The sequence below is a fragment of the Balaenoptera ricei genome, chromosome 5, assembly GCF_028023285.1.
Source record: "Balaenoptera ricei isolate mBalRic1 chromosome 5, mBalRic1.hap2, whole genome shotgun sequence".
Classification (NCBI taxonomy): Eukaryota; Metazoa; Chordata; class Mammalia; order Artiodactyla; family Balaenopteridae; genus Balaenoptera; species Balaenoptera ricei.
Window position 1 is genome coordinate 91,453,166 of NC_082643.1, and position 144,179 is coordinate 91,597,344.

The window sequence follows — 144,179 nt, forward strand, 5'->3', positions numbered from 1 at the left end:
GGTCTGCCAGGATCTGCTGTAGAATCTTCTTTAGATGAGGACCCAGCAGGTCACGGTGCCAGGGCTGCCAGGGAGAGTCCAGGCCATCCAGGCTCCTCATCAGTGGTGTCGCCACTTATATCAGTTATCTGTTGTTATATAGTAAACCACCCCAAAACTTAGGGGCTTAAAACAACAGCTGCTTATTTAGCACGTGCTCTGTAGGTCAGCAAATTGGGCAAGGCTCAGCTGGGTCGTTCTTCTGCTGACCTCAGCTGGACTAATGCAGGCATCTGTGGCCGCTGGGGGTCAGTGGCCTCACTCACATGTGGCAGTTGGCTGGTTGTTGGTCATGAGTCCTTCATCATCCAGCAAGCTCTTCTGGGCTTGTTTCTATGGTGGTGATCACAGGTTCCTAAGAGCGTAAGCAAGAATAAACCCTACTGCACAGATATTTTACAAGCCTCTTTGTGTAGCACACTTGCAAACACCACGTTAGCCAGAGCAAGTCACATGGCTGAGCCTAGAGTCAAAGACAGTGGCTGCGACATGGGAATTATTGACACCATTTTGCAAACAGCCAATAAAACAAGGCCAACAATAGAATGCAATATTTCCAACTCCCAGGGGTAATACTTCATTTTCAGGTTTCCAAAAGGCTGGGAAGTGTCTCTAGGAGCTAGGAATCCTTAGTTGAGTCTCTGTTTCTCACCTTTTCTGATAAATGGAGGTAACATCCATCCTGCAGGATTGATTCAGGATCAACAGGGACTAAAACAAATAAATGTTGGCTGCGATGCGTCCACAACTAAAATGGGTTCACAACTTCTCAACCTACGTGCTTATCTCTACAGGGAGCGCTTCTGCAAGTATGGAAAGCTCACTACTGGTAGTGGTTCAGGACAGGATTTTAGGTGACTGGGGAAAACCACCTTGAATAATATTGACTCATGTGTGAAGATTCCCCTGTCCTCTGTAATGTAATTCCCTTTTAGTCCTTCCTGTTAGGAGAAAGTCTCAGTTTGATGCTACTATGTCTTCAACACCTCTCTTGATCCATGTTAAGCATCACACTCAGAGCTTTCGGTCCTATTTAGAATTCATTACCGTTTTATTTTCAATGTTTTTATTTATGACAGCTGATAATTTAAGAAATAGAAATAAACATGAGTAGCTTAAGAAACCATGTTAAATATGTAATAACATGTGGTTCATTCATCCATAGGTTCAACAAATATTTGTAGGGCACCTACTGTGTGCCAGGCCCTGTACCCAACATTCATCCCAGAGGGAAGCAACCCCCTGCCCATGTGGGGCTTACATTCTAGTGGTGAGAGCCGCGATAGTGGTCAGGTAATGGCTGGATTTGGGGATTTACTTCCGGTGGGGGACGCCGAGCCGCCTCCCGCCTGGAGAGCAGTAATCCTGCGGTCAGGACCTCGGCCGCCACGAGCGCGGGGTCCGGGGGCTGCGCGGGTCCCGGGGTGCTATGCGGGGTCCGGGGCTGCGCGGGTCCCGGGGGCTTCGTGGCGCGGTCCTAGGCCGGCTCGGCGGCGGCTGCGGCCCGGCACCGACCGCGGCTCCTCCTCCTCTTCCTCCCGCGGAGGCTGACGTTGAGTCAACAGCGCGGGCGGCCGCAGGAGGCGGCGGCGCGGCGGCTCGGAGGCGCCGGGGCCTCTCGGGGCCGCGCGGGGCCCGGGTGGAGGAGGCGACGGCGGCGGCGCGGCGGGAGGAGGAGGCCGCAGAGGAGGAGGGCGGCGTCCATGAGGCCGGCCCGTGCCTGGAGGAGGAGGCCATGAACGGCGACCGGACCGAGAGCGACTGGCAGGGGCTGGTGAGCGAGGTGAGGCCGAGGCGCCGGCCGGGCGGGATGGGCCGGGCCGAGCGGTCGCCAGCCCCGAGCCCGCGCCCCCCGGGTGGCCGAGCCGGGCGGGGACTCGCGGGGGACGCGCACCCCGCGGCCTCGGCTGGCTGCCCCCACGCGCCCCGCCAGGTGCGCCGTTCCTCCCGCCCTTTGCGGTCTGCCCGGGCGCCACTTTCTTCCACGCCAGCTGGTGCCAGCCTCTGGGGAGGGGCCTTCCCTCCGGGCAGGGCTGGGCACTGGATTGGCGAGAGGAGCGCGGGGATCCGGGAGTGGGAGCCAAGCCCCACCTGCCTTCTCGGTTGCCGCTGTTTTGGAGCCAAGCGATTGGACGCCCAGTGCTGAAGCGGAAAGGTGGTGCCAGGGGGAAATCCGGGTCCTGGGGCCACGCCCGGGCCAGGTGGAGTCACCTGCAGCGGAGGTTTGGGGGGGAGGGGAGTTCCATAGGGTCCTCTGTAGCCTTCGTTCATTCAGTTATTCAATTCAGTCAACACGTTTACCGTGGGCCTTCTGTGTGTAAGGTGGCGCGCCGTTTATCAAAGGAGTGAAACACTGGTGCAGCAGTCATTCGATTTGTGGAAGCAGAGAATACCGTGCCCTCCCCCGCCCCGGCCCAACGATTTTGTCAGAAACACCCCTGGGGTCGGCTTTTGGACTCCTATGCTATTCCCTCTTCAGCCCACCCTAAGAATGGTTTGGCCTGGGAGGGGCTGCCTGACTTCTCCAGGTGAGAGAGAGTGCTGGTGTCTCCCTGTCACAGGTAAGTTGTTCGTCCTGACTTACCACCATTTGTGATGGCGGTTAGCCACTTACCCAGCTGTGCTGACCACGCCCCGGAAATTCTCCATTCTCTCCCTCCTGAGAACCATCCCCTTCCCCTTCCCCATCCCCATCCCCATCCCCAAGGCCAGCTTCGGCCTCCGTTTTCTTACTTCTATACGCACAATACAGGGTGTAATGGTTTGCTGGCTTCCTTCCCATGTTGGGTGCTGGAAGGGAAACCTTGTACCGTCTTTCTCCTTTAACCATTTCCTGGGCCTCCAGGTCAGTCTGATAACAGTACTTAATGTCCAGTGTATGCAAAGCATTGTATTTCTGAAGAGGAATGGACTGTCATGGCGTCTCCCCAAGTTTAGTTTGTTCCCTCTTGATCTGTATGTAATAACTGGACAGTATTATGATATGTTGTCATGCAGCCTGTCCCCATCTCCTCTGTCAGGCTTTATGTTAAGGGATAGATCCTCTGGGGATCTTTTCTCTTGGCTCGTCAAGAATCATACCCAGTGGTCAAGGAAGCTGGAGGTGGTTCTTCATGGAAGTCCAGTGCTGGGCTCTGAAATGGCAGAATGTTCACTAGTCCAGCAAATACTTGTCGAATGCCTGTTAGGAGTCAGGTACATTGCTCGGTATTTGGGATACAATGGCCAAGAAGACAGATGACCCCTTCTGCCCTCAAAGAACTCCTGAAGCATATGGTATAGTGTGGAAGGAGAGTCACACCATAAACACTAAGAGAATCCTAAAGGGGGGACTGGGAAGGATGGGAAACCAAAGAAGGAAGTTCTTATTGGCATGGCTGTCCCTGGACCGAGGGTGCCTCTGTCTTGCCCTGACCACACAGTATTGCAGTCTAATGGTCTCCCCACTAGGCTGTGTGTTTTATTTGGCTTTGTTCCAGGCGCCTACATGCTGAGCTCCATACACAGCAGGTGCTCAAAAAATGCTTGTAGAACAAGTCAAGATCTGGATATGGGTCTTTCCAGAGTTGTCCTGCCTATCCCAGCCCTGTATCTCCAGAGTAATGCTGTCTTGCCTTCAGACATTCATTAAAGCTTAGGATGCAGAGGGCGCACAGCTCGGGGCTGTGGGATGTGAAAATGAATGCAAGGTGCTTCCCACCTTCATAATAGCTAACGGCCATTCCTCAAGTCCATCCTTCATATTTAACATTTACACAGCCTCATACTCACAATGGTATAAGGTAGGAATTATTTCTTATTTTACAGATAAGGAAACTGTGGCCCAAACATGCTAAGGAACTGGCTCAGAGCCTCACATCCGGAGGGGGCAGAACTTGAACCCTGGTGCCTGACTCCAGAGCTTGGGATCATTAGGCCACACTTTGTATCTTAATCACCCGTTCATCTGTGTGTATCTTCCCCTAGACAGCAGATTCTCAAAGGGAGGGGTCTATGTCTTATTCATCTTTGAATCCTCAGCAACTGGATCATTGTTACTCAGAGTATGATTTACAGACCATCACAGTCATTTTGGGAGCAAAGAGTACAAAGAGTCACTTGGCATTTGGGGGAAAAAATGCAAGTTCCTGGGTCTCTCCCCAAATCTACAGTAGCGCACTGAATTGTGTTCTTCCCCCCATGGATACATCTAAGTCCTGATGTCCCAGTAGCTATAATAAGACCTTATTTGGAAACAGGGTCTTTGCAGATATAATCAAGCTAAGGATCTCAAAATGAGATCATCCTGGATTTAGGATGGGCCCTAAATCTAATGATTAGTGTTCTTATGAGAAAGTAAAGATAGATTTGAGACACAGAGATACAAGGGAGAAGGCTATGGGGAAGCAGAGACACACAGAGAGGAAGTCCACATGAAGAGGCAGAAACTGGAGATGGGCAGCGACAGCCAAGGGATGCCAAGGGCTGCCAGCAGTCACCAGAAGCTGGGAGAGGCTTGGAATAGATTCTCCCTCAGAGCCTCCAGAAGGAACCAATCCTGCTGACACCTTGATTTTGGACTTCTGGCCTCCACAACTGTGAGAGAATAAATTTCTGTGTTATAAGCCACCCAGTTTGTAGTGATTTGCTGTGGCAACCACAAGAAACGAATTACCTTACTTCATGAAAGTGCCTAGGGGTGTAGCCCCAAATCTGCTTTTGTCGCAAAGGGAGCTCACAGGGGATTCCCCTGCACAGTCAAGTTCAGCTGCCTGGGCTTCCGTGGGCATGGAGAAATCGTGTGGGCCCTAGGCAAGTAGGATTCAAGGAAGAGAATGGTCCGTGGCTAGTGGCGTTTGAAAGTGACTTTGGAAGCCAGTGGAAGGAACTGGGGAAGGCATCACCACACATGTGACCTGGGTCAAATAGGCTCCAGTCTGCTTCTACAGAAGTCCCCGGTTCTACCTCCCACCCTGGGTCCGCACTCCATTGCCCTTCCTGCCCGGAGCCCTGAGCTCTCTTTCAGTCGGTTTGCTTCCTCGGCTTGCCTCTAGGAAGCAGTTTTCATTTAAATGATCCTATAGAGATCAGTTTTATTTTCATATTTTTAGCATAACAAGCTGAAATTACAGCCTTCTCTCAGGCCTTGAAGTAAACACGGCCATGCATGTGAAAAGAGTGTGGCTTCTGTTCTGTTCTGGAAATTAAATGTCTGGGGAGGGGGAAGCATTCTTCTCATCACCACCTGAGGTGATCTTTCAAATCAGGGGGAAATCTTGAAATGCAGTCGTGCAGACAGTCCATAACTTTATTTCGAAGATAAAAATCCTGGTCATCTCTCAGCCTACTGCCCTGTGATAAACCATGACTAATTCAGTTTCACTATTTGAATTTTGGTTGATTAATTAGATAGCAATCAGTCCTGTATTCCTTGAGCATGCTGTATGCAGTGACTAGGAGGCAGATATAGAAGATGGTTAAACCTGGGCCTCTGCCCAAAGTAGAGCCGCTGACATTTGGGGAGGGAAGCTGAACAGGCTCGCAGTCTGAGCCTGTGGATAAGGGCGCAGCTTTGGGTCTTGTTTGTTGACTGAGAACTGAGAGTAAGTCTCGGCTCTACTTCTTTCTCGGTGCAAAACCCAACCCAAGCAGGTTCAGCTCAAAGGGAATTTATCAGCTGATATTGTGGGTTGAATTGTGTCTCCGAAAAGATATGTTCAAGTCCTAACCTCCTCCCCCCAATACCTGTGAATATGACCCTATTTGGAAACAGGATCTTGCAGATGTACTCAAGATGAGGTCATTTGAGTGGGTTCCTAATCCAATGACCAGTGTCCTTATAAGAAGAGGGAAATTTGGATGCAGAGGTGCACAAAGGGAAGACGATGTGAAGACACAGAGGAAAGAAGGCCGGGTGATGACAGAGGCAGAGATTGGAGTTATGCTACCACAAGCCAAGGAAAGCCAAAGATTGCTGGCAGCTACCAGAAGCTAGGAGGAGGCAAGGAAGGGTCTTCCCCTAGAGTCCTATTAGGGATCCTGGCCCTATCGACACTTTGATTTTGAACCTCTGACCTCCAGGACTATCAGAAATTAATTTCTATTGTTTCAAGCCACCCAGTTTTTGCAGTTTGTTACAGCAGCCTCTAGCAAACTAACACAGCTGCCGTGACTAATCATTCCAAGATAGGGGTGGTGTGGGGCACAGCTGGATTCAGCGCTCAGACAGATGCTTTCTCTCCATCTTTGGCTCTGCTTGGGGCCTGACTTCAGTCTCAGCCTCCCACCCTCTCAAGCTCAAGTCCAGAGGGGAAGACAGAAACTCTTTTGCAGGAGACCCCATAGAACCCCAGGAATCACTCCCTTTGCACCCACTTAGATCCCTCACCTGCCCTGGAAGAAGTTACATGAGCATAGTGACCTGACTGTCTCAGGCCCGCAGTTGTGCACGGGGCCCTGCCCAGGCCACATGGACTGAGAGTGGGTTAGGGGGGTGGGAACGATTGCCAGAAGAAGGGGAATGGGTGTTGAGAGAATCGCCGTGCCGTGCCACTCCTCCAAGCCTCATTTTTCTCATCTTTAAACAGGATCATAAAGCACCTACTCATAGGTGCTCTAATTGTGAGGGTCCAGTGAAATCATGCTCATTAGTGTTTTGCTGTCTGCCTGGCAAACAGTAAATGTTCAGCAAACATTAGTACAGTGAAGGTGGAGCTCAGGGCACAAACTCAGGTGTTCACAAACTGAAAACTTTATTTTGCTATAACACCTTAATTATGGTTACAAACTCCCATTGTAAGGCGGGGGGGGAACGTAATCTGGATTGGACTCACACCTCTGCCTGAACTTGTATTTGAGTTCTAGGGGTGGTAAGTAGTACTCAGCCATTGGCAGGGGTGATGGGGTAGGGGGCACACAACTGGTCTGGGCTATTTTTGTCTAACCACACTCTCCTCATTTCAGTCTAACATCTGGTCATTGGTCACTGTCAGTCACTGTTGTGTCTGCCCTTGTTCCCCTCTTCTGACCCTTTGGTGTCTGTACCAGACCCATGCTACTTTGGGTGAATGAAGAACAAGGTGATATACTGCTACTTCACTACTCTGGGCATGGGGGGGCTTTGCTCCCTTGCCCAAGGTGGGGGAATTCAGTCATGTTCTGCTGTCTCTGAATCACTCCTGAGCTGAGGGAAACTTTGAGAAACGATGGTGCAATTTTCTGCATAGACACACCACACCACGCCAGGCTGGGTCCAGGGAATTGGGGATTATTTTTTACTTCCTAAGAAAGAAGGGTATATTTGTTAGGGTAAAGTCTAAGCCACTTAACAAAGATACCTACTCCCAAAATATATTGGTTTCAGTGAGGTCGATATTTAGGTCTCTTTCGTGTCATAGTGTGTGGTGGTCCAGGCTGGGAGATCAGCCCTGCTCCAGGAGTCGTTTAAGAACCCAGGTTCCTCCCATCATGTTTCTCTACTGTTTCTTAGCGGATGGTCCTCAACTGTATAGTTAAAGCTAGGTTAGTGCCATGTTTTGTCCCAGCGCATGGAAAGGGGAAAGAGAGAAAGGGGAAGTCCAGGGCAAAGGGCTTTTCTTTAATTAGGGATGACTAGAGAGCTATACGTATCACTTCCCGCATCCCATTTGTCTGAGTGTAGTCACATGGGCACATGTAGCTGCAAGGGGGGCTAGGAAATGTCATCCTAAGCTGGGTATGCCCAACTTAAATTTGGGAGGGTTCTATTAAAAAGTTGGAAAGGTATACAGGACAGGAAAAACACAAACTTATAAAAGGAGAAAAAGGATAAATTGGACTTTATCAAAATAAAAAAATGTTTGCTCTTTGAAAGACTCTGTTAAAAAAAATGAAAAGACAAGCCACAGATGAGAAATTTTGTGCAGAACACATATCTTACATCCAGAATATACAAAGAACTCTCATAACACAATAGTAAGAAAACAATCTAATTTTAAAAATGGGCAAAAGAGTTAAATAGACACTGCACTAAAGAAGAGATTCAGATGGTAAATAAGCACATGAACAGATACTCAGCATCATCAGCCATCAGGAAAATGTAAGTTAAAGCCACAATAAGATGCCACGACACATCTGTTAGAATGGAAAAACAGACACAGAAATAAAAAATGGGAAAACCAAGTGCTGATAAGGATGCAGAGTGACTGCAAGTCTCCTACATCGCTAGAGGAATATAAAATGGTGCAACCACTTCTGAAAACAGTTTTACAAGTTCTCATAAAGTCAAACCTACACTAAACCCAACAACACAGCAATCCTGCTCATAGGTGTTGACCCAAGAGAAATGAAGACACGTGTCCACACAAAATCCTGTATGTGAATGTTTACAGCAGTTTTATTTATAATTGCTGAAAACTGGAAACGCAACAGTGTCCACTAACTGGCAAGTGGATAAATTGCTACATCCACATCGTAGAATCCTGCTTAGCGTTAAGATGGAACAGACTACTGATGCATGCAAAAACATGTCAAGTGAGAGAAGGCAGAGACTCAAATGCACCGAATGTAAGATTCCACTTATATGAAATTCTTGAAAAGGCACAACGTAAAGGACAGAAAAACCAATCAGTGGTTGCCAGAGCCTGGAGTGAGTGAACAGATTGACTGCAGGGGAATACGAGGGAGCTTTTTAGAGTGAGGGACATAGTCTATGCCTCGATTGAGTTGATGGCTACATGATTGTATAGGTTTGTTAAAATCCATAGATCTGTACACCTCAAAAGGGTGATTTTTTTCTCTATGTAAATTATACCTCAATAAACTTGTCTTTAAAAAGGGGGGGAATGGATGTTGAAGACAGTCATCACTATAGAGAGCTTTACTCTTTACCTCTCTGATTCCCCAACTCATCAGGTTTCCGTCACAACTAGCCACGCCCCCTACATCTCAGTCCCACAGTCCTTACTCCACTCTCCTGACACCAGGCTGATTAGTGTTCATTCTTAGACACTCACTGGTAACCAGGCTCTCTTTCCTTGCACTCTGTCTGCCTTTTCCTCAAATTTGGAGATCTTTTCTAGTCTTTTGGAGGGTCGTGGGGGAGGGAGTTATGGGGAGACTCTTCTTTGCTCTGGTATCTTCTGGTGAAGGACAAGGCCTTCAAAACTGAAAAGCCAATCACTTTGCTACCAGTGTTCTACTGAGCACTCTCTTCCTTGGAGAAGGCAAAATGTCTGGCTTTTAAAAGGGAGAGGGGGACTTCCCTGGTGGCGCAGTGGTTAAGAATCCACCCGCCAATGCAGGGGACACGGGTTCGAGCCCTGCTCCGGGAAGATCCCACATGCCATGGAGCAACTAAGCCCGTGTGCCACAACTACTGAAGCCTGTGTGCCTAGAGCCTGTGCTCTGCAACAAGAGAAGCCACTGCAATGAGAAGCCTGCACACTGCAATGAAGGGTAGCCCCCGCTCACCACAACTAGAGAAAGCCCACGCACAGCAACGAAGACCCAATGCAGCCAAAAGTAAAATAAATAAATTTATTTAAATAAATAAATAAATAAAAAATAAAAGGGAGAGGGATATGTGGAGAGAAACAGGGTAGGAGTTATAAGAATTTGAGGCAAGGTAAATAGAGTACCATTTAATATTTCAAAGCATTATTCACATTCATAATACTAAATGAAAAAACAGTGCACAATAATGAACAATATATCTTAGATACATATGTAGGCAGTTGGCGAAGCTGAAGAAGTGGAGAAAAGCTTCTTAGAAGAGGTAGAACTTGAGCTGGGTCCCTCCGCTTTGGCTGAAGAGGGCATGGTGGTGGTGACAGGAAGCAGGCCTGAGCAGTGAACTGGTGGTTCGCCTTTGAGGAAATGCTCCAGATAAAGCCTGAAACTAGTGAGATGAGGTATAGCAGAGATGGAGGTTGGATAGCCAGGGTAGACCAGATGGTGAACAACTTCAAAAGCAAGACAGAAGGGTGTACTCTAATGTAGCTGGTAATAGCCTCTGAAAGCTTTTTTAGCTAGAGTGTAAGTTGATGAAAATACTTGGGAAAGATTCATTTCCACGGAACTCAGTAATCACTGAGCCTTTGTCATTCACAAGGCACTGTGCCAGGCAGCGGGAATATAAAGACAAATTTGGTAGCTCTCCCAGGAATCAGGGAAAGACAAGTGAAGATGAGCTACCAGTAATCTAGTCTTTTCTGTCACCATCAATATTCCCAATTACCCCTATTGCACCTAGGTCATACCACTTTATCATATGGTTCTTTGACTAACCCTTGACTTGTCTCTCTCTCCACTGGGCCCAAAAGATCTTGAACTCCTTGAGGGTAGGGACCATATGTTATTAATTTGTGACCTTAACACTTCACACTGTACCTTGCCCTTTGTAGGTACTCAATGAGTGTAGAATATGTGAATGGTTGAATATTTGAATAAATGAAGTGATAAGGAGTTATGGCATCAGTGGAGAGAGAGAAAAAGGGATGGCTATGAGACAGATTTTAAAGGAAGACCCATACAGGATTTCACAGCCAATTGGATCGGGAAGATGCAATAGCATGAGTCCAAGATGACCCTCGAAGTGTGGCTAGAGAGTGGTGGTGATGGGTCTGACAGAGGGTTGGGGGTGACTGAGGCTGGTGAGAAGAGGACAAGTTCTGCTTAGAGCTCTGCATTGTTCAGAGTTTCCTAGGAGTGCTTGAACTCTTGCGAGGCAAGCTTAGTGCTTCCTGGGAACATTTTTGATGAGCAGCTATCCTCATAGTGGCAAGCTAATTTTAGAGTAAGTTTATTAAAATTAGCACGTGGGGGAAAGTGAGCACAACTGCTATTTTTAACTAATGGGATTCATGTTATCTCCTGTGCAGGGAAATTCGCATATGTGCTTCTAAAATTGACAATTGCTACTCTTATCATGTTAAAAAAATTAATTTAGTGACTTTCACATTGAATAAAATACATTGGCTGAAGATAGGAAGAGGACTTTGGCTAGTCCCTGAATGAAAATGACCAGAGTGAGCAACGTTTCTTACCCATTGCCTGGTTTTCCACCAATAAAACCATAGCGGGGCTTTGGGTACCTCTTGGCAGAGGACTTCACTTAGTTGAGAGTCTGCATCTCTTTCTGGTCCTTCAGGTAAAATGGCACCAGTGGTAGGGGACACCTGGTCCCCAAGAAACACAAACCTTTGGCAGATTTTTTATTTTGAAGTCTTCTCATTTTCATTTCACTTCTTCTAGGCTACTCTGTTTCCATTATCTTATGGTACTTTTATTGTAATGAACATCTTAAGTTTGTTCAAAATATCAGATCTTCTTCAAGCCAGTATACCTTCTATATGACTAGCCTATTAAACGACCTTAAAAAAGACACTTCACCAGGACCTCGTACTCAGAAGCCTTCAGTGGCTCCCCATTACTGGATATTCAAGGCCTGCCCCAAGCTGGCCTATCTTTCTAGCCTTATGCCTCATTTTCCCTCATAAATTGGTTGTTCCAGCCAAACTGATCTGTTCCGCATTCTGGCTTCTACTTTATTATCCTGACCTCATCTGGGTGGGCCTTCCACTTCTTCCCTGACCACAGCCTTTGCCAGTCCTTCAAGATGGAATAGACACCAACATCCTTCATAAAATCATCCATGACCACCTAAGCTTGAAGTGAGCTCTTCATCCTGTTGCCTTATGTAGTGTAGGTTACAAACCACTTATGTAGAACTTACATGCTCCCTGAGAAAGGAAAGGACCTTCTCTGTGTGTGGATCTTAACTCCTACACAAATTAGTGAGCTCCTAAGAGGAGGGACCGTGACCACCTGTGTTGGGGTAGGAGACAGGAGTTCTAGAATGATGAGGCTTCATGCTATGACTCAAGAGGTGCAGGACCTGAGTGAGGATACTGAGAGAACATTCCCCCAAATGACCTAGTTCTGGCCCATTTGCAGAGCCTCGACTTTGATTTCACATTCTCATTTATGGGAAGAGAATCTTGGACGTGCCTGCCCACCTATAGTTTATTAGTGACAGACACACAGGTGGGGGGGTCAGTGACGTCAGGATGGATCCATCACTGTGATAGGTTGGTCGGTTGGCATGAAAGAAGAATGAAACACAGCCCGGAGGTATTTCAGTGGGACAGGTGGATAACAAAGAAGAAGGTCAACTATGTTGTGTTGTGTTGTGTTGCACACAACTATGTTGTGTGCATAGCCTTGTGCTTTGCAGGGAAGTTCATTTGGATTGGGGGATTGAGGAAGGTTCTTGATGAGGGTAGCACTTGGGCCAGGAAGGTTAGGCAGGATTTCTGCAAGTGAAAATGTAAAGGAAAGGTGTCTAGGCAGAGGGAATGGAGATAGCAAAAGTGCAGAGATGGCAAAATACAGGGCTTGTTTGGGAAATCCCAGATGTGTTTCTCTGATTGGAGACACACAGTGGGGTATCAGGTGATGATTGTTAGGCTGACCTTGAATGCCCGGTTAGCTGTCTAGAGAATGCTGGGGTCCTGAGTGGCCTTTATTCTAGAGGCAACTCAAAGGGCATGACTGTACGCTTTGAACAGGGAGAAGTTGCCTGGGGATGAGGGCTGAGCAGGACCCAGGAGGCCCCCTGTACCTGCACTGTCCCTCTGTGCCCTTGTCCTCATCCACTCTCAACCCACCTGAGCTTGCCTTCCACCCCATTTTTACTCCTGAAAATGCTCTTGCCAAGGCCACCCAAGACCAGCCTCCTACTTGCCACATACGGCGGTCTTTCTTCAGTCCTCTACCTACTTGACACCTGGCTGTGCAGCCTCTGACACTCCACTGTTCTCCCCCTACACACTGGGCTTTGCATCCCTCCGCAGGGCCACTGGATGTGTCCCCCAGGCACCTGGCACTCAGTGTGCCCTGAACTGAATTTACCCTCCCTATGCCTTCAGCCCTTCCCACCTCTCTTACCTTCTTCTATCCCATATCAATGAATGATATCACTATGGAATCTTCCTTGGTTCTTCTTCCCAACTTACCCCACACCCATCTAATTATCTACAAAGACCCATATTTTCTGCTTTGGTACAAGTCCTTAATAAGGGCTCTGTGTCACCTTTCCTACTATCCCACCGTGGCCCCAGTTCTCATCCATTCTTCCCAGAATATCTGCATAAAGACCCTCTAAGATCTTCTTTATTCCCTGCAGGTACTTGAGTTGTCATTCCAAGCGCTGAAATGATTTACCACTCCTTTGCCTAAAGCCCGCGCTGGCTTTCCAGGGCCCGCAGAGTGAAAGCCATTCCTCAGGTGGCCTCCAAGGGCCTGCTCTCTCCTCATCTTCAGTAACTCCTCTGTACCCCTTATGCTACCACCTCCCTCACGCTCTATAGAATTCCTGTTACCAGATCATTCCGTACCCTGAGACATCTCTAAGCCTTTGCTTATGTCCAAAGATGATCTCCTACTCACACTTTACAGCCCAGCTCAAATGTCATAGCCTCCACGTGGGTTTCCTACCTCTTGTGGGTCTCAAGAGATTGGGAAGTGGATGGTATATTTCAGTTGGGAAGACAGTGTGGGGCTTTGCGAGCAGGTATGGCAGCTGGGGTTCCTGAGGATGAGGGACCTTCAGAGGGGTGGGTGGTCTCCAATGTCTAGCACAGTGCCTGGCACATGATCCTTGGCAGGCACTTGTGGAAGAAAGGAAGGGAAGGAGGGAAGGAATGAAGAGAAGGAAACAAGGAAGGAGAAACAGTTCACCTCGCCATTTTCAACATTCTCTCTGAAGCCAGCCCTACTCACCTGCCAGTGTGCCCCACTTCCAGCGGCTCCCTGGGCTGACCATGGCTGTGAAGGAGCTGGGAGTGAGTGTCCACATGGCCTGGCAGATGCCTGGTGTCCTGGGCAGCTTCCTTTCTCAGGCAGCAGTGGGTTATGTAAGGCATCAAGCTCCACCACTACGTAGCTACACGGTCTTGGGCAAATCACCTTACTTGTCCAGACCTCAGTTTCTCTGGACTTTGTACAATGAAGATAACAATAGCTGCCTTGTGTCTCTCATCTAAGATGAGGATAAAGTGAGATGATGTACGTGAAAGTGTGTTTTAAAGTCCCCGACCCTCTACAGCTGAGGGGGTGGTCCTGTCCTTGCCTGGGCTTTAGGAAGAGGCTTCTCAGGGCTTCAGGGATGGTTCCGCCGAGGGAGGTGATGTGTCAGCTGCCGCTGTCAACGTGATGCCATTGAAAATTCATATTGATGAGGTGCAGATTGACGTACCTGCTTGCTCGGCCATCTGTAGACCCCACGACCAAGGAGATATTGGAGGTGGCAGCGATGGGACTCCCTTTTATTTAAGCCAGTTCCAATTTGCTTTTTAATTTGCTCCAGACTAGTGAATGCTGTCAGGGTCAATCTGTAACCTTTTCTGCTCTCCCAACGGTCTCCAGCTTTGCCAGACCTTCTAATGTGTTTGCACACTGCTCGATCAATTCCTGGGCAACTTCCATCCCATGGCCTCTTCTGCGCTCACCTTATTCAGCTTCTGACTTTGCACCCTTCTCACTCTCCCTCAGTCCAGTCTCCTGCTGACCACTCTACCTTCCTCATTTGTTGGGGTTTTGAGTAAGCCTCGTATTCAGCTGATTTCAGTGCCCAAGACCCAGCACTTGCTCACAAAGAACCAGCAGTCAGCTCCCCGCCCTGGCTTCTTGCACGTGCCTTCTCATCAGCCTCCCTGTCTCCTGCATCTCTTTCTGCCTTTCCTTCCAGGCTATCCCTGCCTGGTCAAGCGTCTGGAAGGTCTGACCTTCCTCGCTCAAAGCCCTCCACGGCCCTATTGGCTCTGCCTTTGGCTCGGACTCCACTGTCATTTAAGGCCTTTCTTACTTTCATCCAAACCAAACATTCCAGCCTTATTTTGCATTTCTCCTTTTCACATGTCCTGTATTCCTGGCAAACAGAACCACTTTGGGGTCTTTGCTGGAAGCCTGTGTTTCCATGCACCTGGCCTTTGCTCAAGCTGTGCCCTCTGCCAGGAACTCTTGTTCTCTCACTTCTCCTCACTCTTCTTTCAAGGCTTTGTCATGACCACCTTGACCCCCACCTGAAAGGTCTCTTGCCTTCTGCAATCCCAAGCGTCTAGACACACCTCTGTGACCAGCATCTCCCGGGTTGCCTCACTTTGGAATTATTTATGTACGTCTTGCCTCCAGCCTGGAGTTACTCAACGCAGGATGGGTAAATTCATTTTTTAATTTCCCACTGTGCCCAGAACAATGTGCTGCATGTAATGAACAAACGTAAAAGAGATGACAACCCCACTGGATTCTCAGCTAATACTTGAATTGAAAAACTGCTGAATTAAAACAAGGATATCTTTTTTTTTTTTTGTCAGAACAATATTCTTATCTCTTTCCCCCCCCCCCCAAGTCCTCTTATCTCCATTTGATCTTACAGGGCTTCTGACTCTCAAAATACAGATTGTGATCTTTTAAAGGTAGTAAGTCAAATTTCCTTTTAATAAGCTCTAAGGGATTTATGAATTTACTAGAAGTCAAGTCCCTCCCACTCTCCCTCCCACCTTCCCTTCTTTTCCTTCCTTTCTTCCAAACTGGAATTTTACTCTATCAGATATGTTTCTTGAAAAGAGTCAGGCAGAAGCTGCAGGTGGGAAATCATTTGGTTATAAAAAGCTACTTTCTGTAATGGACTCTGACCTGTACTATAGTGTGTCTGAACAGATGCCAGCCTTTAACTCTGCTCTGGACTAGAATCTAAGTTTGTTCCAAGGTTATTTGCCACCCATGGTTGACTCTCATGCAAAGAAATTGTGCGATTATTTTTTTTTTTTTTTGGTCCCTATGGCCATTTTCTCATCATGAGCAGTAACAAATAAAAGTAATTCCTTAATTTGTCTTCCCTCCACTGATATTTAAGATGATGAACTACGTCCCAGGCACTTTGCTAAAAGTTGGGGTACAAAATGCTACACGATGTTGTCACCTTCCTCTGTATTCCTTAATCAATTTCTTATAACTGCTTTACCAGTTAGAATGAACAGGGGTTAGTGTCTTTATTTTATAGATGAAGAGATGGAAATTCAGACTGTTTATGAAATATTCAGAAATTCAGAGTCCTTTTTTATGGTCACTCAAAAAGAAGCAAGTGTGTGGAGCTATGCTTTTAAACTTGAAGGTTAGAAGGTTTTCCCTCTGGGAGCCTTGGGTTCAGACCCTCTGTACACTCACGTCAGCTGACCTTGCTCTAAGCCTAAAACCCTGAGCTGAAAAAGAGCCTTTTTGGGTCTGGTTCCAGACTCCTGCCATGACTTCAACTTCAGTTGGAAGTTGAGCAAAAGTGGTGTCAGGAGACCTGCAGTCGTAACCACATCCTGAAGGACGGGCAGGACACCACCTCTGTGCTGTGGGTGGAAGGCAGGTGTGCCAGGTGACCGAGCCCTGTCCAAGCACCGGCTCCCTGGAAGTGAGGGACTCCAGCCTTCCACCCCTGCCTGTTCACCCCCATCACAGAGTGTCCTCATCGCAGCAGCGAGTCCCTGCCCTTGATGACCTGAATCTGTGAACGAGGAAAGGTTGGGGAAGAAAACTGAGTGGCTGAAGGTATTATTGATGCCTAGAGATGATAAAACCTTGAGTCGTGGTGGATGTAACTTTAAATATCCAAGTAATCTGAGTTCACTGCACCCCTCCACGCCAGATTTGGAAAATATAGATATGTGATATGAGGGCTCACCATTTGTCAGGGATCCAGGCACCTTCTGTCTCTCTACTCTATCACTCCATTCCAAGAGTGAGTACTGCCTATGTTTTCTTCTCGAAATGTTGTGGTTTCAGGTCTTATACTTAAGTCTTTAGTCCATTTTGAATTTATTTTGCATATGGTGAGAGGAAGTAGTCCAGTTTGATTCTTTTGCATGTAGTTGTCCAGTTTCCCCAACACCATTTATTGAGCAGGCTGTCTTTTCTCCATTGTAAATTCTTGCCTCCTTTACTATAGATTAACTGCCCATATAAGTGTGGGTTCATTTCTGGGCTGTCTATTCTGTTCCATTGACCTATGTGTCTGTTTTTGTGCCAGTACCATATAGTTTTGATGATGTAGCTTTGTAGTATAGTTTGAAATCACCTTTGTTCTTTCTCAAAATTGTTTTGGCTATTCAGGGTCTTTTGTGTTTCCATACAAATTTTAGAATTGTCCTAGTTCTGTGAAAAATGCCATTAGTATTTTGGTAGGGCTTGCATTGAATCTGTAGATTGCTTTGGGTAGTATAGTCATTTTAAGTGTTAATTCTTCCAATCCATGAACACGGTCTATCTTTCCATCCATTTGTGTTGTCTCCAATTTCTTTCATCAGTGTCTTACAGGTTTCCAAGTACAGGTTTTTTACCTCCTTATTTAGATTAGCTATTTTATTAGTTTTGATGAGATTGTAAATGGGATTGTTTTAGTAGTTTCCTTCTGAAATTTCCTCAATATCAGTTGTTTGGCATATCAGTATATTATTTAGGATTAATTTTAATGTAATAGAAATAACGGTGGCTTAAATAAGATAGAATTATCTGTATTTCTCACTCACATTGTTGAAGGTCAGAGGGAACAAAAAGTGCCCACCGAATTGAGAAGGCATCTGGGGACCAAAAAAAAAAAAACAAAAAAAATGAGTCAAACAGCTCCATACAGTCAATGGGTCAGTTTATTACAGGGTAATTTACTCACAGGGTGGGATGGGATAGGGGACAATGATCTGGAAGCATTCACAGCTGCACCTGCACTGCCTAGGGGCCATGGGGACAATTTTATAGTTAAAGGGGTATTGGGGTAGGTGCTGGGAAACAGGACGTGCATTTCTAAGTCAAGATTCATGAATGAGTAACTAGTCTCATGGGCACAAGGAATACGTCAGTGAAGGTTTTCATCATTGTTTGGGGACTAACAGAGCATAGAGGCCACCTGGTCCTAATGATTATTAAACAATATCTATTAACTATCAATACAAAGCCCTTGATGACAGAGAAGTGACTTACTGCACAGTACAGTCCTGGGTAGGGTCAGCAAAAGGACAGGAGAAACTTTAAGTGCCCAAGATTGCCTCAGTTATGCTAACAGCCATACACACACGTGTACAATAAATTTGGATGTAGACAGTTTGGGCTGATATGGCAGCTCACTGTTTTTCAGGGATCCAGGCACCTTCCATTTCTCTGCTCTACTGCTCCATTCCAAGAGTAGGGTTTTCTATTTTGTGGACCATATATTTCAGGATGAGGAAGACATGCAAGAGTTTACCTCTCCCCTTAAGGCAGCAGTCCCCAACCTTTTTGGCACCAGGGACTGGTTTTGTGGAAGACAGTTTTTCCACGGACAGGGTTGGGGGAGGTTGGGTAGCAGCAGATGAAGCTTCACTTGCTCGCCCCCCACTCACCTCCTGCTTTGCAGTCCCGGTTCCTAACAGGTGTGGACTGGTACAGGGGTTGGGGACCCCCCCCCTTAAGGAAACTTCCCAGAAGTCCCAAAGGACACTTCTGCTTCCATCTTACTGACCAGCACTTTATATGTATATAGGGGATCATAATAGTACCTACCTTGTAGGGTCTCATGGTGAGGACAAATGAGCTAATGTGTGTAAAGTGCCTGGTACACCATCACTGGTAGAGGAGGGTCTGCCCTCTGTGTTTGACTGACGCTTCCATGGTCATATCTGGGTCTCAAGCCCAGGGTCTTACTCAGCATATCCACTGCCCTCCATATACTTCTAGGTCTCTCTGCCTCTGAAATGTCATCGCCTTTTGGAGCGGTCAGCCCGATCATATATTTAGCAATTAGCAATTTGTTGCTGTCTGTGGTGATCCTGATTATCACTGAATTTTCTTTAATGAAAGAGAAATGCCCAAACTTTGACATTACCTGCATCAGTGATGTCTGTGTGTCCTTCTCCAAGGAATATTTTGAGTGTCAGGTCTTAATTCTGTACTAGGAGAAGAGTAATCACTTTATTGTCATTTAAATGCTATCTTGAGGAACGGTGATGACAGAGGTAGTGGTGTTGGTGGACCAACTGACTGTCAAGGAGAGCAAGTACAATTATACCCAACACTGCCTTGTGGTCCATTGGTGATTTGTAGCTAGTGAGGATTTTGCCATCTTCCCTGAAAGCCATAATTAACTCAGGTCGCCCAGGGAGCCTTTCACTAACATGATCAACTCATTTGCACAGTCATGAGCCAGAGAAACAGACCTGGACAGAGTCCCCGCCCTAAGAAGCATCTACAATTTAGTCTGGTCTCTGAAATCTCTGGTGATTCGAATCACCAGGATTACACACCCACCCGTGTTCCAGAATGAATCTCCACCTCACTTTTTGCTGTGGGGCTGAATTCTGAGCTGACAGTTCTTGTGGAGGAAAATTTCTCACTAATCAGTACTGCCTGGAGTTGGTGGAAAGGAAGTAAGAACAACAAAGATGAAGTTACTTTGAAGGAGCAAATTAACGGCTTTCAGAAAAATATGAGCAAGGTGTAGAGAGGGGAAAAAACAGCTCCGAGACACACGCTTCAGCTGGGGACACCTTCATCCTGTAGGCGGAAATTTGGGCCCAAGTGGCCCTTTAGCAATGACTCCATGGTTCTCATCCAGAAAGAACTGCTGGGGGAGCTTAATGATCACGACTGGTTGAAATCTTGGCAGATGGTGGTAAGAGCTCTATTTACTTGGATAATTAAAATGGTGATGGATTTGCATGGCTGATTTCAAGATCTCTAGTTTGCAGATGACTGCCTTCTGGGGCAGACGGGGATGGAACACCTCCTTGCTTTAGAGCATCTGCACCTGACTCAAGTATCAGAGAGAAGGGAGCCAGGGAATAGTCCCACAAAACGCGCCATCTTGAGTTGACTCTTCATCTTGAGTACTCTGGCCCTCTTATGGAACTATTCATCCCAGCAGGGAGATAATATTTTTCAGAAAGGCAAGGTCTGCTGACAAACTTAGGAATGGAGATTGTTTTCTTTCTTTGAATAGGGCAGACACAGTTCTCTTGATTCTTTTGATACTGTGATAATAAGATTGATGCCTTTAGACTTTATTGAGTGCTTTTTTTTTTTTTTTTTAACATGCATTGCCTTATAAAACCCTTAGACTCTTCTGTGAGAGAGGCAGTGCACTGCAACAGAAAGGACGTGGGGCAGACCTGTGTTCACATCCCACCTTTGTCACTTACAGGCTGCACGCCTTTTTTTTTAACCTCTTAGAGCCTCAGATTCTGTATGTGTAAAAGGGGGTAATGACATCTACCTTTTGGAGTTGTGATAAGGATTAATGATTTATATATGTGAAATGATGAATCATCTTTGGGCACTGAGTAGCTTCCACAAATGATGGTGGTTATTCATATCATCATTTATAAAAGAGGAAACTGAAGCTCAGAGTGGGTGTGGGGCTTCCCATGGCCCAGTGGTAGGTGATGGCAGTGAAACCCACATTTCAGTCTAAATCCCACGTGCCACGTTGCTTCTATTCATGGCTCCTTTGTCTCTGTATCTCCCGAATTCCCTCTTGTTAAAGGATGGTCCAGGAATCAATTCTAGTTCTGCAAATGCCACCACTTAGTCCTCTCAGCACCTCATCTGTAAAGTGAAGACATGGCCACAGGTCCCTCTGCTCCTGGTGTCTGGGGGCAGAGCTGAGAGGTTAAGAGCTGACAGATATACAAGGGGGCGCCGTATTGGGAAATGTTAGGGTTTTTTATGATTTCTTTTTTGAGACAAGGGGAAGTAGAGCCACAGCATTTTTACAGCTTTGAAAGGCAGTTTGACCAAAATGTTGTCCATGCTTTGCTGGCTTTTTGCTGCCACCCAGCCCACAGGGGGAGCCTCTGCAACTGAATCGAATTATTATCATATAATGACGTAACCAGCGAATCTATCATTACATTCCATATGTGACTGTTATATGTTATAATGGGTCATTGCATATGTGAGGGTTGGTGACATGCGCTGTCACCTTCATCCAGCATATCCCAGGCTCTTGGCAACCTGGATGGAAAAGGGAGAGCCTCAGATGCACAGGTAATTTTTGTGCTCCATCCTGAACACCCAGTCTCTGAAACAACCAGAGTTGCATGCTCCACCCTCAGCATCTCGGCCCGAGGCAAGGTCGGATCCGCCTAGCACAGGGGAGAGAGCAAATTCACTCCAGGCAAGCGATGATTTTTAAAAACATATGCTCTCTTCAGCAAATGGGAAGGGGTTTCCTAGACCACGTATGGCCAACTGTAAGGAAACCCAATCTTCTTCCCTTGCTTTTTTCTCATCTTTATCGGCCTGAAAAGAATAAGAATACACTCTTTGGAGAGTGAGAAGATGGGCAGAGGGAGGGAAAGGAGAAATAACAGGAGTGAAAGGATTGAAATAGATATTCAGGCAAACCTTTGTTATTCAAAACTGCAGTTAACCAAGACTGTCAGTGAATTTCACATACCCCCCAGCTACAATGGTTCACATTATAAACTCTTCCAATTACCTGAAATCTCACTTAACTTAAATTTCAGCACATCCCTTGGGGCATTCAAATAATCAAAGCTTGCCTGTCGAGAAAGTAATACCAGAGAGGGGAAACTGCCATGGTGACTCCGAGAAAGGTAGATCATAAAAAAAAAAAAGTCATCTTAGAGAAGGGCATTAGAATCATTAGGTTACAAACTTGAAATTGCTGAAATGTTATCTAAAAATCACAGAAGCGAATGCAGATTTAGAAGAAGGCTGTAGAATGCTCAGGGAGCTGTACAATTGGAGACAAGAGATAGGCACGGACGGGAAAGACTCACACGAAGGCACCAGCGGGTTAGCGGTGCGTGGCTGGGGTCGCCGCAGCTGGAGGACTTCAGCCAAGTGGACACCAGCGTATGGTGGGCCCCAAATGGCATGTACCCTGTAGATGCCCAAACTTGGTCTGGTGGAGTAATAAGTGTACACACGTATATCTGCAGGTCACAGTCTTGTATTCTATCTAGAGCAGTGATTCTGCAAGACTTCAAAGAATAAAGGTGGTGAATGGAGTATATGCCCAGATGATGTAGGGAAGTGCTCATTTGAAGTGATAAGAATGAGGTTACATACAAACACCATTCTGATAATTCTATAGGAGCTATCCTGTGCCCTCTCCATACACATCGAGTTTATATAAAACTGGACTTTTTTCCCCCAAACGTGGTGCTAAAATGGGATTTAGAGATTTAAGCTTAATAAAAATTGATGGCTATCTTGCTAAAAATATATATTATAAATATCTATAAATAAATTTATAGATAATATGTATATAAATATTTTTCAGCTTCATGGGAACTGAAATTCATTTATTTCTCAAATATTTTGTGGGTATTTACTCTGGGTCAGGAGCTGTGCTTGGCTCTGGAGCTGCAAAGGTGAATGAGTTGGACTCTGGCTGCAAAGAGACCTCGGTCTGTGGGGAGGCAGGTGGGTGGGCAGGTGACAGTGATGCAGCGTGTGATACTCTAATCAAGGTGTACCCAGAATGCCGTGTGGCCACCAGGAGCCAGCTCTTACTCTGCCTGGGGATGGCAGAGGGCTTCCCAGTCAGGGACTTGTGAGCTGGGTCAAGGAGCTGACAAGAAAAGAGAGAGGTTAGGGAGAGCGAGTTTGGGGTAGCAGTAAGTGGGCCTTGATAGAAACATAGTGGGCGGGAAAAGTCAGGGAACTGGATTTCAGCCAGACGGTGAAGGGCTCTTGGTTGCCACTCTCCTTAATGGAGATATCTTTAAAGAAGAGTGGCAGGTCCCAGTTATGGTTTTCAAAGGGACTGGTACCTAGACTAGACAGGTAGGCAGACAAATGATGGTCCCAGCTAGCGATCACTGAGCAGCACAGAATAGGGGTGCCAGGAATGGAGGGAGTAGCTTTTTGAGGTTGGAGAAGGTCTGTTGATTGTTGAATACTGTTTACCTGGCGCTACTTAGTGGATGGGGGTGGAGGTGTCCCTGAATCGGGGAGAGAGGAAAGTAACAGTAGAAAGCGGAGGAGGACCAGGGCAGGAAATACCTCTCAGACTAAGAGTGAGTGTGCTGTTGAGAAGTTTCTAAATTATTCCTGAACATGAACCCTTCAGCCACACGTGTTTATCATCACGCTGAGAAGCCTTTCTGGATTAGCAAGCCATGTTCTTGCAGCAGTTAATGAGAGCTAGCCTGATCCCATCAGTAAAAGCCGCCAAGGACCATGAGTCATTGTTTGACAGAGAGGGTCACTTGGCGGAGAGGTCCCCTCCCTGACGCCCAGGCTACCTTCATCTCTCTCAGCCATTATCTGGTTGTAAAGCCATCCAAATAGTAATGTAGTATGTCAGATAGTCATTTAATTATTATGATCTTCGTTGTAGCAATTATGACTTGCTTTATTGCAGATAACAGTAAATGGGTAGATAAAAGCCACTCAGTGGTGAAAACGGTGGGTTTGGGTTCTTGAGAAGCACAAGGCTACCTTCAAGTGTTTGCGTGTGGGCATGAATTAACATTGACAAATGAGCTATAAGCTCTGCTTCAAAAATATAATTGAAATGCAATTCAAAAGAAATCTGTTTTTGAGAGGATAATAAAAACATTTCATGATATCTAGTATACATGCCAAAAACTGGGCATATTTTACCAAGTTTACTCCATTCATGTTTCGCTGATTACCCATTGTACTTGGTGGTGTGTTGTTTTTTTTTTTCCTTTCTCCCATTGGTAGGTTTATATACCCCACTGGAGCCATATAAACTTCACCACTGTATATGTGTTTCTGTATATGACGAGTAGAGGCTCAGAGGTTAGTTGAAATAAAAGTTGCTATTAAATGCTCACCATTATTTTTTTTTTTGGTCGCTACGAGGCTTGTAGGATCTTAGTTCCCTGACCAGGAATTGAACCCGGGCCCTCAGCAGTCAGAGTGCCAAGTCCTAACCACTGGGCCACCAGGGACTTCCCTAAATGCCCACCATTTCTTTTCCAACCTTTCTTCATGAAGCACTGGAAGGGGAACCTTAGCAAGGTTGAGAAATAAGCTCAGTAGGATGGATCTACCTAGGTGTATGGTCAGGCCACTCAAGATGGCTGTTCTCTTGCTCTCTGTGCATCCCCTGCCCAACCAGTGCCTGCTTCACCTACACCCTCCTCACAGGACTGACCTTCCTACATACTTGCCCCAGGTCCCAGCCAGTGATTGTTCTTATCAAAGGAGTGGTGAGGGATGTGCCCCTCTCCTGGTTTCCCTGGTAACCGATGAGCCAACCTGACATCACTTCCCCCTGTAACTGGCAATCTCCCCCTTCCCCCTCGGAACGAAGCCTGCCGCCAAGTCCTGCCTGCCAGCTGCTGCACACGGGGTGTCGCTCCAGGACCTTGCTTCAGATGTGTATGCGCCTGCATGCATTAAACCACTGAGGTCTCTGTTGCTGACTCCGGGTTCTTTCTTTGGTCTTATGGGCCTGCGGGGAGCAGCCCAACACTAGGTTACTGTGGTGAACATTGGCTGTTTTCTCACTTCCCAGCATTCATTTGTCTTTCTCAACAGCACCCCAGTTTGGATGGTTTTAGCACTGGATATAATCTGGAGGGACAGGTTGGAGGGATACAGTCTGGGTGTCCTGTCCCCCAGGCAAAGGATGGCACGTGATCAGCATTAGGCCAGTTGGAGAAACGCTTGAGGAGAGAGACAAGGAATCTGAAACATAGCGGAGTTCATCTCTACCCCATTCAGTAGCCTCTAACCCAAACTTTCTTGCACTGAGACCTGGTGGTTCCTGGTCCTGCCTCCAGAGTCACCTCAGTGCCTACCTGTTTCTAGGTCTACTTCTCTGTCTTCCTGCCAGTTCTGTGAGTTCCAGTATCCTTCATGTTCCTATGAGAGAGTGTGAGTTACTGTTGCCTACAACCGAAGGATCCTAACAGATATTTGCAGAGGACAGTCTGCTCTGCTACTTATTACCTTCATGATGAAGGATAAATTGACCTCTTTGAGAGCTTCAGTGTCCTCAGCTCAAAATGGGGCTAATCAAACAACCTATTTCACAGGGTTAAATAGGATGTTTCAAATAGAGCATTTGGCACAATTTGGAAAATAGTAATGTTCACTAAGTAGTGGCTGCTCCACTTTTATAATCAAATAAATGTCTTCTTCTCATTATTATTACTCCTAACAGTGTCTAGCACGTAGAAGACATTCAAAAAAATACTAATTTGTTTTCTCCCTCCCCTCTCCTGAAAACAAACCCTCCTTTTCCAGGGTAGAGAAGAGAGCAAGTATCCCTGGTCTGTACACTACACATGAACTTGACAAGCTGAATTATACCTTAACTGTAGAGCAAAAATGGAGGCCTAAGGAGAACCCAGTGTGTATCCCTTGGTCCCACCCGAGTGACCAAAAAGTGCTGCATTTGCCTGTTCAGCTCAGCCCTTTGGCGTGTGGTTGGGCACCCACTCGCCCACTGATGTGATTCTGATACCAGCTGCTGAGGCTGAGGCTGAGGCCAAACCCATGAGTGCATCTGGTTGCCTGGGTAGCAGCCTGCCTATCAGTATTGCATTAGACAAGGCGATAGCAGACCCCACATTAAGAAACAGCAAAGCCAGTGTGTTCTTTGTAGGCCTGAGAGTTTGGAGCAAAGCGCAGGATCCAGAGTTGTGTCTACACAGGGGACCCTGAACCTCAAATCCTTTCCCTTCCCCTGTGAGCTTGGCAACCAATTCTACCCAAGCTGTATAGTCCAAGATAATTTACACCACATGGTGTCAGGACGAAACTGTCTTCCTAAAAGGATTCTTAATGTCACTCCCCTATTCAGAAACCCTCAGGGCTCCTGCTTGCTGACAGAATAAAATCTGTACTCCTCAGCAACACTTCCAGGCCCTTTCTGACCCGGCCAACATCTATCTCTCCTTCTAGCTTTATCTCACACAGCTTTTATTCCCACCCCTCCACCGAAGCCAGCCCAGCAAGTTGCTTGTTGCTTGCTGTTCTGACAATATGTCTTCCTACTTCTCACCTTTGTGTTTTGCTGTGGCTCTTTCCCTGCCAGGAGTATTGTTTTCTCATCACCACTACCTGTCACAACTCCGTCTATCCCCAAACAAAACACATCCTTCTACCTATTCTTCGGAATCCATTTCAAATGTTCACATCTTGCTCCAACTCTTTGAGTACCTTCTTTGCCAAGCTATGATCAGTTGCCTCGTGATAAAAATAGTAGTAATAACAATGAATGCGGATACAGCACTTACTATTTTTAATGTTTTACATATGCAAATTCTTTTAATTCTCACATCTGCCCTGTGAAGATACTATAATTATACCCATTTAATAAATGGGGAAACTGAGGCATGGAGAGGCTAAGTAATTGATAGCTAGTGAGTGGCAAAGCCAAGATTTGAACTCAGGAGTTCCAGCTCTTTCTGCCATGCTCCCAACCATTACTCTAAACTGCTTTTCTCCATGTTCTGGGAGCTTTGTTTTCACCTCTTTATAGAATTTAACATACTATAGTTAGTAAGTATTCATGAATGATGATTTGGCTACTTACTATCATCTATTATTATCTATTTTATTGTAATAATTATTATGACTATAAAAAAGCACCAGGTACCATTGTAAGTTTATAGACATTTATGTCTCCCCAGCCAGGAATGTGTACCTCAACTTGGTAATGTGAAAATTGTGCTGAATTTGGAATGAGAAGAATCCTCAGTTTAGGTTTTAACTCTGGGGCCTACTGGCCAGCCTTGGATAAGTCAGTTCACTATTCTGAGTCCCAGTTTCCTCATCTGTAGAATGAGGGGCCTGACTTAGATCATTCCTGAGGTCTTCACTAGCTGTGTGTTTGAAAATCTGTAGAATGGGTACCATACCACGTGTGTCACAGGTATGTTGAAGGTGTAGTAAGATTGAATCTTCTCATTCACCAGCTATGCACTATGCGCTGTTCTCAGCACTGGGGATCTGGGATGAAACAGCACAATTCTTGCTGCCATGGAGCGGGAGATGTTGAAAGTAAATCAATAATTAGTTATGTAACTCAAGGTCAAGTAATAATTGCTATGAAGGAAGGTAACACAGTATAAGGGGATTGAGAGTCTGCGTGGTGGCAGAGCTTCCTGAGAAGGAGACATTACAACAGAGATTTGAATGAATCCAGGGAGGAAGCCACACAGTCTAAGCAGAGGGCAGTGCAAAGGTCCTGAGGTTGGAATTGGCTTGATGTGGTCAAAGCTAGCAAGGAGGCTAGTGAGGATGGAGAGCAGTGAGTAAGGGAGAGTGGAAGGACTTTGGATTTTGCTTTAAAGGTGATGGGAGGCCATGGGGGATTTTGAGCTACCACATGTTGCCATCATTTGAAAAGCATCTTTCTCGTCACTACTTGGAAAATAGACTGTAGGTGGGTAGAAGCAGGAGGTAGAAATAGGAGGCTAAGGCCACAGTCCAATCAAGAGATAATGGTGGCTTGAAGGAGGGTGACAGTGGTAGAAGTGGGTGAGAAGTATTTGAATTCAATATGTCTTATGAAGGTAGTGCCCATAGGATTTGCTGATGAATTAAATGAGGGCTGGCAAAGAAAGAGAAGTGGCAAGGATGATTCCAAGGTTTTCAAGGAAAACCAAATATGGTTTGTACCATTTATTTACCAAGAGGGAAGTTTCGGGGCGGGGCAGGTCCGAGGGAATATCAAGGGTTCAGTCTAAGATGCCTCTGAGATGTTCAGATAGAGTTACACATTGGATAGCAGAGCAAGAATTACAGATGAGAGGTCTGAGCTGTGATATCAGTTTGGGTGAAATCAGCACAGAGATGAGAGTGAAAGTCATTGGACCGTATGAGATCACCTTGTTGCAGGGCTGGGCAGGGGTAGAATTAAAGTTAGCCAAGCGGGCTAGGGCCTGAGTCACAACTTAGACAATTATGAGTTCAAGTGCTCTTTGTAAAATAAAGTGTCTCATGCCCGTGATTCAGCTGATGAAGACCCCAGCGTGGTGAACTGCCCATCAGCCTACACTCGGCTAGCCAGAGCACTTGGGACATGGAGTTGGCTGACCGCTGAGCAAGGCTGTAGGTAGCCTGTATCTCCTCAGCCACTCCCCATGGAATATGATTGAAAAGGCCCCAGGAGGGCTGCCTGTCTTCCAAACAGGGTCTCAAAATACTATGAATTAAAATGCATTGCTTTCAGTTACACAATTATCTCCTAGAGTGTCTTGTTAAAAATATAGTTTGACCCAAGAGAGGTAATTTGTGGAATTGCTAATAATTTAATTGGTACCAGCATAGAATACTAAAAACAGCCTGGAATTTGTAGTTAAGAGCCCTAGTTTGAGCTGACAGTTGTTAGCTTTGTGACTCTGGGAAAGACAATCTCAGCTATCTTGTCTGTAAAATGGGAAAAGCAGTTTTTGTCACACTTGTCATATAGTGTTGGCTATCGAGCGAGAGTCTTCGGGAAAATGTTTTGTAAGTTTTAACTGCTGTAAAAATAATGCCTTTAATTTTGAGAACATTTCCAAAGACAAATTTTAGCATAGTACGTTGAATTTCAAGCTCACGGTAATCTCAGTGAGGTAGGCAGAGCAGGTATTAATTAATCAGAATTGTGCTTCAATCCCAAAGAACTGGTTAATTATTTCTATTACATAATGGCTTTTATTCGGGTGCCTTTTATACCTGCTCATCTCTCAAAACTCATTTCAAGGACCATCTCCTCTGTGTAGCTTTTCTTTCCTGCCCAATACCTAACCCCCAGCCCCACTCTTGCCTCTCTTGGTGCCTTTTACTAACTATTTGTTGAATGAATGAATAAATGTGCAAAGTGGCTTATTATAGAAGAGTCATTTCCAAACTTTTAAAATGGCAGTCCACCATAAATGTGTGAAAACATGCATACATGTATATTTATTCGTATACACATATGCAAAAAGAAAAGTTTCATGAAGCAATGCTTACCTATACTGCATGGGATTCACGCTATTTTGTGTTCTTTTTTTTTTTTAAAGAAAATGAGGGTTGCAATTGAATTGATTTCACTACCCAGACTAATGTATCGTGACCCACAATTTGGAAGACACTATTATGGAAGATGCTGGCAGCTGGGAACCTTATTCTTTGCAATTGGGCAAGTCACTTGGGTTATCTGGGAGCTTTTTTTTCCACTCGAGCATTCATGCTAATTCTCAAGAATAAAGACATTGTGAGGTGATGGGAATAGGCACGTAAGCACTGTGGCAGCTTGAACATTTACTGCATGTAACACACTTTTAGTTTTTCCTGGCCTACATGAGGAAGTCAAAATCTAATAAATTCTTAGGTTTTGGACAATTGCTGTTTGAGAAAGATTTGATTTTAGTCACCAATATGTCTTTGATACTATACAGAGATTTGCAAGGGTGACTTTCAAATAATAGGCAGGTTCCATATCTGAAATCCTTGGGCCCCAGATATGTTTTAGAGACAGGAGTTTTGGTGTCTGAAAGGAAATGTAATAAGTGTACTGTATATTGTGTATCAACCCCAGTAGAGTTCTGGGCAGCAGCTGGAAATCAAACACATTGATTTGTCTTCAGCAAATATATGAATATTCACAATCAGTGGCATAAAGACAATAAAAGCCCTCACATAGGCTGAGGTCACTAACGGGATGAGAACACATTTTCAGTTTTCAAAACTTTGGTGGTTTCAGAAAAACCCATAAGGAATTGTGGAAATTATATTTTGTTATCCAAGTATCATGTTTTTCCTTTTCAAAATCCCCAGGACCATTTATCCCTTTAGGAGACCAAATGCTTGGCTCAGTGCCTAACACATAGAAGGCACCCAGAAAATATTTGTTGAATGAATGATTGAGAGCAGCTACAGCTTATAGAAAATTGTTAGGACCAAGCCGCTTTTGAGAAAACAGCCTCTAGTTTTATCCCATGTCATTTAAGTGGATGGAAACCTTGTTGCCTCTACTTGGCTCCCTCAGGAGGAGCAGAGGGGAGAGATGCTCGTGGATTCTTTGTTTATTTTTTCCTTCTTCCTTCAGGCCTTGCATCTAGTTTTAGAAGGGGGTGGGTCAAGAGATTCTAGGTATAAAAAGTAGCCAAATTTAAAATTCCCTTTTCTTAGCTTCCCTATGCTGAAAATACCAACTAGATGTAGTAACCAATTCCATGAATATTCTGATTGTTTTTTCACTGAGTGCTTGGTTTGTCAGGAATTGGGGTTCCACAGGCTGGGCTGTACAAAAACCTGGGTTCAAATTCTAGCTCTGCCAAACCCTTGGCAGATTACATAAACTCTTTCAGTCTCACTTTCTCATTTAGAAAAGGTACATGCTAATAACACAGTAACCCCATTATGGTTTTGTGAGGATTAAAGGAGATTATACATGGAAAGCATTTGCCATACAACTTTCATTTTTGTTATTAATGGTAATAATAATAGTGATAATGTTAATCCTCTTCATCATTGTGGTAACTCAGTAGAAGCACAGAGCAGGAGCAGATATGATCTCTATCAGCCTCCCTACCCTTACACTTTGCTATGGACTGTATTAGTCAGCTTGGGCTAAGTTATGCTCTGATAACAAACACCCCCGAAATCTTTGTACCTTAACAGTACAAAAGTTTATTTCTGGATCACACAAATTTCTCTGTGGACCCAGATGACTCTTCAGGGCAGTTGTCTGCTGTGCTGGTTCCATGATCCAGGTTCGGCTGGTGGTTCATCCCTTGGCTCTTGGGAGCTTCTACCCTGGAAGTGACTCACGTTCCTTGCAGTCCCTCTCTATTGGATACAGCAAGATACATGGCTCTGCCTTACTCCAAAGCAATGGGGAAGAATAGTCCTTCCGAGCGCCTGCAAGGAAAGGAGAACTAGAAATACTGGAGAGAGGCACTGACGTTGACCACTCAGACGTTTAGCCTTTTCTCGCTCTGTTGTAAATTGTTACTGCAAACACAGCTTCGGCCCCAGCACCCTTTCCAGCCAGGTGGCTGTCCTGAAGCTGCAGCTTGTCTGGAGATTCCGGAACTGCCACGGCTGCAGGTGATCTTTGGAAATCATTGAGCTGGCTCTGCCCTAGACCAGGCAGAGGAAGCCACTTCCAGGTGCTTGAAGTGAGTCATACCTCCTGGCCTGGAGCCCCTCCCCCGAGTGTTCTCCCCAGCACCCCGGTGATATTGGATGGGATGTTAAAATCATGGGTTCCTCAAGTTGGAGGGCACTCTGGGAACCCCACTCATCGTCCAAGTGTGGAAACTGAGGCCCAGGCAGCGTGACTTTGTTTTGTTCCTTGTGTTCTGTGGCTTTCCCAGGGTCCCAACGGTTCATGATTAGCCCATTGCTAGACTTACATCTGGACGGAGGCCTCCCGACTCTGCCTGGTGATTTTCTGCTGTCCACCCCCTCCATCGTCTACACTTATTCATCCTCCTTTAGAAGCGGAAACGTCCCAAGCACAGTGACTTGGCTTGTCTTGCTTTCTGTTCTATTTCTGGTCCCTTCTAAGGCTGAGGCTGGGTCCATGCATTTGCTGGTTGTCCAGAGCTGCCAACGGAGAAGGATCTTCAACACCTTTTTCTCTCTTTCCAGTTTTTTGCTTGTTTGTTTCCAGTTGGAGGGATAGAAAATGGGACAATTTAGCAGTTGCCACCACAGGGACTAAACTGTCACCATTTTAGAATAATAACAAGAAATTCCATCCTATTCTCTGGTACCACTCCCACTGCCCCCCCCCCCCACATACACATCCCAGAGTTTCTATTCATATTTTAATGAGACTCTGCATGTTTAGGCTCTTTGGCCAGATGGTAAAATGTAGTCTGTGCTTGTACTTGTTCAGAACCCCTCTGTGCTATAAAAGGTGGCTCCGACAACCCTGGAATGGCTCAGAGACGGAGCCTTGCCCTGAGCTTCTGAGCTGCCTCTGGCCTATCAGTCCCTCCAGACTATTTTAATTGTTTCTAACTTTTGAGACACCATGAAGCTGGAGGCCTCCAGTGCTTGGGTTTTCAAAGTATAGATGGAGTAAGAATCACCTGTGCCATGTGCTAACTGCAGATTTCTGAGCCAGCCACCAGAGATTCATGATTCAGGCAGTATGGGGGTGAGCTGAGGGTGAGTAGTCTGAGCTGGGACCTGCATGCAGGACATGCAGGAATCTGCATTTTCACAAGCATCCCAGGGTGATGTAGAGCAGGGCTCCCTGTTGATGCTGCCACGCGAGGGCGGCAGGACTACAGGAGAGGTGTCCCATCTTCAGCCAGAGCCCCGCCACTTTGAGCTGTTTATAAATGAGGCTTCAGTCTAAGGTTTGTTGTGCTGATAAAAATAAATGACGTCGAATAACATTTTTGAAATTCACTGTTCTAGACCATACTAAGCAAAAGAGAGAGCAGTCCAGCAGTGGCTTTCTAAAGACCACCCTTTTCTTGGTGTGGCTTCATCTTCTATACGGAATCAGTTTCTTACCCTTTGATGGAGCTGATAATTGTCCTGTTTTCCGTGCCCTAAGGAGACCCGAAGAGCAGTGAAGCTGCTCCTCAAATCCCAGGTCACTGGGTCTTAGCACAGGACTCTATGCCTGTTCATCTACCAGGTGTCTTAGACCCAGAGGGAATGGAGGCCTATTGCTGCCCTTTAAACAGCTTCCAAGGCCCTGTTTGGACCATGCCTTGGGAGAGAAACGGCTTCTCTCTTGGACCGTAAGAGATTGCAGTTCAAGGTCAGGGAACTTGAGTTCTACTTTGCCAATAAGTGGTGACCCTTACCTGGTCCCCTTCAGTAGACTGGATGTGACTCTAATCTTGCCTGCTGTACTGTACAACGTCTCCACACTATTGCGATTTTCTTCCCCAAAGTTGGAAGACACGGAATATTTTTGAGGCCTTAGATTTGGATCTGATACATTGAAGGGACAAAGGTGACTGTTTTTGTGCCACCAATGCTAATAGCACTGCCAGCCGAGGCTGCTGATCACAGGCAAAGAACTGAAGGCACAAGGGCAGCTCTGTTAAACTGTGTGTAAATGGTATTTTTTCCTGTGAAATCTCAATACCTCCCTTAGGACATTGCAGTTCAGGTTTTTGGGCTACTCTCCTCTGATATTTACTCGTTGGGGATTTTACTCTTGAGAAATCACTGTGGCAACGGAACCGTTTGCCTCCACGAAGACGAAGTCAAAGTCTTAAAATCCAGGATGTTTTAAGGCAGGATTCCAACCTCATTACTGCCAGGAATAAGATTCATCCAAGGTGGAAGTGTCCTCTCTTGGAACTCAACTCCGTCTCAGAATGGCTTTTCTTTCCCCTTTGTTTTTGAAGCTAAGCAATTACTTTTTTTTTTTTTTTTTTAAGGAAAAAAAATGTGCTAATGCACAAAACTCTCTTTTTCCCCTTTCATTTATTTGAAAGTGAACTTAACAAAGTCAGTTCCAAGCAAGCACTATATATGAGTAATGCTTTTTGTCCATAAAAGAGCATTGACTCAAACGGTATGGGAGTGCTGGTCCTCTCTGCTCTGTGTGAGCATCCGTAATGACAAAGTGCTCATGTCAGAGTGTATAATGAAACTATAAATTGTTTTCGTGAATGCTCTGAATTTGGTCTTTTACGGGGCAAATTCAAAAGGTATTTAGTTCCACATTTCACATATGTGAATAACACCAGACGGTGCTATAGATCCAATAAAAGGACAGAAGCCCAGTCGGGCTCACACTGGTCCAGGTGGTGGGTGATTGTCAGGTGAGGGTCGGTCACAGTGTGGGGAGCGGGGAGATGGAGGGACGAAGATATCCCGCAACTCTGAGGACGAGTTCCAGCAAGACACACCCGACTTTGGGGGGATAATTCAGAGTTTGACTAAAATACTTAGCTCGTAAAATTGGTCTCTGGGTGGTGGGTGTCTGCATTGGAATCATAGGAGAAGGTGCACACCTCTGACCGAGTTTATTGAACAAAAATTCTCGAGTGAGAAAATGTCTGCTGGGTTGCATGGGTGGGTACAATCTATTGCAGTAATTTATGGTTCAATTAAATTATCTTTCATTACATTTTTTGTACTTTTCTTTATTATAGAAGCCATATAGGTGTAGTCTATAACATTTAGAAAACACAGAAAAGTATAAAGAATAAAAAAAATGCAAATAATTTTGCTCCCAAGAGATAATTGTTAGTAATATATACAATTTTTATTAAATCTTTCCGTGTTATAGCATTTGGTAAGATTTTAATAGAACTTTACATCATCTTACCTGGATAGCTAAATCCTTTTTTAAATAAAATTTGGGGTCCAACTATCTATTTATTTAGCTATCTGTGTAATTGTTAAAAAGGATTCTGCTTTTTAACTTATTTATCAATTATTTTTCCTGTCTCAGTTGGCCAAAGTTCATGAATGTCCAAGGTTTTGGTTCTGTCACGAGGGGACTATGTCAGGTACAGTAGCAGCCTTTAGGCTCACATGTCATTGACTGACAAATGATTCTGGGTATACAATCTCTGAAAACAAAAAAGGCAACAAAACCAACTCTGCGGGGTGTGCGAACCCCAGCGCGGGTGAGAGGAGGGAGGCCTGTTGACGGTTCTGAGCCGTCGCCTGCATGTGTTTGTTCCGCAGTACCTGGTGTGTAAAAGAAAGCTGGAGAGTAAGAAGGAAGCCCTGCTGATCCTTTCCAAGGAGCTGGACACATGCCAGCAGGAAAGGGACCAGTACAAACTCATGGCCAATCAGCTTCGAGAGCGCCACCAGTCCCTAAAGAAGAAGTACCGTGAGCTGATTGTACGTATTACGTCACAAAGAGTTCCACAGTGGAAAAATTAAGACGTGAAAGTCATCACCCTACTTCCTCCACGATCCAGTCCCACTTGCTAGTTGATAAGTCCACGCTTCCGGATGCTTGCTCTGGCGCCCGTGAACTTAACACACATATCTGAATGTGTCTGGGTGTGCCTATTTACTTAAAACTGTATGGAGGTGTTTTTTTTTTTTAAAGAGGATTTGTGTTATACATCTGCACTAATACAGAAGCCACTAGCTGCGTGTGGTTATTTAAATTTCATTTTGAATTAATTAGAATTAAATAAAATTGAAAACTGTCTCACTTATCACATCTCATGCCCTCAATCGCCACGGGGTGCTGGCGGCTACCGTATGGGACTGTGTTGATATAGAACATCTCCATGGTGGCTGTTATATTGGACAGTTAGCTGGAGGACATGTCCCTCATTGCGGAGAGTTCTATTGGACAGCTTTATATAAATGTTGTTCTAAAACTCGCTCTTTCCGCTCAGCACTTTATTTTGGACATCTCTCTAGGCCATATATACAGATTTAACTCATTTTTTTAAAACAGTGCATAGTAATATTTCCATAATTTTTAAACCTTTCCCTTTCCTGGGCAATTAGATTTTCTCTAGTTTTCATATGGCAAGATTTTTAAGGATGCAAATTTTACTGAAATGGAGGATACCAACTGCATAGTGCTATTTTGCATTCTCACTTATTTTTTTCTCACTGATGCCATCTCTTTTTTAAGTGCTGACACTATTGCTTGCATTTAACCGTCTGTGCTGGGGTCATTGAACTGTCCTGGAACAGAAGTACAGTAGAAAGATTCCTGAGGTTAAAATCATGTTGACTTATATGGGGACAGCATCAGATAGAGAAGTACTATTTCCTGAGCATTTATCATTCACCTGACATATTTATGTATTCCCAGATGGCACACGAGGGAGAGGAATTGAATCCTTTTAAGATAAAAAGTCTGATAGGACTAGAAGTTCTCAGTTAGTTTTCTTTTATTTTGAGCATATCCTATCCCCACCCCCCAAATTGTTCTGCCCATAGAGAAAACTCAAGTATGTGTGTGCATTGTATGTGTCCATTACTATTCCTTTGGATCTATTTAAAAGGAGCTCAACTCAAACCAAGTGAAATATTATTTCTGTTTAGGCTCTGCTCAAAAGTAATTTTGATAAATCCAGTTTATTTATTTGGCTCACATAGGTTTAGAAAATATATAGATTGGTCCTAATTGGAAGTGATTCCTTAGAGGTTTTCCCAAAATAACTCTGGTTCAGTTTATAGTTTAAAATTTTTTAAGTATATTTGAGTTTGGTTCAGCACATTGTTGGTTGCAGGGGGCGGGAGAGGGGAGGGTCTGAACTTAGTTCATAGTTCGGTTCAATTTCTTGAATCTACACACATCTAAGTTTTAAAAAATAAAATGTAACATTGGTTTCTTTGTAGGATGGAGATCCCTCACTTCCCCCTGAAAAGAGGAAACAGGTAAGACTTATTCCTGATCTTTGACAACTCTCAGAATGTTCGTATTGATGCCTTACAACAACTGGGGGATTAGGGAATCCCAAAAAATGTATAGAGAAATCTTCTAACTTCCCAGAATCACTTTGTATTACTGGGGAGAGTGGGTGGTACAGAAATGCTGCCTACAGAGAGGGCCTAAGGATTGGGTGAAGGAAACGCAGTGAAGTCTAACAGGATGGAAGAAGGCACTCCAGTTGACTGTGCTCCCTTTCTTGTTGGGAATCCTTTTAGAAAACCACGAGCTGAGAGCACACTGCTAGAGGACTTTAGCTTACTGTTCTGTGGATGGATGCCGTTCTGCTATTTAGCTTCTGCCGCTTCAGACTTTTAAAAGCCATCTCACTAACAAAACTCATAAGCCATTTATGTTCTTTTCTCCTAAATGGTAACCAACATCGTTTATTGAGTATCCATTTTCCCCACGGATTTTAGATGCCCACTTTTAGCAATGGACAAATCCGTGTGTGTGTGTGTGTGTGTGTCTTTCTGGACTTTCTGTTCTGTTCCACTGAGCTTCCTGTATTGTCCTGTTTGTACCACATTATTCTGTTTTTGTTTATAATACTTTCAATACCTGTTTGGGCTATTCTCCTTCCCTTTGCTCTTTCTTTTCAGATGTTTCTTGTTTCTTTTTTTAGATATAACTGACAAATATTTTATCAAGTCCTCCTCTGATTCCCACCCCCCGCCCCAAACCCATACCTATTGGTATTTTGATTGGGGTTTTGTTAAATGTATAGATCAATATAGGGACAGTTAATACTTTTATAGCATTATGTCCAGGAATATCGTACATCAAATTTTTTAATCCAGTTGCATGCATATATATAGATATATTGCTTTTCAACACTTTCCTCAACTTTACAATTGTTCTGTACTGACATACCCTGACTTACAGCCTTTTACGGGCTTGAGGGGAGCCTGGATGATGGTGATATTAATGCTGTGTGTACCATGTTATGGGAAATGCTCTGCACCAGAACTGGACTTCAAAACTGGTGGATGAAAATAAGGACACAGGAATTGTTTGCTGTCTTCATAGCTGTAAAGGCTAAGACAACATCCTGTTTTTGTTCATTGATCATATACCTGGCACAGCATATAAACTCCTTAGATTCATTACCTTGTGATTTTCGATGCTGAGTAAACAGTAGACGCGCACGTGCACATATGCACACACACACACACACACACACACACACACACACATATACGACGTTCACCCTTAAATAACAACTCAGTCCTATGGCTATGCTTTCAGTCATTCAGTTCTGCTCACTCCCACACTCCTTTCCTACTTTATTTGATTATTTTGTAATGCTCCATGTTTGATTTAAAGTCAAAATTTTCTATGGAGCTAATTGATGTTTTTTTTTTTTTTCCTAAACAAAATGACACAGAAATTTAGCGTAAATGTTTAAAAATTGGGATCCTTAATGTGGAATTGCTAATGTTTTTGTTTCTGTGTTTTTGGTGGCTATGAGCCATCATCTTTGCTGCGATTTTAGAGTTTGTTAGTATTCATGAAGGAGTTTTACAGTGTAAGTGGATTCACGTTCTGTGACTTTATAATAAAAAATTTACATTGACTGAAGAGAATCTGATGAATTCCAGTAAGTCTGTCAAGCTGCATTCTTACAGCTCTAAAAAACAAACAAACAAACAAAACAAGTTCAATGTCCTAAGCGCTGGCTTTGTAGCTTTTAATATGGCATTTAGTTTCTGTCCCTTTAGGATTTAGTGTGGTGGTGTGAACTTGCTCTGCATTCTTCCTGCCTGGGATGGATGACATAGGACGGACTGGGGTGCAAGTGACAGAAATTCTAAACTGCTTAATCAATAAAGGAATCGATGCCCTTGCATAGCCACAAGTTGAGAGGTAGTGCAGGTCTCAGATGCTGTACTGTCGTCATGTGCTCATTCTCTCCTCTCTACCACACTTAGCAAAGAAAAATACAGGATACCCAGGTGAATCTGAATTTCAGATAGACAGTGAATACTTTTTTAGTATAAGAGTATGTACCATGAAATATTCGCGACATACTTATGCTAAAACATTATTGAATATTTATCTGGAATTCACATTGAGCTGGGCATCCTATATTTTACCTGACCACTCTACCGTTGTGCCGATTTTAACATCAGCTTCCTCTTGAACTTAGCATCAGCTTTCCTCGAAGCAGGAAAGGCAGAAAACCCAGCCATGGAATATGAGTCCTTCCCTCCAGTTTCACTGGGCCAGTGTAGGACGTACTCCCATTCCTGGTCTACTAACATTCACTGGGAGGGTACAATTGGCTTAGATTAATCACCTGGGATAGAAGGGCTTAGGGAGCCAAAAATGACACCCGCCAAACTAATTGTGTGGCCTTGGAAAGATTCCTTTGGGTGTCTGAGACTCAGCTTTCACATCTACAAAGTGGGAATAAATATGGTACCCACCACATAGTGTGGCTGTGAGCAACAAAGGAGATGACGTACGCAAGTAGAGTCCTTAGCGCGGTGCCTGGCACCGGGTGAGCGTCAATAATTATTTATCATCTTCTCCTCTTCCTTATCATCCCTTTCTTTTTAAATCAATTATATATTAGTGTGCTGTTGTCAGGACCCTTTTGGTTACCCTTGGCAGCTTGAAATAGCTTGGGCCAAAGAAGAAGTTCCTGGCTCCTAGGACCGCAGAAGGGTTGGGTAAGCAGCAACCTTGGGAGTCGGAAATGCAGCCAGGCCTCAGGACCAGCTACCACCTGGACTCAGGTGCCCCCAGCTCTCTCCTCTGCCCTCAGCATTCTCTGTGTCAGCTGCCATTTCTTTTTCTGGACCTGCTTTCTCTGTAGAACAGGAAACGCGGCTGCTGACCTCATGAGGGCTACAGACCCCACGTCTTTGACCTGTAGGAAAAAGCTGCTCCCTGAATCCCAGGGGAGAGCGCCCCGAGGCCAGGCTCAGGCCAGGGCAGCTGGGCATGGCCAGGCATCCTGTAGATACAAGGCAGCTTCTACTGTTGTCACGTTGACGGGGTGCTGGGTAGACCGTGTGTTAACCATCTGCTGTACATGCCTTCTTGAGAGAGTCTTGGAATGACAAATAATGACGATGGCAGCCAGTGTTTCTGTGTGCTCACTCTTGCAGTCTGTCAGACCCTGTGCCCAGCACTGCACTGTGGACGATCCCGTTTAATTCCCACACAACCATGGGAGTTGGGAGTTATTATTATTGTTGCCATCAGACAAATGAGGAAATTTAGGCCTATGATGGTCAAGTAAATTACCCAAGGGAAATAACGTAAGTAATCGGTGGAGCCAGAGTTCAAAGTCGTGCAGTCCATTCAGAGCTCATGCTCAGAACTCGCCTTGTGGTTAGGGTGACCAGGCCTTCTGTTTACTCAGGATCATTGCCATTTTCACCTCTCGTCCTGGCATAATTTGTATTAGTGCTCCTTGTCCTCTCCAAAGTGTCTTGGTTTGAATGATAAATAATAGTCACCTTAATTCTAGTAGGGATGCTATGAGCAGACAATAAACAAAATGATTAAAATATATAGGATGTTAAATGGTAACCAGTGCAGTGGAGAGAAAAATATAGCCCAAAGCCAGGGAGGGAATTCTGGCTTAGTAATGGAAGAAATGTCTTGATTAACAGTGGAGGAAAATAGTTCCAGTATTTGGAAAAATAATCTTACCTGTTTAAAATATATGTTTTCAAATTTTATTTACATATAGTTAGTTTATTTATGAAAGCATGGGGTTCGTTTTTGGATGAGTGAGGGGGAGTGTTAAGATGTCCTCTTCATTAGCGCAGTGTGGGGAAGAAAATGCACCATTAAATTTGCAGGCACTGGTTACAATGAAACTTTCCATTTAGCCTGAAGCAGGCAGCTTTGGCATCCGTGTATCCGGTACTGGAAAGGAGAGGCACAACTACCTTCTTAACTCTTTCATCAGCAGGAACAGGGGTAGAAGCGTGCACCCTGACCTGGTGTCTCCTGTCTTATATCACATGTTTATCCCGAAGGCAAAACAGTAGGTGAAGTATTTACCCTTCCAGCTGCAAAGCAAATGTACCTTGTGTAAGCGGAAGGCACTGGAACGAGAACCAGCTGCTGGGGTAACAGATGGGACCTGGGGGTCAAAAGATCCACATATTGGAAAAGGAAAAAGATGCCGCATTGAGCATCTTGTTGCCCATCAGCCTTGAAACCGTGGCTTCCTATTCTTGACTTGAAGGAGGAATTTCTGTGGACTCCTCCCCTGTTCATTTCTCAGCTCAGGAGAGATGACTATCATCACTCTGTTATGGACTGAATGTTTACATCCCCCCAAATTCATATGTTGAAACTCTGGTCCTCAATGTGATGGTATTAGGAGGTGGGGCCTCTGGGAGGGAGTTAGGATTAGATGAGGTCATGAGGGTGGAGTCCTCACGAGGGGATTCAGTGCCCTTATAAGAGTCACGAGAGAACTTGCTTTCTCTGCTCTGCTCTCCGCTGTGTGAGGACAAAACAAGAAATCTGCAACCTGAAAGAGGGCCCTTCCCAGAACCTAACTGTGCCGACACCCTGATCTCAGATTTGCAGCCTCCAGAACTATGAGAAATAAACTTCTGTTGTTTATAAGCCACCCAGTCTATGGTGTTTTGTTGTAGCAGCTCAAGCTGACTATAAGTGTATTGAGGGTTCTTCTCAAATATAAGTAGAAACAATACCCCATCCTCAGTCTTGGCAGCGCTTTGTGCTTTTCAGAGACCATGTATGCATGTGTGTATGCACGTATATATCTATGTATGTGTGTCATCTCCCAGCTGTCTTCTGCGGCCACACTGCAAGTTAGGTCTTTCGTAAAGTCTCAAGGCAGCGTCATGGATGGCAGTAGATAAAAGCTTGGGTTCTGGCATCCAATTTTGTGGATTCAAATATAAGACTTCCACTTGCTGGCTGGGTGATCCGGGGCAAGCTGTGTTACCTTTCTGAGTCTCAATTTCCTCCTCTCCAAAATGAACAAAAGCATGAGATATATTCATAAAGTTTTTGTAAAGAATCGGTGTGATAATGCTTATAATGCCCATTGCCTTCTACTTAGTGAGTGCTCAATGGGTGCTGGCTATTTTTTATTTTTCCTGTGACTTGTCCAAGGTCACACAGCAGGTTAATAGAGCAGGCCTAAAAATCCAAATCTGCTCACTTGTAGTTCAGTGTTTTAGTTCAGGGTTTTGTTCCATATTTAACTCTTAGTCTGTTTGAATGGGGAAGAAGCATAGTCAACATTTAATCCACCCATTTTGGAAGTTCAAAGATGAAGTGCTTTATCCGAAGCCCTCTGCTTAGGAGGGGTTGAGAAGCAGACGCTGAGCTAGGAGTCTTTACCCATTAGGCCAGTGTTCTTTCCTGTGGCAGCCAGTATCTGGCCGTAATGTCTTCCTGCTTTTTTGTCTCCTCCTTACAGGACAGCCAGAACTTTCATGGTTGTAGTTCTGGAAATATGGTTGTCGATCGAGGCTCTCTTTTAGAATTTAGAATCCTTTTTAAAACAACTCAATTTCCAATGGCAAATCATCCGTTAAAGAAGCTGTGAAGAAATCGTGACAACAGTGATTTCACTAATAGCTTCTCGTGGGATATTGAAATGAAAATTTCTTCCTGATACTCCAGGCAGAACCGTACACAGAACACCCCTCTGCACTGCAGTGAGAGATCACCAAAAGATCTCAAACAACCCTTTAAATATTTTTTTTTTGCGAAACAAGCAGTTCCTCCAAAGGAGATAAAGGGGAATTTAAATTATCCTGGGTTAATCTTCTTATAAGTTGGGATTCTTTGGGGTCACAGCAACACATTTTTCCCCATGCAAGCTCCTCCTTGAATAAACAATCAAACACATCTCCGTCTTTCCCTGTTTTGATTTCAAGCTGAGTACCACGGGAGGTATTCCTCCTGGTCCAGGAGGGAGTCTTTGCTTTCTTCCCTTAAAAAGTGATGGCTTATTTAGACGGTGACATGCACCAGGATGACAACCCTGGAGAAATCAGAGCACAGAGTGGCCCTTTGTGGGATGGGAGGGAGCCTTTTACTTCAATAGAAAAGTCTTCTTGGTCAATCTTAGTTTAGTCCCCCGTGACCACAAATCAGAGCAACTTTGTATATGCATCTCGGTTTGATGCTCAGAACCTAAAACTTCCTTCAAAGATCTCAAGGGCTTTGGGATGTTTCTTTTTATAACACTTCGAACAGTACAACTTCACTGTTACACCAGGGAAGCTGGGAAGAGATCCAGGGTTCAGCCTGCGGGAGTCCTCCCAAATCATAATAACAGTAATTTCATTCTGAGCATTCACACCTCCTGCTCAGAAGCCCTTCGAATCCTTGCAGTGATTTTTTGTCAGCAAGGTGAGAGCATCCCCCAACTTAAACATGGGGGAATTTAGGCTCAGTGAGTCTAAAGAACTTGGGAACTATTAAGGGAGCCACTAAGTGGCAGATGCGGAGCCATAATGGCCAAGATTAAGCAAACATTTATTTAGATAGCAACCTCCTAAACCTACTGAAGAGCATTTGCCTGTGGGCCTGGAAATGCCTGCATTGGCAAGTGTGTGCTTGGAGATAGCGGGTGAGAGTAGGCTGCCCAGGGCTGCTTGCACAGCCAAAAACTGTGTGTGGGATGAGCTCTCGGGTGGCTGTTTCCTGTAAATAAGAAAGCTGTCGCTGTAGCAGAGGTCATCGCTTGGGCAGTTGCTATGAATAGGGGGCGCTTGCTCAGCAAAGCAAGTTTCACTCTATTACTATTAACACAGAAGTCGCCGTAGACCAAAGCAGCGGAGTAGAAATTGCAATTAAATTTGCTATCAATCACACCGCTCAAGTACACTCCACGTTTTGTCAAACATTTTTTTTTTCACATATTCTTGCTTAATCGAGTACTTTACCCTACTGAAGGTGTGAGTTTAAAGGATTCAGGGGTCAACACCATGTAGTTGAGGAGCATTTTCTAAATCTGGTCTCTTTTTCTCTCTCACACTCTTTTTTTTTTAAATAAAACAAACGAACAAAAAACTCTCCTTGAGGAAGTGCCTAGGCCAAGGTTTTACCTGTCTCTCTCTTATTTTTTTCTCCTCCCATTTTTGAATTGAGTTTTAATATGTCAGCAAGTTGAGAAGGAAGTTACAGGATTTTCTGGTATACATCATTTTTACATTAAGATGGAGAATGACTTTTCCATGGCTAGGTTACTGAAGTGGTGTATATCTAATAAATTACAAAGGTTTCAGGGTGACTTGAGGCATAGTAACCGGAATGTTGCCCCTTTCCCCTCCTGGTGTCTGGGCTGAATTATTTAAGGACTTAGGAGAAAACACATGGCCTGCCCGTTTTACTGCCCTTCCCAGTGTCTGGTTAGTGCAAGGTTGGAAGGTTAATCTTAAACTTTTCATCACTTTCTTTCATTTTATTTTTGTCTGTTGGAGAGGAAAAGCTTTCCCTCTGCCCTCTTAGGTTCAGTGCATGGAGGCCTGCAAATTTAACTGACAAAAGACAGATTAACAGGAGAAAAAAAGCAAACAATTTCATGAATATTTTACATGCACAGGAGTTCACAGAGAAGAAGTGAAACTCAAAGAAGTGTTTAGACTCGGGGGCTTATATAGCATTTTTTTTTAAAAATTTATTTATTTATTTACTTTTGGCTGCATTGGGTCTTCGTTGGGTTGTGTGAGCTTCTTATTGCAGTGGCTTCTCTTGTTGTGGAGCACGGGCTCTAGGCTCGAGGACTTTAGTAGTTGTGGCTCTCGGCCTCTAGAGCACAGGCTCAGTAGTCGTAGCACACGGGCTTAGTTGCTCCCCGGCACGTAGGATCTTCCCGGATCAGGGCTTGAACCCGTGTCCCCCGCTTTGGCAGGCGGATTCTTAACCACTGCACCACCTGGGAAGCCCTTATATAGCATTTTAATAAAAGAGAGGGGGTTTGGGCCTCAAGGGGTGATAAATTGTGGGAAAGTGACTAGGAGGTATATGGGAAACTAATGGAAGATAGGGTTTTATTTTAGTTAGGTTTGTTTATGCAGACTCATCATGGTACCAACGCTCTGTGTCCGGTGATTAAAGTTGCTATTCTCTTCCTGGTACGGAGGGGATGGGACAACTCACAAAGGGAAATGTATGCCCTTATTTTTAGGCTGAAAAGGGGAGGGAAGAATATTCTCTGTATCTTCTGATTCTCAATTGCCTTCCGGTCAAAATAACCCTCATGGCAAAGGAGCATCTTTTGGGGTGGCATATTCTGATCTTATCATATCCAGCTTTGCATTTCTTACATCAGGGAGGAAAATGGTATATAGTGGATCCTTTTCTCCCCATCTAAAAGATTTAGGGCTGTTTCTTACAACTGGTATCCTGAACTCCCCCTTCCTTGTAAACCAGTCTTGGTTACTTGATCGTTGAAAACAGAGTTCCTTCACAGAGACTGTCATTGCCAAATGTGATGTACCATTAAAAAAAATCGCCTACCACTTCTTACAAGTTTCAAAAACGTATTGCATCTATAGTATAAACTTGGATGTATTTTGTGACATTCATTCATAAAGGAATTCAAATACAGTGGTAGAGGCAAGATCTAGAGTTTAGGATGCAGCAGGACCTGAAGAAAGGGAGAAGAACAGATCCCCTTGTCCCCGTTACTAATCTGCCTCAGTGAGAATTTCCACAAAAAGGCAGAGAGGTTGGGGCGAGATGCACACAGTTCTCTCAACTCCCAGACCTCTGCCTTTGCAACAGCTGTCAGGACGTGTAGTCTTCATCTCTGTGCAGAGAGAATTTCCCCGAGCCTCATGGTCCCCACACCAGGGGCTGGCCTTGGCGGCATACTTCTGCAGACATCCGTTGTAATTGGGGGTTGACTTGATCCTTGACAAAGGAACGTGTGTTGGAATGGACAGCTGTAATGTCCTTTTGGCCTTGGGCCTCCCAGCTATGTTTTCATCAAATCTGTCTTCTCTCCCTTCCCCATCACAATTTTAATAGATAAACTCCGAGCTAGAAAGAGTGACTTAAGTATATAGATTCTACAATATACTCCAGGATATTCAACATCCCACTATTATCTGAGAGAAAATGTCAACCTTTTAACGTCAGCCCTGGCTATATCTGAATATTTAAAAGAGGCTTCTTTGGAAAGCTTTTCATGTTTTGCTATTTATGCTACCCACCCTGCCCCAGAGATTTAGAGGAAATAATCTCTAGGTTTTGTTTTCCTTCCCTGTGAAATCCTTTCGAGTGTTAGACGGTCTGCCACTTTTTCCCTGACATTTCCTTTACATAGTGCTGCTATTCTAAACTGATGGTCACAGAGTCCTTCTCAATAACACAGAGACAAAACGGGCTGCATAGCTGATAAATTAGAAGCAGGCGCCGTGTGTTAGCTTGATGGATGGTTATAGTGAACGTGTGTGAGTCATGGGTGTTATTTTTGGTCAAAAGAATTATGTGAACTTTTCTCCTCTATTTTGAGTGCTTTGAAATGTACTACTTTTCTTTCTTTTCTTTTCTTTCTTTCTTTTTTTTTTTTTTGTTCTTTAAGGTATATGTCAAGGAACTAGGCACCGTGTCAGAATAGTCATTTTCTAGTTTTCAAAGTTATTGTTTGGGAGTTGAGGAGGTGGAAGGACTGAATAGAAAAGAATTGTGTGTTGACAAGTAAGCCAGCCTGTGAAATGTGAAAGAAAATTACAGTCACCTGCTTTAAAAGGGGGGTCTCCCTCACCCTACCCTACCCCAGGGGGTCAGTTTGAAATCTGGGGTAGATTTACAGTGAACCCCCTTGGAGGCGATGTGATTCTAATTAACCATTGCTTTGCAGCTACTGTAGAAATGCTTGACTTTATTTGGGTAGATTTCTTTTCGGCCAGGCTGCAGAGTAAATAACGTTTGACAGTCACATCACTGGGTCTCTGACTCGCTGTCTCCTAAAGCAGCGCTGTCCTTTGCTTCACGTGGCACTGGGACCTTTGATATATAACAGGTGGGTGCCTGCTTTGCTGTAACATCCAAGTACCGGGGAGTATTGCTGGGCTCAGTGCTATTCAAAGTGGGGCCTGAGGACCAGTGCCAGGCTGCAAGCTGCCCTTTCCGGTCCCTGCGACAAGATGAGTGCAGAAATTGAGAGGAAGGGCTCGGAAACTTTTATAGCAATCTGACAGTATGTATGATTTTACGTCAGGTGAATCTAACAAACACTTGGGGCCTTGATGTCTTCTTAAATTTGTTTTCCTAGGGATTGATTTTTATTGTATTTTGCACAAGTACTGATCTGTGACAGATCGGAGGTCGAGGTCTTTCACCACTGATAGTTTGAGTTGTACGGGTTTAGCTATTGTGGTTACATTGGTGAGCAAATGTCAGGGTCTTCCCACCCACCTGAGGGGCTCAAGCCATTGTTGATTCAAAAAGGGAAGGTAGGGACGCTTCAGATTTTTTTTTTTTTTTTTTGGTCTTTCGTTAAATTTTTCACTGTTGCTCTTACAAACATTTCTTTCTGAACATCTCTTCCACTGTTTAAGAAAAGCAGGCTCCTGTGAAGGTGAATTTTGCTGTGTCTCCTGCAGATGGGGTGCTGAGATGCCGTGTTCAGGTGGCAGCAGGCTCGCTGAGGCCACTTTTAGCCGCATGCCAGCACCTGCCCCGGGTGTCTCCTCCCGCCCACCTCTGGGCCAGTCCCTCCAGCCTGGGGGTTCTGTCCCTCCACCTGGGGGAGGGATTATGCTTGCTGAGCTAATGTCTGGGAAGTGTTCTGGAGTTCCCAGAAGGAAAAGGAGAGGCTGCGCACTTGTGATACCTTGTGCTAAGGCAGGAGAGCTGCAGGACAGAGGGGAGGAACGAGGAAAAGAAAATTGAGAATTGAATCATCTCTCCACTTCACTGCAGTCCCTGGGGTCCGCCTGCTCTAGTGGCCTTGAACTGCTTTCCACCGTGGACATCTTGTGATGTGAGGGGGAGAAGGAGAGAGGGAAGCCGGTTGCCTTTGCACCTACCTGGAACTTTCTCCGGGATATCCACAAGGCTCACGCTCACTCTCTCTCCTTTTTCAAGTCTTGGTTTAAGACTTGAAGTGTGGCCTTCGCTGTGACACCTTCTGTGGCCTTTCCCCAGCACACACTGTTTCCTTTACCTGCTGTATTTGTTTCCATAGTACTTACCATCCAGCTCCTCGGTCATTATTCATTTTGTTGTAATATAATGTAATTAATATAATATCATCTATTAAAATGTAAGTTTACGAGGGCAAGAGGCTTTGTCTGTATGTCTCACTGCTGTATCTCCAGAATTGAAAACAGTGCCTGACACATAGTAGGCACTCCGTAAATATTTGTTGTATAAATGAATGGATGAATAAGTGAAGGGGCAGGATGACAAGGGAGCCAGCTGTGTCCAAGGAGCCATTCGGCCAGATCCATCCAACTGTCCACTGAGTGATCGAATTGGAGCCACTGGAAGGGCAGAGTCAAGGGGAGGTGACCAGCATTTAACCAGTGCCTACTGTATACCAAGCACTGTGGTAGGCGTCCTAGGTTCATTATTCAATGTAAGGATCAAATTACTGCATGAAGTATGTATGGTTAGCTCCATTTTACAGGTGGGGAAACTCAAGAGGTTAATAAACTTACCCAAGGTCACCCAGCCCAGTAAGTGGCAGACCTGGGATCCAACTTAGTCTATCTGATTCCAAAAAGAAATTGGGAAATTTACAAAAAAAGTCGGTGGATCACAGCTCCTCTTGTCTTTTTGCTTTCCTGCCTGTAAAATGGGGATGAATTTTCCTCATCCTTCACCGAATTTTTATCTGATGAGAATGGAAATCTGGGACAATTGAAACACAACTATTACAAGAGATGAGCTTTGCAAATATGGGGCTGAGAATTAGATCACATTACTGAGTAATGTTCACAAATAAGTGAGTGGAAATCAGAGCTAGATTAAATCCAGCCAGTGGGGCTGAGTGGGGTTTCTATGCAATGCTGCGTGCCAGGCACTGGTTTCAGTATTTTATTATTCCAGATATTTCCCTAGGCTGAGACCACAACCTCCAGACTCAGCATATTATCTTTCACTTAAGATATATTTATGGGGCATCCACTAGGTGCTTGGGGTAGACCAGTAGAGAGAACAAAGTTCCTTGCCCTTCATGGAACTTCTGTCTTAGTAGGGAGAGAGAGATAGGAAATAAACAGTAAGTAATAAACCTATGTAAACATATGGCAATAAACTATAAAGTAAATTACGTGGTATATTAAGAGATGGTAAGTGCTATGGAAATAAAAAGTAGCGTAGGGGAAAGGGCTTGGGCGTTCAGTGGGGAGGTGGCCAGATTGCAGTTTAGATCAAGTGGTCCAGGTGGGCCCCGCTGAAACGGTGCAGTTTGAACTAAGACCTGAAAAAGGCAAGGGAGTGAGCCAAGCGGTATCCTGGAGGGGGAGCAGTGCAGTCCGGAGAAAAGGCAGAGAGAGCAGCGCTGAGATGGGCTCCTGCCTGGTACATGTGGGGAACAGCCAGGAGGTGAGCTTTGGGGGAGCTGAATGGGGGGCTACCTTGACGGTGGAGACACTGGATATCCCGATGGATGGGATATGGGAGATGAGACAAAGTGAGGAGTCAAGGTTAAGCCAAGGTTTAATCTTGACATTCTTTCACTTCATTCCCTTTTGATTACCTAACATAACTCAGTATTCCCGGAAGTATTAACATCAAAGTCTTTGGAGATTTAGCCACTATAGTTGCACTCGTCTGCAGTGTCTCTGGATTTGGGTTTCTTCAGCTATCACATGGAGGGAATCTAAAAGATAACTTTCAAATCCCTTGTGTGACTGTTTCTGAAAGATTCCTTTTTAGGAGTCATATTCCGATTGCTGGCTTGCTTCCCTCCCTCCTTCCTTCCTCCATTTATTCATCGTGGGTCTTTAAAACATTCGCTGGAACAAGAGCACTTCCTGGAGCAATGTACGTGGAGGCTGAGGAGGGAGAAAAAAAGAATCTCTGCCTTTCGATAGCTCATTTCTTCTTGCTGAGGTTAGATAAGAGTGCAATAAGCAAGGTGAGAATTAGAGCAAAATTCAAGTAGTATAGAAGAAGCAGCCATGGGAGGTAAAGTGGAATAGTAAGTTAGAGGCTTGAGTGGATAAAAGCATGTAGATAGTTTGGGAGCATATGCAAGTTCAGGTTCAGGGAACCTGAGAAGGGTGGGAGCATGGTAAAGGGTGCTTGCGTGCTCCCGGGAAAGGGGCCCGAGATGTGTCGATGAAGCTGGACTGAGAGGGGGAGGGGGCCTGGTGGAGAACTGCGCACGGGGCCAGAGGGATCTGCTCTGAGCAGGAGGAAATCTGAAGGAAGGGATGACATCATGAAGATGGACTGGAAAGCGCTCACCCTGGCTGTTTGGTACTCTAGGAACTAGAACAGGGGGATAAGGAGGTGAGAAAAGCAGCCCAGGAGACTGTTGAATTACCTCTGGATCCTGATGTCTGAAATCATGACACCTCACTGGTCTCTTCTGTGGCTGACACTTTTGATCAAAATTCTGGGCATTAAGGTGGCAAAGAAAAGTTCATTAAACACGATCTATTTGAAGAAAAAAAAAAACTATCCAAACAAGGAAATGAAATTATCCAAACAAGGAAATGAAATTTTTCCTATATTGTTGACCCAAAGTTAGAATTGAACTAAGACCACTTGCAAGAGTTTTTGTGAGGCGCTCTTAAATTAAAAAAAAAAAAAAAGAAAAAAAAAAGACCAGTTCCTCCATCACTTGTCTGTGAGCCATTCTGGAAACAAAGAACATCCCTGAATTGAGGTTCATGGCCAACTTTATTTCTCTCCATGCAGTTGTAGTGGTGTGATTTGCACACTTGCTGCATTCGTACATGTGTTTATTCTAATGGTTCAGCTGGGCTTGGATGCTGGCTGCAATAAGTCTAAGAAAGCCCCGCATTTCTCCACTCCTCCGTTTCTGATTATATTTCATAATGTGTTAATATTTGCAGGCTAATCTTTTTTTTTGAAATCTACCTTTTATTTTTATTTATTTTTTTAACATCTTTATTGGAGTATACTTGCTTTACAATGTTGTGTTAGTTTCTGCTGTATAACAAAGTGAATCAGCATACGTATACATATATCCCCGTATCTCCTCCCTCTCGCGTCTCCCTCCCACCCTCCCTATCCCACCCCTCTAGGTGGTCACAGAGCACCGAGCTGATCTCCCTGTGCTATGCGGCTGCTTCCCACTAGGTCTCTATTTTGCATTTGGTAGTGCATATATGTCAATGCCACTCTCCCACTTTGTCCCAGCTTACCTTTCCCCCTCCCCGTGTCCTCAAGTCCATTCTCTAGTAGGTCTGCATCTTTATTCCCGTCTTGCCCCTAGGTTCTCCATGACCATTTTTTTTTTTTTTTTTTTTAGATTCCATATATATGTGTTAGCATATGGTATTTGTTTTTCTCTTTCTGACTTACTTCACTCTGTATGACAGACTCTAGGTCCATCCACCTCACTACAAATAACTCAGTTTCATTTCTTTTTATGGCTGAGTAATATTCCATTGTATATATGTGCCACATCTTCTTTATACATTCATCTGTTGATGGACACTTAGGTTGCTTCCATGTCCTGGCTATTGTAAATAGAGCTGCAATGAACATTGTGGTACATGACTCTTTATGAATTATGGTTTTCTCAGGGTATATGCCCAGTAGTGGGATTGCTGGGTCGTATGGTAGTTCTATTTTTAGTTTTTTAAGGAACATCCATACTGTTCTCCATAGTAGCTGTATCAATTTACATTCCCACCAACAGTGCAAGAGGGTTCCCTTTTCTCCACACCCTCTCCGGCATTTATTGTTTGTAGATTTTTTGATGATGGCCATTCTGACTGATGTAGTTTTGATTTGCATTTCTCTAATGATTAGTGATGTTGAGCATTCTTTCATGTGTTTGTTGGCAATCTGTATATCTTCTTTGGAGAAATGTCAATTTAGGTCTTCTGCCCATTTTTAGATTGGGTATTTTGTTTTTTGATATTGAGCTGCATGAGCTGCTTGTAAATTTTGGAGATTAATCCTTTGTCAGTTTGCAGGCTAATCTTGCACAACTATTGAGAGATTCTCAGGACCGAAATAAACATCTGGGAGAAGAAATTAAAGAACTTCAGCAAAGGCTTGGAGAAGTCCAGGGCGACAATAAGGTACCGTGAATATTTAAAGGCAAAAACCTCTCCTGAGTAATTTTGTGCCAGAGGTTTATGTATGGTGCATCAGAAGAATGTAATGCCGCATTTGCAGAAAAATTTGTTATAGATTTTTACATTTGCAATGAAAATTCACAGTTTAGCATTTCTTATCCTTATTACCTTCCCTTCGTGTGTGTGCATGCACACGCATCTGTGTATGTTTCTGGGTTGCTCTAAAATATTGTCACAACCCATTGTAGAAGTTTCATTATGTTCAGCTTGGTGCTGAATAACATTGTGGTTGAGGGCAAAATAAAACCCAAATGCTATACTTTCTCCCTTCTATACAAATAATGGATTTGTGGCTCAGATGATTTGGAATTATTCACATTCAGTTTTGAATTTTAAGTAGTCATCCTACTAATTATGTTCACATCACCAATTTATTTTATTGCTAAATTTGGCAATTTGTATGGAACATTGCTCAAAATCCACTGCTTGGTATTAATCAAACTCCCCTGTTGGCAACGTTAATTATAAAATATGAACTCATAAACTCCAAACTAAATGTGAACACTGTCTCTCCCAGCTGAAGCTGTGAACAAAAGTACAATTGAGAAAAGGAAGAAAAACTACAGAAGTTTAATTCCGTCGCCCCCAAATAATTTCCCATTTTGCCAATAGATTCAATTTCATCTTCTTGCCAGAGCCAGCTTTCCCAACAGGGATGGCCTTTGGAGTTTCACTCAAGCAAACTACATGGCGGGGAGGAGGTGCTTTCTTGGGCAATGTCTTTTGAATGGTACCAAATTCCCTGACAAATGATGGGGATGTTTGTTGTTCCTGGGAGTCACTGGTTATTGGAAGGCGCCATTTTGAAAGATGCTTATTCTTTAAAAAAAAAAAAAAAAATGCATGGAAGTGTCTGGATTATCTCGAGAACTCTTCCACGACAAAGAGCAGAGAGGATTGTGTGCTTACTGCTGGCTTAAGGGGCTCAATCTAAGGGCGTACTGGTGGGACTTCCCTGGTGGTCCAGCAGTTGAAACCATGCTTCCACTGCAGGGGGCACAGGTTCGATCCCTGGTCAGGAAACTAGGATCCCGCATGTCACGAGGTGTGGTCAAAAAGTAAAAAAAAAATAAAAATAAAAATAAGGACATACTGGGAAGTCTTCTTTACCTAGCCTCTTGTCCACTTAGTCTGCCTTTAAAAAAATTTTTTTAAACCTCTTGGATTTAACATACTATATTTGAAAAATATTTCATGACTATTCTCCATCATGAAATAGGGAGTGGGCAAGAATGCTAAGGGTGCTAATTAACCCTGGACAAGCTAATCGGGCCTCTCAAAAGGACTTAAGCTCTGTAACCTAGGTGTTTGGTCAATAATTAAAGGCCAGGCCTTCTTAGGTGTTATCAAATGATAGCATCAGGGCAAGTTTTTCTAGAGAGTAAAATCAAGTATGTGCAATCATTTCCTTTTAAACCCATAAGAATACTGCAGGAATTTTGGAGAAGTTATAAATCCAGAAAATACTGAAACATATTGAAATGTGATTTTTGGAGTCATGATTCTTCTTGACTGATTTTTTTTTTTCTTCTTCTTTTCTTTTCTTTTTATTTTCTGAGGTACCCCCCCACCCCACCTCCAACTGTCCTAAACACACCTCTGCCTCATCTTTTGGTCACTTTTAATTGTATCGCCTTGTAGGCCTGAGATATTTTAGGAATTGACATTTGCAACTGATATTTCGAGGAAAGAAAGGGAGGGTATGTGTGCATGAGTGTGTGTGTGAGTGTAACAGTAAGCGCAGGTCTGGGGCTGCTTTTGCATTGGCACCATCTGAGCTTCATGATTTGCTTGCATTCTGGGTCTTTATTCCAGTAGCTGGACACATTTATCAAACTTGGTTTTCTCACTCAAGGTTTAGAATTTAGTGACTCATATTCATGGCCTGTGAAGTAATTTGCCTGCCAACAGATGCAGGCAAGATGTTAAAATGTTCAGTAGACCCTGTATCTCAGTATCCAGTCCTCTCCTCCTCAAAAAAGACCAACTGCAGTGAGCCCCAGAGATTCTGTTTATTCTCATTTGCATCAAAAGTTATAAGGCTGGTTTATTTTCATCCCCCTGTGAGTCACGGTCATCCTCCCCCCCCCACCCCACCCCCAGTCATCAACATTAAGGCCGGATGACTCATTCAGTAATGACACCAGCCATCTTGAGAAACTCAGAGGCCTCTCTTGAAGGGTGGCTGTGACTGTGTGGTGGAGAACGGGTTAACCCTTCCTTTGCTCTTTTATTCATCGTGTCACTCACAGCTCCAACCTTTCCATCGCCTTCGGAATCTAGTCCCACCTCCTTACCATGGTGTGCTTGGCCCTCCATTATCTGGCCCCTCCTGATTTTTCCAGCCACATCTGTTGCCATTAGTCGCCTCACACTTCAGCCCCGCAGGGCTAATTTCAGCCCCTTAGCTGAGCCATACTGCATTGTGCCTCAGGGCCTTTGCACCTGCTGTCTGCTCTCTGGAACACTCTTCCCCTTTACTTCCATAAACTCCTGCTCATCTTTCAGGTCATAGGTCAAATGTAGCCTTCTCCAACTCCCAGGGGCAGGCCCTGCACACACCCACAGTGCCCTGCTGTTTTCCCGCCGCTTGTACTTGTTTGGCACCCCTCCCCCAAAGGTAAACTCTTTGCAGGCAGAATTCCTGTATCCGTAGGAATTAGCATCTTTGTTCGTGATACACAGACATTATTTAATAGATCTTTATTGAAGGAATGGAATAGGATAAATGAATGAATGAGTGAATGAATAAAGGGAATGCAAAAAGGAGCAAAAACGTTCAATAAAAAGGAAGAGGAAAAGAAAAAGGAAGAACACAAGAAAATAGCAGACTGACTGCCCCTCCGGTTGTCATCACTAACTCTCCTTGTGGGGTAAGGAGTAGTTTAGAAACCTGGAGAAAGGAGTTAGAAAAGCAAACCATTCCATCCAAGAAAAAGCAGAAGAAAGCCAAACCTAAGGTGTGAGACCTTAGGAAGCCCCTGGAAAGGTCAGGGGGTCTGATGCTGAGCCTTAGTGGATGTGGGGTAAGGGTCCTGCTCCTAGGCTGGCTCAAGCCTGTTAAGTTCAATAATACTTAATAATGGATGTTGTGGGATTCCTAACTCCCCCCATTCCAAACAGAAGGGCTTGTGGCATCACTTTATGAGCAACTATTAAAGTGGAAGCTTTTTATCTCCAAGTTGCCATTTTAACTGATGACCCTTAGCCATATTTTGGGAAGCCCAGATTCTAGATGTTAAGTACATTTAAGAAACAAGGTGTTAGGAAATTACTTGCCTTGGCTATTTTAAGGTAGACTAATTTTTCCATTTGTTCAGCTAGAGCCTTGTAACCCTACGACGTGCCATAAAGCATTTTCAAACAGCCTCTTGAAAGATTTGTTGCCACCCCATCTTACAAGCAGCTTAGCACTCACACAGGGTTGGAGGTGGAGGGTGGGATTCCATGATCAACAAACCTATTATCTCTCTGAGCAGCGCCCAAGAATTTCTCGAGGCTCCTGGACAGACACAAAGCCCCAGTTCAAACCAGACGAGAGGTGGGAAAAGGGAAGCCTAGTAGACACCCTTCCCTTCCTTGCTAATTATAGCTCTGAAAGGTTCACGAGGGAAGGGAGGACTCACACCTCTACAAATCACCCTGGGGAAAGCTTTTCATGAGGGTGGACTGCCCAGGGTTCTTTGTGTGGCCGTCTGTGAAGAATAAGGACCAATTACGTGGAAAACCCAGGCAATGCTAGGGCCTCAAGTGTGGAGAGCAGCCCACCGAGAGAATTACAGCTCCCCTTCTTGCCCCAGAGGTATGCCTGCTTCCTCTTCTGGGCATTAAGAAAAGAGTGGATTCAGGGAAAGGGGACCAGGTGGGGGAAAAGGAGGCCTCTGAGAAGTTAAGGATCAGTAAGAGGCATTCCACAAAACTCGCAGAGCACACTTGATTCACAGATATCCAGAGGTGAGCTGGTGAACCAGCTCTTCTGAAGAGGAAGCCTGGCTGGTAGCACTTTACCAATTTCCGTGGTGTAAATACTGATGCCATGGCATTTAAATATCAGGCTAGCAAAGTGAAGTCACTGAACTGGGAGCTAGAAAGCTTGGCACTCCATAAAGAGCTAGCTGCAGCCTCCCACTGCCAAGTGGTATAATCTAGAATAGTCCAAGAGGTCCATCTTTGGAAACTGCTAGACCCAGGTTTATATTCTAACTCTGCCAGTTATTATCTGTGTGGCCTTGAGCAAGTCAGTTGTCTGTCTAGACCCCAGTTTCCTCATCTGTGAAATGGGAGTAATGATACCTCACATAGAATTGCTGTCAGGTTTCATCATTATTCATCAATGCATAATTGGGGACTCACTGTGCGCTGATTAATGCTCTAGGAGCTGTGACTACGTCAAGGTATAAGAAAGACAAGGTGCCTGTTCTCACAGAGCCTATAGTCTAGTTGGGGAGACAGAGAATAAGAAAATAAAATACTTATGTAAGATCATCAGACAGTGGTTAGTGCCGGGAAGAAAAGAAAGCAGGAGATTTAATGGTTGGGAGTGTGTGTGTGCATGCAATATTATGTTTATAAAGGGTGTAGCATGGTACCTGGCATCCAGTAAGCACGCCGTAAAGGGTAAACATTGCTGGTATCTTTAGCACAACCTGGGCCCAGATCGGCTTAGTGTCCTCTTGTATAAGAGTTCCACCAGGAATCTCAAGGTCTTCCTTTCTGTTGATCGACTGTTTCCAGTGAACCCCAGGGGTACGTGCCTCCCCACAGAGACGGAGATTGGGGATAAGAAGCCTGGCATCTGGCAAATGGATCCCCAAAACTCAGCCCTCCTTATCACCACCCGACTTTATTATTTATCACCCCCCCAAACATTATTGCTTTGGTGTCGCGCTCCCAGAAGCTTCCTTGCATTTTGTGTACCCTTGTGGAATAAGCACCTAATAGAACAGGCCAGGAGCAGCATCTCATGTTCCTGCTGGGTTTCCTTGTCTGCCTGCTTTTATTTTTCCTTCATTTTACAGATTATGGCACTTTAAGTGCAGAAGAACAATAATGCAATGTGAAGTACTCAAAAGCAAGGAACTTCAGGTGGACAGTGTCAGGCTGGGCCCCCACATTTCCTGGGCCCCTGCTGCCCAATTTAAATGTAACTGTTTGCAGTCGTGCATAAACACGTGCTTTTGCCCTTAATAATGAGCTTTATGTTACACCAGCTGAAGGTCTTTAAGTACCTCTGTTCTATCTGGTGTTGGCCCCATAAAATGATAGACCCCTTCTGTGAACATACCTCTATTGATGTGGGACTTTTGGAAGGATTCAGCAAGCAAACCAATTAAGTCAAAGCCACCAGCCATTACAGGCAGACCAATGAGCATGCAGGTGACTAATTAAAGTATATTCTGTTAAAAAAAAAGAAGTGTTCAGCTTGGACGTTTGTAACAGTCCAGGATGAGGGATCAGAGAGCTCTTTGTAAACATTTCCTCTTTATGCTTCAAAGGAGCGCCGAGATGTCCTAGCTTGTGGGAAACCCACATGAAGAGGGCACTCTAATGAAAAGCTCTCACCTTGGGGCATTATAGAAATTAATTACAAAGAATTAAAATGAGTGATAAGGGCTCTTCACCTGCTCCAGCCCCATCATATCGTATTCTAACTGGGATCTTGATGGTGAAACACAGGCAACGCTCAGTTCAGCAAGCAGCCAGACTAGTTCAGCATTTCCTAATGTTTTATTGTCAGATGAATTAGACAAATGAATTTGGTCTCGGACACCATATTTGAGCTTATTCTAGCATGTTGTTTGGCCCAAGTTGGGTGCTCGTTAACTGGGAAACACTGACACACATTAATGAGTGTGTGCATGATCATCTCCAGAGCCTGGGAGGAAGAATATGAAAACTGCTGGGTTTCTTTTTTAAGTGACAAATTCTTTTGTTTAAAGCTAGAACTGGATTTGTCATGTAGGTTTAGGAATTTGAACTTTGGTATACACAATAGAGTTGCCTACTTGGAGCCTTTTAAAGCTCTCCTGTCTAATTTTATCAAGGGTATTTCAAAAGGTCAGGGGGCAGTTGGAGAGGATGTGGAGAAAACCAACAGGAAAAGTACAGAAAAGATAGGCGGGACCTTGTTTATTAAGTCGCCCAGCACAACACTGGCAAATGAATGTTTGATAAATGGCTTTTGGTGTTGACCTCTCCCTAGGCGTGCTATTTGCAGCAGTACACAAGGACCGGGGCGGGGGGGATGGGGGGTGAGGAAGGGCTAACATCCACTCCTATTAATTCTTGCATCTGATCTTCCTAGTAACTCTGACAAATAGAGAGTCACTGTATAAGAATTATAACATACCAGCTATAACTGGGGATTGTACTTTTAAAGCTCTTCAGAGAGTGATTATTGCACTGTATCTTCACATTCCAAGGATGGAAACCCCCAGAGCTGGAGTTGTGCAGTGCACAGGCCGGGCAGCCATACATAGCTGTTCTGTCTACAAGATAGCTTTTATTCTTACTGTAGACTGAATGTGCCCCCACCCCAAATTCATATGTTGAAACCTGATCTGAAATGTGATGGTATTAGGAGGTGGGGGCTTTGGGAAGTGATTAGGTCATGACAGCAGAGCTCTCATGAATGGGATTAGTGCCCTCATAAAAGAGACCCCAGTGAGCAATTTTGCCGCCTCTACCAAGTGAGGACACAGTGAGACGACAGCTGACTATGAACCGGGAAGTGGGCCCTCACTAGACCACGAACCTACCAGTGTCTTGATCTTGGACATCCTAGACTCCAACTGTGAGAAGTAAATGTTTGTTGTTTATAAGCTACTCAGTCTATGGTATTCTGTTATAGCAACCTAAACAGACTAAGACAGGAGTTGGTACTAAGACGTGGGGTGCTGCTATAACAAATACCTAAAATGTGGAAGCAGCTTTGGAACTGGGTAGTGGGTAGAGGCTGGAAGAGTTTTGAGGTTCCTGCTTGAAAAAGCCTATTGTCCTTCACAGCACTTCTGTGAATGGACCATTAAGGGCAATTCTGGTGAGGACTCAGAAAAAAAAAAAAAAGAGAGCTGTGGAGAAAGCGTCCATCTTCTTGGAGAATACTTAAGTCATCCTGAACAGAATGTTGGTAGAAATATGGACAGTAAAGGCCATTCTGATGAGGCCTCAGATGGAAATGAGGAACACGTTATTGGATGCTGGGGAAAAGGCCATCCTTGTTATAAAGTGGCAACAATCTGGCTGAACTGTGATTGAGTCCTATTGTTTTGTGGAAGGTAGAACTTGTGAGCAATGAAACTGGATATTTAGCTGAGGAAATTTCTAAAAAATGTATTGAAGGAGCAGGCTGGTTTCTCCTGACTGCTTATAAAATGTGAGAAGAGAGAGATGATTTGAAGATGGAATTGTTCAGCAAAAAGGAACCAGAATTGAAAGATTTGGAAAATTCTCAGCCTGTCCATATTGCAAAAAATGAGAACGCTAAGGGTGTTGGCCAAACAACCATTTGGTAAGGAGATTAGTATGGATTAGAGGCCGGGCGCTATCTTTCAGGGCAAGAGAAGAATGACACGGAAGGTAATTCAGAGCCCAGCAAGGCTGCCACTCCCGCCTCAGGCCTAGAGCGCATGGCTCTGGGGGACAGATTGCCTTCGCCTGGGTTAGAATGGAGGGGGCCTCCCAGAGCCCCAGGGCTGAGACCCCAGCCCGGTAGAGCTGCAGGGCACCAGAGCAGAGCCACTGCAGGGCTGTCCTGCCAAGCCTTGGCGGTGATGTTGCCAGTGGACCTGGAAGGCAGAGCATCGAGCCAAAGGATTAGTCCTGAGCCTTAACATTTAACGTTGTTTGATGTGTTAGGTTTTGGACTTACTTGAGACCTGTCACCCCTTCCTTCTTTCCTATTTCTGCCTTTTGGAATGGGAATGTCGCTCCTGCGTGTGTCCCACCTTTGTATTTTGGAAGCACATAACTTGCTAGGTTTCACAATTTCACAGGTGGAGAGGAGTCTGCCTCAGGATGCAGCTCACCTCGAGTCTCACCCATACCTGATTTAGATGATATTTAGATGAGGTTTTGGACTTTAGACTTAAGAGTTGATGCTGGAACCAGTTAATTCTTTGGGGGTTATTGGGATAGAGTAAATGTATTTCACGTGTAAGAAGAACATGAATTTGGGGATAATCAAGGGTGGAATGCTATAGACTGTGTCCCCTCCCAAAAATTCATATGTTGAAACCTCATCCCCAGTGTGATGGTATTTGGAGGTGGGAGCCTTTGGGAGGTGATTAGATCATGAAGGTGGAGCTCTCATGAATGGGATCAGTGCCCTTATAAAAGGGACCCTAGAGAGCTCTCTCACCCCTTCCTCCATGTGAGGACACAGAAAAAAGACAGCCGTCTATGAACTAGGAAGCAGGCTCTCACCAGACACCCAATCTGCTAGCACCTTGATCTTAGACTTCCCAGCATCTAGAACTATGAGAAATAAATGTTGGTTGTTTATAAGCCATGCAGTCGATGGTAGTCTGTTATAGCAGCCTGAATGGACTAAGGCAATCTCCACTTTCAAAAACACTAAAGTCACCTGGGGCTCAGTGAGGCTAGACGACAGCCAAAGACATGTGACTAGGACCAGCAGATACAGGATCTGAACACAGATAACACCTGGAGAATAATAGCTGCTCCTGCTGCCAGCTGCCTTCCTCCCACTGTCTGTTGGGGAAAATGGATTCAGGCAAATGAAAACAAGATGAGGGAGAGACTGTTGAGGGCTATGAGGGACGAAGCCCAAGAAGAGATCAAGGAAGAAGCGAGGCATTCCGACTGGGGGGCCTTGGCGGGACCAGAGTTTGAGTAGGGCTTTGGCAGAGGAGTTGGACTCCATCGGCAGGGTGGGGGAAGAGCGCCCAGGAGCCTTTTGTCGCATCGTTTTGCAGCCCTGTCCCTCAGCCACATCCCAGCTGCAGCTGCACCTCATCCATAAGTGGACGACTCACACCCATAATTCATTCATAAACGTTTATTTCCATCTAAATCAGCAAATGGATGCATCTCCTGGTGGCCGTGCGCGTGCCTCTCAGGGCACTGATCCACTTCAAGCGTTGGCACAGGGAGGCTAGCCGTGCAGTTTTGATGGCCCCATTGGAGGAAATCAAGCGCTCTGAGCAGTTGCTTCATAGAGCTTCCAAGGTGGGAAATCAGCCTCATTGCCCGCAGTCTACAGATAAGGTTGGCTCAGCAGCTCGGCCGCCTCCAGCTTAGAAGAAAGATCGGACTTCCCCAGTGGGCGTATGTGTGGGGAAACTCACGTGGAGGAGGACACCAGTGGTCACAGCAGTAATCGTAATAGCAGCTGACATTGATCAAGCACTTTTTATGTTCCAGGGGCTGTGCTAAGTATGGTAGAGAAATCTCATCTTCTCTTGCTTGGGACTAGGTTCTAAAGTCAGCGGGTAAGAGGCAAAAACTTGTGTCTAGCAGAAATTCACCTTGATGGTCTCTTAAATTGTCCATAAAGTTCTGGGCAAGTGGCCATGTGTCTCCTGAACAGGAGTCTTATGTATAAATATGAACAGTATGATTTTGTCTAAATGTATTATCAGTCCCTCTCCCACCTTGCTCTCAGTCTGAGACATTGAAAGCAGGGGTGGGTAGAGCCACCAATTTTTAAAATTTTTATTTCTCTCCCATCCCCTCTTCTCCATCTCTCTCTTCCTCCTCTTGGTTCTCCCCCTCATCTTTTTGCCAAACACATACATTTGAATTCCCCTAAGTTAAATGCTCATTTAATACAACTTCACTCTCTTACTTCGTGTTTAATGTTGGGTAGGGGAAATTGCCCCCTCTACTCCTCTTGATTTCTCTCTGTGTTTTTTTTTTTTTTTTTTTTGGCGGTCCCACACGACATGCAGGATCTTAGTTCCCCAACCAGGGATTGAACCCTGAAGTGGAAGAGTGGAGTCCTAACCACTGGACCAATAGGGAATTCCCCACTTCTTGATTTCTTGTGGTTGGACATGAGACAGATGAACAGGAGAAAAAGATACACTTTTTAATTCATGCTGGTCCCATAGACATGGGACCTAAGAAATGCCCAAAGCAGATAACTTTTATACTTTTTAGACAAAGAAATAATAAATTTGGGAGGAGTTGACAGGACAAAGAAACTTAGGTTCGGGGTGCCCAATTACTGAAGAATCTAAACCGAGTTTGGGCTTGGGGTAGTAAATTAAAGCAGTAACAGGGTTTGTTTATACTAGTTTCTCGCCCGAATCCCCACCTCTGGCGATAAGGGCATCCTTCTACCTCCAGATGCAGGAGGGCACCCTTCACACGAGAGATTTTTTTTTCCTGCTTTCAGGGTGACAGAAAGGAGGGTCAGAGTGTCCCTTGTGTGTTGGCCATTTCTTAAGTAACTTTAATTCAAAATAATAAATATGCCATTGAGGCACATTTGGGGGCAGCCTACTCTGGGCCCCAACAGTTACAGCAACCTTGGACAGTAAAAAGCTGTACTGTTACTGTCGTATTCTTACAGTGAAGGACACTAAGACTCAGAGAAGTTTAGGCATATACCTGAGATTGCACAGCTCTCGAACTTGGCCCCAGGACACCCCCCCACCCCCCTGGCAGGTGGACTCCAGAGCGCGTCAGCTGTCAGCTGGGAAGGCAAGAGAACTCTCCCTGGGGCTGCCATCCCTGTTACGATGGCCTCCTTGGGCCCCTTCAGCTGATTGAACTTGAGTGTCAGACTCAACCAGTGATGCAGCTTTTACCAACTTGGGCCTCATTTTTAAAAATAAGTGTTTCATCCAGTCCAGCCCTGAGATTTAATAGCCGATATTGTATGCACATTAAACACCAAATGATTGTTAACATGTTTATTGAAGCTTAACAGGCATCCAGTATATAAAAGATGACTCTCTTATATGGCTGTCAGACCTCAATAAACATGTTTAATAATTAATTGGCATTAAGCAAACATAATTGTGTGATTCTAAATTAAGTGTTCGGCGAAGCGTACTGTGAATGGAAAACCTCAGTGGTGTTTTATTACTTAAAGTTCAGGCTGTCAGTCTGGCTTTTCACATACGAAGAAAAGCGCCCTGCTTTCAAAGCCCTGTCGCAGACCTCCTGTTGCCTCATGACAAAAACGGCACAGGCCTTCTTGTTCCTAGACCCTTTCATCTGAGAAATGTTTCTTACTTGGTTAGCTGTTTGTCTTTCTGTGTATTCACCTGGCGTTCTGAAAGTCCTGAGCCAAGACTGTGATGTGAAAGATGTTTTCACATATCGGCTTTCAGGTAAATTAACCAGTTCTGACATAAACTCCGTTCCCCCCCAGTACAGCCGATTCTTGACATTTGCTATAGTTACATTCTCTAACATCACTGCAAACACTGAATTAGGGAATATTGAACCATTGTTCCTAGGGGAAATAGGAGATTAGGTTCCTCTGAGCCTCTGGTCACAGTATTTTTGTCACCTGATCAATATATAACTGTTTTCTGTGTGTTTCTGTTTAAAGTCACCTTATTTAATTTATACTGTTGATTCTTTAACATTGAACTCACAGCCAATAGCACTGTAACTCGTGCCTGAAGGAAGCTCATCTAACACACGTCTATTCTCCGTAAGGCACATCATGGCCTCTCGTGCTCGGGAACATGAGACAACACTCCAGCACTGCACAGGAGGGCCATTCTAAATGGCAAAACACCAACAGAAAGCACAAAAATGTGAAAAAAAGTGGCACGAAAGAAACCATGAAAAGGACACTTGTTTACAGTATGAGCTAAATCAAGAAAGCAGAACATTGCCTTGTTCGACTTTAGCTGGGAACGTTCCTGTGGGGTGCTTCCCATTTTTTGCAACTCTGTGTTTATCTGCACATGTCCCCTCATGATGCAAAAGCACTATGAATGCTGATTTCGAGGTTACAAATAAATTTGCATTATGCAAGTATACAAATACAGAATCCTTGAGCTTTGGAATGGGGATTCCATTAAGCACAGCCATCTGTGTACCTAAGTGCCGTGTGTCCTCCGCTAGGCCTTTGTACAAGCTGTTCCACCTGCCTGGAACACTGTGTGCTGATCCTAATGATGCATTTGCTCATAGTAGGTGCACAGTAAATATATGTCCAGTTCATCTGACTAGTTTTCAAATAAGGACCCCAAATATATGTCATTTGAAAATGCTCTTTACTTTTCAGTAGTCATCATTTCCTGCACAGTTCATTGCTGTTATTTATTATTCCTATATAGTTAATATTCTACCTTGGCTTTTAACTTTCTCACCTGCCCCTAAATCCTTAGGGACTTGAAAAATAAAGCTATTCTCTCTATTGGCAACAAATCCCTTAGGATCCACACAGGAACGAGGAAGAGCATACCCCAGCAGGTATTCCTGGATGGGTTGGATCTGTGTGGCAGCAAAAAACTGTCCCCAGGATTTCATCCATATATGAAGCCCATCTGCACACACCCTACAGGGAGGTGGAGGAATCAGTCTTACAACCTCTTTTGAAGAAGCATCAGGAAGCAGTGCTGTAAAACTAAAAAAGCACTCTAATGGCCACCTGCTTGGCACTGATGGGCATCTAGGGGATGCTCTGGGACCACTGGACCTTCCTGGGGTCTCTAACATAGTTTCCATCATGGCCCTACTGGAAGGTTTGGAGCTGCACATGGAGCTCGGCCCCAGAGACTGGGAAAGCCAAGGGTTCTGCAGGGATCCTTTGGAAAATTACCTTTTTAGGACTAGAATTTAGTTCCTAGGGACTTAAAAATATTTTAAAAGTACGTTATGAAAGTCATGTATACTTATTTTAAAAGTTAGAAAACAAAGAACAGAGAGCATACAGTCTTGCATCACCTAAACTTAAACATTTAAGGGTTTTAGTGTATTTGGTAATTTTTTTCTTTTGTGTGTGGGTTCTTAGTATAATTTCAATCATACTGCATATTTTTTTTTCGGCTGTGCCGCACATCATGTGGGATCTTAGTTCCCCGACCAGTGATCAAACCCGTGCCCCCTGCACCCCCTGTATTGGAAACTCGGAGTCTTAACCACTGGACTGCCAGGAAAGTGCCTTTATTTAAACATTTTTTTAAATTATTTATTTATTTATTTTCTGGTCACACTGTGTGGCTTGTGGGATCTTAGTTCCCTGACCAGGGATTGAACCCAGGCCCCCAGCTGTGGAAGCATGGAGTCCTAACCACTGGACTGGCAGAGAAGTCCCCAAACTGCGTATTCAAGTTAGTTTTCTGCTTTTTTTCCCACTTAGTGTGGCAGCATCCGCATGTCCATGGTACTACGTAGTTCACATCAACCTCATTTTAAACAGCTGGAAACTTGCTGTTTGATTGATTGATCAAACAATCAATCAGTTGATTGACTGCATTATCATTTGCTAGCCATTCCACTGTTGTTGGACATTGTTTCTATTTTTTTTCTTACTGTTTCTAAAATAACAGCACAATCTACTTTTTTCTTTTTTCCTAAAGCTAGTCCATGTCTGGGATTATTTTTAGCCCAGACTGTCAGAAGTAGAGTTACTGGATCCTTGGATGGGGACATTTTTTTTTTTTGCTTTTTAAAACTTTATTTCAGCATAACTATGGGTGCAGAAATACGTTCATATGGGTTAATAGAATGCAATTTAACTTATCCTACACAATTTGGACCAAAAACCTGGTACATTGTTTGCTCCAAAAAAAAAAAAGGGATTTGAAATCTGGTTTATTTTTCATCTATTACAAATGTGTGTGTATATATATATATATATATATATATATATATATATATATATATATATATATATATAAAGATCCTCCATCAAATGCTGCTAAAGCAAACAGCAAGAACCTAGAGAAATTAACCTCTGGTTTGTCTCTGAAAATTAACAGGTGTTGCACTGTAAAACTTTACAAAACCGGAGCAACAAAACATTGTAATGTTTCAGTGCCAGCTCACAGAGTTCAGTAACTAATGGATGTTGATGAGGGTGAGGACAGCCTATGTATACATGTGAAAATATAAAAGGTATCTGATCTAGTTAATATTGCATGTAGATCCCGAATCTACTCAAACCAAGATTCAGATAATTTCTTAAATCTGAATTAACACTATCAGTCCAGTTCATCTGCTGAGGTCAGAAAGGAAACTCTGCACAGTAGCTGTTTTCCTGAGTTGTGCAAAAAAGAAAATTAACTTTCTTCCCCAGCGTTTTAGTCCAGAACTACAGCAAAATATTTCATCCATTGTCAACATTCATGGGGTGAGAGGCGATGAGGTTACTTAGGCTTAAATCTGAATTAGCAATCGGATGCAAGAGTCAGATAGGGACATTTTTAAGGCTCTTGATAACATAGCCTAATTGTTAAGAATGTGGGAGCATGCCCATCTTAACAGATACTTTACAACACTGTGTTATCATTTTTTAATCTTTGCTAAGTTTAAAAGAGACACAGAGATTTTTCCCTCACTATGGCAGGGCTAAACAGGCTATCCCCCTTCAGATGCCCAGGCCTGTGTTCCCGTTAGCCTTATAGGTGTATGTGTGCACACGTGTGTCTGTACATGCAATATGGATTTTTAATTTTTTTTTAATTAATGATATTGGCAAGAAATTTCTTTATCTTGTGCCTTTCTCCAGTATTTCTTGGAAAATCTTAACTTCCAACACTTTCTGCCTAGTATGCTTGGGGTTTTGTTTGGATCTATTCATTTTAACTCTCTCTCCCTCTCTCTCTTCTTTTTCTACCAATGGAAAATGCAGCTCTTGAGAATGACAATTGCCAAACAGAGGCTGGGAGACGAAGAAATCGGCGTGCGGCACTTTGCAGCCCATGAGCGTGAAGATTTGGTTCAGCAGCTGGAGAGAGCAAAGGAACAGGTTACCGCCAACATCTGTTATGAGTGGGGGATATGTTTGCACAGCTGAGCATGACACAGAGAAGAGTAGACTGTGCCCCAATTTCTCAGAGACTGTGGGGTGCTTGGAACGCGGTCAGAGGAGGAAGGAAGATGCAGTTTGAATGCATTTACTCCCTCTGTTCTCTGCTAAGTTCCCAAGCAGCCTTTTGCATTTCTGTCTTCCAGCAGGTCTGCTCTCTTACTTTGGGTGCCATTGTTCTGAACACAACGAGAAACCTCCCCCATAACCAGGATAGACAGGGAGAGAACAAACATGACACACTGGCCTTAATTTGCAAGTTTCCGCTGAAATGCTGAGTGGATGCTTTTTAGGCAAAATCTCAACGGGTACCGAGCCCTAGTTAGGGAACAGCTTAGAGAGCCTAGACTTCATTTTTCTTCTCTCACTAATTGGTTTTGAAGAGCAGAACATGATTTCTGGGTCTAGAGTGGTTTGAAAAAGTATGTATTTGTAAGACACTGGCTGTTGTTCCCAATATCTGGATTTGCCCTCTCCGAGCCCCTGGCTTTAGGGCAGGCTGCAGTTGGTAAGTGATCGGTTCTGTGTTTCCAAGCTGCTGCAATCCATCTCATCTTGGATATAGTAAGTGTCTGGCCGGAGGTTGTTCCTTGCTTTTAGCTTTTCTCATATTCCGATGTGTGGCGCTTATGGTTTTATAGCAGGCGCTGGTATTGATAAGCTCTCTAAAAGTCAGTCAGCCAAGCGGAAGGCTCGTCTCTAACCATAAAGCTGATGTCTGCAGAACACCTTGAGTAAGGGCACTTCTTTGGTTTCAGATTGAGTCTCTGGAGCATGACCTGCAGGCCTCTATGGACGAGCTTCAGGATGTTAAAGAAGAGCGGTCTTCCTACCAGGACAAAGTCGAGAGGCTCAACCAGGAGCTAAACCACATCCTGAGCGGCCACGAGAACCGAATCATTGACGTGGACGCCCTGTGTATGGAGAACAGGCAAGTGCCCAGTCCCAGGCCCGCACTCAGGTAGGATGCTGGCTCTCCACTTGCCTGCAGGCTGGGAGTTATTTGCAGCCCTATTTACATTTAAGAAAATAGCCTTACAGTGAAAGGAAAGTCTCAACCCTAAAACAGTGATATTCATGTCACACGTTAGTTGTAGAAGTAAGAAAAGAAGAACCACATGCTTACATGCCTATATCCATGCCCTCTTTCCCCCTGCCCTCCCCGGTTGGGTGAGAAGGGTAGGGAACCAGTGAAAGCTGCTTATTATTGCTATCAAGAGGACAGAAAAGAATAAGAAAATAAATTGAGAAATTCCCTTAGCTGTTTCTTTTCCCAGAGGCAAATTTCAGTGTGTGTATGTGACTAACTTAATGCTGTGTCTGGTATTGCCTCTTGCTGCCTTGCTTCCCAGTGGAATCATCTTAATGAGAATTATGTGAAAACTGTGTTGATATCCCTTAGGGGATCTCTGCAGAGGGCTGTCCTAAAGTGAGGTTTCAGTGATTTGGGCGTATTTGACCTTGATCACATCCATTTAAGAAGAGGTCACCAAGATGCACTTTTTCTGCTTTCGGTGGTGGGAAGGCATTGTATGTAAAAGGTGGCTCTTTGGGTGTGTGGTTTTCTTTTTTTCCTCTCCTACTTGAGTGTATGTTTTTTATTTTGCCTCCAAACTCTTCCTAGTTGTATATATTCTTTTTCAGGTACCTTCAAGAGAGATTAAAGCAACTTCATGAAGAGGTCAACCTCTTGAAATCTAACATTGCCAAATACAAGGTAGAAAATCATGACGGTGATGGTGATGATTCACTATTGTACATCTAAATGTCATTCTATTTTAATTCCCTTTTATGTGCCAAAGATACTCTAGTGCTTGCCTGCCCTCCCAGATAGTTCAATAAGAGCTTTAACTGAGGAACCAGTAAGAATTAAACCCCAAACAGCAAACACAACAAAAACAGGTTTTGCAAGAGCTCCTTCCATTGTCTGGACAGGGCACACTGACACCACCAGAATCTGGATGTGACCACTATACAGCCTCAGTCTATATTAAATTAGGTTTCCTACCCAGCTTTTCTATAAAGTGTTCTGTCATCAGATGTTCTTTGTCTCCTAATCATCCATAAGAAAATGATTTCCGAGCAATGAAGGAACAAAGATTGGGAAATCACAATCTAAACGATAATGTTCACGTCACACTAAAAGGACAGAATGTTTAAATTCTCCCCGCTGTTATTTAGTCTAATTCCAGTGCCATTAGTTAGATAATATCTGTTTCTGCAGATGTTAGTTGTAAGTGTTATAATTAGCAAAATCTCCTGGGTTTCTCTGCTTTGAAAATAGATTGATTTCTCTTCCTGAGGGTGAAGTTTTATAGCCGTCTCTATTGGGGCAGCCATCTCATATTCCTGGCTTTTGACGTTCACTTTTTTCTCAGAAGTCTCCATGCTGTTCTTCCTTTTCCATTCTGGGGCGGGGGGGGGGGGGCTCCACTTGAGTTTACACCCATCTATATATACACACACAGCCAAAGAAGAATACAGCTCTTAAAGTTGTATAATTAATACATAATTTAAAAAATGTGTATATGCATTCACTTAACAACATTTATTCAGTTCTTCTATGTGCCAAGCACTGGCTGTATAGCACATATCAATTTTAATGTAACGTTCTGTTCTAGGAATGACACATATGCACTTCCTTAATCTTGAGTCTATGGCAGATTTCATTAATCAATCATGGCTTTTCTTCCAGCCCAGCCACAGAAACCTTCCAGACACCACTAATGATCTTTTGGCATTGCTCCATGAAAGTAAACCTAGTCTCCATCTCATGTCTGTTTGGAAGGGGTTTCCATAACTAGTGACTTCACACATTAGACTGAGTTCTTGCTTCAGATTTGATTTAATTTAACGAATATGCATTGAGTACCTTCTATATATAGGAGGATATAATTGCTGTAATTCTGCTGGGCACCAACTTAAAAAAAAAAAAAAAAAAAACCTCTTTACCAGGTCCATAAAAATCATAACTCCCTGGCAGGGACTCTGAATTTTAAAAGTTGGGCTAGCATTTGGAGTTTGTAAAGAGTTCTTGTGTGCTGGATGGGAGGATGCATCTACCGGAATTAGGTATTTTTCCATTATTGGCTTTTCTGACAGAGGTTTTTGTTTTCTCCCAATGCTGCTTTAGAATGCTCTTGAGAGACGGAAAAACTCAAAAGGCCAGGGTAAATCCAGCAGCAGTGCTCTGACTGGAGTCCTGTCTGCAAAGCAAGGTAGGGGTCATTTTCTGGGAGGGACCACCTACGATCACAGAATGCTAGCACTGTGGGTCCACATCTCGTTTTCTGAATTGGGAATGGAAGTGATTCTTAAAGCAGTCACCCCCAAACTTCCACCTGCATCAGGATTGCCTGGAGGGCTTATTAACACACAGATTACTGGGTCCCACCTCAGAGTTTCTGAGTTAGTAGGTCTAGGGTGAGCCCGGAGAATATGCATTTCTAAAAAGTTCCCAGATAATGCTGATGCTGGTTCGGGGACCCTGCTTCGAGAGCCGCTGCATTAGAGGTCTCTCTAATGACTGGACTCCATTTGCATCTATTCCCCTAACTATGCTCCTCTTTCCAGAATGTTTTCCCTTCTGTAATCACCAGGTTAGCATCTCCAAGTGTCCGTTCCATCCTCATTGAGTTTCTCCTTTTCCTGGCCTCTATGATCAGACTAGAAAAGTCTCACAGCTGCTGAAATCTGTTGAGACCCCGTCCTGTCACCGACCTGGGACACGCTAGCCACGCTCAAACACGCTGGCAGAGCAGTCAACCAGGCACAACCTTTCTAGAGAACCATTTGGTTCTCTGTTATAAAAAGCCTTAAACTGATCCCCTTTGAGCCAACAAGAAATGATTACAGACATATGCAAGCATTTTGCTTCAAGAAAGTTCTTCCTACATTAGTTATAATCAAAAACATTGGAAACAACATAATTGTCCAGGAGTAATTAAATAAATTACTGTAGATCTATGCATGGACTACTAAGCAGCCGTTGCATTTTATATTTTAGTAGATATTCATGATGAGACATAAGGTTAAGTGAAAAAAGCAGAGCTTTTTCCCATTTTTGGAGAGAAATGTGTGAATTTGTGTGTCTACATATAGGCATATAGGAAATGGTGTTCAAAGATATATAATGAGAGATTTATATTATTTCTTCTTTTTTCTGTCTCATAGGAATACAAGTGGTTGTGGTCTTTTGGGGTTATCTCTTATTTTCTAAAAAACATGCATATACAAAATATATTTTGTATTCTAAACAATCTCCTACATTATCTTACCACCCACCAAGGGTACTGTGGGAAGCTGTGATATAAAGCCAGGAGCTCAGGACTAGAGTCATTTTCATTTGCATTGCTGTGTGACCTTCAGCTAATGTTGTTAATCCATCAGCACCTTGCTTTTCTGTCCATGAAATGGGAATAAATAACATTTTCCAGGTTCTTTTTAAAATTTGAAGCCTCAAATGAGTTAGTCAGCGTGAGTGTTTCGAAAGCATAAAATACTGGACAAATGCAAAAAATTATTATCCTTTAAAGAAAAGGTGTTGCTAAAAGTCCATGAGTACTTCCTCCTTTCTGTTTAACCCTCACACTAAATTTTATTTTCTTTTTCACTTTTGACACTTGAAGTGGACCCTTCAATTACAACACAGTAGCTGGTGGAAGCCGGGAACTGATCCCAGCTTCATTATCCAGGAAGAACTGACACTGGTTTGCATTCCAACGTTCCAGAAGGATTTAAGACTGAGTTGTAAATTTTATATCCCACCCAGTTCAGGATCTGTTATCTGAGGACCACGGGTGCAGTCTCCCAGCTACTCCACAGTCCATTTCTGATCTGAAATCTCTGGCAACAGCCCTGTTGGAGACAATCCATGAGAAAAACATGGTGATCCAGCACCAGAGGCAGACCAACAAGTAGGTGGCTGGACCCTGGGGTGCAGGGCGGGTGGGAGATGTGTGAGACGACGACTATCAGCAGTGGGTTGCAACCAGGGGGTGGGTCTGCCGGCCTCAAGGGAAGAAGAGAAGAGCCCTTAAATCTGGAGGGAAACTTACTGAGCTAGAACTGTGCTTCTGCATTATGACAGCATCTTGGCTCTCGGCTGGAACCAACATGGAAATAATACTGGTTCTTGCTTATTGAATGCTTACTCTGAGCCACTCACAGAGTAATGCATATTACCCGGCTGATTTTTTTTTTTTTTTTAAATGTATTTATTTATTTATTTTTGGCTGTGTTGGGTCTTCGTTTCTGTGCGAGGGCTTTCTCTAGTTGCGGCAAGCGGGGGCCACTCTTCATCACGGTACCCGGCTGATTTTGATGGCATGCTTGCCCGGGGAACTTAATCTAATCTCCTCCACATCTTCTCTAGGGGAGGCACCTCCTCATGCCATTTTAACCTCACAGCACAGCTTTCTCGGGCTCTGAATAGCAGGAACACCCAAGCATCAACTTACAGGCAGCTGGGCCTAGAATGGAGTCTCGTGCCACTTTTCCAGATCAGCAAAAAAGATGGTGAAAAGAAACAATAATTAAAACAGAATGTCTTATTTGGTTACTATAAATATGGTGACTATGTTGGGCAAAATCAAGCAAGTTAAAGTAGCAGGTCAAGACGACAGAAGCAAAATTGGAAGTGTTCAGAGAATAAACAATAAATTAAAGCAAAAATCATCGCAAACAGGGCCAGCTTTGAGGACCGGCGACTCATGCAGTCACACATGGCCCAGTGCTCAGAAGGTCCCTGCACTTGGTCTAATCAATGCTTTGCGTCACCATCTTGAAAATCTTAATCTTTTTTGAATAAGGGGGCCCTGAATTTTCATTTTGCGCTGAGCTCTGCAAATTACATAGCTGGTCCTGCTTATAAGACCTACATGTGGAAGCAAAATTTAAGCGTGGAATACAGGAGCAAGTGCCCAAGGCTGGGCTTCCAGCAAGAACAGGGAGGGGTCAGGGAATCGGGGGCCTGGAGAGGCGGGGTGCAAGGAGAGAGGCAACTGGAAAATGATGGAGAGTATTGTAAAAACAAAATAACAAAAAGAGAGGCCGGGAGTGAAGGGAAGATTGAGCAAGAGATTAAGATATATATAAAAGAAGGCAGAGAGCAGTGGAGGGAGTCTGGGCAATCTCAGAGGGATGACAGGGGTAATTTATTGACAGAAGAAGTTTTAAAAATTCCTTTAAAAGAAATCTTAATCAAGAACTGAAACAGCCAGTTGCTAAAATGGAGATATGCCTCGGGGGGAGGACGACGAAACGGGAGTCTCCCCAGAATAGGTACGAGGTCTGTTTTATTCAGGTAGAATCCCCTGCACCCGGCAGTGTCCCCAGGAGCCTTCTCTGTCCTCACCAGCTCCCTGTAAGGCACCCACTGGGGCTCTTTCAAACCTCCTCAGGCCTTCTAAACCCTAGTCTGTTCCCAGCAGGTGACCTCAGCTCCTCTTTTACTGAGAAAACAAAGCCTGCCTATCCTGAGCCACAAGGATTACTGCTCCCGCCAAACCAATGTCTTCCATCCTATCCCTCGTCTCTGGGAAACACACCAACACACTGTCCTCCCTCCTTTGGGGCCCAGCTCTCCTGTGACCTCCTCTTTCAACCTCTTCAACTTCTGCCCCTCGTCCTGCTTCTGCATCTTCACCCAGAAACCTCCCAGGTCTTCCTGAACCCCGCAAAGGGTTCCCGTGAATTCCACTCACCTCCAATCTTTGTGAACAAGAGGCCACCTCTACTTCTTCAATAGCCACCCCCTCAACGTGTGTTCTGGGGGGCACCTGTGTTAGAATTACTTGGATGGGGTGCTTGTTTAGAAATGCAGATTTAGGGGGCTTCCTGCAGGGAATATCAGGATTCTGGATTTTAGCAAGCCCCCAGTGATGCCATGGGCAGGAACAAAAGATCACCTCGCTTCAATACCTCCCAAGACCTCTTCTGAATTTTACATAGCAATCTTCCTTTGAAGGTCACCAGTACCCCCAAACCCCACTTTCTGAGTCTCTTTCATCTCTAATTTCTCTTCATCCCAATTCCCGTCTTGAAACCCATCTTCTTGGATTCCTCCTACTCTCTGTACCGCCTCGTTCCCTTCCCCCTCCTCCTCTTCCCCCTCCCTCCACCCCAGGCCACCTCCTCCTCCTCCTCCTCCTCTTTTCTTTGGTCTCCCATCTTCTTCCCCCACTTGGGGGACCTCACGCCCTCTGTCTTTGCTTCTTGTTCTCTGCAGACTCTTCCTAGCACTCTTGTCCCCACCTCGCCATCAAGAGCAAGACCCACATGTCCATCTGCTAGGTTGACAGTTTCCCCTGATATTTTTTCAGCTCCTCAAATTCAATGAGTCTACAGTCTGGAGCATCCATCCCTTAGTACATTTTAAATACTTTAAAATGCTTGTGCCCTTTGACCCAGAGGGTCCGCTTCTAGGAATGTATCCTAAAGAAAAAAATCAGAATGATGCCCTAGATTTATACATAAGGTGGTTCACTGTGGATTCATTTATAAGAGTGAAAAAAATGGAAACAACCCAAATATTTTTAAATTGGAGAATGGTTAAGATTACAGTAAATCCATAAGGCACAACATCATGCAGCCATTTAAAGCGTGATTTGAAGAATATTTAACGTGCCCTGCTCACCATCCTAATACCTAGGTTTGACCAACTTCCACATCACTCAGGTTGAAGCTGTCCCAGGGCCAGTATGTTTGTCCATTTTGGTCACTGTTCTCTCCCAGTATGTCGGATAGTGCTGGGCCCACAGTGGGTGCTCGTGATTATTTGATGAATGGATGATTGAATGTCCTCTAAACCTTTGTTCCTGTTCCCTTAATACTGACATGCAAACAGGCATTAAGTTTTATGGTTTTCATGCATTCATTCACTTATTCAATATATATTTCCTGAGTGCTTGCCAAGGTCCTTCAGTGTACATCTCCTACCTGCCCCTTCTTCTTCCTTCCCACCAGACCATTACCTTGTCCTTGGGAAGATCCTCCCATCAACCTTCCATCCTCAGACCCCACCTCACCTCCTCCACTACTTGCCCGGCCACACTCACACCCACCTGCCAGCTACAGTGCCTATCACAACACAAGCCTCCACCGAAAAGCCCAGCTGAGTCCCACCGCCTGCCAAACTCAGTATCCCCAAGCTGCTGGCCTGACACTCCCGCCTCTTGTGACAGATTGATTTCCTTATACATTCCTCCCATACTCCACTGCAACCGCACACATCCCCAGGTGCCATGGGCTCTCACCCTCTGTTGAGAGAGATAGGCATTTTCATTTTGCTGCCTTTATTTTTTTAATGTACCTTTCCATCTTTAACTACTCTTTAATAATTTTGAACCATCTGTTGATTTACATTTTAAAAGGTTGAGCAACAATATATCTCCAAACTACTGTTACCTCTCAGCCAGCCAGTTCCCCTGCCTGGAAGAAACCACCATTCCTCCTTTTTTATGTATCCTCTCCAAGGATGCATATATAAGCAAACGCATAGTACATTTATATAGACACACATAAATACTCATATATATTTATATAGACATAGATTTCCTTTTTATTTTTGGTTTTTTTTTTTTTTTACAAATGGTAGCTAGTATTCATCAGAAAAAGTTTTTTTCACTGTCTTCCACCTTGCTTTTTTCTCTCATAACAATAGATCTTGAAGATTGCCTCATATCAGTACATAAAGTACCTAATGTGCCATTTTTAATACTTTGAGGGTTTTAAGTTTCACACTTTCAATAAATGTTTTATTCGGGGGTATGGAAAGAAACGAATGATACAACAGAAGGAGTGGGAGCTCAGAATAAAATGTGCATTTGGTCTGCTTGCTCTTGTCCCCCATGATTTAGCCTTTTGTACCTAAGATTTAAAAGTAGCTTTGTTTGGGTGGAGCGTTAGAAGTAGGAATGCAGGTGCTCTGTTCTGTAAGCGTGTGCTCCCCCTACCGGTGCTTACCCTCCTACCCCCTCCCCACACGCACACCCCCCCCACCCCTCCCCCACGCTGATAAGGCCCAATGGGAGCCATCTTGAAGAACTGATGAATAAACCTAGGACTTTATATTTTGAGAGGAAGTTCAATTGATAAGCATTTTGCTTGAGGGACTTCTTGTGAGTTTGCAGTTGTCTAGCTATGGTTAAAGAAGGGATGGGCTTCACGTGTCTTAGAAACAGGTGGCAAAGCATTAATGAAGAGACAGACGTTAAGAGTGTGTCTCGGGCTTCCCTGGTGGTGCAGTGGTTGAGAATCTGCCTGCTAATGCAGGGGTACACGGGTTCGAGCTCTGGTCTGGGAAGATCCCACATGCCGCGGAGCAACTAGGCCCGTGAGCCACAATTACTGAGCCTGCGCGTCTGGAGCCTGTGCTCCGCAACAAGAGAGGCCGCGATAGTGAGAGGCCTGCGCACCGCGATGAAGAGTGGCCCCCGCTTGCCACAACTAGAGAAAGCCCCCTCACGAAACGAAGACCCAACACAGCCAAAAATAAATAAATAAATAAAAATTTTTTTTAAAAAAACACACACACACACAAAAAACAAATAACTCAATTTAAAAAAAAAAAAAAGAGTATGCCTCACAGCACAGCACCTCTGGTCCTCCAGCCCTGCCCAACAAGCCATCACTCTGCCAGTGCTGGGGTGGTAGCTGTGGTGGTCAGTACGTGAGGATACGCTGGACTTTCACTACCCTCTGTGCTTTGCCTAAAACTCTTCACTGCTCTCCCCACTCCCTGGCCGGTGGTAGGTAGCTTGGAAGTTCAAGGTCTTGGAAGCAGCAGGAGCTGTCGGGGATCAGAGCAGAGATTCAAAAGAAGGTCCCCTGGGGTGGAGATAGGGGGGCACGGTTCTCTCCAGTCTGTGTGAGGCCATGGCCACCTCTTCCTCTTTGGGATCGAGCTCCCCCCCAGGACCCTCACTCAGAGATTCTTGCTTGCTGTGTTGTCCAGAGAGCAAGGACAGAGGCACAGTGGTGGCCAGCTCCTGGGTTCGTTCTGTCTTTGCAGATTTCCTGTGATGTTGCTATCATTGGAAACTACTACTGAAAATCTCTCCAGAAGCCTGGCATCTGGAGGATTTTTCTAGACTACTGGGTAGACATATGCTGAAATCTCCCCTATCCTAAAACAAGCCACCGCTAAATAAAAACTTTATTTTAAAATCTCCCCTGTCCTACAAAAAAAAAAAATCTCTCTCAAGCCTGTTTATGCCTCAGGCTACTGCCCTGGCTGTCTCCTTGGATTCCCTGCCAAACTACTTGAAGTCATCTATATTCACTGCTTCAACCTTCTCATAGGCTGCTTTTCCCACCCCTGTCACTTGGATTCTGGATTTCACCCCTTCCTCTGTCTTGTAACAGCTCTCTCAAGGGTGGGACATGTCTTCTTAGTGGACTTTTTCTTTTTCTTTTTTTTTTTTTTATATTTTATTTTTTTATTTTTAATTTTTTTTTTGGCTGTGTTGGGTCTTCGTTTCTGTGCGAGGGCTTTCTCTAGTTGCGGCAAGCGGGGGCCACTCTTCATCGTGGTGCGCGGGCCTCTCACTATCGCGGCCTCTCTTGTTGCGGAGCGCAAGTAGCTCAGTAGTTGTGGCTCATGGGCCTAGTTGCTCCGCGGCATGTGGGATCTCCCCAGACCAGGGCTCGAACCCGTGTCCCCTGCATTAGCAGGCAGATTCTCAACCACTGCGCCACCACGGAAGCCCCTTTAGTGGCCTTTTTCATCCTGTGTGACCTCCTTCTAGAATAAGACGATACTGACCATGCTGCCCTACCGGGAACCTTCTCTCCCCTTCCCCACGTGGCCCTGGCGCGCCTCTTCCCTCTCCACCTGCGCTTCTCTGGCCCTTTCTCACCTTCCGCAGGTGGTGCTCTGGCCCTCTGTTCTTCTGACTCCTCACGCTGTGTTGGGGAGCAGACCCACCCCCAGCGTGTACCCTCATCTTTGCTCTCCCAGCTCCTCCTGTCTCCCGGTTGTGCAGCTGTCTACCCGATATCCCGTAGGCACCTCCAACTGCTCGGCTTCCTCCGTATTATTACTCCATTCCTTTGGCTTCCCTGCATCCCCTGTGGCTCCTTTGAGCCATCGTCATCACTGCCCAGTGCAACACTCTCCTAACTGGTCTTTCTGTTTCCACTCATCCTCCTTCCAGTTCATTCTCAACCCCACGTCCAAAACAGTTTTCCTAAACTTCCTTATGCTGCTTCTCTGCTTACAACCCTTCATTGTCTCCTTGTGGCCAATGAATAAAAGTCTCACCATTCTCAATCTGGCAGCAAGATCATTCATGATCTCGGTCCCTACAAGCCGCTCTGGATTCATCTTTCATTTAATCTTCACGTCTTCTCCACAGTTCTACTGAAGGACTTGTGTATTTCCAGGCTCGGGTTTTGATTCTGGACCCTCCACTTACCAGCTGTGTCACCCAGGGCAAGTTAGTTGGCCTCTAATAAACGTAATAAGAGCTACCTCATCTATTGTCACAAGGGGCTAAGGGAGATAATATTTGTGCAAGGCTTAGAGTAATACCTGGTACAGAACAAGTGATTAATAAATATCAACTGCTGTTAAAGCCTTCCACTGGCACTGTACTTGTGTGTGTCTGTTTGTGTGCATCTGTCTGTCTCCCGCCAGAATTTTAGTCCCTAAATGTAGGGACAGGGTCTGCTTCTCTTCAGTGTCCCCTACAGCCTCAATAATTGTTGGATTGGTTGAACTTCATTGAACAGACCCTGTTTGTACTTCTACTGTCTCCATCTATGAATACTGCCAGCTATTGAGACTCAGATAACCCCCTTCTCTCTGTGGGCTGCATCACACCACGTTCAGTGGACCACCTGCCATATCTGTTCAGTGTGAGGCCAGTTAGGAAACTCTCTGTCATTTGAAATATCTTGGGTTATATTTTGCAAGTCCAGCTATGGCTGCATCCATATATCAGTTATGAACGGTTTTAAAGAGAACTTGCTTTAGGTGTGAGAATGCTGGTTTTCTAGTGCCATTAGGGGGTTATTGGTTAAGAGCATGCACTTGGGAGGCAAACTGAGGTATAGGTTAAAAATCCAGACTCATCACCAGCTGAGTCCTACATGTGGTTTTGGTTAAGTTAACTAACTTCCCTGCCTCTGTTTTCTAGTGGGAGGAGTCGAGTGTGGTGGGTGAGAACACTGAGGGTTGGGAAAAGACACAGCTTTGAGATGAACTGTGTGTCCTTGGACAAGTTGCTTAACCTCTCTGTTTGTTAGAGTTCACATGTGTAAAAGGAGGATAAAAATACAGTCTACGCTGCAGAGTTTTTGTCAGGTCGGATTAAAAAATGCATATTTAGTAGGTGTTTGGCATAGGCTCTGACTCAGACCTGGGACTCAGGAAAGATTAGTTGCTATTTGTGTTAACTGTAGTGTAGTTGTTATTGTTATTGATGTCATTATTGTTACTATTACTACTACCACAACTTCTGCTGGGTCCATTTTATCACCTCCAGCCCTGCATCAGATGCTTATGTCAGGCTAAAGAAGAAAGCAGTCAGCCCTGACAAACTTAGGCAGAGTCCCTGAGACTGTTAGGCTGTTAGGGACCCCAACAAATTCACCTCAGCGCATTTCTGGGAGACATGGCTGCGTTATCCAGGACCATCAGAAAAAATGCAGCCAAATGTCTCTGCACCACGCCTTTGAACGTTGCCCTGACGGCATCCTTCATTGTCCACAGAAGAGTTAAGCCTTATCTTTTGTTTCCAAGAAGCAGCCACGTACAGATGATCTGATCTCGCTAAGATGCAGGCATCAACTTGAACACTGCTGTGATTGCATCTCAGACCCATCAGCTGGTGAAAAGGGAGCTCGGATCAGAGGGTCTGAGCAAAATATTGAAAGTGAGATTACGAAAAGAGGTGTTTGTTGAGGGGTCAGAGACATGAAAGCAGAATAGACCCAACACATAGAGTGAAAATTGAAAGTAATTGATAACGACTATGCAGAATTTAAGACTTAAGGAAAAGAAGAAAAGAAAACTCTAAGTACCTAGATGAACGAAACCACATAGAGTCACGTCAAAGAGTTTTCTGTGAACTCAAAGGGAATATTAATTAAGTAAAAGACGCCGCAAGTGAATTCAGGTAAAATAAGGATGAATTCAAAGCCACATATATATGTGCAGATATATACATATTCATGTCTCGGTATGTATGTGGGTGTGTGCAGCTATGTCTGGAATATAAAGAGAGGTAGAAGAACAATTCTGGCGTTCTGGTTTCTCCTGCTGAAAGGATTTGAAACTTGGCTATTAAGGTGATTTCCACATCATTTTAGCACAGCAATGCCAAGAATATCCCCCAAAGATAAAGACTGGTTTTTCAATTTCCGGGCCAATGGAAAATGATTGAAGTTTTAGATGACTATCAAATCATTTCCCAACTATATTTAATTTTGTGTAGAGTGAAGGAGGGAAAATATATGCCCACATTTATATCTTTCCATGCATATAGACAAAGTTCGGCTTCCAAGTAAGCAGAGTAATCTGTTCAAATACACATTCTAGATCTTATACATCACAGTGAGTCAGAATGGGCACCTTGGAAGGCAATGTAATTATTCTAGTGATTCTGTAATTTCTGAAAAGTTTTTGAAATGCCTATTTTTTAATTCTCTCCGGATATCATTACAAGCCATGAAAAAAAGGAAAGCATTTATTTAATCAAATATATTTATTGAGCACCTACCATCTACCAGACATTATGCTAGATATCAAGGATATAGACATCTGTAAGCCATAGTTTAGGTCTAAGAAGGCAGATCTTATTATTTTATTACCTCTAAGTAACATTACCAAGCATGTTCTTCCATATTATTTGTTAGACTTGGTTGTTTCTGAAACTCAGATCCCCCCTCAAAGAATCAGGGTGTGATACTTGTAAGAGTATTCAAAATTAAGTGTCATCTTTAGCACTGAGCAAATAGAAATGATGTAAGATGTCTGGGCAATGGTAGAATCATTGTTTGGCTGTGCAGCTACCTTTGTGGGAGAAGATTCACTTGAATGACAACATTTCAGTAATTTTAAAATAATTTTTAATTATTCACTTTATATTTTCATATGTACTTTCAATAGAGTATGTATGTGTGGAGCAAACACACACACACAGTTTTTAGCATATATCTTAAGTCTCAAAACATGTTCTCTCTATTAGGGCACTAGGGGGCTTCCCAAGTATCCTGCTCACAGCCCTGAGAGCTGATGAGATCGATGCTCATTGGTGTTTTTTGTCATTCTCTCCCCTTTTCCAGAATCCTAGGGAATCGGGTGGCTGAACTGGAGAAAAAATTAAGAACTCTGGAAGTTTCTGGTTTGTGGAGTCTTCCAGGTAAGTAGAACTTCATGAAAATTTTCTTTTTTTGAAAAAAAATTTCTTTTTTTGAAAATTTGCAGAGCAGACTTTACCTTTTTAATGTTCTTTTATTTGATGATCGTTGCTGAGAAATCTACAAGTGTTTTAAACTTAGAAGCCATCATTTTGGAGGAAATCAGAAAAAAATAATAAATATGCAAGGTGAACTATGAAGTTTTGCTAATCTAAATTCTGAAATTGTCATTGTATATGTCTGTATATATTTTATTTTTAACTTTTATGAGTATGGTAAATTGCTTCATTTTTTTCCCTGTAGGTGTCTTACAGAGATGTATTCAATTTAATCATCACCCCTAAAAATGAATATAGGAACTGACAAAAATTTATTCTAGTTAATCATCAGTTCTAAAAATGAATGTACAAACTTACAAAGACTTGTTCAATTTAATCATCAGTCCTAAAAATGAATATAAGAACCAACAATTGTCTATCCCAAATGCACTTTATAACCTCCTTCTCTCTCCGCGCCACCCCCCATCCCATTTGTTACAGAGATCGAAAATCAAAACTTCCTCTGGAGATTATTTTTTGCAGTGGTACAGGGTGTGAAGAAACTGATGTTTCACTTTAATTAGCTATATTTACCCATTTGTCCTGGTAAAATACCCCCTTCATGAGACCCCCGTCAGCTATTCTTCTTTCTCTTTACACTCTCCAGAAACTTATATTTATCATTTCCACTACCTCCTCTTTCCCTGGAAACAACTTTGTACGAATATTTTTAGTTACTTAACCTTTCTGCACAAACCCTTCTCTACCCTTGAATCATATTGGTTGCTTCCTTGTAATGGATGAGAAATGAACATTGCCACGGGGACATGGACAAAACCACATGTTTTCTTAACATAAATCTGAATAGCCACCTTAGGTTGCCTGGAAGTGTGTTTCATAAATTGGAATTTTTAGTAGAGATTCCTTGAACTTGATGTCAAAAGACCTAACAGACCTAATTAGTGGCAAGTGCCATCCTGGGGATTTGAATGATCCATTTTGCACAAGAACATTTTGATGCAGTTAAAACCTTATCTCCTTTGAAGGCCTTTCTTTTATTGCATTGAATTTCAACACAGTCAGGCAAATTTATCGTTTATTTGTGCAGTCAGATTGCTATTTGTGTGCATGTACTGGAGTTTGGATTTTTTTTTTTCTCTCCAAATGACTTAGTGAGATTTCACAATGTTTTATTTCTACAACTTATGTAAAAAGATGGAAGTGGAATAAATGAAAGAATGCTGAGAATTTCCTATCTCTGCTGTTGTTTGGTCTAGGTTAGAATGGCTATTATGCAATAACAATTGTTTCTTTCCTTTTTTTTTTTTTTTTTTTGCTGCCTGAAGGCCTGAGCTACAATGTTTCCGTAGGATTTGGGAGTATGTTCGGTTTGAAATATCTTTGTTTGTGGCTAATAGCAGTGCATTAATATCATCCCTGCATGTAAATAAATAGAAATGCACTCTCTATGTATCCTTGCATTTTTCTGATTAGAACAGCCAATTGAAATAGAGAATTCAATTAGCACGAAGCAAATATTAAACGGTAAAATTAGTTTGGACGGCAGTAACTGAATGGATTTTACGCCCCAGCCATGTTTGTTCTAATCTCTGGCCTCCACGTAGATGCAAAGTGGGAGGACAGACATAAAGAGTGGCAATTCCCCCTGATCTGACACAGTTTATGTAATGGCGATAGCATTGCCCTGGTGCAGTGATGAAGGGGGTTGCAATGAGGTGTCACCTTGTGATCATTTTCAAACCATGGTGAGATTGGGGGGTGGGGAGTGGCCTCTTTTAGTGCAAATCAGACCAGTCTCTCCTGTCTGCTCATTGTTCTGTGGTCTCCATTTAACCTTCTGAATAGCGGAGCAAGAGGAAGTATGTTCTTTTTTCCTTCTCTTCTTCCTCTTCCTCCTCCTCTTCCTCTTCCACCTCCTTTTCCTCTTCTTATTCCACTTTTCTCTTCTCTTCTTCCTCTTCCTCCTTCCCCAAGTAAGAGCCAAATCATAGGATATCAGCCAACTGGAGTTGGGATTGAGTCCCAGTGGTTTCAGAGAATTGCTAGCTCTCTCGTATTTACCAGCATCTTGAAAGGATCAGTGTCTCCTCTAATAAATCAACCCATAATATACTGATACCTTTTTGAGCATCAGCTTTGTGAATTCAGTCCTGTACCAGGCGTTCTAGACATGCCCCTCGCCCCCTCCAAGAATCGACAGTCCCACTAGGGAAGTAAGATGAATATGCACCAAACAGTGAAAGGAAAGCACAAAGTATTACATAATTAAGTATCAATTAAATGATAAAGATGTTAGTGTGTGAGGGAATAATGTGACCAGTCATCGTATGCTGGACTTAGAAGGACAGATGAGAGCAAAAAGTTCAAGGATGGCAAATGCTTGGTGTATATAACCAACACCATTCTCATGCCAGTGGCAGGCATTGCTAATCATTCACATCACTCCTTGCTGATCTCACATGTGGCCCTAAAAACAGTCTTCCATTTTTGCTTTCCAAGAAGCCACCTCTTGGTCAGAGTAGATATGTGAGAGAAAACACTTTTCCCTTTCCTGATCTAGTCTGATCCCCTCATTTTAGGTAAGGAAACAGAAGCTCAGGAAGTTAGGTGATACCTAAGACCACAGAGGCTGAACTCAGGTGTTCAGATCTTCATTTCAGTGCTCTACCTGCACTGGGGAAGTACAATTCAGAGAAGAGGGGCACACACAGGGGGTGGGGGGAGTAGAGTGTAGATTAGATCAGCTGGGGATTGGTTCTCAAAGCAAGTTGAATTGGAGAAGAAAAATTCAGAAGCTGGAACCATCTATCCTGAGACTTTAAAGGACCATTGTGAAGGAGCCCATCACTCATTACTATAAGGCAGAATTACTCTTGGACTTGGAGCATGCTATGATTTTCCTTTGACTCTCTTCTCCCTCCCTCCTCACTCTCTCAGCCAACAATATATAGCTCTAGATGGTGTCTGATAAAGTTGGGGCAAATGTGTGATCTTGCTGGGAAGTAGACAAGTGTAACAGATGTCACAGCCCACATGGGAAAATCATCTGGAAAGTAGAGTGTACTCCAGACTGTTTAACGGGTCCCTGAGAAGTGGGAAAGGCACGGGGCTATTTTGAGGAAGCCAGGGGGTGGGCTGGTTGGCCACGTCCTTCAGAAAGGAATGACCCTCCACCTTCCTCAGCCCCTAGCTGTCCGCCTCATTCTCCCAGCCTTTTGCTGGAGTCTGCAGGTGAGAATGATGCCTGGGAGGAAGGGGGGTACTGAGGGGAGATTTCCTGGATGTGCTCATGCTCTGAAAAGAAATACTGAAAGCCAGAAAAAAATCTGGCAAGAGCAGAGCCTGGCTCTTTGAGCTTTTTATTTGAATTCTCTGTTCTCCACTCTCAACATCAGCCTGAGGAGGAAAATGTGCATTTTGAAAGTAACTGGCACATTTTGGAGAAGGGGACGAGGGACGTTGTGTTACACGGAATCAGGAGGGCTTCCAGAAACTCAAACACCAGTTGAATGGAAGGGCCTGTGTGACCTACATTGGTTGTGGCTCAAATCTAGTTCGTGGACCACCCTCACCCCACTCCCCGGTCCCAAGAACCAAAGTGCAACTGGGAGACAGCAGGCCATCAGTTTAGAGCTCAATTTAGTCAACACAGATAGAATCCGGGCTTAGTTAGAAACAACAGAACTGAGAGCCTTCTAAGGAAGGTCCTTGAATTCTTCAAATATTTTGCGAAAACCAAATCTTGGCATTTTACCATCAGATAAGGAAATGATCTCTGCAGGCAGGGATTTAGGGAGGTATTTAACTTCTCCCCAGCCCCTACTTTGACTGCATATGGATGAATGGCGGCTTCTGTTTCCCTTGTCTGCATGCCTGTTGCTCAGATTCTTGGAGAAGTTTTATGTGCTGGTACCAGTGTTTTTGAGGAGCCATTGCGGAGTGGATAATCCCTGTGGTTGGAAACAGCCACGGAGACATCCTGCCCTAGAGAATTCCTCACAATAGGAAGGGCCAAGGCTCCCCGCACCATCCACCTGGCGCCTTAGTCACTCGGCTGCAGCCAGCTCCCAAATCTGCCCATAATTCTGATTCCTTGGCCACAGGGCAGAGGGGACTTGGAAGGCTTGTTGGGACACAGAGTGCAGAGTGTGCCTCTTCCTGAGTCCCCTTAAGGTTAGAGAGCTTCCAGCCTACCTGCTAGAGAAAGATGGGTCAGGAATTGCAGTCCCGTCCCTGACTTGAGGCCAGTAACTGTTGCCTTGGTGGAGAGAAACAAAAGAAGCCCACCTGAGGCATCTGCTATGGCTTCATAACAACCATTAGTTCCTCATGGTGTTTCTAGATTTTATCTTTGCAGCACAAGAGGAGACCTGACTGGGTTGACTTCATCCTGAGAGCCTCTTAAAATATCCCAAGGTATAGCTCAGATGGTTCTCCTTGGGAAACCTCTCCAGACTGTGGTCCTGAAGAGTTCGGGACTTTTTCCACTTGAGACGATAGCTGTGCTGGTGGAGAACCTCAGGGTCAGGTCTTATCAGATTTCTCTTCTGGGATGACCCTCATATAGCGGAAACCAGAGAGCAATGGCTGCTAGTAACATATTCCATCTGCCTGGGCAGCTGCAGGCACCCATGCCCACCAAGACATCAGGATTTCCAAGAACGCATCAGCCATTTATGCAGTTATCAGCTGTTTATGAAGCACCTGTCATACGCCAAACTCTCTGCTACAGTCTTGGAAATCAAGTTAATAAGACGTGCATGGCCTACAGGGAGGGTAGTATTATAAACAAGTTGAGGGCTCCGAGGTACAGGCCAAGTTTCGCCTGGCTATCCAAGGGAGTGGACATCTTGACCCAAATACCATTCTGTGCTCTGCCGAACCTGAAACTGAGTAGAGAACTTTAGAGCCTCTGATCTGAGCCCCAGAGACGTTCAAGTGACTTGGCTTCAGATAAGGTCTCATCCAAAGTCAGACAGTTGAGGCTGGAGCACGGGCTGGGCCATGGCCCCCCAGGGTTTTCGCTGTTGGCATGGTGGTTCCCACCGAGAGACTCTTCAGGGCTCATGGGCAGGAGTTTGGGATCCAGTCCTCCCTGCAGGGCTCTCCTCATCACTGGGCAGCATCACTTTCTGTGTACGTGTCTTGTGTCTGTGCTCATCAAGCTCGTGTTTCAAAGCCACGCTTCCCTGATCCTCACCCCCATACCTTGCCATGGCCTCAAAAGTAGAGTTGTAATGGTTTTCCTTTCCTCCTTCTCTTTGCCTCAGGCTTTCTCTATCCACTTAGGGAGTTCATGTGAATCCATAAAAGGGTTTGGCTGGTGCAGGTCTCTATGTCCTAAGTAGAGTTTAGCTGTGATCATTTAGGGAACCTGATGCTACCTGCCTTATGACATACTTATGATTCGATCTAAATGACCAAAGCTAATTAAATCAGAGATATGTTTATGGCAGTTCTGCCTCCACCATAAAGTAATCATTTCAACGTGTGAAATTTATTGAGCGCTGATGAAATGCCTAAGTGCTTGACATGAATCAGTTCATTTTATCACCACCACCCCATGAGGTGGGTGCTGTTATTCTTCCTCACTTTACAGGCTCAGAGAGGTTCAGTGACTTGCCCAAGGCCACCCAGCTAGCAAGCGATGGGGTCCAGGACACAAGCACTGCAGCATGGCTCCAGAGCCTGCGCTCAAAGCACTCTACTGCTGTCGTTATTATTGTTATTGTCTCACCCAGATCAAAGCCACTCAGTTTTTGGCAGACATAGCAGGCTACCCCTTAACGGTGGCATTTGTGGGCAGCCAGGTCCTGAGCAGACTCTAGGACTCATAGACAGCTGGCCCTGGCCCTTTCTGCCGGGTCCTCACACTGCAGAGAGGGCAATGCTGGCCCTTTCCCTCCCACAGCGCTCCCTACGATTGCAGAAGGTGACTTGGTCACCCAAACAGCCAGTCCCTTGTGTGGGATGAGTGTGACCATGACTCCAGTGGTGACATAATATGTCCATTTTCCTCTTTTCCATGACAGGAGGCAAAGACACCATACTGTTTGGTGACCCCGCTCTTCCCACCACGCAGAGGTCGAGATCCCCACTGCTCAAGTTTGTCGAGCAGCTCGCTGAGAACAAAGCGAGTCCCAAGGATGGTAAGCAGCCCTTGATTTCTTGCTCTTTGCCTGGCCCGTGCCTGGCACAGGGGCTTGGTGGACATCAGTCCTTCGCCTTCCTGCAGCTTCTGTGGCACTGTTGGGTCATCCCTCATGTTTCTTCTTGTTGCCTGTGTGGGTTTGTCTTGTTTGGAGCTTCCTGCAGAAGAACAAGCATCCCTGCACTCTCAGCATGGTGGCATAGAGGTTAAGAGTGAGGGCTCAGGATTTGAGCAACCTGGGTTCGTACTCCAGCCCCACGTCACCCTGGCTGTGAGAACTTGGACTGGTAACTTCAGCCTCAGTTTCCCTACCTGTAAGACGGTGAGATGTGGTACCAACGTCAGGGAAATCTTGGCACATTTGCCTGGCAATGTGGTAAGTGGTCTAGGAATCAGTTGGATGGAGAAAAAACTTCTTTACCAGGCACACTTTCTGGAGGCAGTGTGTTTTGAAGGGGATCAAGGGCCCACTTAAGGTGCCAGATGAAGCAACAGGGTCGAGAACCAGACCTCTTCCCAGGTGGCAGTCTCATTTCCCTGACTAAACTATCTTTCACATCTTCCTGAGTTTTGCTCATCTTCTCCCTCCACCCCCAGTGTGGTTACCAGCTTCCAAGATGGCCCCAATTGAGCTCCACTTCCTGTCATTTGTGCCCTTGTGTAGTCCTCTCCCACACTGTATCAGCGTTGGTCTGTGTGACTGATGGATTACAGCAGAAGTGATGGTATGTGACTTCTGAGGCCAAGTTATGAAAGACATGTGGAGTCTGCCTTGCTCTCTCCACCTGGGATCATTCACTCTGGAGGAAGCTGGCTGCCATGTCCTGAGGATTCTTGAGCAGCCTTACATGATCTTCACGTGGCCTGGAAATGAGCCTTCCAGCCATCAGCCATGTGAGTGCGCCATCTTGGAAGCAGATTCTCCAGCCCCAGTCAAGCCTTCAGATGACAACAGCCCTGTTTAACATTTTGATGACAACCACATTAGAGACCATTAGCAAGAACCACCCAGATAAACTGCTCCCAGGCTCCTGAGTCTTAAGCTGCTAAGTTTTGAGGTAATTTGTTGTACAGCATTAGATAACTAATATACCCAGCACACAGGTGTCACGCTTCTTTCCTGGATTGCTACATTTCCTCTCCATCTTCTCTTGCTCAGAGTCATGCCTTCAACCACACCTCTATGAAAATATTTTTGAAAATTTTTCCCAGTGGGTCCCGTCTGCAGAACTACAGTCCCATATTTCCCAAAGCACAAATTTTCCCACCTGCATATTCTATGGACTTCTCAAGTATGACATCACAACTCTTCCTGCTTCCTCTCCTTTTTGTCACTTAGCTATCCAGCAGAGTCATCATCAACCACCGTCCACTTTCCTTCTCCATCCATATCTAGTCTGCTGCTACTATTTCTTCAGAGTTTCTTGTATCTCCATTCCTACGACCTCTGGCTTGGTTTAGGCCCTATTGACCTTCTTGGCAAGGCTTCCATCCTGGTTTTCCTGCCTCCCAGAATCTCCTTACTCCCTTCCCGTCTTCATCCTGCTGCTGTGTGATGAAGCTTCTGGAGCACTGCTTTCCATCATGGTTGTACTCTGCTCAAAAATCTCAAGTGGCTCCCAACTGTCTATCGTTAGCTGTTGTACAATAAAACACCCCAAAACTTAGAACTTAAAGCAACAACTATGTATTATTTATCCTGAGTCTTTGGATCAGATGGGTGGTTCTGCTAATCTGAGCTGGGTTCAGCAAGGCTCACTCCTGCTTCTGTACAGCTGTCTTTTGAAGCCTATCCAGATCACTCATATTAGTGCATGGAATGGTAAGAAGAGAAGCCTGGACAGGTCTAGGATTTCAACAGAGAAGTTCCCCAAGCACATGCGGGAAGAATTCCTGGAGAGAGCCCCTGACTTGTGTGGTTCCCACACTGGCCAGAAGACAAGGCTGGGACTTTCTAGCCAGCAGCATGTGGCTGTTTGCAAGGCTGGCCTGTAACACACCATAGCCCACTGTGCAGTCTGGAACATGTCTTGGCTGGTGGCCATCCCACGCCAGCATCCAGTGTCCCCATGGAGATCCAAAGCCCTCTGTCTGCTGTGGCCTGCTGGGCCCCCGGGCAGGCCCAAGCCTGCTAACCTGACATGGAGTCTGAGCCTGGCTTGATTTTCAGAAGGGTGGCATAAGTAATGGCCTGATTCAAAATGATAGCTTTCAGAGTTCCATCATTAGCTCTCATTGTTCCAACCCTGTCCTTCGCCAGCACGGGTGGCAACAAGGAAGCATTTATGTAACTGCTGTCAGTGTCTGGGATGCCCTCATCACCGCTGCATCTCTGATTAATTCCAACTGAAAGCAGCTCACACTCAGGAGGACAAAGCCCATCAGAGACCAGTTAACAAAAGAAGATGAATGTGCCCTTCGGGCCAATGTTAGGGGGGAGGGAACCCATTTTTAGAAGACCAGCAATCCTTTCTACAAAGAGCTACTGTTTTTTTCTTTTAGAGAAAATATTTTTTCTTTCTGCACTATTTGTGTCCTAATGCATTTGTGTCAGTTGATTGCCTCATCATTATTGATATGTATATTGTTATTAATAAGTATTAATGATACTAATTCTGTGTGCTAAAGCAGCACGGAATAATTACTATTTGGGGGGTAATAATATTTTCCAATTCTGAGCCAATTCAGAAATCTTTCTTTTATGGAAATGGCAATGCTATGTGTCTGTTCTCAAAGGAGAAATAAAACTCCCACAGCTTAAGAGTCAACATTCCAGAATCACAGAGTTAAAGGAAGATTCTGCTCCCACAGCAAATAACCAGAGGTCCTCCTAATTAGCTCAAGAGTTGTGGTATTTCAGTAACTTTTCTTTCTCTTCTGATCACTACTTGAGTATACTGTTTAGATACCTTTTGGATGAACAAAAGCGAGAAGAGGATTGGCAAATCCTGCTGTTGAACCATAAACCAGTCTCAGAGCCTGGTCCCTATATGTTTACGGTCCTGAGACTCTGAAAATCTAGGCTTTCTCGGAAAAAACAAAACAAAAAAATCCGCAATAGGACCAGACAAGAGAATTACAGCCATGTCCATCCCCTTATTGCGACTGTGCCTTGACCTATAATGATGACAGCAGTGTGGCCCCCGTTCCCCTCACCCCCCCAAAAGTTGAGAAGTTCTCCCTGGTAATCTCAGAGGTTTGCCATTTTAAAAAAGATTCATACATTTGGATGTGAGCGGAATGTCATCTAAAAAAATGGCACAAGGCAAAGGACCGGCAAACCAAAAGGCCCCAGTGTAATTTAGACCACCCTCCCTTAAATGTAAATTAAGGTAGAGAAGATTAACCTGACCTACAGTAAAAACAGCGCAAATGGTTTAGGGGTTAGGTTGTTATGGATAAGGTTAATTAATTTTTCAGGGGCACCAGAATATACTATTAAGTGTCCTGGAAGAAGTAATTTCATAAGAGTAATTTCCAGAAGGAGTTTATTCATCTCACGTTGGTGAAAAATTTAGCCGCAGAAAGGACCATAATTTATTCCTTTTGAATAAAGCTTCTTGCACTATGCTGGAAACTGGCTCATTTTGACTCCGTGTTTCCCCGTGTCTCCTGTATAACCACTATAACATTTTTTCATTTGTTAGTATGAAAATTATGTGATTGCTTCCCTGAGCTACCACAGATGTAGCTAAATGATTGTATGAGTTAGAAATCTTTTTTTCTCAAAGTGCCATTTTAAGAACTTTTAGCAACCTGAACCTGGAACAAATAAATTCAAGGACTGCTTTCATTTATTTATGGATGGTATTGAAATATATGTACTAATATATTCAATTATTCATGCATTCATGTATATGTCTATAGATTCAAACATTTAATAAGCTATTTACTGAGCCCCTGCTATAGAACACCGGCAAAGGTAAAAAATTAATCAGGTAAGATTTTATACTTCAGGTATAAAATCAGGTGCGTTTTATAAGCTAATTATACATAAGTAACAATTTAAGGGTTAAAAAGTTAAAAGTATGAAGTTTCCTTGGAGGTTCAGACACAACCTTGTGGGGATTAGGACAGTGGAAGGATTTAATCAAACAGGCTTCACGGAGGAGGTGGGGGTGGGGCTCACTCTTGAAGCTGGTCATCTTGACGCATCAAGGAATGATGGTCACGGAGGCATCAACCATGTAAGCAAAGACGCAGAGGGCAGGGCTGGGTGCCATGAAGGGTTCGGTGTGGCTGGAGTATAAGGACACGAGGAGAAGAGTTGGCATGGCAGGTAAATGGATGTTGGGTCACTGAAGGTCTTGAATGTCAGGAGAAGCTTGGGCTTTGTTCTCAGGGTGCTGGCAGCCTTTGGAGGTTTGAGAGCTGGGGAAAGGCATAGTCATATTTGTGTTTCCGCTCTAGTGTTTCTCACACTGTAATGTGCAGCCACATCGCCTGCGATCTTACTAAAATGCAGATTCTGAACCAGTAGGTCTGGGGTAGGACACTGCATGTCCAACAAACTGCCAGGTGATGCCACTGCTGCTGGTCCACGGACCCCACTTTTAGTAGCAAAGCCTTAGGGAAGGTTCCTCTCCTGATAGGTTGGATTAGAGCAGGAGGAGCACGGGAACCTATTAGGAACTAACATACGTTATCCTGGCTGAACAGATCTGAGTAGTTACTTTTTTAAAAATCAAGGCTTGCTTTACTCACTCATTTATATATTCATGAATTTCATTTAAGCACAAGTAATGGTCTCATTTTCAGGTACAATACTTACTGAAGTCAATGAGCTCTTAGGAGAGTAATACATAGTGGTCCATGACTAAATACAGGCTTTAGAGTATATACAAGGTTTGATCGAATATCTGTCCCCGGGAAATTTCTATGGTCATTAAACGGACTTAAGAGAAGGAAAATGGCTTCTTTTGAATGTGAGAAGCAAATCTGTATCAGAACTAGAGGCCTGGGGTGTGGGGACAGCAGTCAAGGTCTGCCTTGACTTCTGGGAACCACAGAGTCTAGTGTTGAACACACATGTCTGGGTGCCAAGAGTTCACTCCCCAAGTGCTTCCCAGGCATGCAGAGCCTCTTTTGCTTGTTAGGTCCGGAAGGGACATCAGAGAGTCCTGCCCCTCATTTTGTATCTGAAAAAAAGAAGGCCCTGCTACCAGAAAACTACTAGAGCTAATCAGTGAATTTGGTAGAGTACCAGGATACAAAATTAATGCACAGAAATCTCTTGCATTCCTATACACTAATGATGAAAAATCTAAAAGAGAAATTAAGGCAACACTCCCATTTGCCACTGCAACAAAAAGAATAAAATACCTAGGAATAAACCTACCTACAGAGACAAAAGACCTGTATGCAGAAACTTATAAGACACTGATGAAAGAAATTAAAGATGACACAAACAGATGGAGAGATATACTATGTTCTTGGATTGGAAGAATCAACATTGTGAAAATGACTATACTACCCAAAGCAATCTACAGATTCAGTGCAATCTCTATCAAACTACCAATGGCATTTTTCACAGAACTAGAACAAAAAGTTTCAAAATTTGTATGGAAACACAAAAGACCCCAAATAGCCAAAGCAATCTTGAGAAAGAAAAATGGAGTGGGAGGGATCAGGCTCCCAGACTTTGGACTATACTACAAACCTACAGTAATCAAGACAGTATGGTACTGGCACAAAAACAGAAATACAGATCAATGGAACAGGATAGAAAGCCCAGAGATAAACCCACACACATATGGTTACCTTATCTTTGACAAAGGAGGCAAGAGAATACAATGGAGAAATGGCAGCCTCTTCAATAAGTGATGCTGGGAAAACTGGACAGCTACATATAAAAGAATGAAATTAGAACACTCCCTAACACCATACACAAAAATAAACTCAAAATGGATTAAAGACTTAAATGTAAGGCCAGACACTATAAACCTCTTAGAGGAAAACATAGGCAGAACACTCTATGACATAAATCACAGCAAGATCCTTTTTGACCCACCTCCTAGAGAAAGGAAATAAAAACAAAAATAAACAAATGGGACCTAATGAAACTTAAAAGCTTTTGCACAACAAAGGAAACCATAAACAAGACAAAAAGACAACCCTCAGAATGGGAGAAAATATTTGCAAATGAAGCAACTGTCAAAGGATTAATCTCCAATTCACAAGCAGCTCATGCAGCTCAATATCAAAAAAACAAACAACCCAATCCAAAAATGGTCAGAAGACCTAAATAGACATTTCTCCAAAGAAGACATACAGATTGCCAAAAAACACATGAAAAGATGCTCAACATCACTAATCATTAGAGAATGCAAATCAAAACTACAATGAGGTATCACCTCACACCGGTCAGAATGGCCATCATCAAAAAATCTACAAACAAGAAATGCTGGAGAGGGTGTGGAGAAAAGGGAACCCTCTTGCACTGTTGGTGGGAATGTAGATTGATACAGCCACTCTGGAGAACAGTATGGAGGTTCCTTAAAAAGCTAAAAATAGAACTACCATACGAACCAGCAATCCCACTACTGGGCATATACCCTGAGAAAACTATAATTCAAAAAGAACCATGTACCACAATGTTCATTGCAGCTCTATTTACAATAGCCAGGACATGGAAGCAACCTAAATGTCCATCGACAGATGAATGGATAAAGAAGATGTGGCACATACATACAATAGAATATTACTCAGCCATAAAAAGAAACAAAATTGAGTTATTTGTAGTGAGGTGGATGGACCTAGAGACTGTCATACAGAGTGAAGTAAGTCAGAAAGAGAAAAACAAATACTGTATGCTAACACATATATATGGAATCTAAAAATAAAAGGGTTCTGATGAACCTAAGGGCAGAACAGGAATAAAGACACAGACGTAGAGAATGGACTTGAGGACACGGGGAGGGGGAAGGGTAAGCTGGGACGAAGTGAGAGAGTGGCATGGACATATCTACACTACCAAACGTAAAATAGATAGCTAGTGGGAAGCAGCTGCATATCACAGGGAGATCAGCTGGGTGCTTTGCAACCACCTAGAGTGGTGGGATAGGGTGGGTGGGAGGGAGACGCATGAGGGAGGGGATATGGGGATATACATATGCATATAGCTGATTCGCTTTGTTATACAGCAGAAACTAGCACAACAATGTAAAGCAAGTATACTGCAATAAAGATGTTAAAAAAAAAAAAAAAGAAGGCCAAACAGGTCATCCTGATCACAAAGCAAGCAAATAGGAAAATGGGAGCTGGATGCTAGCTCTCAGGGCCCCATGTTCTCTCCCATCCCCCTCCAGTTGCAGCTAGAGAATTTCTGTTGTACAGGTTTAGAAAGAACAGTTTAGTGAGGCGGGGTAGGGAGCTTGAAGTTGCTTTTGCAGAAAGCAGTTTATTGAAAGTGAGAAAGCACAAGCGGTCTGCATCAAAGAATGAGGTGCTGATGGAGATGGGGGTGGAGGTGCTCTATCCCTCCCTAACTCTCCTTCTGTTTCCCACACAGAGAGCAGCCAGAACCTCGTTTCATTACTAAAGAGCCCCAGATCTTCCCTGAGCTACAGAACCTACAAAACCTTTGTCCTCAGGTTAAATATGTCATGGGCACAAGGAACCACTGTCAGAGAGCGAAGCAGGCGATAACCAGGCGCCTGGAAAGGAGGGGTTACAGACGTGGCCCACGTGATCCCTTTCCCTCCATTAATGACACAGGAATCACCAGAGTGGCTGCTTTCTTTTTTGTGGGTCCTGTGTTCCCTTCAGCAGCATCTTCTATGTCGGAGGCCTCGCAGCAGTGGGCCCGAGGTTGGGAGGAGAGGGAAGTAAGGGCTGACTGTCCCTGATGCTGTCCCTGGTCTGTTTCAGGGGCGGCTCAGAAGCAAGAACGAGATGAAAGTCGTGCCGCTGCCGAGGCGTTGACAGTGCGGGAGGACGCTGGGAGGCCCGCCGTTAGCTCCCCAGCAAATCAGAGCCACAGGAGCCAACGCAAGCACTTTCATCCCTCATTACCCCAGCTACCTTCTGAGGAAGAAGAAGTAAACAGGCTTGGAAGGGAAATCGTGAAACCGACAGAGGAGCAGGCAGCTGCCAAACCAGAAGGGGTCACAAGAGAGAGTCCCGTGGAGAGTCGGAGGGACGAGATGGGGCCATCCCCGCCGGGCCTGGCCGCCAGTGGGTCGTGCCCCAAACCTTGCCCGGACTCTGCTGAGTCCAGCCAGCCTGCAGCAGAAGCTCCCACCCTGGAAGATGGCAAGGAGAGGCCCCAGAGAGTGGAGGTAGGAGGAACACCATGAAAACTTGAAGGGGAACGAGGTCAGGCATGATGACACATTGAAGGCACCCGGGATAGTAAAGAATTAAGCATCAGGACAGCTCACCGAAGTCACTTTCTCCTGAAACACCTCCGAGTCTGCAAGCGAAAAAGGACACACAGCTCCTGTTGCAAACTGTGAATATTCTGATGATGCCAGCACAGTTCGATTTATTAAATGCGCGTCCTCAAGCTTCTCAGTGTCGTCTCTTTCTGCGGGAGCTGCACGCTGTGCACATGGCCAGGCACGGAATCGTGTCGGCCATATGGCTGGTTTTCGACATCCATCTTTCTGTCAGCACTTGTTTTATTAGAGATAAGATGTTTTTCTATTAGCGTTTAAAGTTGTTGATCAAAATTATGGGAAGGGCTTGAAACGGATGTGGTTTTTAATCAGATCCCCGTCTTTGTAATGATTAGGAGGCTGTAGAGTAAGGTGTAATTAAGCACAATGGGTCCAGAGGGCAACCCCCCCCCCCCCGCCCCCGGCTCCTCTCCATCACTTCAGGGCCCAGTAGGACCTCCCAGCGTGGGTGTTCTTGGCACCCTGCCCGCAGCGCTGTCTGTAGTGGCATTGACTGGCAGGCGGAAAAGGGCTTAAGTGGGCTCAGAAGGTTAGGCTTCCGGTCTGAAATCCACAGCCCCTGTTGAGACCTGTCTGCTGACTACTAGAGCTGAATTTTCCAGCCTGTAATTCTAGAGGATTAATCGACCTGGAGTGACTGGTGGGGTGGGGGTGGGGGGCTGTGGATACGCAGGGAGGATGGGGACTCCAGTGGTGTTTTGGTGTTTTGTTTCTGAGATGAGATGAGAGCCAGAACCTGGGAATGCTGGTTCTCTCCCTTCATCCCGGGCTACATATAGGGTTTTGTGGTTTTATGGTCCTGTAGGGTTGGGGCAAGATATAGCTGTTTAGGGGCCAATGCAGAATCCCCACCACCTGAAACCTGTAGTATCACTCCTCCAACAGAATGCTGCAGCTGCTTCCCCCTGTGCTGCCGGCTACTGGGGTTTTAAAGACAGAGCTCGTGGCCCTAGAGTGGAAAGAAAGGGAAAAACAAAGTAACGTCATTACAGCCTTTGTAATGATGGGGAGGGGAGGGGACTAGGGAACCAAGTTCAAGCTCCAAGAGTGGGAAAGCAGAGAGTGGTCACCCCCACCTGCTTCTTTCCTTAGGGATAAAATTAACTTTTCTAGGCGGCATCTGGCGCTGCAGCACGTTGAAGCCTCATCAAATGACAGACCTTTCTTTGTGCTGAACGCAGTTCATTTCTCCAGGAAGACCTAAAACTAGATCCCAAAGCTCAAAACGTCCCTGAGAACCAGAAGGACTCCTTTGAGAGACTCTCCTGCAGGGAAAAGAGAAGTTCCCAAGGTGGGAGGGGTAGAAAATTCATCAATTCATCCTAGAAATCAGAGGTTTAAACCAGGCTTGGGATCCCAGGTGTGAATCCTGCAGGCACGTGGGTGGCCAGCCGCCTCCCCCCCCACTCCGCCCCCAAAACTTCCCTGCCACATTTATCTCCTGACATCACTCTGCCAGCTGGGTGGGATCCATCAGACTTTGCACTGTCTTGCTCTGAAGGAGGGCAAGATGCAGACCAGAGGGTCCCATCCTCTGCCAAATGCACCCTGGGTGGACCTCCAGCTGCTTCCTTCCCACTCACCTGAGTTCACCCTCATCACCTAGCGGGATGCAGGCGCGCCTGAGTCAGAGCACCGTGGCTTCCGGTGAGCAGGACACGACATCTACCCCTGCCCGCCAGGCCCCAATGCCCCATTCAGCCCTCTGTGCTCCAGCCTCTCCCCCTTCCCAGACTCATCCCCTCACCTTCCCCTCCAGGGAGGTCGCTTCTGCAGCTGCAAAGCTTGCCCAGGCCAGCAGCCACAGAAATCATCTTCCTGCTGCACCAGGCCTAAACTCTCTGCAAATGTTTAACACTACTGCATGGGACGCCAAAGCCACCAAAGGAAAACACAGCCAGATTTAATACAATGATAATAAAAAGAAAAATCTCTCCCCACGGAAGCCTTGGTTTTGACACACAATTGGCCAGGCGCATGTCTTTAGGGCCCATTCATCACCTTCTGGAAAGCAGGGCTTATAATAAACTCCTACACATTCCATCATGGGCAAGAAAACTGCCATGAGTTCCAGAGTATGGGGTTCAGGGCAGAGGGTCATAGGGAGCGATAACCTAAGCTCTGTGTATCCAATCAGCCTGGGGGGGTCTTGTGTTAGATGGAATTGGAGCCAATGAGGTGATCCTGTCATATTTGTAATCTTGACATTGCCCTGTACATACATGTGACACTGTCCCACCTCTGCTATCCCAACTCAACATGGTTCTTCTGTTCCACAGACATTAAAAAGAGTTTCAGCAATTACTTATGGTTGTCTTTTGTCTTTTTAAAGAGTCATTGTGAAAATGTATTGCATTCTGTCCCCTATTCCACCAGATAACCCTGCATCAGTTGGGGTACTCTCAGCTACAGTTCACACTTTAAGAAACTTAAACAATAAGGAAATGAATTATATTGCATAACAAGAAGTTAAGAAGTAGGGAATGCCAGGCAGGGCTAGTTCATTCAAGAAAGTTATCAAGGATCTGAGTTTCTGTCTTCCTGCTCTGCCTGCCTCGGTGTCATCTACTCCTTCATGCTAACAAGATGGCTGCAACAGCTCCAGCCATCACCTGTTCTCACATCTGTGTCCAAAGGCAGAAGGAAGTTTCTCTGTGTGTGTGTGTGTTTTAAGAGCAAGTAACCCAGTTCTTGTCACATTTCATTGGTCAGAATTGTCACATGCCTATGTGACCATGTCACATGTCTATGTCTAAAACAGTCCGTAGCAAGGAAGATGAAGTTACTCTGATGGGCTTAGGTTCATCAAGATCATCCTCTGAATTGGGGAAGGAGCCTTGTCCCTGGACATGTAGACTCTAAAAGGGTGAACACTAAAACAAAATCAGGTCTTGGGAAGTGTAGCAGAGCGGGGAATAGATTTGAGTAGATTTGAGTAGGCCACCAATAGCATTGTCTCTGAACCCCACATGTCTGTTCTTGTTTTATTTTTTCTTTTAAAAGCCAGAATATTACATTACTGATGAGTGTGGAGTTGAGGGAGGGGTGGTTGTTATTTGTTTGTTTGTTAAGAAAAACGCCATCTCATCTCTCCCATTCCCTGACTTCTTTATTATCTGTCCTATTTTGCAGCTGAAACGTTCCCACCTTTGTTTACCTCTTCAAGTGTATCTGTCCTTCCATTATTTTTCCAGCTCAGTTGCCAGCAGAATGCTGAACAGTCTGGATAAATGAAACCGAGCTGACAGGTCTCTTAATGAAAGCTTGTTTGCACACTCTGCATTTCTTGTGATCGCTCTGTACCTGAGAGCCTTTAGGTGTGGATTTTTACATATGAGTGTTTGTCATTCTTTTAATTAAGGCCTGTGGAAATGGATTGGTTTTTGTAAACCAGACATTTCTCATCCCTAACTCCTCTTTCCATGACTCCTCTGCACCTTCCTCTCCCCCTCCCCCTTTCTCCTTCTCCTGGAACAGCCTCTGTGGTTAGGAGGCCCCCAGTGGTATTCAGCTCAATCCCTGCTGGAACCTGCTCCTAGTTGGCAGTCTTAAGGAAGCGAAATTCATTTTCCCATCATTTTTCCTCTTTCTGTGCCCTCACTCCCAGACACACACCACCGTCATGACTTGAAGCTCTACAAAAAGAGTTCTAGTATCAGTCATTCATGTGTTGGAGTGAATTTGGGGATGTGTTATTATTCCTTCTGGGAGCATTTGCACCCCAGTTCACCATCTGAATTGTTCCAAATGGACGTCCAATCTTCTCTCTAAAGAATTTCGAAGACCAGCTACTTGCTCATTGGGGTTACCTTTTCTGTCTCTTTCAAATCACAGCATGCCTTTGCCGCTCTTGGTTTCCTCTAAAACCTGTGGCTCTCTCCTGGCTGGATTGTTTCCTGTAGCCCTGTGACTTGATACCTTATTTCTCTTTGAAGAAGTTCTCTATTTGAGTCCCTTCCCTCTCTGCCCTCTGCTTTCATTTTGGAAGCCTCCCTTTGGAACAATCTTCCTCCTTAATAATACTGAGGGTACCTTCATGTGACTCAGTTAGGATGTCAAAAAGCCAGACGATTCCCCTCAACTCACTACATTAATATATTCCTTGTTTTCCAGATGTCTTTCTGAACAGAGAAAAATTTGAACATTCGAGAGATGCAGTAGCGAGCTAGGCAGTGAATCTAATTAGAAATAAGCAGAAAAATAAGAAGGACCCATCTCTCGATATTACAGTTGTTCACAAAAACAAAACAAAACAAGTTGATACAGCCAGAAGGTAATTTAAAATGTTAGATATAGATGTTCCGCCTTACATTTCATAGCACCTCTTTACCAAATGAGGATTTTTTTCGGATTCTTAGGGAGAGTTTGCATAATACTGACAAGTATGATTTTCTGGAATCTATATGAGCCCAGGAATGTATTTTGGGATCTTGGCGAAGGCCAGTGATAGCCTATTAAATTTAAAACAACGGACTTAAAAAAAAAAAAAGCAGATCAGCTGCTGTTTTGTAATTTGATTTAAACAAAGTAACTTCTATTCAGTTGTAGACCTTGATTTAGTGGGTCTATGATCATCATGTATCATAACTATATCTTTTTTGTTACCTGAAATTAAAATGTAATTTTCCTGATGTAGGTGGTCAGTCATCGGTATTATTTACATTATCCTTCTCCCACCCTCGCCGAAGGTCAAGGCTAGGCTGAGCATAGCTTCTAGCATATTGTAGCAACTTATCACTTGCAATCCGTCCCTAAAATTATTAGATGATATGCTAGTCGTGAAAAATATGGAGAACGTAAAGATTTTATGCATTCAGTCAAAAACGCCAGATCTAAAATCAGTTAATTTCCTGCCATCTTTCAAGTTGACCAAAGCACTCACTGATTTGCTCTATTTTCTTACGTTTTTAGTATTTCTGTATATACATGCACTGAAAAGCCCCACTTGGAAGAAAAATTCACTGCAATTCGGAGAAAAAGCTTATCCTAAACATCTAAAGATAGCATTTCTAATTATTGTCGACATTGTGTTTAAACTGTGCAAACTGGAGCATTATTCTCACTTTACCAGCTGCGTCTAGGTAGAGTCATTACATCAAACGCTTCTAATTTTACAAAAAGAAATCAAAACAAGTGTGTGTTTAAGTCTCAGTGACAAACGCAAACCCTGTGAGTCAAATAGGAAAACTGATTAGCAAGCTGGCTGGGAAGTCAAAACAGCAAATATAAGAAGATTAACAAAATAGATCTGTAAGAGGAGAGGAGTAAAAATAGCCTCCAGGGGCCAAATGGGGTCCTGTGGGCGGGTCTGGTGGCACACATCCGGTTCTGTGCAGGAGCCAGATGCCTGCCCTTATGGGCGCCAGTCTTTCCTTCATCTTGGCCCCTCCCCCCAAGAGTTGGGATCACAGAATTCATCTCAGCTGACCTCTTAATGGATGCGGAAATCCTTCTTCCAAACCGAAGAGGTAGCAACCTTGCCTTTACTTGAATCCTTCTAGTGACACGACACTCACTACCTTTCAAGGTCATCCAATCCATGACTAGGTAGCTATTTTTGACCTTAGCCATTGTTATTAGTTAGACATTCATTAGATCCTTAGGCCTTCACACTATGCTATACACCTCTCATGAGTAACTCTTGATTTAATCTTCACAACAGTCCAATGTGATAGTCTTATTTTACGGATGAGAGAGCTCAGGCCCAGAGAGGTGAAGTGACTTGCTCAGGTCACACAGCTTGTAAGTGTGGCTGAGCTGAGGTTCCAAACAGGCCTTTCTACCTCAGCCTGAACTGTCAGCCCCTGTGCTATATACATTCCTGGCCCTTATAGTGAACTGTAATGTGCCCCTCTATTATTTCCTCTCTTTGTTTCTTGGCTCTGGAGCCCCATAGAATAGTTTATCAATCCCACTCCCATGAATGGACACGACAGAAATGAAGCGGATCTGCGAGGGTATTTCTTCAGTCTGGGGGGTCAAGGGTAGTGAAGAGAGAAACTAAAAACAGAAGGTGCTGTGGTCTGAATGTTTGTGTTCCCCCCAAAATTCATATGTTGAAATCCTAACCCCCAAATATGATGGTATTAGAAGGTGAGACCTTTGGTAGGGGGGTCCCAAAGTCATGAAGGGGGAGCCCTCATGGATGAGATTGCTGCCTTAAAAAAGGCTTGAAAGAGATCCCTCACCCCTTCTACCACATGAGAACACTGCAAAAAGGTATGGGCTATGAGTCCCAAAGAGGGCTCTCACTGACGATGCTGGCGCCCTGATCTTGGACTCCCAGTCTCCAGAACTGTGAGATAAATTTCTATTGTTTATAAGCTACCCAGTCTGCAGTGTTTTGTGATAGCAGCCCGAACAGACCAAGACAGAAGACAAGCAATGAGAAGCACCAGCCTCCTTCTGAAAAATAAGTGCAAACTTCCCTTGATGATCCTGAATTAACCTATAATCTGGGCAGCAGAGTCAAAGATGGGGTGTTGGCTTCTTATTCCTGTCCATCGTGTGTTCCTACGTAATTGCTGCCTTGTTTTCACAACTTTTAACTGCAGGGGTAGGCAAATGCCTCTATTTGAAATCAGGATATTTAAAGACTCAGTTTGCTAATTCCCTTTTCAGTGCTGACCCGTGCATTTCAAGCTAATATTTCAAACCATCACCGAACCAAAGTTGGTACCGCTCGCCTGACAACGGTAAAGCCAATCTACTGACACTGCCTCGTGGTGAAGGAAAGTATAGTGTTTATTGCAAGGCACCCAACATGGGGCCAAGCAAGGAGAATGAGCAGCTCATGCTCAAAAGACCCAAAGGCCCTGATAGCTTTCGGGGAAGGGTTAAAGGCAAGGTGAGGGAGAGGGTCACAGGGTGCACGATCAGCTCGTGGACATCCTTCTGGTTGGTTGGTGATGAGGACAGGGTGATGTTTCCGGAATCTCAGTCATCAACCTTCTGGTTCCAACCGGTCTGGGGTCTACGTGCTGGTGGTCAGCATGCTGTTAACCTCTTCCACCTGGTGAGGGTTTTAGTATCTGCAAAACAGCTCAAGGATATGGCTCAGGATATTCTCTATAGCACTTGAGGAGGAACTAGAGGTCCTTGACTTTGTTTCATAACTAGACTATTATTGTCTTGCTTGACTGTTTTCCTTTGTTTCTGCATTTTCTCACTTCTGTGATTAAATTTGCTCTCTGGAACCTGGGGAAGGCGTAGGAGGCTAGAGCTTTTATACAAACTGGTGGGGTGGGGTGGGGGGGACACAAGGGGTCTGTCCCTGGGAAGGCCTCGCAGAGTCCTGCTCAGTTTCAAAACCAGTGAGAACCAGTTGGTGGAGCAAATTCACCAGGCAATAGCCTTTCTTCCCACTTGTCGCTTGGGCTCAAGGAAAGGGTTTTAAATAACAAAGTAGTCCTAGTAAGAGGTAAAAATAACCACTGGGGATGGCTTTCTGGCTAAGGTTCAGTTTGACTCACTGCCTTAAGAGTCTGGGAGAAACAGAAGCTGCCTCTGAGGAACCAGGGTGGGAAAGCCACAGCTAGGAAGTGGGTCTACCCCAGGATGGATACTTCTATTCAATAAATGAAAGTGAATACATAAGACTGATCTAGTCTGTGTATAGATTATAATTTTCACAAAGAGAGGCAGAACCTCCATCAAGCCTTAATCAAGACCAACCTGCCTTTGGACCCCACTGCTTCCAACTGCTTTTGTATCAAGAAGTCAAGAAGAGCATTGTCCTGGTTGTGGAGAAGGCTGACAACTTTAGATACCAACACCAACCTCCCTATAACTTGCCCAGGCACACTGCCTCACTGGCCCTGTCTCCGCCCTGTGGGAAATGGACCTCAGGCTTCCCACAGAGGCAGATGTGAGAGGCCACTGGGCCCAGTGAGTTGGTGTACCGCCTTTGCCAGGCCAGCGGCTCCAGCATCAGAATCACCGGGAAGCTTGTTGCAAATAGATTTTCTCCTCTCTCTTTGGATTCTACAGCTCTGGCATGTGGCCCAGGAAGCTGTATTTTTTTCCCCATTTCCCTAAGTGATCCTGGTTTCCTCCCTCTTGCGAGCCACACCCCCAAAGGCATGATGATCAGTGACTGAGCCTTTCAGCCAGCAGAGCTGGGCAGGGGAGAAGGAGAAGTCCTAAGAGGTTTGGGACGCATCTTTGCCATTCCCCAAAGAATAGCTGAGTGGGGAGAGAAGCCTCAAATAAACCAAAAAAGTAACCAAGGCCCCCATGCAGTACTGAATTGCTAAGTTTTTAATGTGCAACACGAAGACTGCCAAACAGCCCACAGAGGAGCAGCTCTCTGGGGTGTGGGGTTGGGGGAAGAGCTGGAGACACGGGGCAGGGGCGCCTAAGTGCAGGCTGCACTGCACATGCTGGGGAGGGGGAGGGAGAGAGGAAACCTCAAGAGGGGTCTCAGAGTGCCTAGGAGGAACCTAAAGGGGGTGGGGGTAGGTAGGTTCTTAGGGCATTGAGAGATCTCAGGGCTCACAGGGTGCCAGGGCGGAAAAGGGGGAGTCTGGAAGACCCTCAGGGTAAATGGGGATATTTCAGTATCTCTGGGGGTCCTCAGAGCTCCGGGTGCCCTCAGGATGAAAGGGGGTGTCTCAGTATACATGGTTGGAGACCTCAGGGTGGAGGGGATTTTCGGCGAGATCCCGGCCATGGCAGAAGTGGTACCTCGGAGTAGGGAGTGTCTCTGGGAGCAGAAGGAGAAAAATCAAGATAAGAGGGTGGGGACGCGGGTCACACGGAGCGGATCTTGGGCACTTGGAGAGATGTCAGGGTGTAGAGGTGTCCCAGGGTTCTTGGAGTGGTGTCAAGGCATGGAGGGACCCTGGGATGTGTAGAAGAGGTCCTGGGTCACATGGAGGGCATCTTGGGCGCTTGGAGGAGAGTCAGGGTGTAGAGGGGATCCTGGGGCACTTGGAGGGGTGTCAGGGTGTAGAAGGGGTCTCAGGGTGCTTGGAAGAGGTGTCACAGCACAGATAGATCCACGTAGAGGGGGGCCTGGGCCACATGGAGGGAATCTCGGGAGTTTGGAGAGGTGTCAGGCGTAGAGGGGTCTTGGGGTACTCGGAGGGGATCTCAGGCACTTGTAGGGGTGTCAGGGCGTGGAGGGGCTCCCAGGGTACGTGGAATGGGTCTGGGGCGTGGAGGGAGCTCTCGGGCCGCCCGGGTGGGGGGCTCAGCTGGCCTTGCACTCGCTCTCTCGCCGCCGCTTCTTGCGCTCCGCGTGCTCCTGCGCCTGGCGCGCCCAGGGCCCCGGCCCGCACAGGCCCACCACGCAGCAGGCGAGCCGGCGGCCCGCGTTGCCATTCTCCAGGCTGGCCTGGTTGCCACCGCGGCCCAGGTCGTCCTCGCCCTCGTGGATCACCACGGCGCGGCCCGCGATCGAGTGCGGGCCGGAGAGCGAGGCGGCCAGGCCGGAGCGGTACTTCCAGACTTGGCCGTCGCGCACCACGAAGTTGCCGAAGTCGCCCGGGTGCTGCGGATGCGGCACGGCCAGCGGGTTGTAGTGCGCGCCGGTGGAGTCGCAGCCCTGGCTCAGGTCCCCGAACTGGTGCACGTGGATGGCGCGGCTGGTGCCGTTGGGCTCGGCCGGGAACCCCTCCAGATGGAAGAAGGCCTCGAGCAAGGCGCCGGGCCGGAGCTGCCGGAAGAGCACGACCCCGCTCACCCGGGGCTGCGCCGCGTCCAGCGTGGCCGACGGCAGCACCGGGCAGGCGGCGTAGAGCGCGGCGTCCTGGCCGCCGCCCGCCGCCCACCGCTGCATCAGCTCCTGCCAGATCTCCGTCACTTTGGCGTGTATGTCACGGATCTGCTCCCCCATGCGGGAGCCGGGCTGCTCCGGGTCCGGGTAGGTGGAGACGTCCGAGGCGCCGGACGTCAGGAGCAGGTAGGCACAGAGCAGCGCCAGCATGGCCGGAGTCGGGCACCTGCGGGCACCCCCAGGGGGTGGGGGCAGAGCGAGACTTAGTCACTGGAAACGTGGAATCCCAGGGACCCCGGTGCCCTTGAATCCAAACCCTTCCCGCCAAGGGGCTTCCTTGCCTAGCGTGCTTTTTGTTCTTTCGGCCCCTGTCTCTTCAGGGCCTGCTGCGTTCCAGGAACTGCGTTAGGTGCTGTGGTTGTAAAGATGGATGGCACATAATCTCAAGAAACTCAGGAGGATCTTTCTGAGCCACAAATCTGATGATGGTCCTCCCAAGTCCCATCTCCATAGCATGGGGAGTCCAGGACAATTGGCCCAGGGGTGGGGGGTTGTCTCAGGATACATGAGGGAGGCTCTCATGGCCCTTCCAGATCTCCTCCCTCTCCTCATCTCTGCCCCTCATCTCCTGCTGCTCTCTTTCTGCATCCTCTCGTACACAGGCAGCATAAGGCTTGCTGCCACGCTTCTTGCACTTAATGTGCCTTCTCTCTGAAGTGCCCTATCCCCTCTTCTCTGCCATGCTCAGTAGACTAAAGCTAGAAACTCAGTTTTATTCATCAGTATCTGCAGCATCTGGGCCTGCACTTGGCAGTAGATGTTTAATATGTGAATGTTGAATGAGGAGTTCACTGACAGACAGATGTGTCATCAGATCACTCCAATGTCATCCTGTAACTGAAGATGGAGCCTTGTTCTGGGGAAGGACAGAGTAAGGAGTGCCCATCTCCCTGGGAGACTCCAGGAGGGCTTCCCAGAGGAGGTGACTTTTAAGAGTCCCACAAGACAAGTAGGAGTTTTTCAGCCAAGCCAGGTCAGAAGTCCATTTCAGGCAGGAGGCACAACATGATGTGTTCACAGGCTGTGAAGGGACACAGTTCGTTTTGGGGATGGGGTAATTCAGTGTGGCTGGAACATGGCCTGTGCCACCAGAGAGGAGTCAAGGCTGAAGAGAGAACGCTGAGCCAGGGATGGAAGGGCTGGCTTTTCTGTGCTAAGGTGTGTGGTTATTAGCCAGGAGACTAGTGCTGGTGGAAGTTTTTAAGCAGAAAAGTGAGTGTTGAGATCGTTTTTAGTTCATTAAGTCTGGCAGGAGAAAGGATGTGGGCTGGATTTGGGGGATGGAGAGGACAGGGGAGAAGGACAAGAAGAAATGGAGACACAGCGGAGAAATAGAGGTAGTCAGAGGGTGATGAGTTAGGAGGCAGTAGCAGCGATCCAGACCAGAAATGGTGAAGGCTTTTACCAAGGTGGAGGCAGCATGGATACAGGAGACATTTTGGGTACCACTGGCAGTGGGGAAGAGGAGTTGAGGATGACTGAGTTCCCAGCAGGGGAGACTGGGTGATGGATGGTGGTACCAGGCCCCGAGAAGAAGGGAGAGAGGGCAAGCTCAACCCGAGCCTGCTGAGATGCGAGATCCCAGGTGGGATGTTCAGCAGATGGTTGTAAATGGGGCTTCTGGCCTTTGGAAGAGGCAGTGTAACTGGGAGGGGTTCTCAGTGTTGGCTGCACATCAGATTCTGGTTCTTAAAATTCAGACGCCCAGGCACCACCCTAAGAGATTCTGATTCAGTGGGCATGAGTTGCTTTGTTTTGATTAAGCTCCATCAAAGATTCTGGGACCCAACCAGGAATTTTATGGTGAGACACATATACCATATTGCATAACCGCAATATCATGGGGGAAGTTATTGACTCTCTCTTAGCTGTAAAACAAGGCTGGTAAGACCACCAAGGGCCACCAGGAGGAGTAAACGAGATATGAGATGCCAGGCTATTTTCACATTTTTCAGTCTGCCCACAGGGATCAATGCTACCTCCAAAGAGCTGGTTTGAGGGTCAACTGCACTTTCAAAGGCCTTCTCTGACCCCCAAGCAGGTGCCATTTTAAAATTAAATCCTGGGGTTGAGTGTTTATTCTTTCCATAACCATTACAGAAAGGCAGTCTAGTGTGGTGATTAAAAGAATGGATTCCGGAACTCACTGGACCTGAAGCCTGACTCTGCCACTTTACTTACTCTTTAAGAGTTAGCATAATTGTTATTTTGGTTGCAGAGTAGCAGAGAAAATGCTGGACTGCAAACTCTAGTTGGGCTCCCCCTCCTCTCTGAACCTCAGTTTTCTTATCCGCAGATAGAGATAATAATACTTACCTTGGAGTCTTACTGTGAGCTTAAAAGACACAATTAGAATTGCCAGCATTTACTGAACACACGTGAAGGCACTGTTAAAAGCATGTGTTAATTCATTTAAGCCTCACAAAAACCCTCTGGGGTGGGTGCATTGTTATGCCCATTCTAAAGTGCAGGAAACTGAGGCACAGAAAGGCAAGTGTCTTGCCTGTGGTTACACATTCAATAATAGCTGAGGCAGGATTTGAAAAAGGTGTGGTCTGCTCCAAGCCCAAGGTTTAGGCACCACACTGAACAGCTCTCATCAAGGCACTTAGCCCAGAGCCTGCTACATAGAAAATTCCTAGTAAATGGCAGCTCTTAGCTATCAGAGAGAAACTGCTGATAGGGATTTCAGGACCATCAGCTGAAAGATGCTATTGCAGCTGTGGGAGGAGGAGGTAGCCAGGAAAGGCTCCGAGAAGAAGTGACAGGTAGGAGGAGAAGTCCAGAAAGTGACATCAAGGGAACCCCCTCTGATGTGGCCTGGTTACTACGCTGAAGCCCCAGGGAGTGGGGGTGGGAATGGAGGAGCATCCCTGAGGCCAGACCTTGGCTTCAAGGTCTCCATCATCACCGACCACCCCTCTCCTTCTGAACCGGTCCTGGCCCTCAGGAGGGCTCTGCCAATTGGAAGGTATTTCCTTAAAAACAAACAGCAAAGACAGATTGTTTTGGATGTGTCCACAAAGTTTTCTTTTCCAAGAATGCTTGGGTCATAATGAACACTTGAAGGAGATGTTTTTCTCTTAAAAAGAGAATTCTTCTTAAATCCCGGGTAAACCCTGACTCCTTCGGTCTTAAGCTTTTCACCTCGAGCCCTCAAGGCCCGCCCGCACAAGGCTCACCCTTCTGGCTCAGTCTCTCACTCAGTGTGAGCTGTGGATGACCAAGTGGTGTTTGGAGGGCCCGCTTGGTCCAGAGGGGAGAACATAGTTATCAGAGACAGGGGACAAAGCAAGCCTCCGAGCCGGTGCCTCCTTCCTGGGTCCGGGTCTGGGAAGGCTGAGGCCCCCACGAAGGCTCCGGTGTGTTCTGATGCCTGGGCGCCCTCCGAGAAGGGGTCCCGGCTGTGCGCCTGAGCCAGCCAGGCCCTCCCTTTGTGCCTCCCCTAAGCAGGTGGATTTCCTCACCACCCATGCCAGGCAACATCCAGAAACATCCGCCTTCCTCACTCCAGATTTCTTTTTTCTCTAACCCGGAGGACGCTGAGGGCCTCTTGGCCTGGCATCAGCAGATCCGAGACCAGTCAGTTTCTCCTCCCCCGTTGCCTTCCTCACCCCTCTCCCCGCCTCCCCACTCCCCTGCTTTACAGCAGCTGGGCTCTGTCAAGAAGCGTGTTTCTCTCCCACGAAAATGATCATACCCTTCTCCTAGGAGAGACGGGATGCCCCGCCCCAGTTTCAAACTCGATAAGCACGCTCGGAGAAGAACGAAACGAACCTCGACTTCGCACTCACCTTTCCAGCTCTTCCAAGAGAGCGTCCCCTCCTGGGACCTGGGGAGCAGCACCCCGCCAGCCGCCAGCCGGTCGCAGGAACACGGAGCGGCTCCCGGGCTGTTTGTGGCCGTGCAGGACAGCCTCGGGGGAGTGGTCAGCGCGAGGGAAGAAGGTCATTGGGCCGGTTTAGGGAGGGAAGCCGGCCAGGCCGTCCTTGTTGTGGAATTGCCTCACCTCCTCCAGCTCTGTCACCTCCCCCCACAGCCCCGCGTTCCCTAGCCAAGTATTCCTTTTCGTGACTTCACTGGTTTGTGCAGACGTAGCAAGTGACCTTCAGGGTGTAGCAGGGGAATAAAAAGTAGACCGAAAATAGCCTGCTTGGAGACATGTACAATGGTCTCTTTCTTGAGAGGCCCTTTGCTCTCCCCTGATTTCCTCAGCTATTGATTTATTTTTGCTGGATGCATCTAAGATGGAAATGGACGCCCGCAAATATGCGTGATGTTTCCTCCAGAACTGTGAGGCCACACCTGTGAGAGGTGAGACGCAGGTGGGGACTCAGGCTGCAGAGTCCCAGCTGTGTCACTTCCTAAGGATGTGCTCCTGGACCAACTCCCTGTGCCTCTGTTTCATCATCTGTAAAATGGGGAGGCGAGGCTAACCCCATGCCCCAGACGTTATCACGCGCATCCTGTTCTCGCTTCCTTATTAAAGTTATGGAAGAGTCTTTTTTAAAAGAGTGTGGTCTGAGAGAACCATGAATCTTTCCCTCCCCCAAGGCCCTTTCTTCCTTTGCGGCCCTGATCTTTTCTCAATCACAGCAGCTCTTTCCAGAAGGAGCTTTTTTCCCCAGAAAAGTCCACATGGGAAAAGGCAGCTTGCCTGCCTGCTTGTCTGCCTGCCAGCCTTCCTTCAATAAATGCTTAGTGGGTGCTCACTCCACTGTGTGCTGGTACCCAAACCTGGGAGAGTCCCTGCCCTTTGGGGTTCATACTCTGGGGGGGGAACAGCGGTGTCAACAGATCCATCCAGTACAGAGTGGGGACTGCAGCTGGGGAGAGATGGACAGGGTCCCTAAAGACCCAAACATTAGTCCTGGCCGCAGGACAGCTTGTTCAAAATCTAGACTTCCAGGCACCATCGCAGGCTGAGTGAATCCATTGCCAGCAAGGGCTCTCTGGAATCATCTTTTTGAAAGCTGATTATTCTGGGGTACAACCAGGTTTGGGAACCTCTACTTGGCAGGAAGAAAAACTAAAGATCTTTGTCCTGGGGCAGACATTTCGCAAGATAAGGTGGAGACTTCTGAGAACTCAGAGCCTCCAGCCCTGTGTTCCGACATCAGGCCTTCTGGCTCACTGGGAACTCAGGCATTGCCAGCTCAATCCATGCCTCTCTGCATTCTGTTGATGGGCGTAGGTGCCTTTGACTAATGACTTTTCCGAGTTCCAGATGCTGCCGGCCACTCTGCCCCACCCTGAAACATCTGGTTTCTCTTTGTGAATCTTTCATCCAACTAAAAAAAATCTGTATTTCATTCAGTTCTTGAAGTAATAATTATATCTGTTTGTAACTACTGTATCCAGTGGCACTTTCTTCACTTAACCTAATTTTATTTCTTTTAAGGGCCAAGAAAGATTTCCTCCATTATGGTATTCTAGGATTGATATTAAAGTCCATATTCACTTTCCTTTTTATGGCATTCTAGGGGAAATTTGCTTTTTCTCCCACCCGACCCCACCAACATTCATGGCCCTTTCCTCTGGCAACTGCACCTCACTTTCCTGCCTCGAAACCACTGCATTTTCAGTCCATGCAAGTGGTGTTGATTAACCCCTTGCTCCAGAGGTGGGCTCCTGACCAGTCATAACATTGCATTGGTTCTGGGATAATCCATTCAGAGCCAGTGAGATTCAATGACATTTTTGCTGGGACTGTTGTAAGAGAGGTATCTTCTCTTTCCCAGTGGACTTGAAACTGGAGGAGAAAGAGTGGAGTTATTTCATCCCCTAAGGGAGAATCTGTCTGAGGATAGGGCCAATGGAGGGAAGTGGAATAAAAGTAGAGTGAAATTTGGACTTAATTGCAGTGTTTGAGCCCCTGGATCCAGCTGTACCTGAAACTCTTTTCATTATGTGAGTCAAATACATTCTCTTTTTGTTTAAGTTGTTTGGGTTGCATTTTCTGCACTTGGAAGTGAACACTTTATTTAATGCTTGCAATAATTTTGTGGGATGGGTGTTAATTTGCCCACTTTGTAGATAAGGAAAGGAGGTTCAGAGAGAATAATTATTCTTTCTGAATAATAGGTCAGTTATACTTCAATTAAAAAAAAAAAAGAAGTAATAGGCCCAAAGTTTCAGAGCTATAAAATGGCAAAGTCAAAATTTAAACTCAAGATTCTCTGATTCCTAATCCTGGCCCCTTAATCATTACACTTTATTACCTTCCAGTCTAAAGGGGAGATGAAAGAAAAGTTAGAAACAACAAATGAGTCTACACCTCACAGTTATCTCTGTAACATCAGTGACCGCCTTGTAAACAAGACACCTACACCGACCTCTGTTCTTTCCCCAGTGTTCATGTATAAGACAACAGAAAATCAAGCAAACATTGTAAATCAGCCATTATTAGGAGATGCATTCAAAAGCACTTCTATCTGTATAGAAGAGATCTCTGCTAGAGAACTTGGTAGTTCTTTTATGCAGGGATATCCATTGTAAATAACTTCCTTTTCATTGTGTTCAAAAAACTGATAGGATTAAATTCTACCAGGAAATAAAGCGGTTACCATGAGGAGAAAGTTTTGAAAGCAACAATTAGGGTTGCAGGTTGCATCCCTAGAAGGCCAGGTTCTGTGTGATGACAGTTTATCCAGCCAGAGTACTTCAGACATACCTGAGAAAACTTCAAGCGTGTCTTGCCTGCCTGAGGCTCTCTCAGAAGCCCCCCAGAGAATAGGAGTGGGACCAGGGACCTGTGTAGTTCAATCTTGGATCCTATCATTTTGTCCAAACACGTCAGGGTAATATGGAAAAAAGGAGATGCTATTGGCAAGGTGGGCAGGGAGAAAAGAAACATCATTCTTATTAACAGTCATAAAATCATACCATCTCACATGTATTCAGTGCCTCTTGCATGCCGGGCACTTGTTAAGTGATCTTCATGCACCTTTTCGTTGTGTTAATAGCACTGCGCTTCAGTGAAGAAGAGAGACTGCATTCTGTGTCCATGCCACATTCTGGGAAATTTCCTTTTCACCGTGAATGTGTCACCCTTCTGTTCAAATGTGCGTGAATCACAAGGTAATGGAAACCAGTCAGAACCAGGAACTTCTCAACTAGTTGCACTTGGCTGGCCATGTGAGGAGAAGACCAATTGTAGCACACGAAAGCAATGCCTTTCTGATCATAAGGTGAGTGTGTGCGAAGTATTCTCTCAGGAAAACATCAGAGTGAAATCCCTCCAAGCTAAGTTCTTCACGAACTCTGACCCTGCCTCTAGTTCCACTTCCTGCCCATACCTGTGAGAGAGCACGTAGGTCATTCCTGTTTTGCCACATAAAAACAAAATAGCAGTATGAATAATTTAAAAGCATATCCAATGAAGCGCTTCTTTCCTCAAAATAATTGCATGGTACATTCCACTTGGGAAAAGAGAAGCATTTTTCAACTTACTTTCTAGTCGTATTTATCTTAAAATATTTGTTGACCCAATGGCCCTATTGACCCCTCTTCTTGCTGCCTCCCACTATAGAAGCTGGACAGCCAGGCACGTGCTTTCCCAGCATCCCTTTCAGCTAGCGGTGGTCATGTCACCCAGTTATAGCCAATGAGACATAACCTGATGTGGCTCTGGGGGAGGCTCTTACTTTCATTATAAAAGAGACAGAAATGGTTGGTGCTGCCTCTTTCTCCTTCCTCTTGTCTTTTTTTTTTTTTTTTTAACATCTTTATTGGAGTATAATTGCTTTACAATGGTGTGTCAGTTTCTGCTTTATAACAAAGTGAATCAGTTATACGTATACATATGTTCCCATATCTCTTCCCTCTTGTGTCTCCCTCCCTCCCACCCTCCCTATCCCACCCCTCTAGGTGGTCACAAAGCACCGAGCTGACCTCCCTGTGCTATGCAGCTGCTTCCCACTAGCTATCTATTTTACAGTTGGTAGTGTATATATGTCCATGCCACTCTCTCACTTTGTCACAGCTTACCTTTCCCCCTCCCCATATCCTCAAGTCCATTCTCTTGTAGGTCTGTGTCTTTATTCCCGTCTTACACCTAGGTTCTTCATGACCTTTTTTTTTTTTTTTAGATTCCATATATATGCGTTAGCATACGGTATTTGTTTTTCTCTTTCTGACTTACTTCACTCTGTATGACAGACTCTAGGTTCAGCCACATCTCTACAAATGACCCAATTTCGTCCCTTTTTATGGCTGAGTAATATTCCATCGTATATATGTGCCACATCTTCTTTATCCATTCATCTGTTGATGGACACTTAGGTTGCTTCCACTTCCTCTTGTCTTGAACATGGTTTTGATGCCTAGCAATGTGGCAGCTCCCTTGGGACTGTAGTCGGTGAGAATGAGAACAAAAGCCAACATGCACAGGATGAAGGGGAAAAGAAGGAAAGAAACTTGGTCCTCCAAAACTCTACTGAAAAAATAAATTAAAAAATTAAATCTAAAGGGAAAGAAAGTGTCTCACTGAGCACCTCAACCAACACCAGTACAGTTGTAGTTCTCTTGTAACAGGAGAATATAACCTCAATGTGTTCCACTATTAGTGGGTTTCCGTTACTAGCAGCCAAATTCATGCCTAACTGATACAATTATGTGCCAGATTCTGCACTGGGCATCATGACTGTGAAGAGGTAGAACTCATAGCCTTAGTTCAGGTGGCTTCTAATCCATTTGAAGAGGCCTATATATGAAGGACCATAGATCCTCCCCAATGTCACTCCCATATTTTACAAATAATGAAACTGAGACCCACGGTGCTTAATTGACTTGTCCAGTGTCACACCTGTTAGGTGCAGAGGAAGAACTTGAGCCCAGTTCACTGAGCCTTCAGATTGAGGACCTTCCACCTCACCAGTTCTGAGGCTTCACAGACCATCTCTTCACCTTTGCCCTGCTGGCCTCTTCAGACACACACCCTGAAACCTCACCGGGAGGAAGAAAAACTCTCCGCACTCAGATGGCCAGCCTGGCGCTGTTCCTTTTCTCCACACCTTCAGAACAACCAAACTAACAAAAGAAGATGGACAGAAAACCCCCAGGGAGCTTCTACAAAATGCACAAACCTGCAACATGTAGAGAATAGAATCTAGGGGCCAGAAGTGATATAACGTTCTTTACTCCTAGGATTAAAGATAATTGATGCTGGAAGAAACTGTACAGAAGAGGTCCTCTGTCTCAGCCTCTACTTTAGAAAAGGAATTAGGAAGTCTAAATGCTGACAGAATTCAAAAAGCCTCAGATTTGAAGCCCAGGGAGGAAAATAGAGAAGCAGCCATGTGTCTCACTTAGGAAATGAATCCAGTAGGGTTCTGGCCCTTCTTAAGTGACGGTCTCAGATGGAGTGGGTAGCAACTCCCATCACAGCCTCCAAACCACCATCACCCACCAAGGCCACCCAGAGATAAATCCAGAGGGGCAGCAGCACCTGGAAGATTAGATGGTCCTGCGTTAGGGCCCTAATAGTACACTTTGACTTTCATTTCACGGGATTTTGGAGCAATCTTATAAAGCAGTCAACCTCCTGACTGTTATTCTGGGCCCAGGCCCAGCTGTGCAGGATCCATCTTGCCCTTCTTGGAGAAAACAGAAGGAGTAGGGTTGGGTCTTAAGACATCCTCCTTATAGTGGGGATATAATAGGAGCTGTTGGCAGCCCCAGCTGGGGACCAAAGCATGGAACTGTTTGAATGTGTCTCCAGCTTTTGCCCATCTTAGCATCAGAAGCTTTTCACACTGGTCTTTCTCCACAAAACTTTTGCATCAGAAGCAGAAGTTTATCTCTCGTTGGCCAATTTCCCTCAAGGCCAAGGCAGAAGAGCTGGGATCTAACTATTGGCTCAACTACTTTATTTTACTTATGGAGATGTGTTTTAATAATCAGAGCATTGTTCTGGTTGGGTATTATTGATCAGAATAAAGTTATCTGCTTATTTGTGAGCATATATTTATTATATACATACTAGTATAGACTTGACATTGTTTTTAAAATGCATTACTAGGAGAAAATAGCCATTTGTAAAAGAAAATGCCTATGTCTAGGCTGAAACCATCCTCTCTTTTTTGAATTTCTAACGCTCAAAGTTATATCATCTCAAACAGAACTTGAGTATTTACTACAACAGGAATTGAAAACTCAGGCACCTACGGGAGCCAGACAGGCCGCATCATGAATAAAGTGGGCCAGGTACGTGTTATCTCCTTTTTGTCTTTAAACATACAACCTTCCTATCTACATTTTGTCTTCATATTCTAGTGGAGATATTTGCCTGAAAAAATATTTCTTTTCTATGAGAAAGACAGCAGCAGCCCCTTAAAACATGGCAACTCAGCCCCAGTGTCTGGAAAACACTGGAGAAGGGTGGGGACTGGAGAGAACATTCTGAATCTATAGGGGGCAGCAGCTGCCCAACCAGACGTTGCCTATGGGAATGCTACCTATTATTGCCAGATCTCAAGAGAGGCCAGAGATTCACATTTCTATGTGATGTTTCTTGTTTTTTAAATGATGGCTCAATAGTGTTATTTACTGCCTGTAAGAGATATACATCAAATATAAAGATACAGATAAATTGGCAGTAAAAGGATGAAAAAAGATTTACCATGCAAACAGTAAGCATAAGACGAGCATGATTATATTAATATCAGACAAAGTAGATGGCAAGACAAAGATGATTGCTGTAGATAATCTCAGCAACTGGACATTTCATGATGATAAAAGGCACATTTATTAGGAAGACAATAATGCTAAATGTTTATATGCCCAATAACAAGGCATTAAAATACATTAACAAAAACTTGACTAAAGAGAAAAATAAATAAGTACATAATCATAGTTGGACATTTTTTAACATACTCTCTTATTAATTGATAGAAGAAATAGACAAAGCAGTTGGCATATAGATTATCTGAACAACACTATCAACCAACATGACTAAAGTTATATTTTCCCAGCGATTGCAGAATAAATGTTCTTTTCAAGTTTACATGAAATTTTCACCAAGATAGATCATATCCTAGTCTATCCTGGTTTCATTATATTTAAAAAGGTTAAAGCTTTATAGACTATGTTATCTGATTACAATGAAAGAAAAATACAAGTCAATAGCGATGAGATATCTAGAAAATCCCCAAATATATGGAAATTAAATAAGGCACACTAAATAATCCATGAGTCAAAGAAGAAACCATAAAGGAAATTAGAGCATATTTCCAAGTGAATCGTAATGAAAACAACAGATCAAAATTTGTGGAATGCAGCCAAAGCAGTTATTAGAGGAAAATATATAACTATATTAGAAAAATAGAAAGGTTTAAATGTTAAGAAGCTAGAAAAATCACAGCAATGTAAGAAGATAGAAATAATAAAGAACAGAAATCAATGAAACTGCAAGATAAACTTTACAGAAAGTTTAAAAAGCCAAAAGAAGATACTTTGGAAAGATTAATGAAATTGATGAAGTTCTAGTAAGACTAACTAAAAAGAGAGAGAGAGAAATCCTAATTACCAATATAAGAAATGAAAGAGGGCATGTCATTTCATATCCTACAGCTATCAACAGGGTAAGTAAATATTCTGAACAAATTTATGTTTATAAATTCAATAACTGAGATAAACTAGAAAAATTCTTGAAAAACACTTCTTACCAAAATTGACCCAAGAAAAATAGTTTAAATGGCCCTATACATTTTTTAAAAATCTATTTTGTAATTTTAAATTCCTTTCCACAAAGAAAAGTATAGGCCCACATGGGTTCACTGGTGAACTCTACCAAACAGATACCAAATATTTAAGAAAGAAGTAATACCACACTTACACAATCTCTTTCAGAAAATAGAGGAGAAAATTCTTCTCAATTCATTTTATGAGAGTAGCATAAACCAGAAACCAAAATCCTAACAGACCAATGTTCTTCATGAACATAGAGAAAACTTCCTCAACAAAATATTAGCAAAACAAATCCAGAAAATATATAATATGGAAAATATATCATGACCGAGTAGAATTTATCTCAGAAATGCAAGATTGGTTTAACACTTGAAAATTTGCTTATGTAATTCACCACATTAACAGAATAAAGGAGAAGAATCACATGATTATCTTGATAATGGAAGAAAAAGTATTTGACAAAATCCAACCCCCATTCATGATAAGAACTCTTATCAACTGAGGAATAGAGGGGAACCTCCTCAATTTCATTAAAGACAGCTAGGAAAAACCTACAGGTAACAGCATACGTAATGGAGAAATACTGACTGCTTTCCACTTAAGATTGGGAACAAGGCAAGGATACCTGCTCTTCCTACCTCCATTCAGTAATGTACTGGAAGTCCTTGCCCGTGCAGTAAGACAAGAAAAAATGCATGGATATTGAGGAGAAAGAAAGTAAACATTATACAAACATTTTGATTGTCTACATAGAAAATTCCAAGGACAGTTTTAAAAAAGTAAATAGTGAAAGAATTTAACAAGGTCACATAATACAAAGTCAGTAAAAAAAATAAATTGGATTTTTATATACTAGCAATAAACAATTGAAAATGAAATAAATACCATTTATAATAGCATCAAGAATAAAATATTCAGTAATAAATTTAGAAAAAGATTTTAATACCTCAACCCTTAAAATGTACAAAAATACAAAATGTTTCTGAGAGATATTAAAGTAGATCTAAATATACAAGTATTTCATATTCATGGGTTATAAAATACAGTATTGTTAAGATGTCAGTTATCTCAGATTCAATGCAATTCTAGTCATAAGCGCAGCAGACTTTCTTGTAGAAATTGAAGAGGTGATTCTACAATGTATGCGGGAAAGCAGAGGATCTAGAATACCTAAAATAATTTTGGGGAAAAAAAGTTAGAAGACTTATACTACCTGACTTCAAGACCTATTAGAAAACTCTATTAATAAAGTATAAGAGATAAATCTTTGTGACCTTCAAGTAGGTAAAGTTTGCTTAGTAGAACAAAAAAGCATAAATCATTTAAAAAATGGACAAATACCATTTCATCACAATTAAAAATTTTTGCTCTTCAAATGACACCTTTACAAAACTGAAAAGGCAAACCACAGACCAGGAGAAAATATTATTAATACACATATCTGTCAAAGGACTTGTACCCAGAATATTTAGAGAATGCTTACAATGAAATAATAAGAAGAAAGCTAACCCAGTTTTAAAAATGGGATCAAAGAATTTAACCAGTGCTTCAGTACAAATGACCAATAAGCATCTTCATTGGTCATCAGGAAAATGCAAAACAAAACCACAATAGAATGTCACTGTACCTCAATATGCTTGGCTAAAAAGAAAAAGACTGATGATGTAAATGTTGATGAGGATGTGGTGTAGCTAGAACTCTCCTACATTATTGGTGAGAGTGTAAAATCGTGAACCACTTTGGAAGAGACTTCAGAAGTTTCTTATAGGGTTAAACATTCACTTAACATGTGATCCAATAATTTCATTCCTAGATATTTACTTAAGAGAAATGAGAATGTATGTCCACACAAAGACTTATACAAGACTATGCATAAGAACTTTATTCATAATTGTTCCACTGGAAACGTCACAAATGTCCATGAGCAGGTGCATAGATCATCTGTGTTGTATTTCCATAATTGGACGCTATTCAGAAATAAGAAGGAATAAACTGCTAGTACATATAACAACGTGGACTGATGTCAACAATAGTACCCAGAGTGAAAGAAGCCAGACACAAAATAGTACATGTTGTATGATTCTATTGAAATGAAGTTCTAGAGCAGGTTAACTAATCTATTGTCATAGAAATCAGAACAATGGCTTCCTAGGATGGGAGTTAAGGGGCACTGGGTATGGATGTGTGTCAGAATTAGCTACAAAGTGACATAAGAAACCTTTCTGGGATGATGGAAGTGGGGTGATAGAGATGTTTTATATATTGATATGGGATGCTTACCTGAGAGTTTATGTTTGTCAAAGATCATGCATTTTATTGCTTGTAAATTGTACTTCAATAAATTTGAAAAGCAAAGACATTTGTAAACATTAGCAGAATAACCAGCTGCTGCCTGGATGAGGATGGAATACACTACTGTGTGATAGGCCCACCCCTACCAGGAGCTGGGTCAGCACCACCAGAACCACATGGGGAGAACGAGAAAGACATAGTTCCCCAAAGGAAAACACAGATGCCACTCTGTCAAAATTCTGTATGTCTGGCAGGTGGTTCCCGGCACTAGGAATTGTTCTCCCCGACGGATGCCACACTGAGTACCACAGTGGATTACGCACAAGCAGATTGGTGTTCTGAGGAGAAATGAACTCCTGTGAAGCTGCCTACACATCACGTGATCCTTCACTCAGTTTTCACATCTATTCCCAGTGAGGCGCCAGTTCTTAAAATTCTTAAGGACCTTAGCTCCACACTGAAAAAAGATTGTTTCTAATAAGCATCCATGACTATGTCTTGTTATTAAACAGACTTTGGAATCTCTTTCTTTTCATTTAAACAGAGTTTGGGTTTATTTGATACCACCAGTGAAGGTGGTTTAGTTGGGAGGAAGAGAAGGAAGGAATTGTTTGTGTTTTTTCAAATATTCCAATTTTACAAGCGGGCTGTTTGATCCCTTGGGATATTTTAATTACTTCCTGTTATGAGACCAGTCAAATGGGATGAATGAATCAGACCATTCAGTTGCAAGCCATAAATGTTAGCTGAATGGACAAGAAAACAAGCCCTCTTTTTTTTCAAGTGGCAGCAGAAGAATGTATTCAAACCAATGCTGGCACTAGGCTGGTAGAATCGTCATCATTTCGTACTTTGGGACTTTCCACACCTTGCAAAGCATTTATCCAGCATGTGTGTCGTGGACACTTTTGGTTTGCTATGATTATCAATCCCTGCTTTTCCTTTCTAATAGGCATACATTTTGTCCAAGTATCTAACTCTACCCAACAGCGTTCAGGGGGTCACCAAGGATAGTTCCTGATTAATCTACTTCGACTAGCACATGGAGTTCCCCAAGGATAGCCAAGCAGAGAGATGGAATAATCTGGACTCCTAAGGCTGTGATGGTTCTTCACCTGTGTCTTTTTTACCTCTGGACTTTCTACTCTGTGATTTGTTATATAAGTTAGTGCAAGACAGGAGTTTCTTTTATTTGTAGCCCAAACTAATACAATGTACCATACCCTGTAAGGAATTGCCCTTTATTCAGGCAATGTCCAATTAAGACTGCTTCTTCCCTAACCTACTCTGGGCACTAGAACTCAGACTGTAATTTTCAATCAGATCAACCCAAGAGTAACTGCCAAGAGTGCTTTTGGCTGCAAATATGGTAAAAACTTGCTTAAACATTTAGATGTTTGTCACATGGAACAAAAAGTTCACAACTGGTAGGGTGGCTTTCCATTACCTTCGGGCTCAGGGCGTTCACATCTTTCCTTTCCATCTTCATCAGCAGTGCGTAGACTTCTGACCTCATGCTTGTTGCCTCATTGCTGCAAGTTGGCTTTTATACCTCCAGATGTGCATCTGATTCAGGAGAAGGGGGCCAGTGACAGCACTGGCAGATTTCCCAGTTGCCTTCAATTTATGTCTCATGGCGAGAAATGTATCACAGGGCATCCCTAGATTCATGGGAATCTGGCAGAGTAACTGTTCTTAGCCTAACATACTGCTACCCTAACAAAACTGAATTTTCCTTATTAAGAAGGAAGAGAATGTTTATTAGGTAGGCGGCTCACAATGACTGCAACACTAGTTCAGATATTTATCTGTCGTTCTTTAAGAAACTAAGGAGGTTCTTTAATTTGAGATTTTTACAAAGACAGCAAGAAGATTAGATGAGAAGGACCAAGCTCATTCCATGGAATTAACTACTTATAGTTAACTTAAGCATGAATAAAGAGGACCCAGACTAGAAACAACAACAAAGTCTTGTATATTCCTTACCTGAAGGGAGTGATGGAAACCTTAACCAGGTGCAACTAAAGGAAATGTTTCACCCAGATCTTCCTTTCTCATCATACTGGTTCTGCATCATTCACAGACCTTCTCTGGGTCTCACAATGTTATATGTCCGTTTCCCTCTGGAAGAGCTGGTGGGCACATTGCACTCTCTCTGCCCATCATGGACATCCGGCGATCCATCTATCTGTCCATTTATTTATTCAGTATAAGTTTTCTAAAAATCAAAGTACAGAGTCTTGTCAACAATACTTCTACAACTGTTAGATTGAATTTAGAGGGATATTCTTTTATCTGGCTTTGCTGTTTATGTGTTTATGTTATTTTGTTTGCCATCTGGCTCTACAATAGCATGTTGGGACGTGAGGAAGTAAAAAAAAAAAAAAAACTTCTAAAACTTTAGCTTTGCTAGTGATAAGGCTACTGCACAGGTCTGTTCAATGTTCCTTTAATATGCTCACAAAATTCTTTGTTTTGCTTTCTGTCTATCAGAGCTATATGGCTGTTTTCTGCCTCCCTGCCACTCTCTGTTTGGAGCAAGCTCCAATCTTCACTGAGCGAGTAGGAGCAGTTTTGCTATCTGCCCTGACTTTTGACAGGAACAGAAGAGCTTTCAAGTTGAGGATTACTTGAAAAATCCCCTTGGAGAGCTATCACTGACTCTAAAACTTAGGGAGATGTCCAGGGCCGCATAATTAACCGATGACTCTCACCCCTCTCCGCAACCAGCGCCACCAGCCCTCAAGCCCAGGGTTTTGCTATGTAATCCCACGTGGGTATTAGTGCTCTTATTTTTACACAGTGGGAAAACAAAAGCAAGAGCAACTTAGCATTTCTCTCTTAGCTGACAACGAAGTCTGCTGTCTCATCTCCAAGAATTCCAGTGACTAAGATTATTTTGCCAAGAAATGGAGGGAGAACTGCTTCCGTGAGCACACGTGAACACATGTAGATGATTTTCCCAAATGCGTTAGAAGATACCTTGGAAATGCACGGGGAGGTGCTCAAGAGTGGGTGAGCAGGGGCATTGTCAAGGGGAGGGGCAGAGAGGAGGTCTCTGGGTTATTTATTGCCCTGCGGCATGCACCCCAGCAACCATTTTATCATGTCTCGTGGGTGGTTTTGCTAGTGGGTTGGCTGGGGATTGGCTGCTGGCAGTTCCTCTATTGGTCTTGCTTGGCTTCCCTCTTGTACTGCCGTCAGTGGGCAACAAGGCTGGGTATCTGAGCCCCAGGTGTTCTTCCATGTGACTGCCCTTCATGTGATGACTCATCCTCGAAGGCCTCTCCATGTGGCCTTGTTTTCCGATTGGGGTGCTCCAACTTCTTACTTGGGAGCTCAAGGCATGGCAAAAGGTTCAGGCCTTCTTAATGCCTGGGCTCAGAATCCTGTAACGTCACTGCCCCCAAATTCCATTGGTCATAGCAGTCATGGGCCAAACCAGATTAGGTGGAGGCAAATGTCTAATGCTTAGGAGTTTTCATGCTTAGACTGTCGCAAGGAAGAGAAGGCCCTGAACAAAACTGGCCTGTTTTTACAGCTTGACTTGTAGCCAGTACCAATGCCCCCCAGCAGATTCGTTTATGAGACAACCCTGACTTAAGGGACCTGGGTTGTGAAATAGGGTTATGCAAGATTTTGGAGTCAGGCTCAGAGTCCGAGAGGCTCTTCATAACACATTCATTTCCACTCTGTAATTCCACATATGTTTTTAATAATCCTTTCCTTGGTATGAAGATAAGCCCCGCTTTAAAGCATCTGAAGAACACGCAGAGCCATGGCCCCATTCTGCTATGGCCACGGCAGCCTTCACAATCACCTGTAGGAACACCCTATTTAAGTAAAACGTGTTGATTATTTTTAGCATAACTTAAGCCCCGGGAGACTAATGAGGTGTTAACAGTGTGTGTTAATTATGTGATTTTTGTTGTCTTCATTAAAGTTGAGATTCTCCATCCTATTTGCCACCTGAAATCCCAGAGGAGCCGCATTGCTCTTCTGACCCTGGCATCTTTCAGTTTCCCGCAGTTTGCACAATCACATAAACGTATTTTGTTTCCCCTGTAGAGAATCAGATGAGCACAGCTCCCACACTCAGAAGACCTTTGTTACCCCCTTCTTAATTATTATCCGCTTTTAATCACCATTATTAGCGGTTGGATCTTACAGTAATGTCATGGTTCAGGAAGCTAGCGACATTAGCTCATTTTTCATTGTTTAGAGCTGACTGTCCTTCAACTCAACAGAAAACTGCCAAAGAAGCTGAAAACCAGGAAGAAGGAGAAGTACAAAAATCAGCTTTCATTGCTTTTTGCAGCGCTTTAATTAACCGAGGAATTGTGTTGATTATTTTTAAACTTTTGCAATATATGCTATACCTCTGTCCCGAGTGACAATACATCACATCCAGAAAAACCTTTTCTCAGGAAGAGTTAATCACCTACCCCAGACTCATTTGAAGCAGCAATCAACATCCCTTTCATGACTTTGTCTGCATCGCTTATGTTCTGGGGGGACTTTATTTGGCAATGGTGTTGGGGACCTATTGTAAGTCCAGGAGGTAATAGAGTCAGGATTTCAGCTGAGGATGTCTTAATGATGGCCTCATCAGGGTGTATGAAGTTGTAATGAAAATAGCAGGTGCATCTGACTGGCAAATAGCACATTATGAGTCTTCCTAGTAATTAGAATTGCCTAAAAATGGAATGGGCTGTCACATGAGGTGGTGAGCTCCCCGTCAAAGAATCAGGGATGTTGAAGCGAGGGTTCCTTGTTGGGGGAGGTTAGACTTGATACTCTTTGGGGCGTCTTCCAACTTTCATCTAGATTCTGTGATTGTTGTAAGCCACACAGAGCAGTAGCCTTGACTTCGGAAATTTGCAAGTTGGGTCCCATGATGGAGTGTGATAGAGTAGAAGGTCAGGCAGTCCTGGGTTCCAACCCTTGCTCTCTTACTAGGGCTGTGTTATTGTGAGCAAGTTACTTAAACTCTCTGTGCTCTCTAAAATGAGGATTGAAATATATTGCTTCTAAGGCTGTTGTAAGAGTTAGAAACAATACATTTAAAACACAAGACCCAAGGTAAGCACTCAATAAATCACAGCTCTAGTTGCTCTTAGGAGTCTAATTCTTTACTTTTTTATTCATTCTCCACTTCAATGATGCAATCTTGATTTGTAAAAATGGAAGAAATGGAGGGCACAGAAAGATATTGGAGAAAGATCAAGCTTGTATCTGGACTAGTTGAACAATGAAGGCAGAGCAAATCTTCATGCTGAGTCATCAGGTAGGGTCTCCTGAGCATGCAGAAACCTGTATCACTGGCCCCTTCCTGGGAAAGGAGATTAGCACTGAGTGCCTGTAGAGTACCAGGAACATCCTCATGTTACCTTAATACTCTATAACATTGTCATACCAACCTTGAGAGGTAGGTCTGATCATCCCCATTTTACAGAGAGAAAATCAAGTCTCAGAGAGGTCACATGCCTAACCTAAGGACATATGGCCATTCCCCCAATCTGCCTCACCCACTCTACCACCAAATCTCCCGGGTATTCTGCTGCATCTTCCATTTACAGGGCAGAGTCAATCCAGATGCCCAGTTGCCCTCTGAAAAGATGTTCCCACCTGATGGGATATGGCGAATTTAGCCCAACCAATGGAAGCCTCTAGAAAGCTAGCATTTGGAGGACTGAGCTAGAATCTGTGTTTATAGACTTTAAATATGATCTGCCACTAACTTGTTCTTTACCTATTTATCTTGGGCTTTGTAGAGGGGACACATACGTCTGTTAGACCTTCGTATCCCCTTTTGTCCACATGGTTCAAAATTTTGAAGTACAAAAAAGGCATACACGACACAAATGAACATATTTACGAAACAGAAACAGACTCCCAGACATATAGAACAGACTTGTGGTTGCCAAGGAGGAGGGGGGTGGGGGAGGGAAGGATGGGCGTTTGGGATTAGTAGATGCAAACTATTCTATATAAGATGCATAAACAACAAGGTCCTACTGTATAGCACAGGGAACTATATTCAATGTCCTATGAGGCACCATTATGAAAAAGAGTATATATATGTATAACTGAGTCACTTTGCTGTACAGCAGAAATTAACACAACATTGTAAATCAACTCTATAATTCAATAAAATTATTTTTTAAAAGGCATACAATGAAAAGGCACCCTGACGCCCTGTCTCCCAGGTATACAGTTCTCCTTCCCAGAGACAACTAGTTTATACAATACAGTTTCTATGTATAGCTTCCCAGAGGTTTTTTTTTTTTTTTAACTTGAGGTAAAATTCACATATAGCAATTTTAAAGTGTACAGTTCAGTGGCATTTAGTGTAGTTAAAATGTGCAACCATCACCTCTCTCTAAAACTTTTTCATCACCCCAGAAACAACAAAAAACAAAATTAACCATTATGCTATCACTCCCTGTTTCTCCCTCCCCCTATTCGTAACCACTAATCTGCTTTCCATCTCTATGGATTTGCCTATTCTGGATATCTCCTATAAAAGGAATCATACAATATATGACCTTTTCTGTCTAGCTTCTTTCACTTATAATGTATTCAAGTTTCATCCAAGTTGTAGCGTGTATCACTACTTGTTTCCTTTTTATGGCTGAATAACATTCTGTTGTATGTATATACCACAATTTGTTTATCCATTTATTTGTTGATGAATGACATTTGGGTTGTTTTCACCTATTTGGTTATTATGAATAATGCTGCTATAGTAATTTGTGTACAAGTTTCCGTGTAGACATATGTTTTCATTTCTTTTGGGTATATACTTAGGAGTAAAATTGCTGGGTCCTACAGTAATACAATAGAATTTAAATATTGAGGAAAAAGAGGTTTTTAAACATGTGATTTCCTCTATTTCCACACTGTTGCTAGCATACTAAGCATATTGTGTTACACTTTGCTTTATTCATTTGACAATGGGTTTTGGAGATCTTTTCAGTAGTGTGCTAGTAAATGTTTAACAACTAGGTCTCATGGGGTAGGGAGTTCCTTGATTGGTAGCATTTACAGATGTCCATGGTATAACTGCCACCATGGTCAGTTTCAAGCTTTGTGAGGTCACTGACTGCAGAGTTAGGAAGAGAAGCTAATTATCTGCGCTCATGAATTGGTCCAAGCCACCTCCAGCACACAACTGGATCCTTCTGTATCAGAGCATGAAGAGCTGCCTCATTCCCTTTTATGACTGCATAGCAGGTCATTTTAGGATGTACTATAACTTTTTAACCAGTCCCTCATGGTAGACACTTAGGTTGTTTCCAGTCTTTTACTTCCACAATCCAGACTTTAATGGATAACCTTGTATGCGTGTCATTTGCTCATGTGCAAATATAGCAGAGGACATGGTTCCATGACTTCTTAAGAACCGCTATGGGAAGAAATTCTCAGAAGACAATTTATTCCTTCACTGGACAGTTATGGCTGTTAGGAAAAATTCTATGCAAAGAAATTGTCTGTTTTATCCCAGTCTATTTGTGAATAAAATAGATGCCAACTAACTAGCTACTTGCCAGAGTCAAATAATTAATGTAAAACTTTGAAATGAAAAGCATGTTTTTCTTCTTAAAGATTGGAATTTGTGTAAATACAAAGGAACATGGTTTATGCTTGGTGACCTCAAGCACTCTCACAAGAAAGAGAAAGAGAAAAACATCCATTCCTGGGACTTTTGACCCTGCTCTGGAGTCCATAAGGGTGAGATTTGCAGCAGAGGGAGCCAATCAGGGGATTAGGAAATAGGATAGTTGTACAGTTTCAGTCCAGCTCTTCCTTAGATTATTTGATCAAGGAACTGGAAGATGGTGTTTCTCAACCGTCTCACTGTACTTTCGAATCATCTGGGAAGCTTTTAAAATCTTGATGTCCAGGCCACAGCCTAGACAAATCAAATTAGGCTCTGCAGTTCGGGACACAGGGACTTGTGTTTTTTAAAACTCCCTTGGTGAGTCCGCTGTTCAGCCAAGATTGAGAAGAGAATATGAGCCGGGAATCAAATTAGGGACATAGGGAAACACGTTTGTATTAGTCAGTGTTCTCCAGAGAAAAACCAATGGGATGTGTACACAGAAAGAGATTTATTCTAAGGAATTGACTCATGTGACTATGGAGACGGAAAGTCCAAAATCTGCAGAATGGGCCCACAGACTAGAGACCAGAGAAGAGAAGAGGCTGCAGTTCACGTCTAAAGGCCATCTGCTGCTGAATTCCCTCTTGTTTGAGGAGGTTGAGTCTTCTGTTCCGTTCAGGCCTTCAACTGACTGGATGAGGCCCACCCACAATATAAAGAGCTATCTGCTTTGCTCAAGGTCCACCGGTGTAAATGTTAATGTCACCCCAAAACATTGTCACAGAAACATTCAGAAGAATGTTTGAACCCCTATCTAGACACTGTGGCCCAGCCAAGTTGACATATGAAATTAACTATCACAATTTAACAGGTGTTTGGGGACACTCAAAAATTTCATCTTTAGGGTGTAAAGACAAGAGTTCAGTGATTATTTGAAGGTCTATTTCTCTGGTTTGGTTACAAACAGATTCGATTTAAATTCCTTAGCTGCTCCCCCAATTATTGATGCCTTATTAAAAGATTAATTGTTGCTTTTATTAAAAGGTTATCAACTTTTTTTTGCCAGCAGGAGTGAGTGTTAATTGTGGAAGGAGATTCACTAGAGTGGATATAAAAACGCTGATCTTAAGTCAGGAACATATTCCTTTAAGAAAATCTGATTCCTTCTGTTCTCTTGAAAGAACCCCAGTATCAAAACCCAGAATTAAAAAGATCAGTGTTGAGAGTTCTATTGGTCTCAGCAGAAAGGAATATGTGGCTTATTGGGAAAATCTAAAAGGGCTTCAGAGCCTTTCTATGTCACCAGCAATAGAGTTTACTTTCTTCCGTAGTAACGCCCTATGTTTGGAAGTTTAGTTTAGTTTAGAATCCAGTTTTTCTAAGCAGCTGACCATCAGGTTGCCCGAATATCCCAAGGTGTTTGATTTCAAGTAGGCTTTGAATTGAGTGAGGAATCGGAGGCCTTGGGCCCAGTAGCTTCCATCTGGCTTTGCACCTCCCACTCTTGTTCACCCTCCCATTTCAGAGTGCAAAGTGGAAATATTCAGCCCCGTGAGAAGATCCAGACCGTGAGGACAACACAGGGAGTCTGAGGACCACACTGAGTATCTCCCAGTGGCCATATGCGACGCTCTGATTCCCAGAGGTGGTGGGTTCTGCCGGGAGCCACTTTTAACCTGTGCAACCAGCTGACCGATAAAGCCGGGACTGCTGTGAGTTAGCAGGAAACTGAGTCAGCCTCATTGATTTGGAGTAGGAGGGTATGGGTTGAGTTTGTGGGGACCTTGAATGGGGTTTGTTTGAGCAGCTGAGTACGGATGCACACCAGTCCTGCCTCCACATACCTACACACAGCACAGGTGCTTTCGCCCCGATGCCATTTCCTCATAGGGTACAGATAGAAGACTGAGGCTCTGGGGCTTCCCTGGTGGCGCAGTGGTTAAGAATCCACCTGCCAATGCAGGGGACACGGGTTTGAGCCCTGGTCCGGGAAGATCCCACATGCCGCTGGTTGATTCGTAGCTGGCAAAATGAAATTATTTCCATGACCAGATATGGGCTCAAACCAGCATTCATGCAGGCCCAGAAGCAGAAGAGCTGAAGTTAAAAATAAGTCAACCTTTTAATTTTAGGCAAGGCAGAGCACAGGCCTAAAATGGGAATCAGGGTATGTGGACCTGCCCGGCTTTAGAGACTCGGTGGGGAAGGAGCACTAGCCCCGGGTCCCTCCCACGTAGCTTCCCTGCCTGTGCGGGAGAGTATATGGATGGACTTGCCTGAGCAGGGGAGGTGGCCTAAACTGAAACAGAGCTGACCTCCTATCCCTTTCTTAGCTAAAGTTTGAGGGACCCAGAGCCTCAGGCTTTCTTCTTTCTTCTTTCTTTCTTTCCTTTCTTTCTTTTTGGCTGTGTTGGATCTTTGTTGCTACACGCGGGCTTTCTTTAGTTGCGTCGAGTGGGGGCTACTCTTTGTTGCAGTGCGTGGGTCTCTCATTGCGGTGGCTTCTCTTGTTGTGGAGCACGGGCTCTAGGCATTTGGGCTTCAGCAGTGTGCCACGTGGGCTCCAGAGTGCAGGCTCAGCAGTTGTGGCGCACGGGCTTCTCATTGCAATGGCTTCTCTTGTTGCAGAGCACAGGCTCTAGGTGCATGGGCTTCAGTAGTTGTAGCACGTGGGCTCAGTAGTTGTGGCTCACAGGCTCTAGAGTGCAGGCTTAGCAGTTGTGGCGCACAGGCTTAGTTGCTCCGCGGCATGTGGGATCTTCCCAGACCAGGGCTCGAACCCGTGTCCCCTGAATTGGCAGGTGGATTCTTAACCACTGGGCCACCAAGGAAGCCCCAGAGCCTCAGTCTTCTATCTGTACCCTATCGGGAAATGACGTCGGGGTGAGAGCACCTGTGTTGTGTGTAGGTATGTGTAGGCAGGACTGGTGTGCATCTGTACTCAGCTGCTCCGGTTGTTAAAACATTGTAATATTTTCATACTCCTTGGTAAAGAGACACTGACCCGGGCCCTCAGTTTGCCTCCCTGCTACCAGCTACCCAGCAATACCTCCTAAAGTAGGTTCATACATTCCATTACCATCAAACTCTGTTTCCTCTGTGAGAGAATTAAAAGGAGAAATAGATCAAGTGATGCCGCTGAAAAATGGTATAAGCCTGTCCACACAGAATGTGCTTACATTCAGTCACCCAAGCAATGTAGAGTCAAAAGCCACCCATGTGTTACAGCTGTACATACTACACCACACCCATCTCCCCACCCCCCATCACTTGGGTCAGTACACTAGTTATCTGATTTACTTGCCAGCACCAGAAACATGCCATGTATAGTCTAGGCAGTCTCTTTGGTTGCCCATGTAGATGCGAATCTATCCCTAGGTTGAAACTTCCTTGAGGGCAGGGATCATGTCTTGAGCATCTTTGGCTTCCCCTCAGCTCCAGGTTCCATGCCTCATTGTAGACACATTGGAGTTGTTCAGAATCGGTTCATATGTTACATGCCTTCCCTCAAAGGATAGTTTTGAGCTGGTACTTGCCTCATTGCAATGGCATAAGCCCTCCATTTCTCCGTACCACCCACCTCAGGTCCATCCCACGGCAGCTCTGCACCATTTTCGCTTATCTCTGCTGTGCGGAGATAGTAAGAAACGAACCATCGCATCCTCAAGACAGCGCCTCATTTTCTTAAATTTCAATTAAGCTCATTGTCAACATTTCTCTCATTAGGAAAAATTACAAATGTGTGTTTTTCAGAATTCTTTTCTTGGTTCTCTTGAGGGAAATTTCATATGGCAGCAGATGTGCTGGGCTGATTGCTGTCAAGGTAACCTATTCACAAACTTGGAGGATTAAGATGTAGACATCTTTGGTGGGGGGAGGGGACATTGTTTTGTCTATTACAGGCAGCGAAAGCATTCGATTTTGTCAGAAAGTAAAGAAGTGATCAATAAATAATGGGGACAGGTCAAAAGGACACCAGGAACCAGCTTGATGGACCTTGTATTAGTCTGCTCTGGCCGCCATAATAAAGTACCCAGACTGGGTGGCTTAAACAACAGAAATTTAGTTTCTCACAGTTCTGGAGGCTAGAAGTCTAAGAGCAAGGTGTTAGCAGGCTGAGTTACTCCTGAGGCCTCTCTTCCTGGCTTGCAGATTGCTGTCTCTTTCCTGTGTCCTCACATGGCCTTTCCTTTGTGTGTGCGCTGAGAGAGAGAGAGAGAGAGAGAGCTCTGGCGTCTCCTCCTCTTCTTATAAGGACATTAATCCTATCAGATTAGGGCCCACCCTGATGATCTCATTTAACCATAATTACCTCTTTAAAGGCCTTGTTTCCAAATACAGTCTCATTGGGGGTTAGGGCTTCAACATAGGAATTTTGAGAGTATACAATTCAGTCTGTAAGAGTTCTTCCACTTGTATCATGATCCAGCTTGTAACGTGTGAGCAAAAGCAGATCAAGGAAGCTCTCTGGATGCCACAGTGGGGATGGGACGGGGAGGGGGGAGATGGGTGTGGTGTAGTATATACAGCTGTAACACATGGGTGGCTTTTGACTCTACATTGCTTGGGTGACTGAATGTAAGCACATTCTGTTTGGACAGGCTTATACCATTTTTCAGTGGTATCACTTGATCTATTTCTCCTTTTAATTCTCTCACAGAGGAAACAGAATTTGATGGTAATGGAATGTATGAACCTGCTTTGGGAGGTACTGAGCCTGCAACTAAGAAGTTAACACTGGGAATTCCCTGGTGGTCCAGTTGTTACAACTCTGTGCTCTCATTGCCGAGGGCCTGGGTCCAATCCCTGGTCAGGGAACTAAAATCCCACAAGCCACGTGGTGCAGCCAAAAAAAGAAAAAAGAAAAAAAAAAAGGTAACACCTGTGGGCTTCTGCATGGCCCTAAATTAGATAGTATCATATAAAAGCCTGCAGACCACTGCTCAGTCCAGGGCTGCCTCATGTCCAGCCAGTCATCTTCTCAATGCTCCGTCTCATCCCCAGACCAGCTTAAAGTGATTCTCACAGCTACACTAATTGTAAACTCTAAGAAAAATGGAACAGAGATTAAGAAACAAAAACATGGAATCACTTAGATCTGTGTGGTATATGTTGTCTTCTTTCCTTCCACCTTTCCTTCCTATCATAACATAAATGAAGAAAAATCATCCATAATAACAAAACAGTTACAATAATTTTTGCATTTCTTTCTGATGTTTTCCACATCCCCGTTCCTTGTGTATTGCTCCAATGACAGTATACATGCAATTCTAGATTCTGTCTTTTGTACTTAATCCTAGAGAATTCAGTATGTTGTCTGACAGCTTTCAAACATATCTGCAAATTATTTGCCACTCCTCTCTTTAAGAGGTAGTTTCTATGTCTCCTCCCCTCTAATCTGGGATGGCTTGTGACCTCCTTGTAGCCAATAGAATGCAGTAGAAGTAATGCTGCATAACTTGCAAAACTGGTTCAGAAAAGTCTTTTGCCTGGTTCTTTTGGGTTGTTAGCTCTAGGGGAAACTGGGACCGTGTAAGAAGGCCAAGTATCCTGAGACTGCCATGCTGGAGATCCCACATGTAGACACTCTGATCGACAGCCCAGCTGAGCTTGCAGCTGACAGCCAGCATCAAGTCTTAATCGTATGAGTGAGCCGTCTTGGAAATCCAGCCCAGTTAAGTCATCAGATGTTTGTAGCCCCAGCTGACATCTTACTGCAACTGCATGAATAACCTCAAGTGAGAACTGCTCAGCTAAGCCCTTTTCAAATTTCTGATGCACACAATCACAAGCAAAATAAAACAGTTGGTTTAAGCCCCTAAGTTTTGAGGCAGTTTTCTACACAACAATAGTAACAAAAATGAATTTTGGTACCTGGAAATGAGCGGCTGCTGTAACAAAAACCTAAAACGTGTGGCATTGACTTTGACACTGGGCAAGGTGTAAGGGCTGGAAGGGCCTGAGACGTATGTCTCAGGGCTTAAAGGAATGTGAGGAAAATGTTACAAGAAGCTGAAGGAAAGGAGATGGTTGTAATGTAGTGGTGGAAAGTTTAGCAAAACCATCACCTGCAGTGATGTGGAAAGTAGAAAGTACACTCAATGAACTCTACGCTCCAGCTAAGAAAACTTCTAGGCAGAGTGTTTAAGATGCCACATGGCTTCTTTGAGCTGCCTTTAATAAAATGAGGGCAGAGAGATATAAACAGATAAACTGATAAACCAACTATTCAGTTTTCAAGTGGAATTTGGAGGAAATACAAATAGCCCAAGAGAATATTTTTAGCCAGCAAAGGGTTCTTAAAGTAAAAAAAGAGCCCCAGGAAAAAGATTTTCAGGAAAATGTAGTCACAGGGTAAAAATGAATCCAGAAAAGGTGACTTAAAAACATTCTTTTAAAGATTTCAGAAAGATCCAAGTGGTATCTCATAGACATCATCAACCATATTAAAAATGTCTAAGGATCTTAAGGCCATGCTTTGTAGACCATACCTCTTAAATAATAGAGCTTCTAGACTCTTAAGGATATTGCCCTTAGCAGTCTTACTGAGAGTCCAAGATAGAGAAGGGTCTGCCTCAAAGACCCTTTGTGGTTTTTGCCTAATGAAGGAAACTCTAATAAGATTCATAAAGACCCACAAAATTTTCAAGAGAATTATATTGACAGAAGCAATACCATCTTGAACTGAAAGACAGAAGCAGCACAAATTGAAAAAAGGCCTTTGGATCTCCAACCTTCTGTAGGAAAGAAGCAGAATGAGAAAGCTATCCAGCTGCAAACAAAGACTATTTATTATAGAAAAGGAAGGACTACCCAAAGCCACCTATCGATTCAATGCAATCTCTATCAAAATTCCAATGGCATTTTTCACATAATAAAAAAAAAATCTTAAAATTTGTATGGAACCACAGAAGATTCCAAATAGCCAAAGCAATCCTGAGAAAGAAAAACAAAGCTGGAGGTCTCACACTTCCTGATTTCAGCCTATACTAAAAAACTATAATAATCAAAACAGTATGGTACTGGCATAAAAATAGACACACAGACCAATGGAACAAAATAGCAAGCCCAGAAATAACCCCTCACATATATGGTCAACTAACACTTGACAGGAAGTCAAGACTACTCAGTGGGGAAAGGATAGTCTCTTCAATAAATAATGGTGGGAAAACTGGATAACTACATACAGAAAAAATGAAATTGGACCCCTGTCTTACACCACTCACAAAAATTAACTCAAAATGGATTAAAGACTTAAACATAACACCTGAAACCATATAATTCCTAGAAGAAAACAGAGAAAAAGCTCCTTGAGATCAGTCTTGGCAATGATTTTTTGGACATGACACAAAAAGCATAAGAACAAAAGCAAAAACAAGTGGGATTACATCAAACTAAAAAAAATAAATAAATAAGGAGGAACCCTTGTGCACTGTTGGTGGGAATGTAAATTGGTTCAGCACTTTGGAAAACAGTATGGAGGGTCCTCAAAAAATAGAACTACCATATAATCCAGCAATCCACTTCTGAGTATATATCCAAAGGAAATGAAAACAAGATATCAAAAAGATAACTGCATTCTGTGTTTATTGCAGCATTTTATTCACAATAGCCAAGATATGGAAGCAACCTAAGTGTTCATCAACAGATGAGTGGAAGAAGAATGGATATATAAAGTGGTATATGTCTATATATACACACAATAGAATATTATTCAGCCATGAGAAAGAAGGAAATCCTGCCATTTTTGACAACATGGTTGGACCTTGAGAGCGTTACACTAAGTGAGATAAGTCAGACAGATAAATGCAAATGTTGTACGATCTCACTTATATGTGGAATCTAAAAAATCCAAACTCCTAGAAACAGAGAAGAGAATGGGGTGGGGGAAATTGGGGAGATGTTGGTCAAAAGGTACAAACTTGCAGTTAGAAGATGAGTTCTAGGGATCTAATCACAGCAGTGTGATTATAGTTAACAATACTGTATTACATAATTGAAAGTTGCTAAGAGAGTAGATTTTAAATGTTCTCACCACAAAAAAGAAATAATAATTATATAACATGATGGATGTGTTAGTTAAGGCTACAGTGGTAATCATATTGCAATATATGTATATCAAATCAATACATTGTACACCTTAAACTTATACAATGTTATATGTAATTATATTTCAGTAAAAATTTAAAAAAAATTTTGTTTAAATTACTACAGCTGCCTCCTATTTTTTCTTCTCAAATACGGGTAATAAAAATAATCACCTTCCTTATTTTCCATCTTTTGTATTATTTCTTTAGAATAAATTTCCAAAAGAAAAATAACCAAGTGAAAGCATATGAACATTTTCATAATGTCTAATTCACACTGCCAAATTACTTTCCTAAAAGATACTACCAATTTTCCACCAAAAACTTATGGGTATAGCAGTTTTATTGCAACTTCACAGCTTTGGGTATTGTAATTTTAGGTGTATTTAAAAGCAGCACAAATTCAAAAGCTGTTCTTGTGTGTCTATTGTAAAATTCCAATACCCTAATCCTAGAAAGGAATCCATACTAGTTGTAGCCATAGATCTCCCTCAGCTCAGTCTAACTCAGTTCTTTATTATCTGGTTGATGTTTTCCTTTTTATCCCAACAAAATTCTTCTATTGTATTCTGAGCCTCTTTCTAGAAAGTTGGCCAAGAAGAAGGGCTATATCTAGCCCTCTGCATTGCTTACATGTCTCTCAAAAATAGCACTGAACTATAGTGACTTTCTAGTCTACCTCTATCCTGCCACCATTCATTGAGAGTTTACTGTGAGACATATGTATGTTATTTGACTCTTTCCCTCAACTACCTTGCAAGGTAGACTTTATTCTTCTTTTTCAGGTAAGGAGTAGGGATCAGAGTCATTAAGTAACTTACCCAGATCACATGATTTGTAAGTGATACAGACAGAATTTGAACCCATTCTTTTGGCCACTACATTTCACTGCTTCACCTGAACTGCCACTCTATTGATTCCTTCCCATTCACCCAGAATTCCTGGAGGGAAGGAAGAGGGCAGTGGAAAATTCCCATTTGCTCCCTTCAAAACTGTCTGCTTCCTCCAAACACTCTCCTGATCCGCATTTTTGAACCATCCCAATTTAAAAGTCAATGTCTATGTTTTAACCCTGTCTGTTTCACCACATGACAGTGATATTAAGATTCATCTTGATGTATATTTTGTTTAGAAATTTGGGGGAGAAAGTAAAAGTGAGTATGCCTATATAAATATATGAATATCTTTTCTGAAAAATTTATTTATAAGTCAAGAAATTTTATACTTCTTAAAGTGGGAAGAAAAAAATATTTTAAGTTATTCTACTTTTCTGCAGTGCTTTGTATTTCTTCTCCTTCCTCAGGATAAGCTGTGATATAAAATACTGAAGCCAAAAAAAGAGGTCTCTGAGAGATTGGAGAGTGAGCTGTTAAACATGACTTGGCTTCTCTGGAACGGGAGCTCCATGAAAGCAAGGTCTGTGCTTCTTCACTGCTATGTCCCCAGCACCTTTACCAGCAGCTGACACTCAGTAGGCACTCATATCTGTGAAATGAATGAATGAGCCACCTGGTTCCCTGCCCAACAGTCTTCTAGTCTCTACAGCTGAGATAAATTGTTACATGACTTCAGACTCAGCAGCTGCCATGGAACTAGTGCTAGGCACTTGATACTCAAAGCCTGGCTCCTGGACCAGCACCTGGAAGCTTGTCCAGAAAATCCAGAATCCCAAGCCTCCCCTCCCCAAACCTGATGAATCAGAAACTACATTTTCACAAGATCTCCAAGTGATTCAAACCCACATTAAAATTTCTGAATGACTGTCTAGGCCAGTCTCAAAGTGTGGTCCCTGAAGCATCATCATCAACCTCACCTGAGAGCCTATTAGAACATCTACTGAATCAGAAACTTTTAGGCAATATATGCTTGTAACCTCCAGGAGGTTCTGATATACCTTAACATTTCGAAACCACCGACACAGCCTTACCACTCTGCTCCTAGTTACATTCAAACTTTAGATCTTGGTTGTAGTAACAAACTGTTTTCTTACTTCCTGTAACCAAACCTTTGCTTGAACCCCTCTAATTATGGGGAACCCACTTTCTCTTAAAACTTCACATTTCAGATTTGGATAGCTCTAAAAATTCTTCCTTACCCGTTGTATGTTGTATGACGTATCTCATTCAATTTCAAACGCAATGAATAACCTCATTCTTCTGACCCCATCCTAAAAGAGTCCAGAGATATAAGTGGGTTTCAGAACATAAGAATAGATCATGTCAAGACCATCCAGGTCTGGAGACAGCTATTCCCTGCACATAGATGCTCAGAAGAAGGGGCATAAGAAAGGTAAAGCCCGGCCAAGTTTCACTGCAAGTGATTCATTCACCTACAGGGCTGCATGTGCCCAGTAGGGGTCCTTTTTCTAATTCACCCAGAAGTGTTGGATGAGCCAGCTGTGGTTCTGAGTCTTACTCCTGTGGCGCATGGATGATCATTTAAATGGTTTATACGGTAGGGTACCACAGTCTAAGGTTGGTGCCGTGCAGATAGTTTTAACATGTTCTATGCTGCGCCCATCCACCTTGATTACAGCTGATGGATTATTCTCCTCTGCTCCTTCTGACAGTTGTAGAACTGTTTGCTCTTCTTCTAATTCCCACTCTTTCCTCACTGTTAGTCTGTCACTTTTCAGCTACTTGATCTCTTCTTTAAGGTTTTATTAGTGTATCTTCTTCCATTTCTCTGAGCTCTTACACGTGGTTCTGCAAATTCCTTTAAAACTCTTAAACATCTTTCAGCAAACAAATGCCTAAAATACACATAGTTCTTTTATAAATAGGGTGTGTACAGTTACTTAATTTAAAATAGGAAGCATATATTTGCTATTACAGGTTACAACCTGTAGTACAATTGCTAACCTTAATTTTTTTAAAGAGTAAGTAAACCTTAGATGTATATATATACATGTCATATAGCCATCACCTACCTGTCATTTATCAGTGTAGGTACTTACAAATTAACAGCTCTAGTCTTTACAAAGATACATTCGTTGACTGGAATTATATGGTGCAAACACATTTCCAGGTGACCTGTGGGAAAATATATTTAAGTATTTCACTTAGAGGGATATGGAATTAAAATGTGTCTGTGTGTAACTTCTGCCCATTGATCCTAAATCTGCCACTGGCAACAGAGAGAACAAATGTTATCCTTCCTCCACCTGTCAGCCTTGCAGTTCTCTAAAAAAATAGCTATCATACCTCCCCTTCTCTATTCCACCCTCTTAATTCCTCCTCCATAAACGAAATGCCCTCTGTTCCTCCCATTGTTCATCACATGGTCAGTTTGCCATCTTGATTGTTCCCCTCTGAATGTGTTCTTGTTAGTCTATAGCATGCAAAATATATGATGCCAAAATAAGACACAACTTTGAGTGCTCTGAGAAGCATGGAATAAAGAAGGATTGTCATCTCCCTTGTTTAAGATGATATACCTCTATTAATGCTACTTAATATCACAGATTGCTTACTTAAGCATTCACATCCTGCTGCTGGCCCTCATGAAGCAAAACCCTAGATTGTCATACATGATGTTGATAAGTAAGCCATTGCTACCCAACGTTCCCTTGCGTGGATTTCAGTAGGACTTCCTTCTACCATAGCCTCTGGGGTTTTCCTCCCAACCTCCTGCCCCTCCAGAAAAGACTACAAGCAGCCAAGTCTCTCTGTGCCATGTTCCTAGGCCCTGTCCCAATTCAGTCTCGTGACAACTCAGGACAGCCTTTGTAACAATTGCTGGCTGCTTATTCACCAGCAGACTTGAACACATGATTTTTAACAAGAGCAACAAAAATGAAGTGCTATCTATGAGGAAATCTGGTGACAATGATTTGTTATTATTACTGCTATTCCCAGCCCAGATGGTTCTCCAGATGAAATAGATAAAAATTGGATCCTCTTTGTGACTGGTGACAGGTGCAGACTTGGCCCCTCCAGTGGAATCTCATCAGACACACAGCACACCACTGCTTCAGGAGCTTCCACAGGCACATGTGTGTTGTAGCAATCCCGAAAACTGTCAAGTGAATAATTGGCCTCTTATCTGGAGTCTTTAAAAGATTCCCTTCTGCACATCCTTTGAAAAGCTGTATCAGTCAGGTTCTTTGTTTGCAAGCAACAGAAACAGGGTCTGGCTCACTTGAGCAGGAAAGGTATTTTTTTGACGAACATAGGGGTCCTTCCACAACTGATGAAAGGCAAGGCAACCAGGCTTTGTACATGATGGGAACCAGGGGAGCCCCAGAAATGTAGGTAGCAGGAGATAATTGAGAATCTTGTCAGAGTGTGTGCTAATGAAGCACAACTTTTTATTTTCTATTTTTGTATCATTCCCATCAAGATTTAAAATTTGAGTCCAGAGAATGTGATCACTCAGCTTTTGTCTTAGGTGTATCTCCTGGCTAGAAAAGGGCAGGTCCTCTGGTTAACAGTCTCAGCAAAGCAGCACACAATAGAGACATAATGACATAAAATTATATTGAAAAGGTGGGATTACCAGAATGACAGGGAGAGAAACTTAACAAATTCTTCCCTCTCCCCCCACCAAACAACTGTAAAACTGGACAGAATTGTCAAAAACAACTTTGAGACACTGGAAACTGACCAAAGGCATACCAAAAAATTGAGAAGTGTTTATTCAAGTAAACCTACTGAAACTTGGCTAAGGACAACCGGACTCTATGATGTTTTAGCTTTCGACTGTTCCTATCATCCCTTCAGTTCCATCAGTATAATAGGTCTACCAGGGCAGGGCAAGCTCTGAAAACCAACCGCATTTTTTCCAGAGCAGGTTGACATGATTTGGAGGGAGCATGGAAGAAATCCCATGCCTTCAGACATCATGAGAAACAGTGCTGATTTTATTAGCAAAAATTGGGGGAAGGTCAATGTCACTGTTAGTCTGAGGTTGTGATATTCGTTGGGGTATTGGTTGGGACATTGGTAGGAGACTAGAAGCATAGCCAGAAATTTGACGAGGACATCAAGGGAACTAGACAGGCATAGTGGGCCTCAATAAGCCCAGATTATCCCTAGAGGTCTCAAAGGCTGTAATCATGCTCCAGGCTAAGTGCATATTCAGGAGAGGCTGGAGAAGACTAGCTACCTACATAGCTAAATACATATCCCTGAAAAAAATGTGAAGTTTTGTGTACATGCAGAGAAGACACAAACAAGGTCAGAATTAAGTAAAAGCAAAGCAAATTTATAAACTGCCTGAACTTTAACTGTGCTTCCAAATCCATATGGAGATATATCAGCAAAGGGTGGAAGGCTTACTGGCTCAATGTGCTTGAGCACAACCTCTGATCAATTAGTAACCTATACTGAACTAAGGGTGAATTGTCGGAAGGCAAGCTTAGAAAGACAAACAAGAACAAAAAAGAAAACTTAGTAAAGACATCAGCTGTCACACACTGAAGTAAAGAGAGACTCTACCAAATAAGTCCAAGCAAGTCAATAAACAAACAGAAAAACAATGATAACAACAACTCCCAGAGAGGGAATGATAATCCAGAGTTGCTACAATATATTATCTAAAATGTCTAGTTTCCAATAAAAGATTATAAGACATTTGAAGAAACAGGAAAGTGGAAAAAGCTCAGCGAAAAAGCAGTCAAGAGAAACTGTCTCTGAGAGGTCCTATAAGACAGTGGACTTAGCAGAAAAAAAACTTCAAAGCAGCTAGTAAAAATATGTTCAAAACTAAAAGAAATTACATTTAAAAATTAAGGGAAAGTATGGTGACAATGACTCATCAAACAGAGAATATCAAAAAACAGATAGAAATTATGTTTTGAAAAGAACCAAATGGAAAATTTACAGTTGAAAAGTAAAGTAAGTGAAATGGAGCTTGAATATAAATCAACAAAAATTATAAAATCTGAAGAACAAAAGAAGAAGAAAATTGAACAGAGCCTCAAACAGTGGTAAGACTCCATTGAGCATGCCAACATGCATATAATGGGAATTTCAGAAGGAGAGAAGTGAAAGAAATGCCATAAAAATATTAGAAGAAATAATGGCCCCCCAAAATCCCCAAATTTGATAAGAAACATGAATCTACAGATTTAAGAAGTTCTATGAACTCCAACTAGTATAAATACAAATAGACCTACATCTAACTACATCATATACACACACCTACAGTCAATTAATCTTCAACAAGGGAGGCAAGAATATACAATAGAGAAAAGACAGTCTCTTCAGCAAGTGGTGTCGGGAAAATTGGACAGCCGCATATAAATCAATGAAGTTAGAACAGTCCCTCACACCACACACAAAAATAAAATCAAAATGGCTTAAAGACATAAATATAAGACATGACATCATATAACTCCAAGAAGAGAACAAAAGCAAAACATTCTCTGATATAAATCATAGCAATATCCTCTTAGATCAGTCTCCCAAGGCAAAAGAAATAAAAGCAAAAATAAACAAATGGGACCTAATCAAACCTATAAGCTTTTGCACAGCAAAGGAAATCATAAACAAAATGAAAAGATGACACACAGACTGGGAGAAAATATTTGCAAGTGATGCAACCAACGATGGCTTAATTTTCAAAATATGCAAACAGCTCATACAGCTTAATATCAAAAAAACAAACAACCCAATCAAAAAATGGGCAGAAGATCTAAATAGACATATCTCCAAAGAAGACATACAGATGGCCAACAGGCACATGAAAAGATGCTCATTATCGTTAATTATTAGAGAAATGCAAATCAAAACTACAATGAGGCATCACCTCATACTGGTCAGAATGGCCATCATCAAAAAGTCCACAAACAATAAATGCTGGAGAAGGTGTGGAGAAAAGGCAACCCTCCTACACTGTTGGTGGGAATGTAAGTTGGCACAGCCATTATGGAAAACAGTATGGAGGCTCCTTAAAAAACTAAAAATAGAGTTGCCATATGATCCAGTAATCCCACTCCTGGGCATATATCCAGAAAAGATGAAAACTCTAATTCATCTGTTGAAAGCTAAAGGCAAGCTTGAAAGAAACAAGAGAAAAATGACTCATCACATACAGAGAGACAACAATAAAGTTAACAGCTGACCCCTTATTAGAAACAGTGAAAGCCGAAAGGCAGTGAGAAGACACATTGAAGGTGCTGGGGGAGGAAGGGGGCAGTTCAATAACAAGGAATTAAATTAAAATCCAGTAACAGAAATAAAATCAGGAAATCCATAAATAGTTGGAAATTAAATAACACACTTCAAAATAACCAATGTGTCAAAGAAAAAAAATTACAAGGGAAATTTTAAAATATTTTTAAATGAATGAAAATGAAAACACAACATATCAAAAATTTATGGGATGCAGCTAAAACAGTGCTAATAGGAAAACATATAGTTTTAATGCTTATATTATCAAAGAAGAAAGATCTCAAATCAATAACCTAAGTTTCCACCTTAAGAAACTAAAAAAAAAGGAACAGACTAAACCCAAAGCAAACAGAGAAAGGAAATAATAAAAATTATAGTGGACAAAATAGAAAACAAAATAACACTGAAAAAGTAATAGAAACAAAATCTGGTTCTTTGAAAATATTTTTTAAAATTGACAAACTTTTTGCTACATTGACCAAAAAAAAAACAAAAAGAGAGAGAGAGAGAAGACAGAAATGACAAAAATCAGAAACGAAAGAGAGGATTCTACTGTAAAGGAATTATAAAGGATTAGTACGAACAATGTTACGGCAACTAACTAGACAATTTAAATGAAACTGACAAATTTCTAGAAAAATACAATCAAAATGGACTCAAGAAATTTTTAAAATATGAAGACCTATAACAACAAAAAATATTGAACCAGTAAATAAAAATCTTCTCCTGAACACGCAAAAAACTCCAGACCCAGATGGCTTCATTAGTGAATTCTATCAAGTATTTAAATAATAAATAATACCAATCCTTCAGAAACCCTTCCAGAAAATACAGGGAGTGGAAACACTTCCCAAATCATTCTATGAAACCAGTATCACCCTGATGCCAAAGTCAGGCAGAGATATAACAAGAAAATAAAACTACAGACTAATATCCTCAGGAATATAGATGCAAAAATCCTCAACAAAATATTAGCTAAATGAATCTAGAAACATATAAAAAAGAATTATATACCATGACCATGTAGGATTTATCTCAGTAATGCAAGATTGGTTTAACATCTGAACATTAATTAATGTAAAGCACCATATTAAGAGAATAAAGCCACATGATTATCTCAATAGGTGCAGAAAAAGCATTTAACCAAATCCAACACTCATTCAACTAAAAATTTTCGACAAACTAGGAATAGAAGGGAACTTCCTCAATTTACAGCTAAATATCATACTTAAAGGTGAAAGACTTAATGCCTTCCCCTTAAGATCAGGAACAAAGCAAGGATGTCCTCTCTCATCGCTTTCTATTTACCATTTTGCTAGAGGTTTTAGCTAGTGAATTAATGCAAAAACATTTTAATTAAAACTATCCGGATTAAAAGGTTGAAGTAAAATTTTCTCTATTTGCAGATTACATAATCCCATATGGAGAAAATTCTAAGGAATCCATACAATTTTCTTTTTAAACTACTAGAAATAATATATGAGTACATCAAGGTACAGGGTAGAAGATCATTATACAAAAATCAATTGTATTTCTACATAACAGTAACTAACAATCCACAAAATGAAATTAAGAAAGCAATTTTATTCACGATAGCATCAAAAAGGATAAAATATTTAATAATAGATTAATCAATAAAGTGTAAGACTTGTGCACTGAAAATTACTGAGAGAAATTAACGAACATCTGAATATATTCAGAGACAATCCAGGTTCATGGATTGGAAGACAAAATTGTTAATAAGTCAGTTATCTCCATAATAATCTATAGATTCAACATAATCTCTATTAAAATTCTAGAAGGTTTTTTTTTCAGAAGTTAACAAGCTGATCTTAAAATATATACGAAAGGCAAAAGTCTCAGAATAGCAAAGTCAATTTTGAAAAAGAAGAAAAACGTGGGAGAACTTTCACTTCAAAACTTACTATAAAGCTATAGTAGTCAGGACAATGTGACAATGGCATAAGCAGATTCATATATTTAAATTAAACAGAATTGAGTCTAGAAATAAAGACATAATATTTATGGTCAATTGATTTTCAGCAAAGATGCCAAGACAATTCAATGGGCAAAGA

At 43.8% G+C, this 144,179-nt stretch overlaps 2 protein-coding genes and 1 non-coding gene across 3 annotated transcripts; 1 reads left to right on the top strand and 2 right to left on the bottom strand.

Annotated features, from left to right (window-relative positions):
- The first annotated feature begins 1,611 nt into the window (after nt 1-1,611).
- Nucleotides 1,612-97,842, top strand: CCDC149 (coiled-coil domain containing 149). Its single transcript, XM_059923250.1, is given in 14 exon segments — nt 1,612-1,822; nt 34,624-34,785; nt 36,256-36,294; nt 51,439-51,546; nt 66,389-66,505; nt 67,324-67,496; nt 68,210-68,282; nt 69,699-69,783; nt 71,337-71,481; nt 80,855-80,931; nt 82,314-82,346; nt 87,021-87,137; nt 95,009-95,397; nt 95,400-97,842. Coding segments are annotated over 14 exon segments (1,611 nt in total). The 5' UTR covers nt 1,612-1,774; the 3' UTR covers nt 95,445-97,842.
- On the bottom strand, nt 23,894-23,966 carry TRNAQ-CUG (transfer RNA glutamine (anticodon CUG)). Its single transcript has one exon. It is a non-coding gene; the product is annotated as a tRNA-Gln (tRNA).
- A 5,937-nt stretch (nt 97,843-103,779) lies between the features above and the next one.
- Nucleotides 103,780-109,331, bottom strand: SOD3 (superoxide dismutase 3). Its single transcript, XM_059923251.1, has 2 exons — nt 109,111-109,331; nt 103,780-105,482 (listed from the first exon to the last, which is right to left on the bottom strand). The coding sequence occupies exons 1-2, from the start codon at nt 109,266-109,268 to the stop codon at nt 104,732-104,734; spliced, it is 909 nt and encodes a 302-aa protein (XP_059779234.1). The 5' UTR covers nt 109,269-109,331; the 3' UTR covers nt 103,780-104,731.
- Nucleotides 109,332-144,179: the final 34,848 nt, after the last annotated feature.

Bases quoted from the DNA above. Each gene is read 5' to 3' on its own strand.
- SOD3 (XM_059923251.1), bottom strand. From the start codon at position 109,268: ATGACCTTCTTCCCTCGCGCTGACCACTCCCCCGAGGCTGTCCTGCAC. The intron at 105,483-109,110 runs GTGAGTGCGAAG...GGGTGCCCGCAG, and splicing joins CTCTTGGAAGAGCTGGAAAG to GTGCCCGACTCCGGCCATGC.